At 45.8% G+C, this 144,179-nt stretch overlaps 3 protein-coding genes across 3 annotated transcripts; 2 read left to right on the top strand and 1 right to left on the bottom strand.

The window, feature by feature from the left end:
* The first annotated feature begins 31,725 nt into the window (after nt 1-31,725).
* LOC8042786 (mucin-5AC) lies at nt 31,726-91,816 on the top strand. The gene is made up of 7 exons (XM_042291776.1): nt 31,726-31,786; nt 42,070-43,928; nt 47,523-47,590; nt 66,669-66,823; nt 74,527-74,657; nt 83,608-83,793; nt 89,154-91,816. The coding sequence occupies exons 1-7, from the start codon at nt 31,726-31,728 to the stop codon at nt 89,367-89,369; spliced, it is 2,676 nt and encodes an 891-aa protein (XP_042147710.1). The 3' UTR covers nt 89,370-91,816.
* Nucleotides 91,817-96,787: 4,971 nt separating this feature from the next.
* LOC8042785 (26S proteasome complex subunit SEM1) lies at nt 96,788-97,476 on the bottom strand. Its single transcript, XM_002415779.4, has 3 exons — nt 97,362-97,476; nt 97,068-97,164; nt 96,788-96,925 (listed from the first exon to the last, which is right to left on the bottom strand). Exons 1-3 carry the CDS (start codon nt 97,441-97,443, stop codon nt 96,865-96,867), a joined length of 240 nt encoding a protein of 79 aa, XP_002415824.1. The 5' UTR covers nt 97,444-97,476; the 3' UTR covers nt 96,788-96,864.
* A 254-nt stretch (nt 97,477-97,730) lies between these two features.
* LOC8042784 (methionyl-tRNA formyltransferase, mitochondrial) lies at nt 97,731-128,361 on the top strand. Its single transcript, XM_029968432.3, has 9 exons — nt 97,731-98,028; nt 98,243-98,300; nt 98,416-98,564; nt 99,129-99,251; nt 103,530-103,632; nt 124,615-124,690; nt 127,452-127,543; nt 127,622-127,789; nt 128,071-128,361. Exons 1-9 carry the CDS (start codon nt 97,901-97,903, stop codon nt 128,203-128,205), a joined length of 1,032 nt encoding a protein of 343 aa, XP_029824292.2. The 5' UTR covers nt 97,731-97,900; the 3' UTR covers nt 128,206-128,361.
* The last annotated feature ends 15,818 nt before the right edge of the window (nt 128,362-144,179 follow it).

Genomic DNA, 144,179 nt, shown 5'->3' with positions numbered 1-144,179 from the left:
CGGGAGGTAGCTGCAGCGCCGCTTCTTGCCTTCGCCCCCTGTCAGCTCAAAGAGTGGAGTATTAAGGCTTTAAACACGCGCCAGATTGAGCCGCCATAGCCGACCTTCTCTTGTCTTACCGAGCTGCCGAGCCACTGAAGCGGGCGTTGACGAGTCTCCACAAGGGCCTATGCTAAGGAGAAGGACACAGTACCACATAAAGTGGCAATAACCTATGCTGCTGTGGCATTGATGAAGTGAAGAGAAACAGAATAAGAAGAAACTAAAAGTCCGAGGACACCTAAGCACTTCTTATGAGTTGTGAATGCGAAAGCATGCCGCCTACGGCGTATTACTTCCGCCTCGCGTTGTCGAAGGGCCTCATCCTCTTGCCGCCTGAGACACTTTGAATCACGATGCGCTTGCGCCTCACGCTTTCGAAAGGCTGTGTTCTGTCTCCTAGCGCGTTGCGCCGCTGCTCGTTCCGCCAGCCGTGCATTCGGAGACTTTTACAACGATGGTGGATATCGCTGCCTACCTCCTCGCTCGTTGTGTTGCGTTATTCCGCGCCCTTAGTTCGTCTGCGGTGTACTTGCGTGGACGGGCAGGTTTCGCTACTGTCGAGGTTGCGGCCGCCGACGATGAAGATGCTTGAGCCGCCGCCATGTTCGTCGGCGTCGAGAGGTGTAAAAACGGCCGAGCGCGCGCCACCGTGTTCCCTTTACCTACCCGCTGCCGGCGCGGGGCCCGCAGCGCCATGGGGTGGGGTTTCTTGGAACTATGACGTGCGGCAGCCAATGGGAGACTCGTTCCTTGAAACTATGACGCGCGCCAGCCAATGGGAGCCTACCCATCAAATCGCTGCTACAGACGACAGGCTTCACTTCATTGGGACAGGGGAATTTAAATGCCATTTGGCGCGCGGCTTCAAAAGCTGATAACACCGGTTCGCTCCATAAAACAATTAATAATTTCGCAAAAAAAAAGGCAAAAAAAAAAAAAGCTTAAGGCCGGTTTTTGCATCGCCCCTACACAGCTGCCTGAAAGCGCCTTTACGTCTACAATCACGTGTTCGAGTCCACTTAACAGCGTCACGCTGGGCTTGTGCTGATCTACATGGTTTGAACGTGACACCATCGCGCCGTAAGTAAGTTAGACATGGTTTCATTTATCTGAACAAAATAAAATAGAGATAAACAAGAGGGGGAGGGGGGGAGCTCCTTTGTCAGCGGTTTACTTGAAGGGTCGGGAAAGGGAGCTAAATGGCATTGAATAAGCCCAGCCGACTCGAGCTAGTCGACGAGCGAGTCTAAGATGGCCTTCATGGATTCAGGCAAACCCTCTGGTAGGATCCAGCGGGCCCTCAGATGGGTCGGTCTGGCTTGCTATGGAAGCGATTCCATAGCTGTCTTGCGTTCGCTTTGGCTCCCCGGGCACTCCCGAAAGACGTGTTTAATGTTCGCGAGGAAGTGGTAGTCCTCGCAGAGGCCCTCCTGTCCGATTCTTTCTGTTTAATTTTCCTTCTTGCTGAAGAGGCTCCTTCGGGCCGGTGTCATGACGGTGCCGGTTCTGAACTTTCTCAGACACGTACACCATCTCCCGTCTACTGTAATGATTTGACGGAAGCGGGTACACGTCTCGTTTTCGTAACTCAGCGAGACGTTGCGGGCTTTCGCTTCGGCAGGATCAAGTCCCTCGTGCCTTCCTCTAGCGACGACTGAGCGACTTGTGCCTGGGCCGGGTGGGAAGATATGTAGCTGCTCTCACGCGGCTGCTTTCGCCTCGTCGTTCCTGTGAATGCCTCGGTGTCCCGGGATCCACTTTATTTTAATACTGCGACCCTCGGCTCGTAGTTGTTTAGTCGTGTTCTTTATTCTTCTGACAGTGGGGGCTCGGCTATCACGTTTGCTGCATTCCCGAATTGCCTCTTTCGAGTCCGTGTAAACATACGGATTCCGCGTGGATTCTGCTGGGACCAAGTTCTTTACGGATTTTTCGATGGCCTCTTTCGATTCGACATCTTAGATGCCGGCGTCTTTACCGGCTCTATCCCACCGTGCTTGTAGCCATTCGTATTTCTTTTTGCTGAGAAAAACAAATTCAATGATACGAGTTGTACGCCGCACAGGACACACGCTCAGCAGCTGGCCACAACAATGGCCGCCAGTCTGAGCTGAACGTAAGCCTTGTATAGAAGCCGCACACGGTCGATCAGCTCCATCGTCTTGTTGCCGGCCCACACCAAACGGCTGGACGTCACGTCACCGGGAGCAGTCCGGAAGCTCTGGCAATTATGGCGAGTCACGCGACGAGAGAGGAAGTCGCGCGTAGTTGGGCTATGTTTCGCGTGACCAGTTTCGATATTATTCCAGTATTCCCGTCTACACAAAGAATAGAAGCTTCGAGGAGCGCGTTCGTTGCAATGTTTGACAGAATCGGTGACCGAATGTGTTAACTCAAAGAAGCTGCATAGTCGGCGCTGGCCGTTGCGCGCAACGTTATCAGGCCTGACACAGTTTTCACGGTTCTGTCGGAGCTACTTGCTTGTGCGCCAGCAAATAACACTCAAGAAGAAGCCAAGTGCTTGAGTAGCATCCGGTGCTCGACTGCAGCACCGAAGAAAGCAAGCTCCTCAACAAATGGCCGTATCGAAGCGGCCATGAAATATGGGCTGTGCGGCGGGTCGTCTAACCTAGGATTAACACGCATGACGTAGAAGTGACTACGCAAATGCACTTTAATAAATTGTCTCTGCTAATAAAAATAGGCAGTTGTTCAGACCTCAAAGTCTGAAGTGCAAGCGCACTGCTGAGTAGCTTGCTCTTCAGACTTGGAGGTCATTCGTTCAGATTCCCATCCTGCTGCCTGTTTTTATGTGGACAGACATTTTACTAAAGTGTATTCTCGTAATCACTACTGCGTCATGCTCGTTTATCCCGGATTTGAAGTGAGTACAACTACACAGTACAAATGACCGCTTCGAAGCGGACGCCATCGGACGCCGTTCTTAACCAACTAACGTCCCACTCTCTAGACGTCTACGTTCTTGTAATCTCTCTACTACATGGTGCGAGCTAAAACTCCAGATTAGCAGTCGTGTGGTCCTTGCCGACCCACTTGTCTAAAACGAAGACATTAGAATCAGACGTAATTTTCAAATGCTTCCGCTGTCAAATCTTTCATGCACTGGATAATGTACGAAGCAGCGTCTCTGATACAAATTAAAAACAAAATGTTTTTTTTTTTTTTATGTCCAACTTGAAACGTCGGTTTCCTGCCTCCATGATGCGTCGACTGATTGAGTAAGACTCAGCATCACACGATCCAAACGCAACGTCAAAGTTAGAATCAGAACGTCCGCAGTTGAGGCCGGCGTGAAAAGGCTCGGAGCCAACTCGAACGCGTACGCGCTCCTTCACAAAATTCTCACTCTCCCACTTGCGCGACGAACACTGAACGAAGTTTGCTCGCTGACGTGACAAAATCAGTGGGTCGGCGCAAGAAACTGTCTTCGGCACTGCCGTTTTTATACAAACGAGACTTTCTTCTGTTCAGCGGAACACGCACTGTCGTAACAACAGAGGTTGCTAGCGAAGCGTACCCGCGAACAGAAGTTGCGGTTTTTCTCGGCTTGTTATACGAACACATTTTTAACGCTCCATTCAGACCATCGTAAATGTATCCTTAGAAGAGGGACCTGTACGGGCGCCGGCGAATCACTCCGCGATTTTCCGCGCATAACATATGCGGACCCAAGAGCTGGAACTGATTGGAAAGTTCATGGTGGAAAGTTGACAACATGCGAGTGCTGGGCTGTGGATTCGTAAGCACTGTAAACGCCAGTCAACAGAATAGCGCACAAAGAGACAAGGACAGAGAAAAGGAACATGCATTGTTCTCTATGTCGTCATACCTACTCGCCCAGCTTACCACACTTCTGCTGTAAACGCCTTGTGTAGCAGCCGCACATGGTCGATCAATCTCCGTCGTCTGCTTATGCACCGACTATAAGCCTTAAACTTCAGACAGCCCACAAAGTTGCCGAACACTCGCTACAATTAATGACGCGATCAAAGCTCTCGACACTGTATGCTGAATAACGCGCGTTCGAAACTCGGGTATACCAACAGCGGCTGCTGGCATTTTGCGACGCGCTCACCCGGTTCCACCCAGCGCCCGGCATCCTCAAGGCACTTAGCATAATGCAAACTGCACGGTGATTATTCCCGCATCGCACCTATCAATTGTAACACTATTTCTTTTTTTTTTGTCCGAACTCAATTTTGTATGGTCGGGGCTCGTCATATCGACCCGAAACCCCCGGTCGGAATTGCAAATACGAATTTCGTGTATACGATTCACGTGCTTCCAAAATGTCAGAAGAGGGAATTAAAAAACCTTATATTATGTTTGACTCCTGTGACCGTCGCGATTGTTTGGGACCCGAGCCACAGTCGCGTGTGCCGCAGTTTGGAGGCGTTTTGTGCAGAGTGCATTGTGTTCGATATTCGACGCAGGGGACACGTGACCAAGTAAAGGCTGGCAGGCCAGACGCTAAAAGCACTCCCGAATGGAAGACTTGACCTTTTCACTTCGTATTGCTATTAACTTCAGAGAATATTTCTTTTTACTTTCTTTCAACGATGTGTATGTTCCTGTTCTGCCCCAGAGTTAATGTGAAGATTTTTTTTGTTTTGTTTTCTGCACTCACAACAGGCGCATTTCGACAGGCCATGCATCTCTGGAGTCACTCGTTAACCCCAGAAAATTGAAGAACGACAACGAAAGTCGGGTTCGGCTTTTGAGGGGATCGATCACTTGGTAACGCGCTCAAACGTTCGGAGCACTCAGATTCATCAAAATTGTTTATGACTTCTAACATGCGTCACGATGCCTGTCGAGATTTATTCAATCTTTTTTACTGCCACAGCCGAAGTCCGGAAGTTTGTGCAGGTTGCACGCTACCCGGCGAAGTCGAAACGGCAAAATATACAAGAATAGCTGATCGCTAACTGACACTTCCTTTCACCGAAGAAACCGAAACTGAAACTTGTTTTTTTCTTAGGGCACTGTCATGTTGAGGAAATAGTTGGACAACTTTGACCGTCAACAGAAGAGAAACATTTTTCTGGAGACAACATCAGCTGTTGGGAAACTTTTTTTTTTGTCGCTTGGCAAACATGTTGGCCGATTTATTCTCCAACAGTTGGCTATACTTTGTTTCATTTTAAGTCCTGACGCAGTCGACGCTACGAAGTGATAGGACCAATCAAGCTGCGTCAAAAGCGCGAGTCACTAGGCCTTTTCCGCCCATGATTGGGACCACGTACACAAACATGCCAAGCACCCTGATTGTGCGCCTTTGACGTTCTCTGATTCATCTCATCAACTCGTAGCGACGGCTGCGTCTGGACTTAAGGTGATACAAAGTATAGACCTTAGCGAGGAAGACGAGATAACAGCTAATTTCATGATTTACGCCAGCCTATGAGGCAGTTCTATATGCTTCATGAAATTCCCATTTCCCGTCCAAGAGACGCTTTGGTCAAATGTACCCCAAAGACGTTTTGTGTAGCCTGGCGCTCGACTGTAATAATTTCAAGAGTGCGACTGACGGTTCGGCCGTCACAACGATCCGTATTATAACTGTTTCGACGCTGTCTATTTGACTTTCCGGTCTGCTTTGGGATCGCTTCATTTGCCCAAACTCCCAGGGTTTAAAACAATTTTACTAGTCTTCAGCTTCCGTTTTCCAGCTCCAAACATCAAGGACCATTTTCGGTAGTGGTTGTTGTCAAGTTTTGATTTTTGTATCGCTCGCTTTCGTGGATGACTTTAACATTTTTTCAACGAAAGTAAAAGTGTAATTCTTATTATTCTAGCAATATGTGGCCTGACCATTGCCGGCAATTCAAACTTTAACTGAATGTTTGAATGTTTAAGACAGTGGCTGTTACATTTTAGACAATTGCTTTTGGTAATTATATTTTTAACATCACATCTGCATATCAGGCTTGAATATTATTATATCACATTTGCCGTGCCTTTATTTGGGCAAATTGTTTGACAGAAACATATGCTCGGAGCGTCTGCTTCACGCTTAAAGCAGTCTTTGTTGTCATGTTGTCGGTAAAAAATTCGCTCATCCACCGAACCGTGCAACACGTGTTGTCGAAGAGAAATTGCTGCTGTTTTTGTTGCCGAAAGCTGTCACACCTAGGTAGCGCTGCCGCTGTCGTCGATGTTGTGCGGATGTTTCCGAAATGAGACAGGATTGTTGGGCAACAGAACCAGCAAGCAACAGCTTGCCCGTTGAACAACATGCTGCGTTGATGTTGCCGAAGTGTTTCCCCGCGGTTTCGTCATCAAAATCAAAACAGAAAAACAATTTACAATTTATAAGTGAGAATGAAAAAACAAAACAAAAAAACATTGGTCTCTATACTTGTACCACCAGACGGTATAACAAGTTTAAAACAATTAAAAGAAATTAATAGGGCCGAAATACAGCCAAAAAGTAATAATTTTATCGAGAAACTATTTTGAAATTTGGTAATTTTATAAAGAAGGCAACAGAAAAACAAAACGAATTTCGGCCGGCGGTAGGTGCTCTGCGCCTGACGTCAGAACCGTCACTGTTGCGCAGCACGCGTAGCGAAGAACGTGCCGCCGGGCAAAGTTCGTGGATTTTTCGTGGGTTCGTGGCATATTCGTCCCCCCATGCAGTACAGCCTTTAATCATACTCGGTCCCAGCAGTTCCATGCAGCTTTGTAGAAGGAACAAACTCACGCATGGCTTTAGAACTCGTTTTTCAGGCGCACGTTTTCGTGTAAACGAACACATGTTTCAAAGCTGAGCTTAGTTCATTCAAGCCCGAATGAAGAAGCGATCTCAGCACCCCGAATGCTCTTAGGTCTAATGAGGTCAGAAGTTTACTGCCGTCATGATTAACGCGGCTGAAGTTTCGGAAAATCAGCGATTTAAAGTACGAATTATACGCAATCGCTTAGAACCGGCCAGATCTGTCGTTGGAAAGCACGGGGTTTCCAAAATCGATTGAAAAGTTCTCACTCACTATATATGTTGCCCCAGCTTCTTTATCGCTTTTTTCTTCGCTCGCCGTTCGTCCAGGCCTGGTGTAGCGAGCGGCTGGTCCGGCAGCTTAACGACGCCGGCTGCCTCATTAGCGCACATCGCGCAAGAAGGACCATCAACAACTGCACTAATGAAAGCGACTGAGTCATTAGCTGAGCGCCTTATTTGTTATACCAAAAAACGAAAGCGGCGCTGCTTCTGGGTAAAATTTCCAATCTGCAATTTGCCGCTTACTTTGAGTTAGCAGCGCTGCGTGGAACGCATTCGGCGGCTTCGGCGTGCAGAGCAAATTGCACTCCGCTCGTGCCGTTTTGTTTGTTTCTTTTTCTTCATTTTAATGTGGGCAGTTAGAACAACCGGCCCTAATTAATAGTCATTAGCTATATAACCCTGCTCTCAAGGCATGGAAGATGTTGCGCACGAACGAAGCGATCGTCCGCATCCACCGCTAATTCGGGAGGAGAAAACACATTGGGACTCACCGAGGCATTGCTGCTCTTATCTCCCAACGCTCATCCCGAAGTGTTTCCCTTTTCTGTTTAATGTTATAGCGGTTGTGTTCCGGGACATGTTTTGGGTTGATTGTGACATTCTAGGGTGCAGTGTTTCTAAACGACCTGCGCTCCTGCGTTTAAGAAAAGCGTTTTGTGTAAGGTAAGGCAATTTAAGAACGCGGATCTCAATGACCAAGGAAACGATATCCGTGTCGTTGCAAGTGGAAGAGTCACATTAAAGAGAAAACGAATAAAATGAACAGATTGCACGAAAACGTTATGCGACATTGTATTATTATAATTTTTAATATTTTATTTTTCTGGCTGTTTTACCCTCGGCATTATCACAAGTCACGAACGTTATATTCTACGTCGTCGTTGTTGTTGTTGTTTTCTAACTCGCGTTAATGCATGCGGATCATGCACTATAAAAACATTACTTCATTTATATATTTAGTTTATTTGAAATCTAGTTTTTTTTTTTTTTTTACTGAGCCTTTGCTTTGCAAGAAATGTCGTCGTTCTAAGTCAGATGTGAAGTACAATTTGTCTATAACCCATTTAATACAACTAAAAAGAAAAAGCATGTTTGATCTAAATTGCTTTTGTTTTGTTTTTGCTTCTGCGGCAGGGGCTCACGCGCAAATGGAAGTCCCAGTATTCCACCTGCTTGTTCCTATCGTCCGGTCGATTTCAGTGTCCCGCTTCTTGCATAAAATATTTTGAAGGATATGTTCACCTCGCAGCTACTGAAAATAATAACAAATATACCCGAGCCAAGTTTTGTAGCTGCGAGCTTTCGGATGACTCCAGCCTTCCAGTCCGAGCAGTCTTAAACCGCAGTCACATCACTAATGCATCACGCAAAAGATAGTCTGCAGTCATTGTCTAACGCGTGTTTTTCTTTTTTTTTTCTTGAAAAACGGTTTTGCCACGTTGGTCACACACACAAAAAAAAAGGACGTTTATAAACCTCTGTAATGCGAAACTAGAACGCAGCTCTTGAGGAGAAGGAAGGGTGGGTATGGAGGGGAGGGTATGCCCCTCCTCCTCCTCCGTACCCTCCTCTCCTCCTCCCCTCCTTCCCTTCTCATCCTCTCCCCTCTTCCTCATCTTCCCTCTTTTTCCTCTTCTCCTCCTCCTTTCCTGCTGCTCTCCTCCTCTCGTTAAATTTCCCCGTTAAATTTAGCGAAAATTTCCCTGCTAAATTGTTCGGCGAAGCTATGCCGCTAAATCTAGCGGAAAAGTTGAATTTGTTCATGGATAACGTGACACGAAGTCATGTGACGTCTTTTTCCCCTCTAGATTTCGGAGGAAAATCGACGTCCCGTCACCTCAACGCCAATTCAATTTTCCACTAAATTTAGCGGGGTGGTTATGCCGACGCCCACGGCGACGGCGCTCAACGCGGAAACGGGCGGCTAAGAGCTGCGCTCTAAAAGTGTCTGCAAATATGTTTTAAGTATACAAATGAATTAAGCAGATGTACTTTCACCATGCATGCGGCGAACGCCGCGTCCTCCCCTATGATATCTGCGTGCAGAGGGACTGTGGCTTTGAGCAAGTCTTGGAGCGAGTGAAGGGCGATTTTCTTCGTAGACCTACTATAGGACCAGAACGAATCACTGCTGGAAAGTCGGCACTCGTGACAGTTTTAGTAGATTGACGTATGTTTGCTTTGAGACTCGCCCTTAACGTCGCTGCCTCTGGTTCGGCCTTTACGCGTACACCTAAACCTCATAAAACCATTTTCGCAACGAGCTTCGTTCGTCGATCGCCCAATCTGTATATGCCCACTCGTATCCACGGGTGGGCATATACAGATTGCCCTAAAACCGGAGATCGCTGCTTCACGAGTAATTCGAAGGACTTAGGAACAAAGAAAGACCTTTAGACAATCGGCGATTCAGCTCGCGATTACGCATTTGCGCATTTCCCTCGACACGCGCTGGCTCGCCAATTCTGTCAAAGCCTTAATTACGAAAGCGTTTCAATCTCCCGTGAAAAGGCGTCTTATATTCGCTTCAGATTCCTCGATCATCAGTAGCCGAAATATTTTCGCGTTTCCGAGAGCGCGTCGTTTAGGCGTTTAAGGCTGGAAAAACACGTGCGAAAAATCGTCCGAAGATCGGACAAGTCGTAACTTGCGAAAATCATTTCAAGATATTTTCGAGAAGTTACCGTATTTATGGCGCACATAGCCTGCCAATATGATATCGTTTAAAACGTATTCGGCTTTTCCATACCACAGGATACCCTAGTTTGGTTCAGTTGTTGAAGAAGAAAAAAAAAAAAAAAAAGAGATAGGTGTGCAACTATTCGTCGAGTTCAGGTTTTCGTGTCATTTTCGGTTGACTTTTCCCACATCCGTTCTAGCCTTTAAAGGGGTGCTGAACCGAAATTTGGATTTCGCAAAATAAGGCCGTAGAAGCTTTGAACGGGAATCTAAGAACTCCAAAACATCACATGTACATCAATATCTCAAACGGATGACCGTATTTTTGGAAAAGAAGGGCGCGATCAAGCGAGGAATGTGGCGTAATTGTCCCGGGAGAATTTGAGAATGAGGGAAAGCGGCCTCGCTTCTCTCCTCCTGGCTTCGATTTATTCGCTCGAGGGGACAAAGTGAAGAGGAGGGGGATGAGAATCGTGACGTCGCATGTCTCGTTGGCCGTGTTGAACAGCACACTTCTTTTTAAAAAAATGCGGCCATCAGGGTATGAATAATGTTTGTTTGTTGTTTTTTTTGGGGGGGGAAGGGGGTTTGCACCGTCCCGCCTATCGCCCCAGCCTTGCTTTGCGAGATCCAAATTCCGGTTCAGTATCCCTTTAAGACGGAAACAAAAGAAAATACGCAGAAACCGCTCTAATTCTGGATAATGAAGAAATAATTCCGCACTGTTGTTGTTGTTGTTTTTACACAGTGTGTGTTTTATAAGGCGAATTTCATTAAATTGTGCAGCGTTCGATTGTTACTCATGGCTGTAACGAAAAACCGACCCCGCAAAGCGTTATACGTTTGCCGGCGGGGCGCACTACCGTCGGGTTGGGGCTCGTCGCAGGCGCGATCGCGCGCCTCGCGGCTTTGAAAATGTGTAGGCGAATAAAGACGCTTCCTCGAAACCAGGGCTGCCAACCCGAGGGAAATTTCCCAGATTAAGGTAATATTCAGGTCTATCTGGGAATAAGGGAAATCTTGCGAGTATGAGGGAAATTTGGAGATCCCTATATATCTGGAAATGTATATGTCAATTATGTTTTTTTCCCTTTTTTTTTTCTTTTTCGAGATAACATTGAATTTCAGTCGCTGCGGCTGCGTTATCCCCTTCATCACTTTGGCGGTATGTTGTGCGACTATCTGACAACACTGAGGAGCACTCGAACAACTTTTTTCAGCAAAATCACTTTCATCGCCGCCTTGAAAACTGTGGAGAAAGGGACCAGTCATCTCAGAGCCGCTGTGCCTTCTCGAAAAAGAGAAAAAAAAGAAGAAAAGGCTTGATTTTTTACAAGGAATATTGCGATGCCTGGAGGTACAGACACCATGTCCAAGACACAGACTTACAATGACTAACAATATTTCGCGAGGTGCCGTGCACGAATTGGTGCTTACTATTTGTCGTGTTCCATGTGTTCGAGTTTGAGAACTCTAGCTTATGTTACAGCTTTCGTTTGGATTGACTAATATAAAAAGCACTAAAGAAGTTATTAAGGCCGTACGATGTTCTGATGGCGTGCATAACATCCATGGCTAAGACAGGGTTTCGTTCGTCAGTTTGAATCTCTTTGTAACACTTCCCCTCTCCAGATTTACTTTGACCACTCTTTTGGCCCGATAAACTCATTTTCGCGAAACTTACGCGAGGCGTAACGGCTACATAATACATTTCTCATCGTAAGAATGGAAGTAAGGCAGACTACAACGAATATTTAGTATTGTACAATTATCTGGGCAAGCGCGGTAAATTTCGGCAGAAATAGGGAAATTTCAGGCGTCCGCAAGGGAAATTTTGACTGTCCGTGTTGGCAGACTTGATGGAGACCTTCAGAATCTTGTCCCTTCAGACTCCTCTCTCTTCTTCCACCGTGGCCATGGCTCTTACGAATCAGGCAGCCGCAGAAGGTATCCGAGCTTATGGCGAACGCAAGAAACAGCAGAAACAGCAGGAAGAGTCTTCAAAAGGGGTTCTCGCTGACGAACGCCGATAAGTGTAACACCTATCACGCATTCTGCAGTTAAACTTTGGCTGGGTCGAGTTGGTTCGTATCATTTAAAAGGTTAAAAGCGCGGACTCAAACACGCACGAAACAAGGAACACGCACGTGTTTACTTGTCGTACGGGTTTCTCGTTTCGTCCGTGTTTCAGCCGTTGAAGGCATGATTGTATCATTTGTTTTAACGAGCCACGTGCTGGAATTGATTCCACAGAAATCTTAAATATACTTTTAACGAAACCTTATCCAATTTACGCGCGAAAAATATTCTGGTTTCTCCAAGATAGCGTGAAACAATTTTCGCATGCCCTGAATTCTGCTCGAGTTTCGGCTAAAATTTCTCACGCACGTGTTCTCCAGCCTTCATTTCCGAACGCGCGTTCTCCCAACGCAAATAGCATTCCCGGATATAGAGCGAGCCGCGAGCCGACGAGACGAAACCGACCCAGTGAACTTCCCCGACGATGTCCCGCGTCAGCTCGAGCGTGGCGACGCGCCTTGGACGAACACGACAAACGCGCTCTCGAGAGTGCGGCCGCTGTCAACGTCGGTTACACCGCGAGCGCGGTCCCCCAAAGCCCGAGACGGCACCGTGTTTATGCACGCAGAGCCGATCCCGCGGTACAGTACCACGCGGAGCAAAAAGAGTGGGCTCAGGCGCGTCGCCCCCACTCCGCCCGTACATTGTCGGCAGCCGCAGCCGGTCCCCAGCGAACGGGGTCGTCACCGACAGCTGTCCAGCACCGGCGACCGTGAACTATAACCACTGACAGTGCTGTGGAAGCTACTTGCTCGCTGGACCAATCGTATGTCTATCTTTCACCGCTTGATCACGTTCCTCTTCATCCCACCGAGCAGAGACCGTCGTCAAGTCTTGAAAGGAAGGAGGTTGGTCCAGAACGCACGTAGCTCCCACAGCACTGCCAGCTTAGTAGTGAACGGACCTATGCTTTCCTTCGCCCCAAAGCTGACAGTGCGGTGCAAGCTACATACTCGCCGGACCAATCACCCGCCTCCCTCTCATCACCTAACCTCGCTCTCTGCGCGTGGGTAGGGGCGGGAGCGTGAGCAGGAGGCGAAAGAAAGACATGTGATTGGTCCGGCGAACACGCAGCTCCCACCGCACTGTCAGCTTATCGGTGAACGGCGGCTCCGTCGAAGCATCGATCGAGGATGACGGCACCCGAGTCTTTGTCGTCGGCGTCTCGCTTCCAGCAAAGAAACGCCTGTGCCGCCGAGTCCCCTGCCGAAGATGCGTCGCTGGACCTCACGTCTTTATTTACAGCGCTCGCTCCGCCGGGTTCGAGGCCGTTGTCCTAAAGTTCCCGCGGGAAGCGGTCCCTTTGCGAGCGGAAGGAGTTCTTAGGGAGTCCGCTCGGCCATTACCTCCTCGAAACGAGGCTGTGTTGTTCTCTCTCCTTGGTCGTTTTTATCGACTGGCAAGTGGCATTATCCACAGTGAGCGCCGTCTTATACCTAACGCACACTTTGGCATTCTCCGAGCACGTTGTCGTTCATCGAGTCACGAATGGTTCATGGTATACTGTACTTCGGAACTTTCCACTTCACACCGGGTTATTAACAAAATATCTATATTGGTCTGAAATTTTACTTAGTTTGGCCGTCGGCATATTGTATGTCTACTGCCGAGTGACACATCAAACACGCCTCATAAAAACATGGAATGCCCTTTTTTTAACTCAACTTGTATGTAATGTTGGCTTCGGGAGCCTGCAATGGCAATCCTAGTACTAGAGCTATTGTCGTCTACCGCTTATAATAAGTCAATTAATGTGATACTATACTGCTGTGCTCGCAAATACCATAAGACAGGATTGATGTCAAATTCTGTTACACTACGGGCGTATTGTTTTCGTGTTTAAAAATAAAACGGGGCGTGATGTATCCATTATGACTGCTCAGCAGAAATGTGATTATAGGAATCGTTTGTTTACTATGATCTGGTGTATCATTATCCTGTACATTAAAGAAACATTTAAATAACGACTGGATGAGCACACAAGGGCCCAAGATAAGACTGCATGTATGCATACAAATACGACACTGTAGTGTGCCGGTTGCCAACAACTTAATGACGCTGGCCCAAGCAAAATTTGTGTCACGCACCGACTTGCGTCCGATCGGGCGACGAATCCGTGCTTGCGCGGGTGTTTCGCATTTTAGTTAAATGCACAGCGCCCGCCAAGGCTCGAAACAGGAACCAGGAGACCTATTCGAGTTAATGGACTTTGAGCAAACCGTTACCGCGTACCGCACAACCTGAGCCTTTGAAGTATGCTTTTAAGCGCGCGCCGGAGTGATACCGTAACCGCGGAGCGCGCTTAAAAGCATGCTTCAAATGCTCCGGTAGTGCGGTAAGCGGTAACAGTTTGCTCAAAGCAGTGTTGGGAAGTACTTTTAGTTAATTGCTTAAAGTACCACTTCAAGTTGGCTTAGAAAACTTGTGCTTTACTTGAAGTACATTCTCTGAGCCCGTACAGCGTGTCCCGCCAACAAATTTAAAAAATTTAGTGTCTTTTTTTTTAACGCAAAAATGAAATATGCGTCACCGAACGCTCATTCTCCTCCCAAATGTAGCTTCTTGATTTCCAAGCCAAATGTCAAAGTTTCAAGACGAACCGATATGTTATTCAAAGGTTAAGAGTGATTTTCTGAAAATTTCAACGGGAAGGCCATTTTCGCCGGTCAGTTTCGGTTTCTGACGCCCTGTACGTTGTCTCATCTTACGATGGACTAAAGGCCAAAGCCACGGGCCGCCAGATCCAATCACGTTCCACGCTATATTATGACACATTGATTAGGGTGGACGAATAATGCTCGAATCCAAAAGCGCCGCATCATTTATATAGCTTCGACGCTGCAAAGAGCCTATATGGCGTGTCTTTCTTTTGCGCCCGGTATACTTACTACTTCGCTTGAAGTACATAACCTCTCATTTACTTTGAACTTTACTCCAAGTACTTGTTAGGTGTACCTTACCCAACACTGGCTGAAAGTCCCTATTGTTTGTGTTGAAAATTGTCCCCGGTCGTTATGGCGACGGGCTTATACCACCCATAAAGACTCCGCCATTTTTGTTGATGATTCACAGTAAAATAAAGTGCTGCTGATGGTTCTAGTAAACTTGCCGATATCTAAATAAGGACGACACAGAAGTAGAGACTCATAGTGAAAAGACTGACTGCCGAGGGAAAAAATGGTCAGCTGCACCCGTCGGGTTCTTTTTAATACAGCATGGTTTATGTAAGTGCTGTTGTTCGTTAAACCGTTTTGTTCTTGTCCGTGATTTTGCCCTGTTCTCTTTTTTACAGTAGAGCTGTTAAGGGCTAGTTTCCACATATTTGTGACCAGTACCAAACAAATGTCGACACAAAACTCTGGACAGCTACCGCCATCTATGAGCGACGGCGGAAACCAGACATCTGGTTGCCGTCGTCGCTTATAAATGGCGGCAACCTTTCCAGTTATCCAGCAGCTATCATAAAAGAATGGATAGTTGGGCGAGTTGATGGGAATTCATCGTAGGAAACAGCGCGCGAAACAGTCGAGGACTAAAAAGAAACACACGGGACGGGCGTACAGCTTCGCTGGTCTTCCTTCACCAAAATAGAAAGGCTAAAAGCTTTTTTTTTTACCATAAAATATTAACTAGTTTAAACGTCAACATTAGTCAGTTTATATCTATTTCTTCGGACACTTTTTTTTTTTTTGGTTTGCGTTTTTCATTTTATTTCATTTCATTTATTGTTCCCTTAAAGCGCCCGTAGGGCTTTACATAAGGAGGGGCTTTGACAACAAACAAAACAAAGAAAGGAAAAACACAGGGTTAAAGGTTGCTAAATATCGAGAAAAGTAGCAAGTGCAGCTCTGAATCCAGATGAGTGTTGAGTTGTAACAATATGTTCTGACAGAGAGTTCCATTCTGAAAGTGATAACTGCAGTGGAGAGAATTTGAAAAGGTTTTTTCTTGGTGTTACCAAATGAATTTTCTGAGAATGGTCTGTACGAGGAGAAATGTGATGAGCCGCGGGACAGTACAATTCTCTCTTTAAAGGGTCTTTATAATACAAATCGTGTAATGAAACTAGTCTGGTCAGTTTCCTTCTTCCCTCGAGCAGTGGAAGGCCGAGTTCTTTTTTTAGCTTAGTAATGCTAGTGTGTGTGTAGTTTTTAAGAATGAACCGGAGTTGCCCTTTTTTGGATCGACTTTAATTTCTGTATTAGGTAAGCCTGGTGGTGGTTCCATGTTGTAAATGCATACTCGAGCTGCAGGCGAATAAGGGCAGTGTAAGCTACGAGTTTTGTCTGCCTCTGTTTAATCACACCGATATCATTTTGTTTAATATTTAGTCTATATCAGGTTAGGTAACATAATTAAAAAAAATAGTGCAAGAGTAAGAATATATTACGGACGAAATTAAACACTGTCCCGAGAACTTCCCAACAACGCCGCTTTTCCCGTAAAATTTGCAGCCTTATAAGCTTCAGCGAGCCTCCATGCGCACCTTGCCTTTCACGGTTGAAATATGTTTTTTTAGATAAGTATGATGCAGGGGGCAGCATTTTACGGCGTTCCGTAAAAACGCTCCATTTGGAAACGTTTCTAGGTTTCGGTTTATTATCGGAGCGCATCTCTGCGTCCGCGGTCTTGCGCCCTAGTGGCCGGGATGCGCAACACACGTGCGCGATCATAACCTCGAACGCGCGCTTGGGGATCTCGGAGGCCATACGAAGGGGGCGAATCGGCGGCCTTGCGCCGCGACCACCAGGGAGAAGGACCGCGGCCGCAAAAATGCGCTCCGATAGAAAACTGAGACCTAAAAACGCGTCTAAATAGGGCTTTCTTTTTTTTAGGGTGCTGTAAAATGTTGCTTTTTCGTTATATTTTTCCAAAAACAGTTGATTTAGGGGTTTTCGATGACGCTCAGCAAGTTTCTAATTCGATCCATGTCTATTTTTACTAAATAAAAAGTTAATTGACAATTTTGCATAATTAGCCGACTGATCGTTACGATTAGCCCCCTGTATTATGTCATCCTGGGGCCCTAAACTCGTCAAACACAAAGTTGGAGCCGAAAGTTCGCAAAGCGCGCTGATTGGACGTTGGCGAAAAAAGCGCGAAGTCATCGTCGTGGTAGACCAATCGGTGCGCTCCATCAACTTCGGCCCCAACTTTGTGTTTGACGAGTTTAGGGGCCCTGGCCGTATAACTCACCTGCACAAACCACATAAATGTACTTTTAACGGCTCTTTAAAAAAAAAAAAAATTTAAGCTTCAAAAACAAAACAAAAAACACCAGATATATATATATATATATATATATACAACGGGCATGGTGGCGGGAGGCCGAAGGCGTGGGTATATAACTGAGAAGAAAAAACCCTTAGTGAAAACAGCAACAACGGACGATTTAATCTTCGATGTTTCGGCCGGAGTTCGGCCTTCATCAGTCCGGCCTTCTCAGTTATATATATATATATATCGGTAAGTTGGCGGCCGCATAATAACGGCAAAGACCAGTTTTCTCCTAGCAAAGTAGATTCTAAATTAAACAGAGCAGTCGAGAAATATCACGAAACTATTCGGGGTCATGTTCCTATTTCCGGCGAACCAATGCTTCTGCAGATTGTAAGAAGCTACCCAATCCTCCGTTTTGGTCAACGTCTTCTTTTCCTTATTCTAAAATCCGTCTTTGGCGCATCGATACGAAAGGGGGGACACGCCAAGGAACGGGCGACTTATGTGAGAGACCGCAGGCAATGCGGGATGGCGAGGCAGCCTTGAACGCGACGTCATTGGTTCAGGTCGGGAGCAAACAAAAGTGCGTGGGTACATCTGGAGGATAAACGAGCGCACGAGGTGTGCACGGAGCGGACAAACTCGCGCCTCGTATAAGGCGACGGTTCTGCCCGTTTGTAGATTATGTTAGGCTCTGTAGGCTTGAGTCGCAAAACCGCTCTCTCCCGCGCAATCATCACAACTAGGGATGTCGCGAACCACCCCAGGTTCGATTTCGAAAGGTTTCGATATTTGCGAAGCGAACTGAGGTTCGATTTCGAAAAATTTCGATATTTTCGTACCGACCGAGGTTCAATTTCGAAAAATTCGCAACTTTCAATCACAGTGGGGTTTCGAATTCGAAAAGTTCGAAGCTTTCGCGGTTTCTAAAATTTCGGATTCGAATATTTCGAATATTTTTTTACTTCAGGTTCGATAAATTCGAAAAATTCGAAATTCTTTGGAAATAAAATTCGAAAACTTCGAACGCTTCGAATTTTTATAGACATGAAGGTCGAACAATTCGAAGATTTCGAATTTCTTTCTGCATAAAGTTCGAAAATTTCGAAGGTTTCGATTCTCTTTTAACGCTAAAGTAAAAAAAAAAAAAAAAAACTTTGAAGATTTTGAATTTCTTTCTAGTCCAAGTTTTCAAAGTTCGAAGTCCTGTTTTCAAGTTCCTCCACAGTTTCAGTTTCAAATAACGTTTTCACGATTCACTGGTCTTCACAACATTAAGTTTAGAAAAGTTAGGGTGTGATGTCTAGACTCTGCGAAGTTGGTCAGGCAATTAAATGAGACGACGAGTGTCCCGGATGTGCTGGAATATTTGCCAGTGCAGAGTGACCTGTGACCATAGATCAGTAATTGTGACCGCCAGCCCGGGGGGGTCTTTAACCTGCATCAAGCAGTAGTGATCACACGAACACACTGTTTTACGAGACTCATCCAGTTCGAAACGGCCAGGGGCGAGCAGGAGGTTGAGGCTCAGAAAAACCTTGAAGCGACCTGGCAAACTACCTCGCCACCCCTTGAACGCTGGTAGTAGTCCGATCGAACGCCGCCCGAGTGACGCTGGCCTATAGTAAGTTACGTTTGTAATTGTCCTGGAGGTTTATTTTCTGGGACGGAGGAATCGCCTCGCAAAAAGCCGACACAACTCGAGGTCGAGGAGCGTTATACCATACAAGTGGCGTCGGAAGAGGAAAAACGGGGGAAAAGAGGGTAGTGGGGGGCTTCAGTTCCCTCCCCCCCCCCCCCCCCTTCCAGATATTTCAGACTGTTAAAGAAAACAATACGGGGAAAGAGGGCGTGGTCGAGCTTATTTTAATCTGAAATTATTTATTCATATGTATAGCTACTGTCGCTCTTCACTGCATAAAAGATTGCGTATACGGTCATTGTTAGAAACTCGTTGTCAGAAGGCACTACTCGTCACATGCTTAGTGTTTGAAAGTTCAAAGCTATGTCTTTTCGACCAAAATACCTGTGCCAATAGTAAAAAAAAAAAAAAAGAAAGAAAAAAATTGCGGGGATAAACTGAAGAAAAAAAAAACTATAAAGAATTCGGCGGAAGTGTTGTATTCTTGCATATTCAGAGGTTCGGAGCTTCGAAACAAGTTTCTTTTACCAAAATGCGTACAGGATAAAAGAAACACGTCCCAGGAACGTGAAGCGAAAAAAAAAAAAAGAAGTTTTCTTTTAATGACGTGCTGAACTTGAACAACTTGAACACTATTAGAAATCTTCTCCCATGAGTTAATTTATTCCTTAACGCGAAAAAACAATAAATACATTATTTTGTAATCTGCAGATGGCAATGATATGTACTGTCTGTGGTGTTAATTTAAATGCGATACCTCAAACAACTTAGACGAAAATAAATATCAAGTTTAGGGCATAATTGCATGAAGATACATGTTTGGACATTTCTTCGAAACTCACGTTGAATAACAATAATCACATCTTAAGACGGCACTCATTCTTAAAAAAGTATAACATCTCTACCATAAATAGCTTCGGCTACAGCGCGCTTCAAATCTGGCACAAACGATAATCGTTAAAAACCCGTCGTCCTTCCTCGCCCCTTCGGGATTTTATTTCTTTAAAACTAAGCATGCCAGAACATTGAAACAAACGGCATTGTCTTTCGTAAGGAACGCAGCACCGCGTGTAAAAGTTCGAGAAAAAAAATACGAATGTACCTCACTACTTGAATTGAAAAATGAAACCGTCCGCCGGTCTTTCGAAGTTCGACGAACGTCGAACTTTAACCCTAAAAGTTCGAAGTTCGTCGAACTTCTGACTTTTCAGGATTCGAAAGTTCGAAACTTTTCGAATTCTCTTGATAAATAAGTTCGAAAGTTCGAAATTTATCGAATTTTTTGGTCAGTCAAGGTCGGAAGTTCGACAAGCATCGAACTTTGCAGAGCAATAAGTTCGAAAGTTCGAAAAAAATCGAATTTTTTGGCGTAATAAGTTTGGCGGTTCGAAAAGCGTCGAACTTCTCAGCTGAACAAGTTCGAAAATTCGACTTCTGTCGAATTTCACGATATAAACAATTCGAAAAATCGAAATCTTTCGAACCTTTCGAACCGCTTGATTCGATCATCGAAACTTCGATTCGAAAAAAGTTCGCGGCATCCCTAATCACAACTACCCTTCAAACCCTTCCCCCCCCCCCCCCCCCCCCCCCCTCCCTCCTTATTCGAGATCCATGGCTTCTTGCAGCGTGAGCTTTCGCTCGCTTCACGCGATCCGTGCGGCTGCGTATGGGAACGTATACAGGGACTCAACAGAGCTTTGGCTGACTTGTCAACTGTGGTTTTTGCTAAGCTATACTAGTTGTACGTAGTCAATGTCGCGAGCATTGCGCTATTCCGACCTTCGGCCAGGAAAGACAGCGCCGACGCCTGGTACGGCCTCCGAGTCAGGAAGGCGCCACAATTGTTCTATCGAGTGCGGATTAGGAAAGTGATACTATTCCGTCTCGTTATACGCGCCTAACCAGACGGGCAAAGTGTAACTCTTTTCTCCGGTTAATTTATGCTGCGCACCGTTCACTCGCGTCCAATTAGAACAGACGTGCGTAAAACCACTTCGTTGTGCGTTCTGTTCTGTAACGAAAGTTGCTGCACAGGCAGCTGAACAGCGGAGCAGTTTATCGGCGCTGAGCATCTTCACTCCGCCCGGTTCCTTTGTCCATTGTTAGTATTGTCGGGACGCGCGTGCCTTATCTTCGTCGCCGGGGTTCTTTACGGCTCTAATCAGGCTCCGCTTCTGTGCGAACGGGCTCCACCCTCTGTGTTTTTATTTTCTTCTTTTTTTGCTACTAGTGTTTTCGCCTTGTGTCTTACAAAAGGCAGCGGTATTTTGAACCTCGAGCCCGGAACAATGGAAAAATGGTTGTAACGGAACCACGAAGAACAGGAATTTTATTTTGAAAAACAGCGCGAATACCACACGGAAAAGAAGGAGGAACACACAGGACGAGGCGCCATTCTAGTAAGGAATTTTATAGTTCGTATTTTGCTTTTTTAGCAATGTTCTTTCCTTATGAAAAAGCAACACCCAAGATTTAGAAAAAAAAAAAAGAAAACAAGCACTTTTTTTTTTTTGTTTTTTTTTTAGGAAAAGATCATATTAGTATTGAGAACTGGCAAATGAAATGATATTACGCACGCTCGGTCTGCTTTGCTCGTAGATTGCACCTATACCGCGCATGCCCGCCAAGCTTTAAATTTTAGCGCTTTTATCGAACTAAGTCTGCACTAGAATTTCTCGCAGATGTGGTCCAGCGTATTTTACGTAATTAGTGTGTTCGCAGGGTTCAGAAGATCGCTGACATTCTCTAATTCTGGGACGTTTATTGAGCCATTTCTTTTTAAACCTACAAATACTCCATTCATCGAATTAAATGTTACTGTGCGGGAAACGGCGAAAGCCTGTCTCTGACGAGAGTGGCACGACCTGCACAACACCACGGGTGTACACGGTAAAAGAGAAGAAGAAAATATTTAAACGTGTACTAACATGATTTAATTTTTTTAACGAATCTAGCGTAAGTTAGCGTCATAAAAATATAAAATGAGACAGCCTCTCTATGGTACGTTTTGCGGCTGTCTAACTATTCGGGCCACTTTTCAGCTTAGGCATAATTATTTTAAACTACCAGTAATATTACACGGGCGTTGGTGCACGCGTTGTCTATGCAATGTTCTAAGGACTATACTAATTTATGCATTTTCAGCTCGTAACCGCTGTGTGACGAAACACACGAAACATTTTATATACGAAGAAGTCGTTGTTTTTGTTGTGAAGCAGACTGGGGCCACGTTCCGTATTCAACAAGATCTACCTTATCAACGGCGCTCGTATTAAAAGCGGATCTAGAGGAATCATACAAATAACTAGTGAGATAGCCACGGCGCATTTTAGGCGTGCTGTACGAGAAGTGTATCGACGCTGAACTGGGGAAAAACAAATAGCGACGGACGAAGAGTGACACTTCTATGGGAGCTCGCTATATATGGACTAAAACGGAAACAAGCGGCCGCTAATTATTTAACGTTGTTAATTGCATTAGGGAACAGACTGGAAAACACGGTTCGGGAGCGAGGCGTGTTCGGTATCGCGCTGACCTAATCGAATTAGCGGAGAATATCCGAAGTTCTTGGGGCGCCCGCCACCGCGGTGCAGTGGCCTGCTCCATCGCTCGCGGGGTCATGTTGATACTGCCGTGTTTTTCTTTCACGTTTCAGTAACGCTTACCCTTCCTCCTTTTATTGATTTAGGGAGGTTTCCCGATACGACGCACTCTTTAAAGGGGAATAGGGCGATATATATTTTTTTTTTCCGACCCGGCTTAAAATGTGTTTCCTTTTCTTTTTTTATGAAACTTTTATTGTCAGCTTTTTCTCAAAATGACGCTTATTGAGGAGAAGCCGACGCGGCGGAGAACGGGAAAGAAAAAAAAAAAAAAAGAAGAAAAAAGGATGTTATTTTTCTACGCAGATCTGACAAATCAAGACTGGCAGGCGCGGCGAAAAAGCGGAAAAGGAATGTTTGAAGGAAAATCTCCCGAAAACTCCTTTGATGTTAAACAAAACGTCTTCTTCGATTATAAAAGCTTCGTCGAGTTCCTCCGCAAAAGCTTTTACTCTTTTTTGCTTAACTAAAAAGTGTGAAAGGATGTTTACTAGATGTCTGCCAACGCGTGACGAACGTTAAAAATATTGTCACAAAAGTTCAACGTCGGTAATGAAACTTTTTTTTTTTAATATTTGCATCGCTTTTGTAAAGTGAGAATCACAGAAAATGGGTAGCTTATTAACTAACCCCCGATATATGAAACAGCCTCGCATGGCAGTTTGCATGTCATTGCTTTTTTCACTTAAACATAAACCCACCCGTAAACTGTTTATTAACCCGTAATCAAAAGGATTATGAAATAAATTTTGGGCTGGGATAAATTAGGATTTTAATAATCGCATATTGTTTAGCGCGCCACAAGAAAACCAGTATACACGAGGTTAGAAAAGCTAAACGCCTGGTTTTACGTACGAAAATCTGAAAATAGAGTGGACCATTTCTTACCTCCTTTCTTTCGAACGCTTTCCGCCTTTTCACTGTGATCAATCCTCGTTGCCCGCACTCGTCAGCTGAACCCAACTCACGCATTGGACGCGAGCACTGCGTCACTCTGACGTATGAGCTCGTCAACAAGCAGTCCGTCGACGAATATTTGGATTCCCATTCCTGGCCAATAAGTGCCGCGACTGCACTTCCCGTCACTCGCGAATGACAAGCTATATTTTTTGCTTAAAAAGCACGGTTTAAGCTTGGAGTCATCGCATCCGGTGCCCTAGCGCCTCATGACGACGGGTTTCTCATTTCGTTTTTTGAGTTGAGGATTAAATCTAAGAATGGAAAAGTTAAAGAAAGTCATTTCGCGGTTTCTTTAAGAAAGGATATTATACAGCAAATCACTAGAGGTCCCATTGTTGGTTGTCATTCTCGGACGCTGTTCCAACCCGATTTCGATCATCGGAAGTTTTTGTGTACATACACGTCCATCGGAAAGTGCGCCGCGGTAAGCGAAGCTAATTAAGGGTGTGGAAATGGTGGTTTGAATCAAATAGCGCTGCGACATTTAGAACTTTGATAGTACAAGAAAAAGCCACGTCAGCAGGGTGCGCACAGGTCCTTCAAACCGTTGAAAACCCTTGAATTTGAAAATAACGGTTTTCAAGGCCCTTGAAAACCCTGGATTTTTTTCTAAACCCATGGATTTTCAAAATTTTGTTTGGAGAGCCCTTGAAAGCCCTGATAATATTTTATTTCTATTTTTTTTTTTATTTTTTTTTTTTTAGAACTTGAAAATTTGTGATTGGCTACAGCAAACGCGGGTATATTTTCTTACATTTTCGTTATGCTTCTCTACTTTCTTCATTTCGGTTTAAGTTATCTTAATTAGTATAAATGTAGCCGATGTTGGTTGGATGGTAGGCCACATTGAAGGGCAGATGCAATCCAGACTATGGCGCCTGGAAGCAACGTTATTAGATTAGCTCAGTTACGAATCTGCTGACGCTGCTTGCATCAGCAGTACCCCCCCCCCCCCCCCCCTCACTTACCACGACTCGCCTCCCGTCTTGCGATGCGCCGGACCGCTCTAGTGTATTCTATCATTTTTCTATGGAATACGTACGTTTCGAAGCATATAGCGTCTAAACAGGTTTTCCCGCTCATTTTAATCCAAACGACGACCAATTTAATCTAAGCGCCACATAATTTAATCCAAACACCACACAATTTAATCCTTGCGCTACCCAATTTAATCCCGGGGTCAGTCAATTTAATCCACAATATATAAATGCACTTATTGTCTCCAGTGGTCGGGTTTTGCTTACACATTTGGTAACTTAGAATAATTGTTTATACAATTAGATTTTTGGGGGGACAACTGATCACTTGATCACTATTGTGATTACTTGACGTCACTAGTCCCACTATTGACGAGGCTTAATTGATATGTTGATTACTTTTTTTCTAGTCTCGAGGTATTGTGGCGCGCTCGAATTTATTTTAGCTGAATGGACGTTTTGTTTAACCTTTCTTATTACTCGACTTAACATTGCTACAGTTCAGATGATATAAGTATAATTGCAGTTTATGATTTTCTTTTGATTACTTCGTGTTATTTTTTATCTATAATGAACTCAGTTGACATTACTATTCCTCGTTTGATTACTCCGAGTTAGTTTTGACCCATTGGCCATAAATTTGAACTAAATGTCATTGTGATGACTCTTCATTACCTCTAGCTAATCCTCAACGAATTGAATTTTTTTGATGATTATTGACATTGTGATTACTCTTTTTATTACATTGAGTTACTCTCAATTCAAGTGATTTTATTTCGGCCTGAGCGACATTTAGTGACTCCTGTTTACTTTGTGTAATTGTAGTGCCAATTTATCGGTTGTGAGCTTAATCATACATTACTATTAGTCTTAATTACTTCGGGTTACTTTCGATCCAAAGGACCTTATTTCGGCCGCATTCATATTGCGATGACTGTTTTGATTTTTTGGGCTAATATTTAACAAAATTATTTATTATTAGCTCAATCGACATCACAATTACTTGTTTGATTACTTTGAGTTACAATTGACCGAATTGGCTTTAATTCGCCCTAATTGACATTTTGGCTACTCTTTTTATTACTTCATGCTATTATAGCTCCAATTCATCTATAATGAACTCAGTTGACGTTATTATTACTCTTGATTACTTCGAGTTACTTTTAACCCAGTGGACTTGAATTCGACCGAAATGAAATTGGGATGACTCTTTTGATTACTTTGAGGTTATCTTTATACAAACTTATTTTTATGAGCCTAATGTATATTTTGATTACTCTTCTGATTACTTTGAGTTACCTTGACCCAATGGATTTGTCCTATTTAACAATTTGGTAACTCTTCTGATTACTTTGGGGTCACATTCAACCAATTGATCTTTTAAGAGCTCGATTCACATTTTTATTACTCTTTTGTGCCAATTAATCTTAATTCGCCGTTACGCGACATCAAGTCGCCGTTGTAGCGCGGTCGTGACGTCGGGCCGCGTCGAGGACGACGTTGAGGCCCCACACAACGTCAAACGTCGCTATGACATCACGTTAACGTCGTCAACGTCGAAGTAACGACGAAGCCTTGACGTCGTGCAACGTCGTCGCCTTCGCCAAAATCAACGTCGACGCACCGTCACGACGAAGTCTTGACGTCGTATAGCGTCGATAGTGTCGTTGTCGATGACGTCGACGTCGTGAAGTTGTCGGGACGTTTTCGTGCCATCGAGTTGCGTCATGTCGACAACGATTTCGACGACCTGACGCCAAGCGTTTTTATGATGTCGTGTTGACGACAGGGACGCCGTCGTCTTGACGTCGCGTCATGTCTCGTCATCGTCGTCAACGTCAGCGTTGACATCGACGTCGTTGTCAATGCAATATGATGTCACACCGGAGTCTCGATGTCGTGTACCGCGCGTTGTCAACGTCGACGACGACGTTGACGTCAAGGCGTCGTCGTGATGTCATATGGCGTTGTGACGACACGTCAGGTCCCGGTGATGTTATGTATTGACGTGACGCCTGATCTCTAGGTTAGATAAAAATACCGTCCGGGGCTCTGCTTCTATGAGCTTGACCTTTGTGCCGGTTGAGCGCAGCGTTGAAACGCAACGCTTTTATCATAAATAAAAAAAAAAAACGGCTCATACACTACGTTTTGTGTTAAAAATAGAGCGCTCGTTTACTCCTTGTTTATGCAGATCCAAGCCAGTTCGCTCGTAGCGCCCTCTAATGATTTTTTTCCCATACGGAGCTTCAGAAATAGCACTCCGGTGGCCGTACGCATCCTTTCTAGCTTACTCTACTTCTGCGCATTTTTTCCGCCATTGGCTTCGTGTTTTATCATCGATTGTTCTTGCGGCCAGCGTTGCGCTTTCTGTGCCTCAATGCGAGCGAATGTGCCTGTACCGATAAGAAAAATCAAGTTACAAGGTGCGTGGTTCTAGAACAATGAATATAAGGACTGGGTGACGCCGGATACGACGAACCGGCATCATGCAAAAAGACAAGCCTCGCGGTAAAACCTTCGATGTCGCCGCCATTGGCGAGTTGGTACTGAGGAACCATATAAAGAGCGCTAAACATGCCGACATCGTGCAGATAGAAGCGATATTTCGAGATACTTAATTTTTTGTTGTTGCTTAGTACAATAAAAATGATACCTGCTCTATTTTCTTACAATAATGTTTTATTTTAAAAAAATGTTAACGGAGCATTGAGCTATATAGGTCCTCGAATATACTCCCAGCAGGGCCATCATATACCTCGAATATCTTCGAATTTCATTCTGGTGTTCGTTCGTTTTGGGGGTTTGTTATCGTCAACTAAATCAATCACGCGCAAAAAGAGAAAAAGCGCAGGACGTAGCAGGACTGCGGCACATTTAGTGCGCGTGATTGATTCAGCCGATGAGAACAAACCCCCAAAACGAGCAAGCACCGTGACGACGCACTTTCGGCGCTGCTTGAGTAACACCATCGGATCGCATCGCCTGCCATCCGACTTCAAGGGAAACGGAGTACGGTCTCTTTAAGTTCCCTTTTTATTGCGTTGTACGCGATATAATCGGCACGACGTTGGAAAGCTGCTCCAACTAAAGAAAAAGAAGAGATCAATAATCCGAGGTGCCGATACGTGGCCGGCAGAAAATTTTTCAACAACGCGGAGAAGGAGGAAGAGTGGGAGAGAGAGTTTTCAATCCGTATTCGAAACCGGGGTTAAAATGGCAAATCGAAGCAAAAAAAAAAAAAAGGGAAAAAAAGATGGGCGACGGAAGTGAGAAGAGGAAGCGAAGTACGTTGAAAATAGAGCTTCCGGGTCGCCAGTTGCCCGAGGTCGATTCCCAGGAGATATTGACATAGCTTGGTGAAGCTTTCAAATCCTTCGCGTGGAGTTGATCCCTTATCGCAACTGCAGCCGGACGTCTATCCCCGTTGTCGTCGCCACCAAAAAAAAGCAAGTAAAAGCAACAGGAATCAAATTGGCAAGCGAGGGCTAGTCGCGCGCTAAACAAAATCTGTCAAGACAGAAAAGAAAGTTTATTCTAGAGTAAGCTCCGGTCTTATAAATTTACGCTTTATTTAAGGAAACTCAAGATGACAAGCTAAAGCAAATGAAAAAGAACGACCCCAAAACCTCACTCAACTTTTTTTTTATGTTTAAGAAAGTTTTGGGAAAGAGGCAATCTTCTTATGACGGGAAACGAACGGAAAGAAGTACAGTCCAGAAGTTCTAAGTATGTCCTCTCGCGTTTTACGAGGCGGCTTCTTCTCTTTCTCTATCTCCCACCCTCTCTTTCTTGGCCGACTAGGATGATTCATAGCGACAGCGGCGCTCAGTGTGCGGCTGGATGAATAACAAGGACCGTCATTAGGAAGCGCCGGGACACGAACAAGTGCGTATCCAGAATGCCTCGCCGTATTTCTAGGAAACTTTCCGCCGCTGGAGATTCGCCGCTGAAATAAAAACCAGCACCACTGTTGATGCCGTCTCTTCAACGCTCTATTCCTTCTCGCCAAGCGCCTGTAATGCGCCCCGAAGGCCGCGGCGATAAAACAGGCGAATAATTCGACTCCCGCGGGTCTATTTTCTAAAGTAGGGTGGTCATAATGCCGGGATTTTCTTTCTAGTTTTTTTCCCCCTTTTTTGCCCGGACGAGTGGTTATTTTTGAAAACCCGTTATGCGTTTTCGAAGGCCCCTCGAGCGCTCGATCGACATGCCCGAGCAAGAAGTTGCCAGGCGAAGAAGAAAGGCTCGCGGGAACATCCCGAAAAGGAGCGGCGAGCACGGGATCGGCCTCGGCGATATATGGGTACGGACCATAATATGGACCTGGGGGCGGTCTCATCTGCCGAGGAATTCAATCTCTATAAAATAGAATTGCCGCCCGTCTCTTTCACGGTGCCATGCACCGATCTCACAGTTCCAACCCGACGAATCGGCAGATAAAGTTCCGAACAACTATGCGGATCCAGCTTCTCGGCTGTTTGTTTCCGCGCTTTTCTCCTTTTTTTCCTTCCTGGTTTGCTGGTTGTATGTTGCTGTCTCGCTTTGCGCTTTCGCGACGTGCTACTCTCCGACGCCGGTTGCAGGCACTTTCTGCGAGACTCGAGCCACCCCCGGAGTCCCGCTGACTCGACTGCTTGTTCTTCTCCTGGTGCTTCTTTTGTCGCATTCCTCTGCCATGATGGCGGCCTTCTCGCTTTCTATTTCCGCGTTTCCGGAGTTAGCGGTGCGCTCAATTTCACGGTCACTGGAGGGACTGATTCGAGGAGTAAAGACTCTAAACTTGACACAGCCTCCCCCCCCCCCCCCCCCCTTTCTTTTCTCTTTTTTTCTTCTTCTTCTCTGTTTCTTTTGTTTTCTTCTGGACGAGCCCGTCTCCGTCGTTTGTTTCCCCTGATGGCTGTGGTTTCGTAATTGAGTTTGCTCCTACTCGGGGGCTTCTGGGTTTATTGCCCGCTGCTCCAGCCCCGGCATTGTTGTTGTTTTTTGCCGCCCGCGAACCGGCGTGTTTATCGTCGGCGTCAGCTGTCGGAAAAAGGCACCAACCGACGCGAGACGGCGGGGGAGCTTTCGCAATCAAATAACCCCCTGTAAGACATACCTACCAAAAGGCAACGATAATAAGCGAAGCTCTCTAGAATTATGCATCTTTTTTTCTCTTTTATTATTGGATTTTATGTTAATTTAGGAGAGTTCGTACATACCACATTATGCATACGCATCTAGACGATCCAAAGAGGCCGGCTCACACGGGAGTGAACACCTTACAGACCAAGGCGTTGAATACCTCCCCTGGACCTGCACGGCTTTTGCGCAGCAGAGGTCTCAAGCTCTGTTTGAACCTCAGCCCAACTCCGACGAGGCCGCGGCAATGGACACACCCCGCGGGCTCGGCGGAGGTCTGAAGGTTTTCGCCATGGTAACGCAGCTTGGGTTCATTCGAGCGGGGGGGAAAAGGCGGGAAGGGGGGGGGGGGGGGGTGATGTTTTAGACTTTTTGTCCGATCCTCCACAGCCCATCCTTGTGATATCCCACACCGCCTGGCGATAGTTATGAAATTCCAAAAGGGTAAGCAAATTGGCAGAGGAAAGCAATTCTACTTTTGGTTCTTAACATCTGGGCTAGGTGGCGCAAGCTACCGCCCGTTATAAAGGGCACAGCCGTTAGCATCCATCTATCCATCCAGCGGCAAGGCTATGAGTCCTGCTTCTAGTAACACTTGCGGCTTTCCCGCGACATAGATCAAACCAGGCAGAGAAAAAATGCAAATGAAGGTTTAATTCGTTCATTGATGTGTACGCTACTGTCGGGGCGTAGATTGGTGTCTTCCCACTTGTGGCTTCGTGATTGATTCTTCGGTGTCCTTATCGGAAAATAGCGCAATCTGATTGTTTGAGAAGCGATAATCAGGTGCTCGGGAAACCCCCCCCCCCCCCCCGTTTTTGAAGTCGTCCGCGACTGTAGCCGAACAACAAGTGGCTGGGACGCCGTGCCCCCTGCATACCTCGGCAAATTCATTCATGAACTCGCTCATTCACCTTCATTCACATTCACGGCGTGAATCTGAATGGCTCGGAATTAATTCTTAAAATTGAAAAAAATTATGATGTGATGGTGAATGACTTTGTGAATTTGAATGAATTCGTGATGTGATGGTGAATGAGTTCGTGAATTTGAATTACTTCGTGATGTGACAGTGAATGAAGTCGTGAAGTCGTGATGTGATGGTGAATGACTTTGTGATGGTGAATGAAGTCGTGATGTGATGGTGAATGACTTCGTGAATTTGAATGAACTCATGATGTGTTGTGATTGCGAATGACTTCGTGAAGTGAAGAATTCATTGTGATGTGAATGACTCAATGAATTCGTGACGTGATGGTGAATTGCTCGTGAACACGATGAATTTGTGGTGTAAGTGGCTCGTGAACTTAATAAGTTCGTGATGGGGAGTAATACCGTAAACTTCATTCTCGACGTGATAGGGAGTACGGTTATGAATTCAGAATAGGTGGAAAACATGTTACGCGGGTGCTTGCTTGCTTGCTGGTTGTTTTCTTCCTTTACCGGAAACGACAGGGACCTATTCGACTTCAGCGGTTTAGGCATCAGCCTCGCTGCGTAGCCGTGCGCGCCTCAGCGTGGTGGCCGAGTCAGGTCCTGGTTTCAAGTGGCGGACACAGAAAGGCGCCACAGTCCTATTCCGCAAGAACTGCGAACTCGTGAAGGGCTACCAGCCGTGAAGTCGAATTTATTCAGCATGAACCTGAATGGCTTCGTGAATTATCCGGATTTCATAATGTGAGGGTGAATTCCGGTGAATTCGTGTTGACCGTGACGGTGAATAACTTCGGGAAGTGATGGTGAATTCAGATGAATTCGTGAAGTGATGGTGAATTCGGATGAATTCATGATGTGATGGTGAATTCCGATTAATTCACGATAGTGAATTCCAATGAATTCGGGGTGATGGTGAATGACTCCGTGAACTTTGAGGCGCCGGTGAAGTGATGGGGATGAATTCTCGGCGCGGTTGAACAACGTGATGTAAAGGGGATGAATTCTCAGCGGAGTTTGAAAACCGTGATGTGAAGGGGATGTAGTTTTGGCGCGGTTGAACGCCGGGATGTGAAGGGCCGCGACTTTGGGAGGTCGGAGTACCTTGTGACGTGAATGCGAATGAATTTGAAGACGTCATTTTGTTCGTGATGTGATGGTGAATGAAGGGGCTCTAAAATGCCGACCTATGGCCCCATGTAACATTTCAGTTCCAGGAGGGCTGAAATGTTTGTAGTAAAAAACAACAACAGATGAATGAATTTTAAGTGATGCACGAGGAAACGTATGTCGTACGCACGTGGTGCGGGTAGCTAAACCTGTTTGCGCAAAGGATTTTTTCTTCTTTTTTTGTGGTGTGTGTGTGTGTGTGTGTGTGTTTTACTTGGGGTTATCGTGCTGTAAATGCGTAAAAAGAATATTTGCAAATAAATAAAGGACATGCTCGTACTGTACTCGACGTTGCATCAGTGGCTATACTGGAGCTTGCATTTGAATCCGGGTAAATTCAAAGCGACGGCGTATATAGAGGCAGGGTCGAGCTCGGCGGTCTGAATTATTTAATAACCGTTTTGCGCAATAAAGTAATGGATCTATACATCTTCTGTTTTTTAATTGGGCACGGTGAAACGTTACTTGTACCGCATTTGGGCAGTGGAGCGCTAACTGGAGTTTCCGGGCGATACGATTAAGAGAAGGAATAATTGGGGAACGCCCAACACTTAGCCATTACGTGCTGAAAAAAAGAAAGACAGATTTTAGGATTTTGTTGTTTATGATACTTTTTTTTAAATTCATTTGAGAATGAGACAAAAACGTACAAACATTCAAGCGTTGAGAAAACTTAAATTCATGCGGTGGATAGTAAAAAATGTATATTATATTCACAGTGTGGCAATGACTTACTTCAAGGTTAATCCTTACTGGATAAAATAGCGCAAGTCAATATCATTTGTTCTCCTTAAATTATATTCACGGTGCACATTAAATATTTGTATCAGTGTTGTGTTTCTTGCTTTTATTAATTTAGAAACAAAGCGATATAGAAGCTCTCAGGCAACTGAGCATGGGCGCCACCATAACCGACCTTCAGTTTTTGTTCCCTCTTATTCCGTTCGCCCCACTTCATCGTTCCCACAGCAGGACAGGTTATTGACACTTAAGGTACTGCTGTGTCCTTCTCCCCAGCATAGGCCCTTGTGCAGGCTCATCAACGCCTGATTTGGTGGCTCGGTTTTTCGGTAAGACAAGTGAAGTTCGGCAATGGCGGCTCAGTCTGGCTCGTGTTTAAAGCCGTCTAGATGTTACATTAGTTTCTACTTCAGTAAATTGTCGTTCCTTACATTTTTTTTTATTTCTTACTTTCTATTGGTTTTGAGATTCAGATTCAAATTTGGGGAAGCGTGCTTTCGTTTATTCATGGTTCTTTATGAAGGCGCGTGGTGATTCCGTCTGTCTACCATGCGAATGGAGACTAAGCATCCACACCGGAGCCGTGTATGGAGAGAGCTTGGTCAATGGGAGGTGCGGGCAGAGCCAGGGCGCACAGCAGACGCAGAAAGTGGGCTTCCATGCTCTTTTGGCCAACCAGAAGCCTAAAAGAATCATCTAGCGGTTGTAGCGAGAAACTGTTTTAATCATAGGTATATGTTGGTATGTGGTTTTAATAAGCGCGTTAGACTGAAGCGTAGTAACCCTTCATGGTTAAAAATAGGATGCACGTGATGTTTTGATCATATCATGCAGAAAGATGTAAGGAAAGAATATGCCGCTCAACTCTGTTTTGCTCGGACAGAGTGATTGCTCGGATGGCAGATTCTCGGCCCTCAGCGCCTGGCGTACGGATTATGTCGATCGTTCCGCTGGTCGCACTCTTCCACTATGATTTTGGATGACCGTGAATGAAACATCACGTGCACCGTATTTTCAATCACCGAGAGTTACTCCTATGCACTTATTAAGTTTGTTTCTCGCGACCACCGCCAGTGTGATATTTCCGGCTTCTGGTTGGCCATATTCGAATTTGTGAAGACGCCCAGGAACGCGCCCAGCCCGCTTTCGCCAATGGCGCCTCCACATTTGTCTCTTTTACTTCCCGATGAATGGCCATACTCTCTACATATACGCCTCTGATCCACACTAACGGCACAGAGCACGGGCAAAGGTACAGAGCACGAGCTCTTAGCAGTTGATTCCAGTGAGCGAGCGCTGCATCGGCGCCTCCCATCCCATGACTTCGGCCTCGCGTGTGTAGCGTTCTTCTTGTTCCAAATATGTGCAAAGCCAAGCGTAATTCTGCTTTTCACCGCATGAGCTGTGCCGATCGAAGCTCGAAGCGAACAGCCATCGTGCACAAAACAGCGCGCGAAGTCTTTCCGATTCCTTCTCTACCCGTTGCCCGTTCGGGTAGGACCCCGTGGATCGTATGGAGAGAATGCTTCGCCGTCGAAAGCTGTAAGGTTTTTCTCTCGCTGGCTTTTGTACACGAAACGACGGCAGTACTTCCCGAAGTTCGTTAGCGGGAGTGCCTCCTCCAGTGAACCTTTTCAGGTGGGCGGACCCCCCATAAAAACGCGACGAAGCGTACGCTTGAAACAACCAACTTACGCCGAGCTTCATGGGGTGCCAGGGGAATGCTTCGTTCCCTGATTGGCGTGAAACATCGAGCCTCCTGCTTAGTTGACTAGTCTAAACAGCCCCCCCTCCCCCCACACACACACACAGACTTTTCCGTGTAGATTGGGAATTATGTTCCCAGGCGGGGATAGTTTCCGATCGTCACTACATTTCCGAAGCTACTAAACACAACACTTAGGACGACGAAAAGAATCCCTGGAAAATCATTCCTGATGCCTAGCTCTACCAACTGAGCTAACCCCTGGTTAGCTCAGTTGGTAGAGCGCTCCACTGGAAATGAAGGTGTCTCAGGTTCGATACCCGGACCAGGCGGATTTTTTCGGTCGCGCGCCAGTCACCTAGCTGTGTTTGGAGATTTGTGTTTGTCCGTTGTTCCTCTTGTTCCCCTTGTCCAAGGATTATTTTCGTCATTCTTGTCCAGCTCGCTTGCACCTTTGCATTCTTGTGGAGCTCGCTTGCATTTAAACAATACTAAGGGATGTTTTTTTAAATGATGGAGTCATCGGAGCGCTTATTAATTTTCTCTGACATAGTGTTTGTCTTCGTTCGCATACGTTGAAAAAAAAAACAAAAAAAAACTTTAGTTTTGAGATAGCCAATGTGCACAGCGTTTTGTAGATATTAAACCGAAGTACGAGGGTCACGTGATATCGCTATATGCGTTCGCATTTTTGGTTGAATACCGGTAACAAAACTTCGAGCAACACTCGTCGGTAAACTTATTTAGCTTCAAAGAAACTCATTTCCGAACGTAGTCATTGCAAAATGGTCACCTTGTTTTGTTTTTTTTTCTTTCACTATTAAAAGTTTTGGTCAATTGTTCGGCCTCGTTTCTTCTACTCCTTAAGAATGATTAACAAGGTGTAATTGCATCATAACTATCATAATCATCATTATAATAAAGCTATTTTCGTCATCGCTACCTACTTCATCGTCGTTATCATAACTCTCTTTTGCTAACGCCAGGGATGATGATGTCCCTGGGGTGTCCCAAAGGGCTTTAGGCGTTGTTGCGGAACAACGTTTCTCGACAGTGATCCGGGACACAAGAGAAAGTTAAAAACCTGTCTTGGTGGTCAGCCGTCACCTTATTATAGGAGAAGCTTTTCTTATCATACCATGCTCTGTTCGTTGTTCTTAGGACAAGATCGCAATGTTTGCAAGAAGCAAAGTTTAACCTCCTTTGAGTTGTTTTGTTCTGGGAGAAAATGGAGGGTGGGGGAGGGGGGGGGGGGGGGGGGTTGCAGTTGAAATGTCACGTATTAGTGAAGGGTCGTTGAAAACCTTTTAAAATTAACATGGTCCATATCTACATCAGTGATCATGCGACAATGTTTGCGTCGCTTGTAAGGATTGCTGCCTGTATGACAATCACCGAAGCAGATGTTCGAAACTAATACTCGTACATATTTACAATTTCCAGTCAACGCTAGCTAAAAAAATAAAAAAAATAAAGAGAATTGAATATTTGTACCGTTAGATATTGACTCCTAATAACGGCCCTCTGAATTTGCACGTAGAATAATCTCCGAAAAGCTCTCAGTTCCACTTACAATGGCCTCGATGATCAGCGTATTACGATGGAGTGCTACTAGATATATTTAGTTCGCCTTGTTCGTAGAACCCCGTACTCGTAGGTGCTGCAATAAAAACTTAATTTTGGAGCGACTTTTTTTTTTTTCCTTTTTTAATGGCGGAACAAGACAATTATTAGTTCGTTACCAGAATTTAGCTATTTAAAAGTTAGCACACTCTTTTTCTTTCTTTAATTGGGCTAAGTGCGAGGCACTCTCTTTTTCCTTTTTAATGAAAGCCGCGTGCCGCTTTTAGAACGCTGCAAGCGTTTTCCTGTGTTTGTATTTGCTTAATCTTTAAGACCCGAGTTATCCCGCGTTCCGCCTTTAATAAAGACAAATTGGCCGCCAAGTCAGGCGCCGCATAATTCGCGCGTTTAAAATAATAACAACGATAACTTCCAAAGCTTAGCTCGGGCTACGGGATGCGCCTAATGGATACAAATGGGCCGGCTTCATTACTGACAAAAGCCAGAGACGCGGCTCGCGCTCGCCCTCCGTCTCCCTTTAATGGGAGCATTTTGTTTTAAATATCTTTCTCTCTTCCCTCGCATACCTTGTCTGCGCAACTACAAAAGTGTGCGCGCTTTTACAGTTCTATAGTACGCAAGCTTTTATGCAGTTCGGAAGCAATCTAAAACGTTTGGAAGTTTAGTTTGTTAATCTTTGAAACGGAAATGGATATTGATCTTTCATTCTTTATATAATCATAGCTCTATGCGGAGCGGAAGTTCGTCTGCTTCTTGCACAGGTGTTGCGATGATGTCAGAACGCTGAGCTCTTATTCACTGACTGAAAAAAAAAATAGTGGATAGACACCTGAAAGCATCTAGTTTTGAGGTCTACCCACTATCCTTTCAATCAAAGCCAATCAGAGCTCGGTGTTGTTCTGACGTCACCGTGACTCCTACAAAAAAAAAAAAATCAGTGGAAGTTGCGCTTTGTATAACGGGTATGCCGCAACGTAAGCGCGTTCTAAAGTTACGCAATCAAGCCCGCGTGCCTCCTCGTAAGACGACGCCGCAAACATCCGATGTGGAGTTGAGTTTCTCGGCTGGACAGGGAAAGTTTAGCAGGCGCAGTACGCTATACGCCCCGGGTTTTTTTGTGTCGCATCGGGTGGTTTTACGATCAAGCAGATGTTGGACTCTTAGAAGCGCAGGGCGTAAAGACTACCGAGCATCTTCTTATTGCCCCACAGCTCCATGAGATTGCGCCGCTATATAAGAACCCCTTGATCGAATCACGAAGCGAGAACACAATAATAAACCACACACTGTACATTTGTTTTTTTTTTTTTTTTTTTTTTTTAGTTAAAACTCACTGTGGCTGTGAGTCGACAAGAAAATGTGGGGCTTCGAAATATATATACAAAGGATGCACAAAACTGGGGAAGTCCGCAAGAATGCAGTATTTCGTACTAAAGGACCAACGGAGGGCCGGGAACGCGCGCCGCCCTCGTCAAAGCTTCTATCTCTCACAAAAAAAAAAAAAGGTTTTTAAGGGTGAGTTTTTACGTATAATAACTGCGGATGTTGTGTGCCAGCCAGCGAAAAGACGTCGATCTTTCTACACGAAAAAGCCATTGCTTTTTCATATATATGTAGACGCCAGGAGGTTTCGTGTGGCGTGTACAACTGGCACTGCGTTGTGTTCCGACGCGCATTGTTGGTTGGCAGTCCACTCCGCGTGGCCCCTTGCCGTCTACCGCCCGGGTCGACGTGCCGGCTGCGAGTGAGAAGCCCTTTGGCACGAAAGCTTTTCCTTGTATGCCGCGAACTCGAGGACCCCGGGAACAAAGCTCGGGAGATCGGGAACTTGCTGGTCCTCTTGCCGCGCACTGAATAAGCTGTGGGCTTCGGAGTAAACCCACTTCAGCTCCATCTCGAGTCAACCGAAATTGCACGAAGAGCTTTTCCGTTCCACAGAAACGTTAAACACAGTTCTCGGCAAAGCAAAATGATATTGCTTGAGCTTTATGACACCTTATCTAACCCCCAGACAGAAATTTGCCTTTTTCTAATCGTAACTATCGCCGATTGCACCCACTCTGCAGTAAGTACCAAAATGGCGGCTACCACGAGAAAATTGAGGAACGGAGTGCCGATACTTCTAAGCTTATCTTCTAAAGGAGGCATGACGTTTAGAGCGGAAGTAAAGGAGAGTGGAACCGGATAAATTTGAACATGTAATTAAAAACCGAGGCTGAATTAAAACAAAAAATATACCGACTAAAGCACGAGCGGTTTTCTAATGACTACGTCCCTATCTGTTCGCCTATTGTCGCTTAAATCCTAGATTTTATGAAGCATGGAGCAAATTTCAAAAAATGTCAAAGATCATTGAGTGGCTGGCCCCTTTAATAACAAAGGAATCGTTTACTTTTCTTTTTCTTTTTTCCTGCTTTCTTGTCACAGCGTAAAGTCTGCTATCAAAATTACTAAAAACGTGGAATGGACGTTAAACACTTAAATGGCGTGAGGTCGATTATAGTTTGTGGACAATGGTCCGCGTTGTAGATGAGACATTAACCGCCGAATTCAGAAACCTCACTCAAGCTACACTCAAACTGAAGGGCCTCTTCACTTCCTAGAGGAAGGCGCGAGGGCCGGCGCTGGCCAATCGCGACGGCGGATCCGTCCTCGCGATTGGCCAGCGCCGGCCCTCGCGCCTTCCTCGAGGAAGTGAAGGGGCCCTTCAGTTTGAGTGTAGCTTGAGTGAGGTTTCTGAATCCGGCGGTTAGCCTCTGCAGTACGAGTGCTATATAGATTTGGGCCTTTAACATGTATAACACGGTAGTGATGCACGGCGGCACGCCGGTACGATGCTCGTCCAGATCGAAACTGGCAGGGATGAAGAGAAAATTAAGAAATACTGACTTTTGTAGCACGGGCTTTCGTTCGCTCCAGTGCTCTGAGCTGCGGTATACGCTGACGGTTAGACGCAATGCGCTTACGCCGGGCACCAAATCAGGGGTCATTTTTGGCGTTCGTCGCTACTTTGTGTGAAAAAAAAAAATGCGAACAACGATTTTTAAATATATATAGTCTGTATAAATCAGTGGTTTTAGAACCAGCACCGGCTACTCCGTAAAGAGTTAGAGAAAAAAACAGGGGAGAGAGTCACAGAGAAAAATAGAGAAAGACGGAACGGTGCATCGATGTCGTATTCGCGATAACTTTGCCGCGCGGTGTACGCGTAGACCTTTAAATATAATGGATTTTTATTATCTGCCTTAACCGGCCCAGCGAGATGTGTGTGTGCGTGTGGGGGGGGGGGGGGGGGGGGGGGGATGGAGGGGACTTTAGTGGCGCTTTTTAGTGCACGTCCCGCCGTATATATCGCTTGACAAAGATGGAGGGATCTTTACTCGCGGTTACGACAAATACACCTAATTGACAACCATTGTGGATGGATGGATATATTTAAGGCTCTTTTTAATCGGGCGGCAGATTACGCCACTTAGCCAAAGCTTTTATTCCAACACTTACCGACTTTCCGACTTGAAAAAAAAAAAAATAGTAAGGTTAAGCCTCTTAATAGTTTACTTTTAAATGCGCGATAATTGGAGCGCAATAAATAATTGCATACTACTGCTTGGCACAAGCATTCATTTACAAGTCTCCACAATCGAGAGTTACAATCCGTGTGATTGTGGTGTCTCTTCGCAAGAAGGTGCGCACACTCTCGGCCCTTCGGATTGAGATAAAAAAGAAAAACAGCACTTTATTCTTCCCTCGACTTATGCGCCTCTAGCACGGTAATTTGCGCTTGGTGGTCTCCGTTTTTTTCGACGTCTATTTTTCCGTCGCTGCCTTTAAAACCTAAATGCTTTACTAAATCGGCATCGCTTTGAGGCGAGCGCCTAAGCGGTATGCGTCAGCTGTGGTAAAAACTAGGAAAAAAAATTACGTTAGTCCTTGACAAGAGAAATAAAATAAAAACTTTCAGGCCTTTCCACTTTGATGAAGAAAGAAGACCAGCGAAGCTGTAGTATGATGGGAATAAAGTAATGGCCGGCTGCAAGTCGACAAGCCAGAGTGGAAAGGCTGGAAAGGTTGCCGCCATCTATGAGCGACGGCGGCAACCAGACAACCGACAAGAGGGCTGTCTAGTTGCTGCCGTCGCTCATAGATGGCGGTAGCTGTCCAGAGTTTTGTGTCATCATTTGTTTGCTGGCGGACACGTACAAGGAATCTAGCCCTTAACAGCTCCGCTGTAAAATGACCATCTCAGTTCTATGATGTGTACGAACTTCAATACAAATGCGTTGTCTAAATGTTTAGACACCGAGATGGCTTTTTTTTTTTTTTTTCATAATTTGCGCTAACGGTCTCAGCAAGCGCAATCGAACGGCCACTAAAAAGGTCTAACTTTGCGCCTCTTAGACTGACGGGGAAATTGAATGGAAAACATACCCCCAAACTTGTGCTTCGCGTTATTCTTTTAAAATAGAGCGTGTAATATCGGCGACCCCGACAGTCACGTGCAATGAACTAGCTTTTTCGGTTGACCAAAACAGTTTACGAAACTTAGTAGGCAGATCGTAGGCACTGCCGTTCCGGTTCTTGAAGGGGAAAAACAGGTTCCACAGGGCGGTTTCCTCTCTCTTTAAACGGTGTGTATAAGCTATTAGCCAGAATGACCGTAATATGGGAGTCGTCATAGTGTGGGTTCTGTCTCCTAGAATAATTCTAGCTCTTACTATTCGTACATCTTCCGCAAGTCATGCCAGAAGTGCTGACCGCCTTGGTGACTCGCGCGGGTAACATAGAATAAAAACAGACGTGAAAAGTGGAAAGCGACCCTGAATGCGTGTGGGAGAGCCTTCATACTAAAACCAAGCCCTGAAATGTTCACATTTCATTTGTCGCCTTTTGGTACTGACGCGCATTCGAGATAGAAAAAGCTTCAAAGAAACTGCTTGGCAAGTGCGACCATCACCATAGCATCGAGTTGGAGCCATTTTATCTTTTCAATCGATGTTAGAATTCTGCACTTACACAAAAGAAAGTTGCGAAAATAACGCCCTTTCTAAAAAAAAATATTTTTTCTTTTTCCAGCCACGCATATTTTTTACGTGGCATCGCAAATTGCCGATATTTGTTCACGCCCCACGGTATGCTCTCATTCTTTGAGTTTTGCATCTTACTCGGTCGTAAATATGCAACAAAAAAAAAATATTGGTCGAATTCTTTTCTGTGTGAGCACAAAACTCGAAACTGCCGGAAAATTCTCGAAGGAAATAAACGACAAACGCAGAACCTCAGTGGCTTGTTCGATATATATATTTTTAATGTTTTTTTATGGTTAGCGAATTTGCGTTTTTCTACTTTCTCTGCGTATTGGTTCGCCTTCTGTTGAAATACCAAGACGCTCGCTCGGTCAAACTTATTCTAAACACATAACAAAAACGTTTAATGAAATAGCAAACATTCAGAAGTGTGCGAAGAGGGGCTGGAATCGAATGGCGCCGCGTCATTCATAGCCTTCATAGTGCGAGGGAAAGCCAGGAAATACCGGTTTTCTTTGCAGTGTTGAACTTAGGAATGACATTGCGCTGTTCAGTTCGAAGCACTCTTCGCACACCCCCACAAAAATGATCACATCCTTATTTGCGCTCTAATCTCCTAATCTAATCTCATCTAATCTTTGACAGCTTAAGGAACTCAGGTCGTGGTGACGCCGGAGGGCTCTTCTATAACACCGTAGCCAATGGTATTTTGTCAGCCGAGACGAAGGCTGAACAACAAATCGCAAAGCAAGCAACGTTAATATAATAAGCAACGCCTCACTTTTCTTAAGCTGTCCCGTACTCGATGAGAAATGACGACTGTGGTATAAACTGACAGAGCAGGGATATTTTTTTTCTTTTCAATAATGTAGTTTTAACATACATTAGAAGCAGTTTTTTTTCCGCTGAATCGTTTTACTACAAACATAAGACCGGGCACAAGTTGTTAAAATACGAGGGGGTCAGTACGCGAGTCACAAACGTCTATTAAAAAAAGAAAAGGCTGGTGACGCACTTTCTATTTCTACACATATCCTCCCCCAACATTGACAATTTGACACATGCATCTCATTTTTTTACCAGTGCCCCAACAGCTGTCGATTCGAATCGTTTTTCACCTGCCACACTGTTGCTCCTGTCGCAATCTCGACAGCACGACCAGTTCGATCGTCGTCAACAACATTTCAGCGCATTTGGGGCAATTTCTGAACCCAGTTGCGCACCGTTTTACGCGATAAGCACTTCTCACCGTAAGCAGGAATCATATTTTTGCGAATATCTTTTGCAGGATGCCCTTTTGCCCACAGAAATGCTAAACAGCACGCTGCTCTTCTAGCGTACACTCCTCGAGCAGTGTCGTCGCTTTTAAACTGAGCTGCTCATGCGTGTGACTGTTACCTAGTTAGTGCGCAGTGAATATCAAGCCGGATTATGTTGCCGCCTATTGGCATATTTGGAAATTGGTGACTACTTATATCAGATATAATGACTTTCCCTCGTAGCGTTGGAAGCTGTATTATTTCCGGAACACATATACTTACGTTTAGTATTTTTATGCAGGGACGTCGGCGGTCGAGTCGACAACGAGGCAACAAGACACCACGTGGCCGACGCCGTCCATAGCCTACAGCAGTAGTAGTGGCGACCCGAACAGCAGTAACGCCACCATCACCGATGAGGCGCCGACGGCGAAAACAAACGAGTCCGAGGCCTCCCCAGACTCCAGCGTTGAAACCGTAGCAACGTCCACTCAAGAGACGAAGACAACGCCCGCTTCAGCAACCGTCCAAATCCCATCCGGTAACAGTACAGTCGACGTCACCGACGCTAGTCCTCCGCAGGTGGTCGTTTCTAGTCAGAAAACGAGACAGGTCTCCACAAACAAGTCAGCGGAACCTCACCTCAGCACAGCGGCGCCGGTGTTCTCGAGTGTCGAGTACTCCAACCCGACTCCCGAAAAGCCGGAGCAAATGTCAGCCGAGGAAAATGCGACGACCAACTTCACGTTACGTCCGTTCTCGAGAAAGGCGGCTCTGATTCGGAGCTTTAAGAGAAAACCTACGAGGGCACCGGCGGTTAAGAAGTCTACCTACTCTCCGACCACCTTATTGAGCACGCCCTCAACTTCGAATATTGTGAACAGTTCGGAAGCCAGTCTCAATGCGACTACTTCTAGTGCTGCGATCCAAACGAACACCTCAACCCTTGAAGAAGTTGGCATTAATGTCATTCCGGTGCAGGAAGCTGACAACGCGAGAAACGAGACATCGCCGTCAAGCAATTCTACCGCTGCTCTGTCGGTGCAAGCTAGCTACCTCGACGCTGCCATTGCACAGGCCATTTCACCTAACCTTACCACACTGTCCCCGAACAAACCCTTCCAAGAGGAGACGCTTGCTGACTCCAGCGTTCAGTTTGAGAACGCTACATTCATGACCGAGTACAGCAGTAATAAGACCGGCTCAGAACCTGCTTCTGTAGTGCTCCGGCAGCGAGCATCGTCCACAGAACCCAGCGACGCAGGTCTTACGGCCACCACAGCTCCTCCCGCCGTCACCTCCGTCCCCGTCGTCAATGCGTCAAGTCCAGAGACTTCGAGCGGCAACAGCTCTGCTCCGAGGACGGCCACCTCCTTCATCGTGAGCGTCACGTACACCGACGAACAGAACGAGACCTTCGTGACTACCAAGGACAATGTGACTGTTCCCGTGACCCTGGTTAACCCCACGAGGCCCGTCACCCCGGGTCCCCCGAGCTCCAGCTCACCTTCGCGGCGCTACAGCCCGCCCACCCGACGCACCACTCCCAAGCCATCGACGCCGCCGGGGGGCCTCGTCGCGAGGCACAACTTGGCCCACGCCAAGCACGGGCTGAACCTCCCGACGCGACGGACGACTCCGGGACTTCCGGGGGCTCCAACGCGGAAACCCGCCGTCCACGTGGGCCGAGGCACCAGGGCTCCGTTCGGCATCATCGGCAGCACGCGTAGGACGACCCTGGGCACGAAGCCGACGATCCGCGCGCTCACCAAGATCTTCGACCGCGCCCGCACCCGACCGCACACGAAGGCGACGTCGCCGAGGCCTCTCCGGGGCCCCAGGATCAGGATCTCGACGGGCAAGCCCGTCCGCAAGGGATTCCCGATCGGCCCCAAGCCGTCACTGCACAACGGCACCAACTTCGACCTGGACGCGTACACCCGGCTGCTGAACGTAACCCGGAGGCCCCGCACCAAGCCGACCACCTGGAGGACGACCTTCTTCAACGTGACCGAGCCGACGGTCTCCAACGAGGTCGAGCAGCCCGTCGTCAAGGTGGCCGGCATCGTCAAGATCGTCGACGGCTGGGACTGGTCGCCGCTGCTCGGGGATCACAACACCCACGAGTACCGATACCTGGCCTACACAATGCGGAAATTGGTAAGAGATTTGTCCGCTCTCACTTATCTTTTCGACGTTACGTGGGCCTCATGTTTGTTTTGCAAGTATGATTGTTGACGCCCGTATCAAAGAGCACCGAGGCACGAGTAAGCGGGAAAAGCACCCGTCTATACTTATTTATATATATATATATATATATATATATATATATATATATATATATATATATATATATATATATATATATATATATATATATATATATATATATAGGATTAAGCGTGGCTTATCTAGGTCTGTTGAAGCAGGCATCCGTCGGCGCGCAGCTGGCTCCCGAGTGAAGATGCGTTGCTCTTTACGGCATTGCAGCTTTCACTTATTGATTATGTTTGTACCACCTGGGCATTCGTCGAGCTCTGTTCGAGGATTGCGGAGATTATTTCTCCCAGTGATCTGAGAAAAACCTGTATTGTTTAATGTCACTTGGAGCGTTTAGAAGCGCGGGACGAGGAAAGTCTCGAACGTCCCTGGCTAATAAGATTGCTGCAGAACGAATCACGAAAACTGTGAACATAAGAAGCTGCGCCCTGGTCTTCTTAAGCCGTCAGTGGCTATATAGAGAGTGTAGCATCCCGCAGAGAATTATTCCGGTCGTTTTCGGTGCGCACCAACGCGCCATTGCATCGGGATGTCCATAGGCTGCTCAGTTCTAATGATGACTTAGTGAGTAAGCTATGTTGACTTGGCGGGTGATTACCGGAGCAGTATGGTTGCTGGATTCGTTTCTGATATTCTGACTGCTACGAGGCGTAAAATGTGTCTTCCACATTTGTCCGAGGACAGCATGAATATAAGTCGTGATACCCGGGAAATGTTAGAGGTTAACGTAGCATAAAAAGACAGGTGCTTAATTCCATAAAAAAAAGTCCATAAAAAGCCACTTTATGTATCACTTTTATTTAGTAAGAGTTATAAAGTTTTTAGTTCAACGAAATAAACCGTTTCCATAGTTATGTTGGAAAACAATACGAGTTATTATAGGAGCACAAGATTCACTCTCACAGCGCTCAAAATTATTCTATTTTGTGCGAAGCGTTAGATTATGACGTGAAGAAACCACGCAGTTATTTTTTTTTTCTCGCCGCGGGGTCGCCTTTTTGCATAGAAAAAACGAACAGAGCGAAACTGAAGCAAGAGGATCAGTCGTATAAAAACACGGTGTCATAGACGACGGAAATTAAAGACGCCGGAACTCCCCGAGACTCTGCATTTCAACATTTTGTTTGAAATACGTGTTTTCAGTATATTTTCTTGAGTGTCTCTTAAATTTATGTTTTATTAATCTTACGGTTCTTAATAATGAAGATATCTTAATTATTAAGGAGAAGGCGGCTCAGTCGAATTATTAATTCTCAAATATTTTATTGTTTGTTGTCATCGCAAGTGGATGAAAGTCCATTCTCTCTTCTTGCGGGTAAAACAAAACTTTTTTAAGTCTTACAATCCTTTTTTTTTTTTTTTTTCTATGCTCTTATGGCTCGTATTACCATAGAAACCATAGATACCTAAGCACGCATGTCTGCCTCATCAAAGGCCCTTTGATGCGTGAAACGCGTCTGAGCGCATTTTTCGACGGAGCGTATCATCGCTCGACTCTCTAGGCTCTTAGCCGCTAGCTAAAAGTACATCGGATTCATCATAAAGCGAACTCATCGCAGATAGTTTTTGTTTTAAATATTTCCGCGCTCCGTGGTGGTATCTCGTTCGTTCCGCGCATGGTGGAGTCACGCTGCCTCGTGTCATCGTTGGGGCGAAATTTTGGGGGCAGCGTTTTTGACGTCGAGTCCTCGGGGCTAGGGTTGGATGGCGGCGGACCGTCTCGCCGCTGACACAGACCGGCTCTTCTTGCCGGAGTCGCCGTCGCTCTGCGTGTAAAGGTCACTTAATTTGTGCCCCCTCGCTTTAGCCGCCATGTGCGGGGCGATGCTTTTCATTTTCGCGATTGTTGTTGTTTTACCACGCACAATGTGTGTAGGGGTTAGATTTCAGGCGAAAAGCGTTACACCAAAGTGTGACGAAAAAGCGTTACATACGGGTCAGGGAGCAAAGCATACTCAGCCCATGGTAGGACACGTATTTTATAAGCAACCAAAGGGAGGTCACAGTCGGAGTCAATCACACGTAATCGTAATTCGGCCTATTTAATCGTAACAAGCGAGATTTGCCAAGCGGCTCAGTTAGGAGTCGAACATCGGACCGTGTGATCCAAGCCCGACCCCTTTGCAGCAGGACCAAGTATGGCTTATGAGGGTCTGCTGTAGCAGGAATCAGTCAGCGCGCAGCTGGTTCCCGAATGGAGATGCTTGGCCCTCCTCGTCATCCCACGACGCACGTGGCGGATCAGAAAGCACCAACGGATTGCGCAGCGGGCGTACGACGTCACGACTCCCATTGCATTTTTTTAAATGATGTATGGGCAGTGCAATTGCGCACAAAGCGTTCCTCGATATTATGCCGTCACCGCCCCAGGTCAGGTTTTTAATGGTTAACAGAATCTACTATAGTCGGTTGCAAGCTAAGAAAAAACCGGAAATGCCTCTCAGAGGAAAATGTAATCCTACGCCGAGAAACGCCAGCCAATCGTTTTCATGACGTCACGATTCCGTAAACCAATCGCGATCCTTTTGAAAAAAAAAAAAAAGAAAAGCCCAACATGGCTGCTGGCCTTAGCAACGCGACGCTAGTTTCTCGTGACAATTATTCTGCTTTTTTGCACCGTGTTTTACGTGCCCGAGGTTACACCACGAAATCTTAATGGTATCGGCTTGCGTTTGCAGCAGTTTTTGCGCGACAACGTGAGAATCCAGCGACGCTATCACCAACGAAAATTTCGAAGCGGGCGCGAGGCTTAGCACTGCTGAGAGCTGGAAGACGGTATGTTAGACAGAATCTTGGACAGAAAATGAATTGGGAAGACGGTACATTGGACATGACTTTCTTTCTTTACTAAACAGCTATTTCGTTGACAAAAACGTATTCTAACTTATTTAAATGTCCTGAATGAATTAAATAAATATTATAGTAGTTTAAGACACGTTTCCAGCTGGAGGAAGAAAAAGCAACGTTGCTAGCGAACTACTTTCTCGACGGCGGACGCACTTCAGATGGGCGCAATGCGCTTGTGGGTGGAGCTAAAAGATTGTTCTCAGGCTGCATCCGACTATTAGCGATGTGCGCGGCCAAAAGCGTCGCTGTGGTCAGCTTTCCACGATTGGCCAAACCATGGGCATATGAGCACTGTCAGATTGTCAACTTTGACGGTGTTAGTTTCGGATTGCGATGGCTCCTAGCTTCCACTGTGCTTTTTAAACACACCATCGAACTCGTCGTCGCACCCGATGGTAAGTAGCCAGAATAACAACCGGTGACGTCACGGCGAGGCAAATCCCAGTCGTGACGTCACGGAGGGAAACCATAAGAGGGCGCCACCGAAAGATCTCGGCGCTAATAGAGCTTGAGAACCCCTTTGAGGGACTGCGGTTATCCGCCTGTGTACACTCGGACAACTTCAGACACGATCGAGGCCCACGTGCTCCCACATGTCGCTTCTTACTACGAGCTCTTCCGTTTCAGTTGGAGTCGGTGTTCCGGGAGACGTCCCTCGGGAATTGGCTCTACAGAGTGGACATCGACGGCTTCAGGTGAGCGCTTAGAATGCCTACCATATAGTGGGCAGACCCGCGGGTGAACGACGCCGAGTTGTGGCCAACGTACAAATTGTGACGCGGTTCCGGAGAAGCCAATTTCATTGTGCCGACCTTCGCAAATAAAAAAAAAGGACTGAGCATTCTAGGGATCGGCTTCTGCGCGTCGCCATCTTTGGCTACTGCGCTGCGGGGCGCGTCCTGAGCGTGTGCAGTGGCTCTCTCTTTTGAGGAATATCAAGCGCCGCGCATGCTTCCACAGTCCAATGACTTGGCGATTTTTACCGGGATGATGAGCGCAACGCTGGAAAGGTTTCCTGCCGCACAAGCGACGCCGCCATTGCGGAAATTGCGAGTAAAATTGCACCGTGTCAATCGGCCCCTCTGTTAGAATAAAAAAGCGCGACGTTTCGCTCGCTGCTTGTAGTTTCTGCGTATGTCGGCCTGTTGTTTGCGCCCCTTCCGCCGAACCAGCAGTGACTGGCGTTCGACCAGAGTACAACCAGCTATCGCCGCTCGCTGAAACGAACTCGATAAAGGCGACGTATACACTAATACAATATAGCATCCCGAATGATTATAAGGCAATATCGACACGTGCGTTTTTGCTGAGTCGCATAGTCGTTTTACATTTTGCTTAGTCGTTTTACATTTTGCGTTCGAGAATTTTTTTTCGGTAAAATGTTTTCATATATTATATAAAAGAAATAAAAATATAAGCACTCGTATCGGTTACAAGGCCCATACGTCTGGTGAGCTGCTTAAGTTATTCGGGTGCTGTTATTATTTTATATGTATACTCTACCTCCTTTATAGCACAATAGAAGTATATACGGAGTATGCTTTTATTATTCTGTTTTTTGGTGAGGGAGAAATATCAGTTTTATTTCGCGCAATGTAGTAATACGACAGTTTTAACTTTTAATACGGGTTTGTTGCATTAAATTGACGATGTTTCGGCCAGTACGACCGGATGTGGTAGTTCTGATAAACGCTGGAGGATCTCCAAAGACGAAATGATCTGAATAAAAAAATATAGTCTTTTGCCAGACAGATTTATGTAACAGAAGTTGATGCGATTCAGTTCTTGATGCCGCTAGCATACGACCCTTGAAGGTATGTTTATGCGCCATGCCACATCTGTAAAACCGCTACTCTTGTCAACATTTTTTTTTTTTTTTTGCATACTTGTATTGTTGTTTTTACGTCCACTCAAGGCTGTAGACTCGACAGTTGATTCCGTCATTCAAACTTAAGCGCACCTTGAATCTATATATTTTTACCTTCTTCACTTTTATAGTGCAATTTTTGTCGTATTGTATTTGCATCCGTATATCGATAATATAATCTCGAATCCTATCGTCGGAATTCATAGTTTCAGATTGGTCATCTTATTTCCATGGATATTGCTGCAGCTCGTTTGCATCAAAAAAGAGAAAGGAAAAAAAATATTAACAAAAGCAAATGAAAAAATCCACAGAAGCTTTAAAAAGAACTGTCGTACCAATTTTAGTTGCATTTTGACAAGTGCAATTTTCTATAAATGTAAATCCCAGGTTTTTCGACGCCTCTGAAGCTTTCTGCTTGCGACAGCGCAGATCGAAGTCAGTTTTGTCCTTGGTTGTTTTGTTCTCTCTGTGCTCTGTCACTTCAAATAAACCGTTAGCAATAGTGTATTATTTGTTTGCAATAACGCCGTCTGTACCTGGTCCCCCTCGTGGTGCATTGAGACAAGTACTGCGAGCAATCTCTCTCTATAGGTATGTAAACTTGTGCGGCTAAAGTTTCGCCGTACATACGCAGCGCCGCCCCTCCCCCTGGCGATGGGAGCACATACTTGTTAGCAGTGCTAGGAGCAGACGACGCGGGAGGCTGGTGCGCTTGGCGTACTGGCCTCGCGCTTCGGGAAATAATCCACCCAATGCAAAAATACAGGACACCAAGTATTGCTGTGTACTCAAATGTCACAGCATCTTATTAAACAGAAAGGTAAATATGTGTCTCCCGAAAAGATTTATTCGGCTCCTGGGAGGTGAATCGAGAAAAATAGCCAGAAGCATGAATCGCCAGCAGTGCGGAGAGCGTGGTTAATTATTGCTTCTCTATCTTGTCGAATAATTCAGTAGTACAGCTACGCTTACTTGTCACGTTAATAGGGACTATTCGTAGATCACGCACGAAAGCATGCAAAAGTTTTGTCTCGCTTAGGTGGGGGAGCAGTCACTTTGAGGGCGGGCTGAGCTCGTACCCGCATTGCCCGCAATTCGCAGCTGACGTGGTACGATAAGTACCTAATGTAGTATAGGCACGATGGCTCCCCGTGTCGGTCGACAAAAGAAACCCTAATATACCTTTAACATTTTTTAAACAACTTTAAATTTGAGAATCAAGCTCACTTTGCTTGTCCGCCAATTTTGTCCCCCGATGCTTACAAGAGAGAGCGAGTAAGTGGCAGAACGACACGAGGTAAAATGAGGCAGATAATCGTAGCCTCTATTGCGTACTTACTTAAACCCACAATTGAAAATAAATTGAAGGCTGTACTCTAGTTCTCCTATGTATTATTAAAATGACGTTGTTAGCCCACAACCGGTTTAATTACTTTCCAGGGAACTCTAAAAATTAGACACTGCAGCATTTCTGGGTCGACGAATCAGAGCGCGTTGGCGATTTAGATGTGTAAAATAAAAGAAACATAAAGGAGACCAGGACAAGACACCTCATAAAGGTAAACAACGGAAAATGTATGTCTGAAATGCAAAATTAATTACATTTTTCGTAGCGAAAAGTAATATTCACGATACTTTTCTATGGTAAGGTGTTCTAGATATCAGGCACGTAGCCAAGATTTTGTTCCGGGGGAGGGGGGGGGGGGGGGGGGGGGGGGGGCGGGGCCGCCGCCCATGACAAAATGATGTATGAGGGGGAGAGGGGAGAAGAGGCCCCAGCAAAATGCAAAATAACAGATTTCGGGGGGGGGGGGGGGGGGGGGGGGGGGGGAGAGGGTCACGGCTACGTGCCTGCAAGTATAACTGCGCCTAAATAGCAAATAACACAAAAGAATCACGCCAAAGACTTATTTGTAGTCACTCACAACTGTGCTAAAAATTATAATTCTGTCGTCACATTAGAAAGGTGACAAAAGACAGTAACATGGATCACCAACTAGCCCAAGTGCATACGCTTCTACAATAGGCAGTGGCGGAAATGCGAGTCGATTGGAAATCACTCTTTTTACAATGTATTAGTAGGAGGGGGTTACTGACGCACGTGCGTGAATTACGATTTTGCCGCTCTGACGGTAGCGGTACATGTGCTCAAACACAAGGTGTCCGGCGTGTAGTAAAAGTTTATTTTAATTTTCTTCGACCCGGCTCAAAACGACTGGGAACAGATGAGCTGTGGCCGTATTCGCGTCCCGCTTCGGTATTTTTTTTTATACAGCTTGACCCAGTGTTGCGGTCTGGCAGTGCCTGCCTCGTCATTCACTTCATTATCACAAATTAAAACAGCCGCGGCATGCTTCCAGCAGTCGGTCACTCCCATTTTTTAAGAGCACTTTACCGAGTTTTGGCGACATCGCAGTCGTGCACGAGAAGGCAATTTGAACAATATAGCATCCTCATATTTGTACGAATAACTCTGACCCTCAAGAGGGAGCAAAACCATAAAAAAATAAAAACGTAATTGATTTTGAGGCGGTTGTCGTGGGCGCGGCTGTCTTGCACTTGCAAGAGGAACTTCGCTGTCAACAAATTTTTTATGCCAGAATTATGTCCTCCACCCCAGAGACCTGGCACTCATGCAACCTCCTTTGCAAAAATCCGCCTCCTAAAAAAAAAAATAATAAGTTTTAACAGACAAAAAGCCACAATGATGTGGCAACGCGGCCGCAGTAGAACTTTAACGCGTTCGTCGCCATTGCAACCGGACCCGTACTGCAATGGAGGGCAGTTTTGCACCAGAGCGCGGCGCCACTAGTATTGCTCCGGCGCGCCTTCTGGCCAGCCGTTCCGTGCTATATATATGTATATTCATGATTGCAGCATCCGGTTTCATTTGCCGCGCTCGTGACATTTATCGACGCATTTATTTACGCGGTCTATACTCTTTGGAGAGGCAGGGACGAGGCGTTGGTTGCCCCGCCTCCAGCGCGATCTTCCTACCTTCGACGACTCTTCGGTGTCTCTCGTGTGCACGTCGAGCGCGCGCGTGCAGCCAAAGCACGCCGAAAGGCATAACGCGCGTGCTGAAAGCCGGGCATTTGAATGACTCGCCCCGCCGTTCTAATTCTGTCAATGACTACGGTGTTCAAGCTTCGCGTATCGGGTGCGTAAGGTGAGGCGAAAAAAGAAAAATCAATTGAACATAACACGACAATAAGTGATTGGCAAAACGACTTCGAGAAACAAATTATCACTCGACTATACACCAACTCATGTTTACAAACAAACCGGAGCGCCCGGAACGCCTCTAGCGGACGCCACCGGCGCCGCGCATGCGCGATGGGGGTGTGGGCAAGACGCTCGCCGTCGCCCATAAACAAACCATTGAAATGCGATGTTATCGGCGTCTGTGTGAGTCCCCCTGCCCTTTTTTGCGTTCGAATTGTTGATTCTACGTCTTCCTGGCAATGTCTGACTACTTGAGCGGCCTCAGCGAAATTAACAAGGCTCGTTACACCGCAAAACTTCGCGTAAATAATGTGACATGCGGCGATTCATTCCGTGTGGACGCTGCAGAATGCACGCTAAAGCCTGATTCGCATGATGAGATTTCGCTCGCTATTTTCAGTCGCAACGTCGCTCGGGCTGCAAAAGCGTGAACCGAAGCTGAGATGGTCGACGTCGATACTGAAAATATAAAGCAGAATCGGACCATGCGAATTAGGCCTAACAAGTCGGTGATGGTCACTGGTAACAATGATCAACATCTCCTTGTATCTACTGTTTACATCGAGTCTGCTCACCAACCTTCAAATTTAGGTCTTTTGAAGCGTGCATTACTTCTTATCGCAAGTACCTGGCCAAGATTCTGTCTACAGGCCGGCGTCGTCTGAGAGAGCAGACGACAAGCAGACACGTCTGAAAGAGCAGACGACAGTTCGAACGATCAGGTGGCCGTTTGGACTTGAAGACGCACTGAACGTAGTCCGAAGGTGGTCCGCACAACTTGACGGTTTTTTGGAGTTCATGTTGGAACAAAACAAATAAATCTGATGATAACAGCTATCCGTGAATTCAACCCAAAGTGCTTCCCACCCAAGCAATCGTTGTCCGACGGCGTCTGCTTTTCCCTTTTCACGGCACATATCCATATTCTCGGACGAACCGAGCACGTGAAAACTGACCTTCAAACCTTCCTCGACACTTTTGGTACGGCCCCAGTCGCGGCGTTTTGACGAGAAGGCAGGTTTTTGTCTCGTTCCTTTCAAAACAACGCAGGAATACACGTCTGGCATGGGGACTTCTGCCCACAGCCCCAGACCGGAAATGCGACCGACGCGCCACCACCGCGCCGTGACGTAACAGAGATGAGTTCGTGTATAGTGTCGGGGACAGGTTAACAATGGAGTAGATTCTCCGCCTTTAGCGCGCGGTCTTTGCCTTCCACCAGGCTTTCGTGGCGCCTGCGGCGAAGCGTTGTCAAAGTCCGAACGCTCCCGCTCGAGGCGATTTCTTAACCTGATACCGACTATGAATGCCTCCATGATTAGTGAAAAGTGCACCAAATTTAACCATCATCGACAATCAAACGTGCACAGTTATCCGCCGGAAAAGAATTCGGCCAAGAAGGGCAGACAAAGATAGCGAGGGCTGCAGCCGAATGAAGTTCATTGAACGATTGACACATCGAGAGGCAAGCGTCGTAAAAGTGGATCTAGAAGGTTTGCTCGTTCTTTTTAACCCGCTAACGGTTTTCAGTTTTCGGAAATTTCTGACCCTCAACTGTTTAATTGTTGTCTTCAAGAATACATTTGTTGCCTTCAAAATCGAATTTCTAGCCACAAAAAACAATTCAACATTAAAAAAAAAATTAGTGCTGTTTTATGTTGGCGGAGCCTCAAACTAAGCCATGAGCGAGCCTGGTTCGTCCAAAACGGTTGAGTGCGTAAACCGGGGAAATCAGACGAGCTATACTCGTCCTGAACGCTTTGGGAACGCTAGAAGGCATTCTATTTCTGGGATAAGGTACGCACAGAGGATCACATGCTTCATGTGCACTCAAGCTTTTGACAGAATCAACGTAAGATTGCCAGCTAATTGTTTACAGCAGAACAAAAAAATGTTTTCGTACAAAAAAAAAAACAAAAAAAACGTGAGTTTTTTTAGAAGCAAATTGTCAACGAAGCCGATTCTTGATTATAAACGTAATATGCTTTTGCCGTCTGGATGTTTAACTTTATTGGCCAAGTTAAGCGCTTTTTGCTCCGTCATTGCTGTAGAATGGTATTTTCGTCATATGTCGTATATTTCCCGAGATAAATGGCACTGAAAAAGCGCGAATGCGAGAAGAACGTTAAATTTCAGTTGATGGATGACAGGTGACAGGAAAGAAGCCGACAATAAAAAGATTTGCTAATTTTTAAACGCACATTATTATTTTATTTTCGTAGAGATGCTTATGAGTTACGCGGTAAAACCTTTTAGAAAGATAAAATTATGATGTCGGCATGTGAGACGACGTCGACTGAAAAAAGGAGTTTTCTTATTTAGACCGCGGAAAGTAAGTGTTGTGAAGAAAAACAAATATCAGTACAAATGAAGAGGCCTCAGAACACTAGGGAGCCCGAATCACATCAGCAGCAATTAAAGGGAGGCTGAACCGAAATTTCGAGCTCACAAAACAAGGTTGGAGCGATAGGCGGGATGCTGCAAAACCCCTCAAAACATCACTCGTACCGCGATATCTCTAACGGTTGGCCGTATTTTTTGTAAAGAAGCGCTCGATTGAACACGGTGGACGAAGCCGACGAGACATGTCACGTGACGATTCTCATTCCTTCTCTTCTTCACTTCGTCCCCTGGAGCAATGCTCGGCTCAGTCGAGCAAGTGAACCGAAGCGAGGAGGAGAGAAGCAAAGGCCGCCTCCCCTCATTTTCAACTGTTCCAGGAGAATCGTGACGTCATAGACCTCGCTTGATCGCGCCCTTCTTTTCCAAGAATACGGCCACCCGTTTGACATTTCGGTGTATGAGTGATGTTTTAAAGTTCGCAACGTCCCGTTGAACGCTTCAGCGACCTTATCCTGAGAAAACCCAAATTTCGGTTGATCATCCCTTTAAATGCGAAAGATGTGTATAAGGATTCAAGCCATTTTTCCGCTTCGCCGAATTCACAAAAGGACGAAGGTTATTCAACCCTTCTTTTATCCTGCATCTATGACCGATTGTTCGCAAATAAAAGAAAATACGCCATGTAATATTTTATCTTAACGAAGGCTGAAACAAATAACATTTGTCAACTTTAAGTATCGAAATTATTAGTCTGGCAATAGCCCCTGCATCATTTCTTGGCAACAAATGCGTTTGCGTAAGTATTGTCATTAAATGGGGGAGGGGGGGGGAGGGGGGGCGAACACGGCTCAATGTACTATAAAACTATTCATTACACGTTTTCGCTATAGGGGCACTCAATAAGCTGTACGCTTAAATTATCGGCACTCCATTGATCTTTCTTTCTTGTTTATTTCTTTTTTTCAATTTTTTTATGAGAGCTAATATTTGGTGTTAGCGCAGGGTGAGTGCCTTTGGCAATTGTTACAATTAGGAAGTGGTACTTCTTCAGCTTGAGACTCGGACTGTGTCAAGATAACGTGTGCGAAATCATTGTGCTTCGTTGCGGACTGTTTTAACATTTCCGGAGGACTGAGATCCGGTTCCTGTAATGTCAGATAAAGCTTCGGCCAACTGGCAACAATGAGGCTAAGCACCAAGACGGCTGGAGTGTCGTTTCTCTGAAGCCTGGTTTATTTAGTGGCCATACTGTCGCCTTCCTCAGTCGTCTCAAAACGTTGCCATGGCTCTTTAAGTCTGGATACTAAACAAAACCCGCCTTCCGATTTGTTTTCTTTCTTTTTTTTACGTTTAAAGAAGGATTTTAAGTGGACTGTTCACCTCACATTTTTGTGTGGTGAAGAGCTGGGTAAAAAAGGATAAACAGTGCGTCTAACGTCACCTGGCGCTAGACTGCACAGTGCGAACAACGACGACGGCGAACTCAAACAGGAGTTCTCCGGTTGTCGTTCTTCCCGCGCGGTTCCGGGTTTCGGGTTCACTGGACTAACGCCCAAAGAAACTGAGTGAGACGAGCAGACGAGAGAGCGCGTGTTTCAACCTGGAATATGAGAGAGAAAATGTACGCGAGGTAAAACAAGAATCTGTGACAATCACGCATATTTCGTAAGCACCTTCCAGCTGCGTAGAGAGATCAAAGCGATGTTTTACTGCATACCGGAAGTGACGACATTCAAGATGGTTGCGCCCTTGTGGAAAAATGTGTATACCCCAACGCTGAGCGCGGCGAACGCAGCGTAGCGCAGAACGCGCGCCCTTCATTGACCGGCAAGCAGGAACTCGAAATCTGCGACCACTCAGCATCCGTGTGCGGTGCGCTACGCCGCGTTTGCTACGCTCGACCTCGGAGTATAACAGAGCCTCGGCAAAAGCATTCGAATGCGAGAACCAAAAGCCGGACGCCGGTGTTTCACCTTCTATTGCGTTCGACGAGTGCGTCGCCGCCGATTTGTCCCGACATCAAAATATCTCGCTAAGCGCCACACGATGAGACTGTTTAATCGACCTGCACTAAACTAGGCGATCCAACCCGTCAAGCATGCGCGCATCGCCGTTTCCCCGAACCACTTCGGTAAGCGCATGCACGTACGCTCCCGTCCGATCGGCCATCTTATTCTCCTAACGCGAACACTATATAAAGGGAGAATAAGGCGAGCGAGGGAATGGACAGGGATGACGGAGCGGGGATACACGGCGAGAGAGCCGAGTTCGCCCTCCATATGTGAGCGATTACTCGGTGCGCTTCGGTCGAGCGACTGCTTTCCCGCCGTCTCCCGTCTGGACGTCGACCTCTCGGGGAAGAGATTATCTCGTAATGACGGGAAATCTCTCTCCGAAAGGGGCCCAGACGGCTCACGATCCCGAACGGCTGGCTGGCTGGGAGCCACGCGGACGAGACTGGTTAGCTTTTCCTTGGTTCCTCTTTCGCTCCCATTTGTTTCCTCTTTTGTTTTTATGGCTTCTAAATTAGTACGCGACCGCCCTATCAGCGATACCTCCTCGTGCCTTCACTCGCCGCCCCTTATATGAACTCCCGTTCCATGCTTCTTGTGTCTGTCCGGAATTCCGTTCCTCCATCTAGCCGCAGAGAACGTCGCGGTCCGCGCGCCGAGGATCCCCAAAGAGGCGGCCGAGGTGAAGCCCAAATGGAAATCCTCTTCGCTTTCTCTCTCTTTCATTCTCCATCTCTCATCTCTCTGGGAGGCGAATAGTCGGTAGTTTTCGCGCCGCCTCGTCGTACTCCACCTCCTCCTTTTTTCCCCTTTCTTTCTTCCCTACTCCCACTTAATAAGAGAATGCACGCGGGACATGACTTCGCATTTACTTTATTTCCCTCGATTGTTTTTTTCTGCTCTATTTTTTTTTTATTATATGTTTTTTGCTGCGAGCAGCTTCGCTCCTCCGCGAACTTAATCCAATTTTATGAGGCGCGCAGGAGTGTGGGCATGCGGGGACAGAGGCTTTTATTGGAACCTCTGAGGAAAAGAGGGAAAGGGGGGCACCGGGATGGGGGCATAAAAAAAAAAAAGAAGGGGTGCGACGCGGACAAGGGAAACGAGGAAAAGAGGTCGTCGCATAAAACACTGCTCATCCATTTATCAGCTCACCTCCAGCGAGCGTGTTTCGCGGGGCTTATATGAGGCACTTCTTTTTTATTATGTTTTATTTTATTCTTACTTTATTCTTATTTGTGTGTGTTTGTGTGTGCGGAAAGAGAAAGAAGTTTTACCCGAATTACGGTGGACAGAAACGATTAGAAACGATAAGATTTCGACGGGTGTGGGCATCCGGGTGCAGTACGTAGGGCGCTTACGCTAGCGACACTGCGCGCATAGTGGTGGCTTTTGACCGGCGTTCTCTCGCAGGTCATCATCGCAAAGTCCCGCGGCTGTTTGAAGGCGATATCCCCAGGATGAACGGAACGTATAAGCGAAATTAATGTCGATGCGTCCGATGACGTGAAACGGCACTACCAAAATACAGCTTTTTTTTTTCTTTTTTAGAAATGCAGCATAAAATATACTATTGTGAAATTATTTTGAAACGTAATACCACTTTTTTTGTTTTTGCACGCGCTTGTGGATTGAATTATTGATTATTCATTACACGGCTCGATTGGCGAATGCGGCGGATAAAAGCAGTGATAAAAACGAAATGTCAATTAATAAAGCAAATCTAATAACGTAATAATAAAACCCTTTCTTTTTTGCGCAAACTCCTTGAATTGTGTTGCATATGTGTCACAGTTATAAGCATTGAAAAAATGGGATGATGATAATGATGACGATGTCATTGCGGCGTCGCATATGCATTCTCCAAAACAAAATGGGAAAATTTTGCAAATTTTGTTTGCGACAAAAGTTGGGCCGCGGCTGTAGTCACTACTACCTAAAAAGCGCACATAAGGCTTACGACGATTCTTCCAACGTTATTATTATTAATATTTATGTTGTTATTATTATTATTATTATGTCGTTTTATTTGAAATCAAACACAATGGTCAGGGTGGGTATTATGATTTTGTTCAATATATATGTTTTCGATAGTCACATCATACATGCTCGACGTCAGCGGAGCTACATGCAATACTTTCAGCATCATCATTCATTAAAACATTCGTTACACCATCAAACTGGGTTGTTCTAACGGACTCAAAATCATCCTTAGAGTTATTACAAGGCATGCACCTTCGTACTTCCCAGGCGACCATTCTATATCGGGTGCAACTCAGGTTAGCACAAGCTCGACTCCACGGACATAACGTCAGACTACAATGGATACCGAGCCACTGCCAAATCGCCGAAAATGAAGAGGCTGATCACCTCGCAGCTCAAGCTTACGATGGTGACCCAATAGAAGCGACATCCTTTACCTCTGGAGATGCAAAATTCATCCTTCGTCACTTACGCCATCTACGTTGTCGGCAGTGCTGGCTAAAGGACACTTCAAGAGAGACTCTCCTACCATATGCCGACCCTGATTTTGAGCTTCCGCCGCACACCGGGATGAAAAGGAAATACGACGCATTAATCCATCGACTCAGACTTGAAGTGGCCTTTACTAACAGCTTTTTATTTCGAATTAAACGCCGAGATTCGCCAAGATGTGATTGTAGAGAACCATAGCAGGATGTACTACATATCCTTCTTGACTGTGAACGCCTTCGACATGAAAGGCGCCGGATGGAAATTCGCCTTCAAATATTAGATGATAGACCCCTGTCTCTGACCAAGTTGTTGGGGCCCTGACCGACGTGTAAAAAACAAGACAGAGCAATGAATATCATTCATGACTTTCTAAAGGACACTAGAATCGTGTATTATTATTAAGTACGCACGTGCGTCAGTTTCAACGGGAATGGCTATGTATGTAATTTAGCAAATCAGTGCACGACTCCCAAACGGTCGTTTTATTCGCAACTGTAATTAGATTTGTTTGTAAGTTTTTCTCTCTTTTTTTTACGGTTATACTTTATGTATTTATCTTTATTATTTTCCTTTTATGTTCTTCCTTTCATTCACATATATTTTCTCTCTTTCTTGTTATGGAGTAGCCGGTGTCATTTAAAGAATACCAACATCTCCATAATAAAGAACTTATCTCTCTCTCTCTCTAAATATATATATATATATATATATATATATATATATATATATATATATATATATATATATATATATATATATATATATATATATATAATACCCCCATCCTTAAAAAACAATTAGAAAAATTTTCGCGATGAAATAATAGGTCGAGCAAGATGATAACGAAGTTTCGTCCATGATTTTTGTACAAAGTTATGTTACTTGTTATACATACTGAAAATGTTGAAATATTTATCCAATTTTTCGTGTAAATCTATCGTATTCCGAGTAATGTTTGTTACACATTTGGCCCAAATTTCATTACCGAGATAAAAACCAAATGCCTTTGATGTTCGGGTTACATATTTGGAGCCTTGTATTTCCATTGTATCTTTAATTATTCCTTACCAAAATATTGTCCCCCTGTAATCCTATCCGTGGCATATAAGCTGATAGTACTTTTGTTTGATTTATATTCACGAATTATTTTATATAAGTTTTTAAACTTAATAAAAAATATAAATTTGGTCATATTTTAAAGATGTTTTATATAAAACAAAAATTTTATTTCTAATTTTTTTAATAATTCCTAGTCATATTGCTTTTCTAGTAGCGTGATCCGAATTCCCCCTTTTCTATTGTATTTTCGCTAGAAGACGTCAAACACGCATCAACACGCCCGAATCGGCAAAACGGTAGTTTCCGCAAGTTGGTTTCGTTGCAAGGTTTATCCCTTATAGTTTTTAGCCTGAAGGACTGCAGGTTGTTGCCTTCTCAATTATACGAGTCGTTTTGGGGGAATATTATTATTGGGCTCTATAAAAGATATATATTTTTGTAATCAAACACATTTGAACTGGAAATGTGTTTTAAATTCGAGTACCAAAACGCGAAACCGAGGTTTCCAAGTATGATTCTGCGTTTTCGGGGTTTCTTTTCGAGCAAATTCGGAAGGTGTTCATAGGAGTTTATTTTCTAAAACAAATTCGAAGTTTTTTGGAGCTTTCTTTTATGGTACACGAGAATTCGGAGTATTCGGTTTTTATCTGGGGCGAATAAAAGTCAGAAAAGAACAGTTTACAAATTTTGTCCAGCAGTGTTTTCATACAGGAGACCATATTCGACTATTGCCGTAGAGATTCGATGTCGCATTTTGTTTACAGGGAGCCAAAATACTTTTTTGTTTTTGTGGAGCTTACGCACAAAAGTTAGAACAAAGAAGAAAAAAAGAAAACGCCAAAAATGTTTAAAAAATATGTAGTTTATAAAGTTGGCAGTTTAGAAATTCGCAGTTTTCCGGATAAATCCGAATTGCCAAAAGTTTTACCGGCGCGTGTGTTTCGGGGTTTATAGGATTTATCCGAAAACGCAGAAACCTACTTATAAAGAGAGGAAAAGAGAGTCGTCGCCAGCAAGCCCCTTTATGTTAGGGACTGCCAGTGCTCTGCCTTGTTCAGGAAAACAAAAATCCTGAAACGTTTAGGGGAACGACGAACTCGCGAGCTCTACGAGGCACAGGTTATTCTGTCCTGTGGGGATGCCTGCGTAAGCGCGCCGTCCGTGGCCTTGTCACCAAAATAACTGTACTTTCTAAGTCGCGATCTTTACGATCCTTAGCACCTGTGAATATTTTAGTCGTAAACTTCCTCTTTCTTTTTTTCTACCGGAGTTTCTATGCACGTCGTCTCAGGACTCAATCGTTTTCAACAAGTATTTTAAGCGAGCAGCCTAAAGCTTAGTATCCTTAGCAATTCATTTTCAGGCAGTGTATAGGAGTACTCTAACTATAGCATATGTTTTTGAGGGTTTTCATTATGCTTGTTTTAAAAGCAATCTTAGGTACTTTTTCCTCTTTCTCTTTTTCATTAAACGTCAGTTGTTAGTTCAGCGCTCTGTCCTGTCTCTCTTATCTATTTTTCCTTGTCGTATTTCCGCCGTTAATTCCACACTATAACGTAAAGTTAGGGGTGTTCGGGCATTCCTTGCAAGCGCATCCCAATCAAGCGCGTGTCGGATCCGAACAAAGGCACATAGACATCAGCTCCTGCTTTGTGATTGCTTCTTCGCGCAGATAGTTTAGGGCGGAAAAATAAAGTTCAAAATTCATGCAGCACACGCATGCGCATACTGTTTGTTTCGGATTCGCCCACTTCGGACGGAGCAAGTAAAATTTCGTTACCCCTGACTTAGTTTCTGGGTTGGCTTCCTTGCACATTAGATACGTCTCCCAAATAGACCTTGTCATGAATCTTCTGATTACTACTTATTTCTTGCCACCCTTAATCAGGTTTATAGCATCTTTCTTTTCGAACTTTGAATGGAACAATCAAGATCATCGGCCTACCCATGTCAATTATTATTACGAATTTCGCCTACTCAACTTAAACGCGAGGGGTATTGTGAATAAAACTGATAAACTCGACACTACTATTCTGAATACCGAACCTGATATTGTTGTAATCACCACGTGGCTGTCAAGCAGTATACAAGATAGCGAAATCACGCCTCCTAACTACGCAATCCTGCGCAAAGAGAGGGGATCACGTGGCGGCGGAGTCGTGATTCTTGCTCGAAACGGATTTGCGTGTGAATTGCTGCCCGATTCCCAGGGCATTGAATACTTATGGTGTAAAATCGGCTACGAGAACAGTTGCTGCTTCATTGATGTTGTGTACAGGCCCCCAAACACAGCCCCAGAGTTCTTTCTTAATATGTATGATTATACGCGTAAAAATCTTAATATGAGCAGCAAGATAATAATCGCACGCGACTTTAATTTACCTCCAGTTGATTGGTCCTTTTCTAAACCCCCAAAATTATTTCATGGTGTGGACACTCTTTCAGAACTATATTTTCATTATAACCTAACTCAAATTGTTACCGAAAACACTCGTATTCAAGGCTCGACACAAACAGTGCTTGATTTGGTTTTTGTTAGTGATCATTTTCTGAGCTACGAGTACAGTATCGACGTGTTATATGCTATATCTGACCACGAAATGGTTTTGTGCTCGTTTAAAACTAACTTTGTAATTTTGCTACGCCGCTGGTTGCTACAGTACTGGACTATAGCAAAGCAGACGACGTTGGCGTACTCGATTACTTTGATATGCATTTTGATAACTTCCGATCGCTCTTCTCAAACTTTCTTACCGCTACCGAAACCCTTTGGAACGAACTTAAAGTAGATGCTCAGTTCTGAATTTCAAATTTTATACCAATTAAGACGAAAAGTATTGTCAGGAAAAACCCTTAGATAACGCGAGAAGTTATTCACCTGAAACTTAAAATAAATAGGCTGCGCAAACGCGCAAAGAAAACTAAAATACCTCTTAATAAAAATAAATTGGCAGAGCTGAATACTGAACTTGGCCCAAAATTAGCTCAGCTAAGCATACATTTTTCAATGTAACACTTCAGTCGTTTATTAAATCGTAACCTTGCAAATTCTGGAGTCACGTTAACCCTAAAACTAAGTCACACCTCGACTCACTCTCAAATGATAAAACTAATCTAGCAAAGACGTTTAATGAGTATTTTATTTTTGCATTTACTACGGAGAATGGTAATATACCTTTATTTGTATTTTGTTCAGCTCTGGCCACATTGGGCGATGTAGTAGTTACCGAACAAGCTGTCTTGGAGCTCTTACTTAATCTCGATATTAAAAAGGGTGCTGGCCCTGACAATATACCCAATGAATTTTTGAAAATTTACGCGGAATGAATAGCAAAGTATCTTGTACTCATCGTTAGACACTCCCCCAACACAGGAGAAATTTCTAAAAATTGGGAATCGGCTAAAGTAATCCCGATATATAAATCTGAAACAAAAACTAGTGTACTGATTACAGGCCTAAATCTCTCACCTCAACTTGCTGCAAAGTACTCGAGCACCATTATCCTAAAACCCATTTCAACCTTCGTCGAGCACAATAATATAATAACCCCATTCCAGCGCGGCTTCAGGCGTCGGTTATCTCCTGTTACTCAGCTGACCGAAAGCATTCATGACTTTTCTACTGTAATTAACAACAGGGTTCAGGTTGACGTTATATTCATAGATCCATCGAAAGCTTTGGACAGAATATCCCACACAAAACTACTATTTAAGCTAGAAACTATTTTGAGAGCAGGTAAAATACTTAATTGGATAAGAAACTACCTTTCTGGTCACTATCAGTTTGAAACAATCGATGCTCATTCATCGTCAAAGGAAAAAGTTTCATCTGGTGTTCCACGGGGATCGGTATTGGCGCCTTTCCTGTTTCTGATTGACATAAATGACAGAGTTCAGAACGTTAATGTAAAAATCCGTCTTTTTCCTGACGATTATATACTCTACTCACAAATCAACAACGAACAGGATAAAATCAACCTTAACAATGCACTTTAACAGATTGTACAATAGTGTCACAAATGGCAAATGTTATTAAATTTAGGTAAAACTGTATTTATAACCATAACTAACAAAAAGCAACCTAAATCGTTTTCCTATTACATAAACAACAAACCCCTGGAAAAAGTCACAGAGTACAAGCACCTTGGCTTACACATAAGCCATGACCTTCGTTGTGACTTACACATTGACTCTGTAATTCAAAAAGCGCTAAACAAACTTAATTTTCTAAAAAGAAGCTTAAAAAGTGGATAAATTGAGACGAAATTATTAGCCTACAAAACACTAGTCCGCCCTATGCTATAGTACGTCAACGTCGTCTGGTTCCCATACACGACCTTTGGTGTTAGCAAGTTAGAAAGAATGCAAAGAATGACTGCAATGTTTATATGTGACAAATATAGTTTGCATGATTCCCCCTCAGAGCTATCTAAGCAATTAGAACTGGTGTCACTAGAAAAAAAGGGCGAAAATAGCAAGGTTCAAGTTTCTATATAAATTAGCTAACAAAAGCTTCAACATTTCCACAGAAAATTATCTAACCCCTACTAGTAAACGGCTAACAAGGTATAACCATGGTAAACGTTACGAAGAAAATGGTAAACGTTACGAAGAACTTCCAACCCACAATAATTGCTTTAAATATTCCTTTTTTCCCTATCTGTCAACGAATGGAATCACTTGCCGCAAAACATTGTACTCCACTATAGTGTATAACATTTTCTCATTAACTTGGAAGCGCATCTGTCGACATAGGCTTGCATACCATTATATTCAAGTGCGGATTAAGAAAACAAAAACAAAAAAGCTTTCGGTATGATGTATTACCTTACAACAATACCTAACGGGATTAGTAGTATTGGAAGTAAATAAATAAATAAATACAATTATCTTGTGGCCGCTGCGTGGATCTGACGATTCCCAAACACCACAGTCAGTGTGCGGTTGTCTCGGCTTGCGCAACAGATATTTCGATGCTCCTGGAATTAATTTCCTTGCTTCAGTAAAAGTAACTCTGACAGGAATAAGTGTCAAAAGCTGACACGCTAGTCGCCGCAAGTGAAGTAAGAACGATATGTTGGGAGACTCGGGCTGCTTGATTCTGTGCCATACCCATTAGCCAATTTTTAATGCGAAAGCATTAACTGTCCCATAGAGCGAGCTGACGTCATCATTTTGAAGCGCGCAAACGTCACCTAGTTTCCTCAATCTCAAAGGAGCGAAGTAAAGTTGATGGATTTCGCCTTCGGTTCCATTGGCCGCTGCGCTCGTCAGTTTCCACGACCGCTCACCCCATGGCGCTGCGTGTCCATTAGCGCGCCGTTAATACGGAGCGTCAAGCACGCGCACTGAGCAGCGACGAAAAGTACGCAGCAGACAAAAAAGGGAAAGGACGAGCGGTTTGCATGCTTTCGCACTCACAACTCATAAAACGTGCTTAAATGTACATCGAGCTTTTTTTTTTTTTTTTTTTTTTTTTTAGACATTTTTGCTGAAAGCCACTTCAATTTCGCTTTGCTTTCTTTTCACGTAGGATTTTCGGTATTTCGGATTGATTGCCGACGGCACTCTCAGTGAAGTTGTCTCTAGTGCGCCGCCAGAAATCTCTTCATTCATGTCTCTCAGTAACTCATGCTCGGAGACAGCACTTGGGCATGAACTTGAGCTTAATTCACAAGCACGGGACACAGAAGGTGTCTCACACAGACGTGCGACGCAATTATGGTACACCATGTCGGTATCCCTCACTGCTATAATGCATTGGAGGGAAGGGGCGGGGCTGAGCTCAGCAGATCCATGTTCAGGTCCTTCGCAGAGCGAAAACGTTCATTTCAATATATCTTCTTTTTATGGCGACCATCGTAGTCAGCGCAGGACACTGGACTAGAAATGGAAAAGTTGGCCGGTGATCAAACCGGACAGGGTCAACTGCGACTGTAAAAGGCTGGAGCAGGAAACGTCAATGCCAGCTGCGTTGCTGTGACAGCAGGACACCTCTGGTCCTTTTAAAGGACCTTGTTTGAGTGGTTTTTAACAGTGGTGACGATCGAGTTGGAAAATTCCTCCTTAGGATAAGAACACGACTATAACCTCAAGAACAAAAGTAAAAAAGAAGTCGTGCTCCACGTGGAGCATTACTAATTTCCCTCTTCATTTTAATTGTTAAGAGATATGTAGGTGAACTTTAGATAAGATATGTGTTATCTTATCAAGACGTACACGTTCTAAACACCAAAAGCGTCGCTTTCGGTGTTTGGACAGATATGCTGCAGCTATGGCTTTGTTGATCGCTTTAACCAATATTTGCCATCCTTCGTTTCTTTACGACTGCTGCTACAAACGCGTTCGCCACGTGTCAGTTAGTTTGCTGCAAACTTTCGAGACGAATGATTATTCCCTTCATTACACCTCCTGGACCCCAACCGTTAAACTCGAAATTTGTTTCACTTATACAACCAAGAAAAGAAACATTTTTAAGAAAAATAAGTTTTCCGTAATATTCCATTTTTATTTCTCAGACGACCTTCAGCACCCCCCCCCCCCCCCCCCCGCAAAAAAAAAAAAAAAAAAAAATAATAATAACAATAATTACAAAAATTATTCCCGATAGACTTTGGTAACCATGTCACGTGTTGGGACTTACGCGATCTATAAATTAGGCTATGAGAATGCTCAGAAGACCGGCTAGCAGGTGTGCCTTCTTTCCGTTCCCGATGCCTTCATGCTTGCTCGTAGCCCGCATGCTATTTAGGCGTCGCACTGACGCGTCGTGTGCCCCGTTTTGTGACGCAGCCCCGGGAGCATCATCGTGGACTACTTCGTGCTGTTCCACCAGAGGCGCGAGCCCGTAGTGCCCACGTCACTCATCGAGGCGTTCAACTCCCACCTCGGCGTCAACGGCTCGATCGGGGAATTCACGCTCGACCCGACCTACACGCAGTTCGAAGGTGAGCTGGTGTCCGTCCAGGTTGCACCATTTTATTATTACTAATAATAAAAATATAATAATAATACTTTTATTTTGAACTCAAAATACACGAGTGTTAGCGGGTCCGTCAAAGCCTGCAGTGCCTTGTGGGCGGGAATTCGGGAAGTCGCCGAAGCGAGGAAGCAAAGTAGGAACTTCGAGAAGCCAACCCCCCCCCCCCCCCCAACACACACACACGCACACACAACATACATTCAATACTGCATTTAATAATAATAATGATGATAATCCGCGGTCGGATCACTGACAGGACAAAAAACATGTTCGTGATATAGATGGAATTATTTAATGACGGCAGGGCCAGGCGAGCGGTGGTCGCACCCAATACATGCCTTGACGTGCTCCGTACCTATTTGGCAATAAGAGTATTACACGATAATATCCAGGAAGAAATATGAATGTATTTGGAGAAACTAGGGATCTTAAAAGCGACACAGGCTACTTCCTAACTATACTCTGTTGCAGGTTAAGAAGAGCAGGACAAGCCCCTCCCACAAAGCCCTCCACTCTTTCCACTTTAGCCGAGGGAACGCTGGAGAGCAGGAAAACACCAATCATGGCATGCGAGAGCTTTGGGAGGGGGGCTTGCCCTGCTTTTCTTAACATGCAACAGACTATAGGGCAGAAAAGAGAGAGCGTGATAAGGAGAAATGGAAAAGAAAAGAAATTTAAACTACGGGTATTACCTTGCAAGATTCTTAGTCATTGTTATTTTATCGTTCTCTGTGTGATTGCCCTGGCAGTCGCTGGAAAGATACGAACGTTAAGGCTATCAGAATCGCCCCTTTTTTTTTTAGCGTGGTACCGCCGCGGTGAGTTCCTCACCGAAACCCAAACATTCTGAGTCGAATACAGCGCTCCATCCTTGACGTCTGTGGTCTTAACGGCAAATAAACCACACCGCATCCAACGGGAGAGCCGCCCGAAAAAAAGCTAAGTGAGCCGGCCGGCCGACATCCTTTCGAGGATGTCGGCCGGCTCGTAAAATCACATTGGCGTAATACCATAAAGAAAGAAGGCCGCTCCGGCAAACAATATTACGGCTTTTCTTTATGTCCCAGAACGCCGCGTCAACGAGGCTCCTCGTTGGGCCACGACGCTGGGTGTTTCGAAAGCTTCTTTCCTTTTCTCGATAAGCGCGATGTCCTCACCGAAGCCTTCGTGGAGTGCTAAGTCCGAGAAAGTGCGACTCATGCGTTGCCGCATTTTTATACGCTGCCAACGAGGGACCTCGCTGCTTTCGAAAGCGGTAACTGACGGCGTGACGGGAGCATGGTTGCTGCAACGGTCTGCGAACAAACTTATTGCTCACGCCTCTTTCCCTCCCGCACTGCGACTCATGAAACCGAATCAGGCGTGCCTTTTATGCCTCCACAGTAACGTCTTCGACGATTCGTCTGCGCCGTATCTGTTGGCCAGCCTCGGTCTTCTTCGCTCTGACTGGTCCACGTTTTATTGCCTCCTTTCACTTCTTCGGCCATCTTCTTCGGAGGCATCATATCTCTTGCGCTTGAGTCGTCTCTGTCTCAATGCGATTTATTCCGGCGGTAACCGGAGTGCGTTCGTGGTGTTTGGAACCCAACGCTGACAGACTCTGGTGTGCCGATCTACGGGCGGAGCAACGGCTCGTTTCTGTGGAGAGCGATGAGAAACGCACGAGGCTATACTATCCGAGCACATATTAGGTTATAGAAAGACAAGATAGATCGACCATGGCCGGTGAAAGCGTCGTCGGGTACCCATAGTGATCGAAGGCTGCAGGAAGCAACTAAAGGGGAAGCCGGCATGCGCTCAACAAAACACAGTACCCTTGTGGCGACAGTTTTCTATGCGAAATACGTTCATATTATAACGCTTCTCTGTATATAGTTTAATCTAATATATCAGAAGCGTGTGCCGTCAGTTCGCCATTTTGTTGTGACTTATTATTTCCCGAGAACGCGGAGGAAAATGCTGATCAAAGGCAGTGCTTAGCAGACGAGCTTGCATTCGTAAACATTATGCCGGCCAAATTAACATGACACTCCTTCTCTTTTGCTCTATTATCTCTATCATTATATTAATTATTTTTAATACAACTTAAGTTTTCTAGTTTTTTACTTTTTTTGAAAGGACATTAACGGAACGTATATCACTATATCAATACCAATAGCTAAAATTAGCAGTTGTTTTTAAAGACGATGTTCTGTCATGGAAGGACAATTATGACATCAATGAAGCACCGTAATTGGACTGTTGACACCGGCAATATTCTTATATATTTCAAAATTCTTCATTTAGAGCAAGTTAACAATGAACGAAACAAGACTGCTTCGAGAATTCCTGTCATTATCTCGCTCGCCGGTGGAAGAATTACGACAAAAGTTGCTTTATTTTGAGAGAGGAAGCGAGAGAGGAAGTATTTTACGTGTGATGAAACAACCACACCTGAAAGCTCAATTGTTCGAGCAACGAGAAACGAAACATTGTTTAATCGTCAGCTCAAGGATCCTCTTACGTGATATAAGCATCTCCCACCGTTAGCGAGCATCTTCACCAGAACAATGTATTCTGTAATCCCTGGCTCCGCCGTAGCCACAAAGATGGCGGCCAGGCTGTCTTGAAAAGGCACGCGGGACAACAGAAACAAGACGCACGCGCTCTCTTCCAAAGGAGTCCATTACCGCTGACATCCGAGCAGGGCATCTAGCGCAGCATCCGTCCTTCACCTAAGAGCTCGATCGATGGCGAGCCCTCTCCAAGGCAGACGCCTTAAGACAACGCAAGGGGAAGCACAAACACACACGGGGCAAGTTCACTTGGACCCGACCCACATCTTTCCCTCGACGAAGGCAACACCCGCAGGGGCACCGGGTATCCAGGGGGGCTCCGACGCTAAGGCAGTCGCCGTGCGCAGAGCTTCGTCGGCTTCCGGAGCGGGCAAGCCGAGTGCCGGCGGGGCGATCCCTCTGGGAGATGCTCGGGAAGTCCGATAGAGCGGGCCGTTTTGGGCAACGCGTTGCCTTCCCCCCTCTTCCCGCCATCGGCCTCATTATCGCCGACCACGGATGCTGGCCACGTACAAAGTCCCCAGTCCGTAAGCAGCCGCTCGCAGAGTCCGTGCCTCTGAAGAGACGGCGGACCGGCGCAAGGGCTAATGCGATTCCGTGCCCGCGCGTTTATTACCGGCACAGAAAACGCGGACACACAGAGATCTCCCTCCGCTCCCTCTCGAGCTCACGAGGGTGCACCTCGATAGAGTTGCGCCGGCATCGTGTCCGCTCAGGAGGCTTCGTTTTGGGGGAACAAAAGGGGTTATTTGGCTCACGTAATTCGGTTCAGTTAACTTTTCTTGTGAGATACTGTCTGCGGGCATGATTGCCGGCTTTTGGACTGGTTGATTGAAGAAAGTTATTCGTTCTCTGCAAACAGAGACAAGGCGACGTATCGTGGGTGCGCTCTGTATGAAGTATCCCCCCAATACTCACTGATACTTTTCTTGTTTTCTCAGCTGGAAGTGAGCACCCCGCCGGGTAAGAACACCAATCGAGTTTTTGCTGTATTCACTTCATGGCATCAAACTCATCGTTAAAAGAAAAACTGCGTTTGGTTGGTTTCTTCAAAATGAGAATGTTCCTTTTATGAAGACGCTTTAAAGTAGGCCAACTTTTCAACAACCTTGCGGCAACAGCCAGCTTTTTACATGTACACTAACAGCTCCATGTTATTACCGTATGTGTAAAGGGTAGCACAGACACTTCACTGGTACAGTGTGACCCAAACTTAAGGCCACCAAGGTAATTACTCAACATCACAGAGGAGTCGCCGGCAACGTCGACAATCGGTCAGTTGCCAAACCGCCTGGACTAACCTCCTATGCTCGGGCACATTGACTCGGCAGTTGGAAAGTGACCGGATACTTGGGGCGGTACTCAGGATCCCGGCTTGACTCATTCACTCCAATTGGAAACGATCTGTACGCATTCACTGTCGAGAGAGGCACGCTTATATATGACGGCCCAGAGCTGCCATTTCCAAGCCTCGGTCTTGAATGGCCGGCGCCTGAATGTCGTTGGCATCCACATCAACGCGAAGGCAGCCTTCAGCCATCCTTGGCCGACGCGTTTTATGGGAGGGATTCTGCTCCGCCTTTCATCGCGCCTCAATGTCGGGAATGTCTTTCCCTTTATTAATCCCCGTGCTCGAGACAGCTCGCGTGGACGTCCGAGGGGCGCCTGACAGCGGGACGCGCCATTGTCTCCGTGAGGGCCGTCCTTTGTGTTATACAGGATTCCTGCGGCGAGAAGTTGCTGCAGCAGATTTAGTTATTGTCGTAACAGCGCCAGTGAAGCTTTCTTCTTTTCTGTCTCGTCGTTCCCGCCGGTTCGCTCGTGGATGGCGGCGACTGGCTGTCCGGATGACTGATACCGAATTCGTCTACAAAAAGAGCGCGAAAACAAAAGAAGATGCATAATTTTCTAACAAAACATGCCAGTCAGCAATAAATGTCTCCATAAAAATGACAGCTCAGGCGGCATTCACATCGGGGAGAAATCCCGGAGATATCTCCGCGGAGCGCGCACCACGTGACGAAAACGTCACGCTTTGGCGACGCGGCGCGGTGACGGAGGGAATGCTCGGACGGCCGCCAAACAGGGACATACAGTCCCTGTTTGGCTGCGAATGAGATTGCTTTTAAGGATAATGTGTCGTTAAAAGCTTTATTGCTAAATGCTCTGCTCCGGTGCAAGAGCAGAAACTACTAAAATCGGCTGTTCACGTTAACATCCCTCCCGCCGTCACCTTGTCCGTGCGAACGACGAAGATGAGGAAAGGCTCGCGCTCGCAATAACGTCACGCACATTCCTATGCGGATTTCTCCCCCGCGTGAATATCGCTTGAAGAGTCGAAGAAAACGCGATAAAAACACAAACAATTAAAAATACGCAAGAAAAAAACATTACTTCCGGAGAAAGGGTGCAGAGCGAGGTGTTAATTCAATGTATCATCATAATGCGTGAAATATAGCGAGAGCTTGTACCAGCAGAAGTATGGTAGGGTGCCGCGAGAAAGCAGTATAGCGTACGAAGCAGTGAAAAAACAAAAGCAGTTTCGTAATAGAGTTACCGAAGGGGGTTGCTTGATTGCGAGCGATCGAAAACAGAGCCCCACAAGCGACCCCTTGACGAGGAGCTCACCACGTTTTCTGCGGCCGTCCTGCACATATATACTACTCTCCTCGCTGTTATTAGTTTACGTGGGGCTCGCAGCATTCCAGCGGAGAGAGAGCACCAAACTTGTTCTTTTCTTTTAATACATCGCCACATCTTTCACTCCTTCCTTCCTGCGGCAGGAGTGATTGATAATCAGTGCTTCATCTTCCTGCCAGGTGTCGAAGTATCGATCTTCTTGGTTGGAAGCGACTAGGAAGCGATCTCTACGCCATTCTTTTTTGTGTCGAACTCTTTTTATTTTCATTTAAGCGCCGCCAAACTTACTAAAACGGGCCTGGTGGTTCGTCTCTTTGACGTATACCGCAAACTAATTTTCTCGCTGAAACTATTTCTATATCTATAGGATCGAAAAATTTGATTTTAATATCCCCTTATCTCCGTGTGCTTTGCGACGGTTCTTGCGGAGTATTACGTAAGAGCGAACACAATAAGGCGCACTCATGTGTGATGACAAACTGCGTTTGGATAAGAATGACAACAAAATGTCAGTCTCATTTTGCCTCCAATCTCTAGAAACGAGGGCAAACTGGGAGCCAATCGTTTATACCACATCGTTCAGTGTTGCGGAGGGTGCAATTTTTGGAGTTCATTGGTTTATAGTTGAAACAGCGAAAGTACGCTGATCCTCAATATAAAACGATAATAAGGCTACACAACAAGCCTCGTATACTCGTAAACTTAGAGGAACCGAGAAACAATTTCCCTTCGTAGTTTCTAGCGAATAATTAGTGCCCATAATTTTTTTCTTCGCGCTAGCTGCTAGGCTGTAGGATAGAAGAGTACTAGTCGCTACACCGCAGGCTGTGTGCGCTTCACGCTTTAACGTCCTTACGATGAACCACAGCGAACGTCACAAACCATCGTAGCCAATCCAGCGTGGTTAATGTATCACGCGCGGCTCACCTGTCGCTACACATTTGTCGAAGGTCCACTGACAGGCACGCAGCATTTCAGTGGCTCGTGGCTTCCTATATGGTTCATCCTAAATTAAGATGAAACAGAGTACAACAGTCGCATTTCACTGGCTAAATTTCTCATATACAGCGGGAACCAATGGCGCCATGCTATGGTAGACCTGACCTCACAATGTTTAAATACCTAACCTCCATTTTTTTTATTTTTTTTTTTTACCTTTTTGAATAAAATATTGCATTTCTGTGGGGGTTTGTTTTGTTTTTAGTCGTGAAAATTGCTGCACTATAGTAGTGAATGTGGCGTTGTGTTCTGCGGTGACACTGCTAAGTTGCTGCTGAAAGCGGTTCCGCTCCTCACATATTTATGTATAGGGACATACGAATCTACCATTACACGATATCGGGTTTCTCGGGAAACACCCAAAGCGTACAAACTCTACACTACTTTGGATTAAGAAAAGCTGAACGAGACTTTTGTCAGATTGCGGGAAGACCTCTGAACTCATGGCAAGAACAAGAGGTCACGTGTTCTGGAGACTATTTGGGCTGCCGATGTTCATCCCAATCATCGCGTAGATTAGCGGTGCTCATAGTGTGTGCTCAGCACCGGGCAATGCTAAAAGTTTAATGAATTCCGCAGCCACAGTGATTGGTCGCAATCCCAAATACTCGTCGACGCACTGATTGTGCCGAAGCGCAAAACCAAACGATGAAGAAATGTTCGTGTCCAGTTAGTGAACTGGATTTGTTCGGCGTGAGTGCGACGTCAAATTGAACACGTGGGTTAACAGCCGTGCAGAACTTGCGAAATGTTCACAAGTGTTGCACGGCGAAAATAACGTTTCCTGCAGCCGACTCCAGCCGTTACCTGGTTGAGTAGAGGATTCCAAACGTACATCCGAGACATAATCCGTCTTACACACTCGGCAAAAAAAAACAACAAAAAAAAACGGTTATGTTATTTGATTTTTTTAGCAGATATCGCCTCCGTATTAAACTGTTTCCAGGAACGAACGCGACCTCTTCGAAATCCTGAACGCTAAAAAGCTTTTAAAACCGACCAAATGTCACTGAAAACGAAATGTCCAAAAATCTTCTTACGTTCTCGCGTTGGTTCGGACAGCGCTTAAGCCGGCCGAGAAAATCCGGCCACCGAAATCAGAGTTACCATCCGGTAGGAACCTGGAAAGAAAACTTCGCGTGAAGCTTATTCGAAGATGTATTCGAAGAATTTATTCGTGGAATCTATTGGAAAAACTTGTTCAAAGAACTGAATCGCTGTAGCAATACATAAGGTCATTGATTTCTACCCCCCACCCTCCCCCCCCCCCCCCCCCCCACACACACACACACTCCTAGGCTGAGTCCCTCTTAATGAAGTACAGAAACCTGCCCCGAAATTTATAATAAGCCCCCTCTCCCCCAGATTGACAGTCCTGGATAAACCCCTGCGCGACGCTACTGCTTCTCTAGGGGGGCAGCGTCCAGCAAGCGAGTCATCCCGTCGTAATTTCGCGACTTGACGTCTCTTCCAGTTGTTGGCGTGGTGAGGCCCAAGCCGCTGGCTTCCTCGTCCGCAGAGCCCCCGATTCCCCAGTGGGCCATTGCCGTGATCGTCATCGCTACAGCGTCGCTCATCTTCATCGTGCTCTTCGGGGCCGTTACGGTAAGTGCGGGGGGCTCCCACGCGGACCTGGCATCACCCCAGGGGAATGTCCGTCGACCCTTAGGTCGGCTCTTTGACCGGGGCTGTAAGACAAACAAGGCGCTTGCCGACACGAGGACAACAAAAGATGAAGAAAGCCTCTGGGGAGAGATTACCTGAAGCTTGGTTTGTCCTTACCCTGAAAGGGTTGGTGTAAGTTAGAGACACCGTGGCGCCAATTTTGGAGAGGCCAGCAGTGTAAACTATGTTCCACTGTAGCGCGAACTCCTCAGAATGCGAAGAGCAGCTCCGAAAGCGCGAGGTCACGGCGTTCGTACTTCGTAGCCTTTCCGTTCACGTCTTATTGTCAGCTTACCGTGATCTTGTACTCTTAGTCTGCATGTATGCGATTCTGTACCTTCGTCCAGCCTTTGGTCGGGTTTTGACTTATAATGACACAAGGTGTAATGCACCTTAGAGTAACATTAGACGTACAGTCAAGCTGGCGAGATATATAAGTAAGCGATGACGTTGTCTTGGGGAAATGGTTCGACCTATTAAAGAAGCACTAAAGTGGAGTTTGAGATCGTCTTTTTCTGGCGCAAGTTCAACCTAAGCTTCCCAAAACACCAAAATATTATTGCGAAATGCCCCTTTTCTTGAGATAGATCTCAGAAAAAGGGAGGCATGTTGAAACGCTAAGCAACATTTTAACAGAAAAAGAAGGCCACTCATGGAAGTGTTTTTGTTTTTGTTTTCAGAGTACTTAGGGCGTATAGTTTGCGTCGTAAGATATATATATATATATATATATATATATATATATAATAAAATTCATTTTAGCGTCCTTTGAACGTGTATATATATATATATATATATATATAATAAAATTCATTTTAGCGTCCTTTGAACGGTACGGACAACTCGAAGCATTAACCATTCTGCGAAAAAAAGAGCGAAGAATGTCAATGCTAAACCGGCAATAGCTTGAGGCGACAGCCAATCTGTCGCAAAAGAAGAGCGAAGGATGCCGTCGTAATGGTCGCATTCTGTACGCGTGTTCCAGCATTTTTTCGTAACATTAAGTGGGGAATAATCAGGAAGAGAGGAGGACCGAGTCGTCAGCCACGCGTTATTGCCCTCGTCCTCTAGTTCTTAAAACGTCGCTTGCACCACGCCCTACAGGCGTGGCTTAGTGCACTCACACTTCTTGCTTTCTAATCGCTTATTCGGCCTTGAAAAATGGTCGGAAGCAGTTTTCTCTTTTATGTCATTGTTTTGGAAACGGTTTCCTAATAAAATAGATTGCAGCACAGCCTGAAGGTAAAACTAGGAACTGTCGAACTTAACGAACGTCGTTTGCGTTTCGCATCCTTTGGACGCCCTTGGCTTCCGCGAGACGATGGAAATGACGGGACACAACAGCCGCACTCCGTCGTCAGTGGGACTCTTGAGGACTCTCCTCCAGAACAGACGCCTTCGGGCGAGTCCCAAGAAACAATGAAAGACTCGGCGTGCAATCTCCTCTCTCGAGTCCCACGGGCGTCTCAAGGACCAGAAAAGGAAGGCAATCTAAACGCTCGTCTTCCGTTTCCGCTAACTTCCGGGAGGAACTCGTCAAGTCCGCTCCGATGCTCCGGCTCCTTTAAGACTCGCTTCCGGACTTGGCCAGCGGATCCCGCGACGAGGACGAGAACCGCCTCGAGTGTTTGCGCTGCCGCTGTCGGACTTCGAAAGGAACGCCATTTTCGTGGGTGGGTTGGGGACGCGAAACCCGAACCCCACTTACGTGGCCCCTGGCGCTAGTCGTCGTTGGTACTCCCTGTGCGTGCGATTCGGGCACACCAAGGAAATTTGCTGAGCGGCTTGAACCGCGGAGGTGTTAAGAGGTTAAAGGATCCATGAAACGATGTTTCTACTTGCGCTAAATAGGACTTAGAATCATCCCCTAACGTTAATAACTGAATAAACTTGCGTTCGTATTTCCTTCTAAACAATAGCAGTCGCAAAAAAAAAATTACACCATCTTCCCGAGGGGAACCATGGGGTGATGCGGAGCATCGTTCCATCACACTTCATCGGAAGAACGGAGTGAAGTGGAGTCAACAGCGGTGAACTGAACGCGCGCAGAAATTGGTTTGCTCTTTATGTTTATACAGCCTTGATGGAGATGCGCCTCAACGGGTAATCGGTCTCTTAGCTGTAGATGAGAAATTTAGCCAGTGCAGTACAACCGCTAACCTGGGATTCTCAACGTGCATCACGCAGTAGTCATCACACGAACGTGTGCCGGTACGAAACTCATCCAGATCGAAACGGGCGGGGGTAGCGGGGACTCGAACCCGGGAGGTTCCCAGCGCAAGCTTTCGCTCCACGCTCCGAGCTGAGACGCGTTAGCCCACTCGGCCACTTCCTCCCCTTGAACGCGCGCAGCGCGCTACCGCTGCTTATATTCAAACTTGAAGGAGAGGAAACTAGAGGAGGAGAGTTGCGCCTGCGCGCGCGGTGTGAGTAGAAGCGAACGCAGCTGTTGAAGAGAGAGAGAACGCACGCGCAGCTGTTGGAGAGAGGGACGCAGCTGGTAGCTGCGTGCACTTCGCGCAGCTGTTGGAGAGAGAGAGAACGCACGCGCAGCGAGGAGAGTTGCGCATGCGTAGTGTGAGTGCGGACTACGACGCCGCGGGACATAGCCCAAGCAAGAGATGCTCCGCATCTAAAAAAATTCTAGAAATATAGGCATCGTTTATTCCCTCAACTCGAAGCCAGAACAAGCGGCCACGTGGCCTGATGCCTACCCTATGCCGCTAACGTTAATCATAGCCACGCCGCTTGGGTTGGGAAAAATGAAAACGCGTGCTGAGCGGAGTGCTCACGCAGTTCTCGTGTCCAATTCATAGCCTCAGCTTGACTGTCGTCAGGCGGGTGATCTCGAGCCCACAATTACGTCATCAGGGTTTCCGAAGGCAAGACTGAAAGAAATAGTTCCCTTTTATTCTCGCACTTTCACCGCGCCAAAGAAGCTTCTGAATCAGTGGCGGTCTGTGCGAGTATACGTGGGTCAAACTAGGACCAGTACGCCTCTGCAAAGTCATGACATTTCAACCCGATATCGTTTAAGGGCCCCTTTAAATTGTTCGAACTGTAACACGTCGTAAAAACAAAACAAAACAAAAACATTCATATATCAAACAACTAAAAAAATCGATAGCTAAGATTTGTGAGGCTGTCGTCGCCCTAATCGGGTGAGTATGTAGTATGTATCTAGTAGCTCAGCGTAGTTATTTGTCGTCTCTTAGGTTAGCCTAACACACTTGTTGCTATGGCTATGTTCCAAATCTTACCCGAGTAACCTGTCTCCTACGTCAGCGGGTAATACCACGTGACATCGCGAGTAAACGATCCGCGACTTGATTTTGGAAATGCCGGGATAATCACCTGGATACTACGCGGATTGGCTTCGTCTTGGGCTGCGGCAAAATGAAAACACAGATGCGATGGCAGAAAATACCAGAAGAACCTTTTGATTATGGAGAAAGCGTTCGAAGAGACGACAATATTAATGACTGCGCGGTGTTTTCTGAAGTGACTCCACGAGCTCCTTTGGCTCACTTTCCTTTTGGACTGTATATTGAGATCAAAATTATTTACTCCTTTCAGTTAAACATCAAACATTTGTTTTATTAATCAGCGCGATCGCTGCAACTCTAGTCCAAGTGCCCTAAACGCTTATGTTCCAAGCATCGTAATTTTCACCGATTACGTTTTGCAGAAATTGCTTCCACACGGTGTAGCGCTACAGCGCAGGGGGCTTTTCCAACAGCTATATATAACTTACGTTCGCTTTGACGCGAATATGATTACAAAATCACAAAGAAAACTTCCAAGGCGCTATAGGCAATTTCTTGGGGAGGGAGATGGGGAGGGGTTGTTGATTCATCATATACATGAAATATTCGAAGCCTTCACTGCTTTACAAGCGTTATTCTCTCATTACACACACACTGATAATGTGGAACGACTTCCACATTATCTACTGTGTTCGAGCATTTTCAGCCTTGAACGTGAGATTACGGAATTCCCTCTAACGCCGAAGACGAAGATGCGGAGAAGCTCCTGTTTACGCTCGCACTTTGATAATAACGTCAGGTATACTTTCCCGGGGAAGGTGCACGGCCTGTATCTGGTGCTGTCAATTTCTGCGTTGAAAACAGCCAATCACAATACCCACACATAAGTGGCTGCACCTCACTCTTTGTTATTTCGAACGTCCGCCACCAAAGCCAACGGAGCAAGCGAGCTTTAACGGCCGGCGCAGAAAGCAGACGACGAACAGATCACGTGACGTATTTACTCGACTTGATCCGATGTTACCCCCCGATCGAGGAGGGTAGCGTGAGTAATTACTCCGGACTAAACAACCGGCTTCTGGAACGCGAGTTCTAACGTAAGCAAGTAAGCACGAGTAAGTTTTGAAACGCCAGATTACGAAACCTTTACTCCGGAATCGGATCGAGTAAGTTTTCGAACACAGCCTACGACAATTGCTGGATCGCGCTTCACCACTCCGCGAGTGCGGCCACCGGATGGCCATTTTGCATGTAGCTAAAGCGACTTCTTGAAGCGTTGCAGAGGCTGGGCGGAAGCGTGCTGAAGACATGTTTTCTACTCGTTCGTCGTCATTCACCGCAGAAGTTTTTTTTAAAACCTTGAGCACGGTGATCATTTCTTTTGAGAACACGCAGAAAGTTCAACGAAAAAGCAGTACCGCAGGAAAAGAGGTACAAATCGTTGAACGCAAGTCTTGCCAGTTTAGCGGCGTGATCAAAGCTTCCTTGGCACGCCGAAATGCTGCGTCTCTGTGCCTTCGCACGCTTGAATACCGATTAAGAATCGACGCCGGGGCAAGGTTTTCAAGGTCTGTCGCGCGTAGATGTCTGCATAATTTATCAGCCACGGAGTTCTGGATCGTCCAGCTGTTCCGGCGAGTTGCTAACAATAAAGTTCCCCGTGGAAATCGCGAAGACGACTTTAAGGGACCAGATCACATCGCCACTTATTTGAACATTTGAACCAGGGGCGTTGGAAGTGTTTTGAAGTTGGGGAAAAGAGATGAGGGGGGAGGGGTGTATAGATATAAAGATTTTCGTTGTATTGAATTGATTGTCATACGCGTCTCGTAAACAAAACAATCCCCCCTCTCTCTTCCGTCGCCACTGGATAATGTACCGCTTCTGTACCGCAAGTGCCGCAAGTTACAAATACATCGATCAGACTAATGTAAAACGCTGCACCAGAGGCACATGCGTCTTTACGCAGATTGCAGTCGCAAAACACATCCACACGGCGTCGATTCTTGATCGGTATCCAAGCATGTAAAAGCACAGAAACGCAACACTTCGGCATGCCAAGGAAGCTTTGATCACGCCGCTAGACCGGCGAGACTTGCATTCTACGAGTTGTGCCCTTTTCCTGCGCGGTGCTGCGCATTCGTAAAACTTCCGACGTGTTCTCAAAGGCAGATATGACCGTTTAGGGTTTAAAAAAACAAAACTCTTCGGCGAATGGCGACGAACGAGTAGAAAACGTGTCTTCAGCATGCTGCCGCCCCGCTTCTGCAACGATCCAAAAGTCCGAATTCGCTGCATGCAAGATGGCCGTCTGGTGGTCGCACTGGCGCTGCAGCGACCAAGTAGGGATGCGCGATCCTGCAAATTTCATAAAGATCAATGGCCTAGCAGTAGAGTCGCTATTTAGAAGGGTTTTTGTTAGGCGAGTCGCGATGCGTCGATGATGGTTGCAGGTGGTCCCTGAGACCGTCTCTAATATATATATATATATATATATATATATATATATTTATATATATATATATATATATATATATATATATATATATATATATATATATATATATATATATATATATATATATATATATATATATATATATATATATCTCACTGGAACTTTCATCATCATACGTAATCTCCAAAAAAAAAATACCGGCTCCGCCAAATATTTTTTCTCTCGGTGGTTTCATAAACTTTGATTTATTCGATCAAGTACGGTTCGTTCAACTGCATACTTTCCTACATATACTATATTTCTACAAAAGCTTTCAAAAATTCCTAAAAATATGTTGTTTCAGATAATAAAGAAACTCTTTGCGGGAACAAACTACCAGTTTTCGCGGACACCAGTTATTGCAAAAACCCTACTAACAAAATAATTAACTAAAATTGACTGATTAGTTCTTAATTAGTGAAAATAAACATATGATTCCACTGAGAAACTTGCTAAGCGTCACTGAAAACCAATAGATCAACTGTTCTTAAAAAGATATAAAGCAGGGGCAGAATTTTAGACGTTCCGAAAAAAACTCTCTGGTTTCGGTTTCTTATCGGAGTGTTTCTCTGCGCCCACGGTACTGCTCCCCGTTGGCCGAGACGCGCAACACACGTGCACCATAATTCCCTCCATCCTACGAGGGAGGCGAGGCGGTTGCTTCGCGTTTTACTCTATTTTATGTTCTTTTTTCTCTACTTTTCTACTTTCGTGTCGCTTTTCAACGCTTCGTTTTGTGCTCCGGTACATTTCTCAGCATGGCTGTCACTTCCCATCCGCAAAACTCGGCAGCAAGCTACTTAGGACCGTTTTTGTTCTTCAGAAGCAAACCGCTCTACCTGCCAATTTTTTGTGTGTGTTTTTGTTTTGTTTTTTTCTTTTCCCCGTAGCGCTGAACGTACCCCGTTTTACTACAAGCTGTTCGCAACTTCGCTCCTCTTCGTGTCGGCAGGCTTTCCCTCACTAACATTGTATCGGAGGAAAAGACCGCTTGACAGGCGTTGCTCTTTATTAGGGACTTAGATTGTCAATATTGTAACTGAAACTCTGTCAAACTGTAAACGTCGTATAGGATCGTATCTCGGAACGGCGCACTCATTTTACATCCCGTCCCGTAATCCTTAAGGTTCCAACCGTTACGCAACAGCAACCAAATTTATACGCCTAGGTAAGGTTGTCGGCCGCGGCAAACGTCAGACACCAAGGCGTGAGGGTACGTGAAAAGTAGCGGACTAACATAGAACTAAAAGTCGCTGAATAACTTTTAAAAAAACCGTCCTTTGGTTACTCCGTAATCAGAGTAACGAGTTACTCTTTGTTGCGAGCACGTGACCCACACACGCTGCGGCAACTTACCTCTTCGGGTGCGGAGTTTTCATCGCTCCTGTTCGTCTTATGCCTCTGTCACGCGGAAAAGCTGATGTCAGTTTCATCGAACGACATTTGTGTGATCGACGAATCGGCTCGCGATCTGTCGCGCGAGGAATGCGCCGCACCCGGAGTGCCACGCGCTGATTGGCCGATCGCTTGAAACGTCATTAGATTGTAACTGACATTAAATTGCCAGTATGACAGGGGTCAGGCACGTAGCCAGGGGGGAGGCCCATGGGCCCCCCTCCCCCCCCCCCCCCCCTTCCCCCCCGAAATCTTCCATTTTGCTGGAACCTCCCTCCTTTCTCCCTTCCCCTCATAAAGCATTTTGTCATGGCGCGCGCCCCCCCCCCCCCCCCCCCCCCCCCCCCGCCGAAACAAAATCCTGGCTACATGCCTGACAGGGATATAACACTCCCATTTTTAATCTCATTTTCATATAATGACGTTTGAAGAATATCAGCGCGCGCTACTTGTGGCGGAGCACGTTCCACGCGGGTCGTTCGTCGTCCCAATGACGATCTGATTCGTCCATCATACAGATGTGTCATTTGGCGTGAATGACATTAAATTACCCGTCCGACAGAGGTATTAAACTACACTTTGTTTTTAATTGTAATTTAACCGAAAGACAGTTTAATAGCGGCCGTGTTTGAGTAATCAGGAGATGTGCTTGTGATCCTGGCTCTGAGCGTCCTTTGCAGATTCTGAGATGTCATTTGACTACATGTCCTCTGGCATTCTAATACGGCTGCGGGTGGTATAGAGTTTGGGTATATCGGGCACCTGACGGCTTGAATTGGTCGAAGTAAACCATGGAAGATTTCAGTTTTCCCATGTCTAACAACTACTCTGGCCTATTTTGACGTATTAGGTGGGAACGCAGCCTACGCTATGACCCGATAGAGACAATCGGACATCGCCAAAAATGCGTCGACCGTCACGGTGCTCCTTTTCTTTGTGAGTTTTCAATCACTGTCTAAACCAATCAGGCAGAGGAAAAAAAACAGAATCACGCCACATTTACTGTGCGTAATTGGTTGACCCGGTGATTGAAACCCACAAAGACGACGAGCGCCCTAACCAGGCACTTTTGACGCTACTCGATTAGCTCCATCGGATATCAGCGCCAGCTGCGGTAAATGGAGCACTACAATCTGTCTTGTATAACTTGTTTGCTAACTGCCGCCTCACATCTGTGCCCTAACGTCCTTCGCTGGTAATCCCGAAAGATTAGCTTAATTATTTCGAGCGCGTTAAGTTTTATTATTGTTTTCAGTCTCATAAGCTACGACTCTGTGTGTTACCAAAACATGCGTTTTTTTTTTTCGTTTTTTATCATTATTATTTTAGTCACACTATTGTGGAAAAGTTCGCGATACATTCGGTTAGCCGAGAACTAAAATAGAAAGGATTTTGTAATTCTTGTTTCAGAAATTTTCGTCCTTCGAATTCGCAATAAAAATACATTATTATTTATGAAAATACAAATGAAATAACGGAAATAGGACAATGGCAAGCAAATAAGACAGAACTAGGCGCTATTCCTACATACTACTTCAGAAGATTCACCATTTACCTACAACTCTGTAGTAAACTACAATGCCTTATAGACCGAGATCTTATCACTTATTCGATGTTCGCTCAAAGGTGTGCAAGTCTTCAAATAGCGATTTAAATCCTGACAGCGGCTCTTGGTTTCCGTTACAAGCCTGTACACTCAATGGACCCTGACCGTGCACTGTGCTTCGTGCAGATCTACGGGCGCAGTGCGCAGCGTCGCAAGTACAACAACCGACTCCAGGAGGACGACCTGGAGAAGACGGGTACACCCACCAAGGACTGGGAGAGCAAGCTGGCCGCATCGTACGAGAACTTCGCCGCCGACTCCGTCTACGACACCGACGACGCCCACCAGGAGATCGTTGACGACCGCTACAAGGTATCCGCAAGTTTCAAAGCCTAAAGGGGTCGTCCCGGCGCCTATCAAAATGGCTGTCATGTGGGTGATCACCCTGGAACAGCAGAACGCGATCAGCGGCCAGTTTTGGAATGCTCAAGTGATCCAAATTTTGTCAGATATGAGCATCATTAAACCTTAGCAATATTGTTTCATCTAAGAGAAACGTTTACAACAATCTTTATGCTGAAGTCTATCACCCAAGAACTATAGGAACCCGACAACATGCAGCAATGTCCATGGACGGCCGTAGGACATGTTTTGGCTGATATTTGTACAGTTTTGTGATTCGTTAATGATATCAGGAGGATCGACCGGCAGGCCAGTCAGCGCCATAGCCAGCCGGCAACAGCCTGACGGCGCCAGCACAGTGGGAGCCCACGGTTACCCTGTCCCGTTGTAACTTGGCAAAGGGTGAACGATTAGCCCCACATTGCGTGCCGACGGCTTCGCATGGCAATGCACACATATTGAAGCATGACGCAGCGAAAAGCCTGATACTTCTTCGCAGTAAAAACGCACTCCGCTGATACGTAGTTACGTTCCGATTGGCCCGCCAGGGCCGTAGCTTCCGCCGTACTGGCATGTTATGCGATCACAACTTGCTGGTCTACCCAGTATTTCTTGCTTCAGACACTAGGCTAAGCGGCGCCACCGTAGTAATAGCTCACGTTCGAAAAATGCAGCCGCCACTCCCAGGCATGCCCAATGTTTCTTGCTTCAGTCGCTAGACGGCGCCAAACCAAACAGCATCGCCGTGGCGTTATCAGCGAGTGATCGCATGCAGCTTTGTGCGCACACACTAACTCTCGCTGATGACGCCGCATTTCTCCGTGATACTGCTCTGACTGTCCCGCCAGTCGACGCTCCCGTGGAATCATTTAAAAATTGCGGATAAGCCCCCGGTATCCGAGAAACGTGTTAAGGTAGAGATCTGGCCATCTTATCGAGATTATATGGTTCTTCGGTTCTCATGCAGTTTTAGTAAGCCTTGTCAACCATCCGTACAAAAAAAGCAGTAAATTGGATGAATGCACATTTCAGGGACAGAAATATGATATACTACAGCCTTGCAAGCGTGACGGAAAGATAGTTTACAAGCGTTAATACCTCCATATACCATTTCATGTAAATATGTCTTCAGTCAAAATTAGGTTGTTACACTGTCTGGCTGACGGCCCTCTCTGAAACTCTGTGCTCGTACTTAAACGCCATGGTTCGAACTCTGCCACCTGATCGCATGATCTAGGTAAAGTCCATTTTTGTGGTGACCACTTGAAGCTATCACGCGCCGCTGAACCTAATGTATTAAGGTGCCCAGGAAATGAACAGGTGCAAGCATTTGATGTGTCCATTCCCAACAGGACCAGCCCGTGCGATAGATAATGAATGTCAGTCAGAATTATATAGCAATTTGGATACACACTATTGTATGATAAAGACGGTTATTTCACGTGGGGTCGGTTACGAGCATAAAAAAGATAAGCAGATAATTATTGGAAATAAACAGTAGACGATATGTTTGTAGAAGGAAAATACTGATATGCAAGATTAAGTCTCCAATGCCAACTCAGTTAAAATCTAGTTCAAGTACATTGCAAGCTGAGAAAAGAAAATAGTGTGCATAGTTTTATGTACTTACGTATTAGGAAGTATCAGTGGCGTCAATAGGGTCAGCGGCGCCCAAGCCAGTGGCCCGCCGCGACCCCCCCCCCCCCCCCCTTTCCAGTGACGCCACTGGGGTGTATTGCAATTTTTTTTATAAAGAATGTGAGTGGTTTTGTTTTTAAAATGGTGACAGGCATTGGATGGCTATAAATGCAGTAATATTCATACATTTTAGAACAAATGTCACAGTAAGTGTCATACTCAGAGGTTGGGCTCATGCTTCGTCCGCTCTTGAAAGCGAGTGCCATTGGTGCCACAGGGTGGCACGAACGAAAGTGGTGGGTGTAAAACGAACCGGAAAAAGTGATGCCTGCACGTAGAGGGCTCAAAGTTTCATCAAATGTGTATTTTAGTAGTGCATTTTACCTTGTGAAAATTAAAGTCATAGCTTTAAACTTCGCTATTTTTTGCCGCCCGTGAAAAATGACTTCACTGTCATTTCCAGTGGCGGGCTCGGGTACGGCAGAGTTGCCCGAGAGCCTAAGAGCCTAAGGCCCCTGCCGGGCTTGTGGCGCCATCTTCCGACAGGCGCAACAAGCAAACAGCAATCTGCTTTCGACCCACAGCTTGTGTTTATCGGAAAAGGGTGCATTCAAACTTCGGTCCTCTGTGTTGTCTGCATTAGAGCCGCCGTCGAAACTGTCAAAGAGGTTATAATTTATCATAAAAACTAAACTATGTTTGGAAATTTCACCAGCAAAAGACGGCTCCTAAAATAATTTTCGATAATTCAGAGTTCAGTTTATTATACCTCAAAGGCATTTCAGATGAAATGCATTACGTAAGGGCAGATCAAATGACATATACAGATAGCAGAAGAGTGACGACAAGGTAAATAATAGGAAAACGCAAAACGGAAAAGCTTGCTCTCCATTTAGTTTAATCCAATCAAAACCTTAAAAAATATATATAGCATTAGGGTTTGTTCAGTTTTGGAGTCAAGTTGGCGGCCACTAGAAAAGCGACGAAATGTGATATAGTTAATTAACTATTAAGTTCCTTTATTTTCATTTATAAGGGCATAAAGTTTTTGGGTAACTGACACTCGGCCTCAATATAATCTAACCGTTTCGTAAAATGTTCACTAAAAAAAAAGAAAAGCGCAGTGGGCGTTATGGGGTGAGAAATGTTACCGCTGTACACGGCTACAAACCATAAGTATGCCCGCAAAGAACGCCAATGATGTGGATTTCTCCGCCCTTCGTCGGCTCCGTAAGCGAAGCTGGCGGCCATAGCGCCGCTCCTTGCTCGCATAGTTTCGGTTGGAAGCCGCGTGAAGGGGTGACACTTCTCGCCGCCTAGCGCCCACTACGAAATGTTCAATAGAACATTTCAGCACAGCTTGACTATATTGAAGTCAAGTGTCAGTTCTTCGAATATGTTACGCCCCACACATAAGAATTTAGAAAATTAATCGAGACATTTCAGTTAATCTGCTAACCAATGAACCTTTCTCGACTCTTCTAGTGGCCCCCATGGCCGCCAGCTTAACCCCAGGACTAAAAAAAAAAAAAATTTTTTTAGTTTATTCGGACAGGCTAGTAAAAAAAAGTGCCCTGTATACATTAAACATTCAACAGTTTGGATGATCATCATGATTACCGAGGACAAGGGATGATGATGCCACTGTGGCGTCGCACGCATTGTTTCACACCACGTGAAAAAGCCTTCACGCATCTCGCGCATGAGCCTAAAACGGAAAGTAACCACTGCCTACGTGCCACCTTAGTAGCTCTATCAGGGCTTAAAGTCTGAGGTGGTCTTCGGTAGGGGTGTCGCGAATTTTTGTCGAACCGGATTTTTAGGTCGAACTTTCGGGGTTTGACTGGGTCGAACCGGTTCGACGAACCTTCGAAACGTTTCACCAGATTCGACCGGTTCGACTTTGCGGACAGTGTGGCCAGACCTTGATGCACGTATGTCTAGGTTTGGAGAATTTATTTTTGTGCAAAGAGTTATTTTATTTTATGAACAGTTGCAATTAAAAGAAACCAATTTTAGTCACTGAAGACGTTAATAACTTAATTGTTTTGTACTGTATTAACTGAAATAACCAATCAGCGGTGCCCTTAATTCATCCCTTAGCCATTACCGTCCAATCCGAAGCCAACTGTCCAGCCTGTCGCGCATGCGCACACGAGTCGAACCTCAATACAAGGTTCGTCGAAATTCCGCAAAAGGTTAGAAAAAGTCGAACCTGGTCGAACTCGAACCTCGGCCGGTTCGCGACACCCCTAGTCTCGGGGGTCTCAGACCCCCACTGATTTTAACGGATGGTTTGAGACCCTCCTTCACAGCCCCAGCATTAGTGTAATCAACATCATATCTTGCAATAAAATAGCTTGTTTTCAGGGATGTGACATTTGGGGATTGGTAATTTGAGGGTTGCAGGTAAGCGTGGGGAGACTTTAAGCACTCTCCAAGGTTAAGTATATACCAGTTTACTGATTCCTAGTTGGTGGGTTCGAACTACACGTGAGCACAAACGGATCATCACGAGTTTGAAATTTGGCAGTAGGAATGTCAGTGGGCAACAAAGAATGAGACGGCATGAAACGATGTAAGAGGATTACTGTGTTTTGTTTTTATTTTTGTTATAATGGAAATTGAGTGGGCATAATCTTCTCTGGGAGCACTTCTCTCTATGCACGGTGGTGTGCGGCAAAGAAGCAACAACACAGGAGTTCCTTCATGCTCCCATTTGATTGATTGATTGTGCTGGGGTTGAAATCTGCTGTTGTGGCTAAAGCTTCTTTTTCTTTATTTTTTTTCTGAAAAAAGTCATTGCGCGAGCATATTGATAGTTTAGCAGTGGTGTACAATGGCTTGGATCGATGAATGCTTGTCAATTTGTTTATTACATATGCTGTATCATGCATTATATATCCTTAAAATAGTGGATTTTAAGGATAGTGTCCCATCTTTTTTGTGCTACTCTTTTACCATGTCTTTATCCTTGAATGTTGATGTTTGACTAATAAATCCTGTTCATTCATTTTGCCTTTCACGCAGGCTTGGTAGGATATAAGGTAACATGTTTTCTGCCCATATATGTGCATGCTTGCATCTAGTGGTAGCATATCTATTCAAGTAAGCCAAAATGTACCTAGTCTGAAAGGAGACAATTCAGCATAAAATCCAGAGAGCCATCAACTTAGATTCTAACTTAAGTGCAAGCAAGTGCAAGCTCTGCTCACTGCCAAATCTGTGATCATGAAGGAAGCACATGTGACTGTGAGCTAGCCCTTTGCATGCGCTGTACAGGATTGTTCATATGGGGTAATCAGGTTCCTAAAACAAATCAGCCATCTCTCTGGGAAAATTTGTTCTTGAAACTAGATACTACTAGTATATGAAAGGAGGGGGCCACAACAGGAGAATAGCCAAGAAAGATTGAGCCTCCCCCTCCCTCTCCGAAAAATTCCTGGCTTTGCCACTGGGCCTTCCATACTGTTTGACATATGTCTTACACAGTCCTGAACTAAAAATGTTGACAAGAAAACTATTTAGAGCCCTAAAAGAAGTCTATCTAATATGGTTGTCCCCGATATTGTAGGCTAGAGAAAATAAAAAATCCTTGTCTGTTCCAAAAAAATCGCGAAATTTGGAAAAGTAAATTTATACATATTTATGCTGTGTATTCATACTTGTTTCTCTTACACGTCTCAATGCAGCGTGCAGCAGCCTTTGAAGAAAGCCTCCAAATTCAGCGAGCAGCTGTCATTGAGAAGCAGCTTGAAATTCAGCGTGCAGCAGCCATTGAGGAGCAGCTTGAAATTCAGCGTGCAGCAGCCATTGAAGAGAGGCTCAGGGCACAGGACACGTGGAGAGCCAAGTGGGGTGTCCTGACGAACAAGAAACCACTCCACGCACGAGACACCATGTTCTGAGTAGACAGGGACATCACTTACACCGAGCTGTGGCACCACCCACTTACTCTGCCTTAATACTCGACCCCAGGGACCCACTCAGTCGGCTCACTCAAGCACTCCTGTTTTGGGATTTGAGGCCCCTGCACCACAACTTTGGCCCGAGTCTTTTAAAACCGCAGTCTATGGCTCCAACTACCGCCACCAGGATTTGTTGGATCAAAGTGTAGGTTCGTCAGAAGCCCACCAGCAGGAGCAATGTCCAGGAGCCCCTCCCTCTGGGGGCCCTCGAACACGAAGTGGCACCCTCGGCAAAGGAGACACTTGTCACAGCTTTGCCATGTACATTTTTTGAACGGGCATGATGTGAGTTACAATCAGGGGCATGTTGACCAACCTTACCTCCCCTCCCCCCCCCCCCCCACGCTTGTTGACTCAGCTGGAGGAACGATCATGTATTTAATTTTTCACCTGTTGGATAGAATGCTTGAATCACTTGTGGTTTGTCCATCCAGTTACACACAACTGTCATGAAGTTTTTGTACAGACATAACTGTAGACTGGAAATATGTTGCTGAGATCTCAAGGCAGGAAGGTGCTACTACCGCCATCAACAAAGGCGTTGGATGTGGTTCCACCACGCTGAGACTTGCACCTGGAGGACTGTTTCCTGTTAGTTCATTGTTCACAAATGTAGTTACTTAAAACTAAAATATTAAATGTAAAATCTTTTTCTTTTTTTTTTTAATTAGAGAGCTTGGCAGTTTACTGAAACTAGGATTTTCATCCTCTCGATACATCCGACATGTATAGAAAATGTCCTATTTTCTTATTAACCAAAATACAGCCCATAAAGCCTTCTCTGGAAAGATATTTTTGACAATATACAAATATGTTGAACCTGTTCATTCTGCTAGAGACGTAAGATGAGCATAATAGTTTTCTGCCTGGGAGTGCACAGTAATGCTCTCACTAGGTAGACATTCAGTACCTACATCAAACTCCATTACTAAACCAGTTAGCACTCTCTGCACCACACTAAAAACCGTGAATGAATAATTGGCCTTCATGATATCTGATTATCGATCAAGTATCAAAATTCAGCAGAAATAAATCTTCAGTTGAATAACAAAAGTATGTTGACTTAGCATCTTTTTAAGAAAGGTGAGATTACTAAACAAGAAACAAACAAAAAAGTTGAATGTGAACATGTTGGTTTTCAGTAACTTGTCACAGAAAGTATAAAGAAAAAGGACAGACCAGGACGGACATCTGACTGTCAACATATATTAGATGTCCTTGTCCGTCCTTTTTGTTTATACTTTCTGCAACAAGTTAGACAAAAAAGTTGCACTAATCCTGAATATTTCATTAAACTTGCTTTATCAGTGCAGACTTATGTTAAACAATTATGAAGTATGGCAGTGACTTATTGGTGCCAGATGATAGAACCATTAGAATTACATATACAAATTTAGCTTCCCTGACCACCTAACAGAAAAGGGATAGTATTTGTATCACATAACAAAATGTCTTGGGAGGTGCAACTACCTAGATCTTTTTGCTATGGAGAAAACAATTGTATTTGACAGCATGAGCTGAAATGTACTTATGTTTAAATTAGTAAGTTTTAGTTTGGTTGTTTAAAAACAATTGTGTGAGAAACAGCAGAATTTTTTTCTTCATTGTCAGATCTAGGCTGAAACAGATTAAATATATGTGATAACTCAAACTATTTCTTGACATAATATGCAAAATCAATGTATCTCAATGGTACAATCTCTTTAAACTTTTCTGTAAGTAATCCTTGATTTTTGCTAGTCAAGACTTGTCATGTATGTATACTTGGTTTTGTTTGAAATATTACAGGAATGTATCAGTGAGACATAACTGCCATAAAAATATTTTGGTTGTTTGTGGTTACTTGATGTAGCGCATATACAACATTCATTCCTTTGCAACTTAATCTGTTGTAGCATGCACTGCTGCAGTTAGCACTTTGGTGGTCGTCATTTCTGAGGTTGGTGCTACAAATGGAAATTCATAATGCACCAAGAATAAATTACAATGAAATGTGATTGTCAGTAATGATGTGAACTTCAGGTTACATTAATACTCAGTCGGATTACTGAGAAATAATAACACTATATGCATTACAAAACATTGAGGATCATTTCGAGACTCCTTTGGACTAAATATTGGGTGCAAGATTGAATCATACAATTTCTAGTTGCCACCTCTGGTGATTCAAATTCTGATGCTGCATTAACTACTGCCGCACGGTGCACGACATAGTACCTAAACATCACATCGGCTCTGTTACACAATGTACTCGGACAAATATATTGTGAACCTCAACCCTTATAATTAATAGTGGTGCTGTGTATGAGCGAATTCCGCTACACTAGTAGTCTTGATGCAGCCTTTCAAATTTTACAGAAAATAAATTTATGATTTTATATCTTGGCTACCTATGTCACACACTGCACTTCGTCGAATTGCAATGTTACGGCCCCACAAAACTACACGTTTTGTACTATGTCTGTTGATACTAGTATGCAGAGGCTCAGCAGCCTCTTACTTTGATCATAAATTAACCGACCAACATACTAACTGACCAGAGAGAGCTTACCCTAGACTTTGCATGCTGAAAGAGACTACCATACAATACCGAGCAAGTGCCCACCCAAAAGAAAAAAGCTACTTAAAAAAAAAAAAAAAAACTGGGGGATGGGTGTTTTTTAGGTTTAAGTGTAAAAATGCAGAAGGCACACTTAATAAGGTTTGGCTTCACTTCTCTCTACTGGCGTGCTCGTAGAAGTGGCAAACACGAAGGAGCAATCTGATGCTGGTTCGATTTACCTGCACCGGTGCAGAAAAGTGCAGGACAGTGTACTTCCGGTGGTATGTCAGTACACATACCGAAACTACATGGCCGTAAACTTTTCTGCTCCGGTGCCAGGGGTGCAGGTAAACAAACAAGCCTATGGTTAGCTAGGTGGGCTCAAAAGTGGGGGGTGGGTGCATGATACCCTGCTTATTCTTCAAATGCTTCATACGTAGCGGGAGGGCGCTTATTATGACGTGGACGCATGCTTGGTATTTAGCGGTATATCTTAAAGTGAAAAGTAAATAGCAAGTGCAATACAGTTGTCTTTTTTTTTTTTACTGCACACCCACGTAAATTGGGAAATTTCCGCAAGTATTTTGATGTAACAGACTCTGCTTTCGAAACAGAAAATACTGCAACTATTTCATGTACATCATAGACTAGTTCAACTGTAAAAATCTGGTTTATGGGCGTGTTGCCTCAATAAATCAACATTGATATACTGAATGAATGCGAACAGCATACAAGAGGCTTCATATCGCAGCTAAATATATACACATAATGAATATAACATTCATGCCTAACTGCATGCATTAGGAAGTCCACGCATCATATATCACTTGGATGTTTTGTGTGTCGTAGTTGTTTATCTGCAATCTAACTTTACAGCTGCTGTTTTATTGTCTTGGAAGTCAAATGCATCCTTAGCTGATCAAATTTGTGGGCAAGGAGAATGTGGTCGCCATATGGGTGACCAATGGTAAGTCTTGCAGGTGCTGCTTTGTAGAACACATATTTCACCTCCAATACTATTTTTATAAACATTGTTCTGAAATTTTCTTGATTGTAGCTGTTCGCTGGATGTCCCACACAATTGCAGAAAAACCAGCTTAGTTAACTTTCTGCAAAGTGTAAGGAATTACCTACATAAAAATGTAATGGGCTTTGTGTGTCCATGGTGTTTGCACTAGTGCACCATTAGCACCTTTGGTATGACCTTTGGTATGTGTATGACTGTTGCTCAAACTAAAAGGATGATATATTCTGAAACAACAAAAACTGTGACTGTTACTTGGCAAGATAGTGCAGATTGGGTATGTGACCATATCACAAATATTCCTGAGTGTGAAGTTGTGTGCTTGATGCAAAGCCACTGAGAAAAAATTGGCCAGGTTTGTCTTTGTATTTCACATGCCTAACACTGAAAGCAAATGCATACTACTTACATAGCTGCTTCTCTGTCACAAGAGCCCAAGAAACTAGATCTAACCATGGCACCCAACTTTGCTAGCACCTTGCTGCTTTGAACTCTGCTCCTCACAACTTTGCAGGCAACTTTCGTGTTTTCTGCTTGTAATATGCTCTAGTCTTGGAAAACTTTGGCCCTCTTAAAGAGCTGAGGAAGTGCTGCTCTGCCTGTGTTTTGTACCACATGCTAACATTTTCTCAAATATAACACACTTCTAACAACTGTGTGTGTATGGGGATCCTTTCTTTCTTCTCAATATTCTAATAAACACTTCATTTTCACGGAAATTTCATTGCTTCAGTCTTCAACACAATATTGCAGAGGAAAGCCACAAAAGGTATGATCACTCGCTCTTTGTGCAACTCAAGATTGTTTCACCTAATGTGCATGCACCTTGGTTAGGTTAATGATTCAGTTTCTTGAACCTCTGCACTTATCTGCACAATCAATATGTGGCTCACCTTTCCGGAGCACCAGGACAAAACAGGATGTAAGAGCAGTGCCAAAATACCAGACAGGGTAGTATGAATCTATATTTGGTGGTAGAATGTGCCTAAAAGCTTATTTGCCAATAATTATATAGTATGCTGATGTTAACTAGCCTTCTAGCTTAGGGCACTTTTATCAGCAATGGTCATACAAGTGCCCAGCACTGTATGTCCATTACCGATTTTAACGGTCTGCCTGAATGCATTTCATGAAGGCTCAATTAAATGACGTACTGTCAGCACAATTCTTTTTCCTTCCTTTTTTTTTTATATGTTTACTTCAATTTCTACCCCTGCTAGTTTCAAGATGAACGAGTGTCGTACCGGTGTTCAATCAAGTATCACTTCTGTGTGACACAAGTTAGAGAACCCAAACTAGAGGTCGGCACGGGCACAGGCCAGCTCGAAGGCTGGGTTCAAACTGGGCACGGGCCTTGCCTTCAAGTATACAAAACAAGCCAAGCCAGCCACTTTTTTTTTTTTTTTTTTTTTTTGCAGCATAGTTTTTGGAAGTTTGTTTGAGGCATTGGTAGGGCACAATGGAGAAGACCCAAATGCTGAAAGCATGTGTGTTTGCTTATGTTTGTATGGTTCGGTGCGATTGCATCAAATGCTATTCCAGAGCACCAGCAGTGCGGCATTCACTTTTGTCGCTGACACCGCTGCCGTCCTAGTCGCTTGTTCCCATCAACACGCATATATACATACATACATAGAGTACACCCTCGCAGGAGTAAACCATCTGTATGTATGAGAGTGTGCACCCACAATATGGGTGAAGAGGTTCTCATTGACTACCGCAAGAGACAGAAATATTTTTTTTTTGGTAATACAGTGTTAGCGGGCAATTTAGAACTTTGTCTGTCTTTGGTTTGAACTTGTCGCGACACTTCTTTTCCTTTTCCAGTTTAGCACCTGGTTTTGTTCACTGATGCTTGCCATTTTTATTTTTCCATCCTTTTCTATATGTGGATTTAATTGCAAAAAAAATCGGGGAGATTTTTTTTTAACAATCTATTTAGGCTTGCAAATCCAATAATCCAATAAGAATTACAAAAAGAAGAAAGGGATACTTACAGCATTGACTTTTGGGTATCGTAGTCACCATATGAAGCAGTGGCAAGCGAGCTGCCATGCCACGCAATTTCTGAGCTATTCATACTGTGCAAAAATAGAGTGGGCCTCGGCGGGCCTGCGCAAGTTTAGTGTTGGGCCGGGCCGGCTCTCGGAAATTAATAGCAGGCCCGGGCCTAAGGGACAGCAGGTCAGGCTGGGCCAGGTTTCAAAATATCAGCCCGTGCAGACCTCTACCCCAGGCTGGCAGTTATAGCGAATCAGCTCAATCTCTCACCTACAGAGTGTAACAATGTCGCCACACGCCAAAGGCAGACTAAACTCAAGCTACATCTAAAGGGGTGTCCTAACAGGATACTTCAGAACGCACGAAGTGACACTTCTCCGCCATATAAAGTCTGGCAGTCTTCTGTTTAGACATTCACCACGCAAGTATCACGGCTTTTTTTCTTACCTCCTCTGCTTTTCTGTGACCTCGGTGCTTGTCAGACTTGACATCACACACCACCAGCCAATGGTTTGCCTGTCCATCTGTTCTGCCGCACCCTTGTATCCTTCCCTTTCCCGTTTTTGGGACTTCAACAGCAGCAGAAGCCTTGAGCGATTGACAGACAGCCAACAGGGCGTGCGAGTGGCCGTCCGGACCCACGGGATGAGCATGCTTGAAGCCTCCGTGAAGGACACCCTCCCCCACATCCACCAAGTAAAGAAATGTAGAATAAAAGGCAGCTTGCATTTTGGCAACCTTGTGCCACCATACATCTGATCAACCGGATAAAGGGCATCAGGGTCAGTGACAAAATGAGCGATCGTTTTAAAAGTTGAATTTGTTTTGGCAAAAAACTGCAATGACAGAAATTTAATAAAATCTGCCATGCCTTTTTCTTTAGGGCCCTTTACTTGAAATGGTTATTTTCTATGGCTCTTTTAAAATGTCCATTTACCTGGCCAAGCTTAATTTCATATCTAGTTTGACTAATTTTCATATGTCCATAGATATGGATGCCAGATAAGGCCCAAGCTATAGCCCGACATAGTTGCAATGCAAAATATTGCAAGAATTTATGCTGCTGAACCACCATGTGATCCTTCCTGTTTATGAAGGCGATATTTCCTTGCTCAATTGAAATTAATGCACCAACGAGAACATCTAATTATTCATAGAAAAGGGCAGCAGCTGGTAGAGTCGGCGGCAATGTGGCGGACGCACTCTAGTGCTAAACCCCGCATCAACTTGCGACGAACCACAGGGGTCGGGGTCACAAGTTGAAATGCCAATCCAAGGCCGTGCGAGTGTTACGTGACCATGGAGAGGGGGTGCAGTGATGTGCAGGAGAGCGCATCGCATGCTACATTCACAAAGCTGGATTGGCCGAGATAGCTCGTAGCATTCGCCGCAGTCGGATGTAAGGTGAAACAGAGTATAGCCGAAAGGGGTAAATCTGCATCGGGTACTCCAGCATGCTACGCTATGAAAACAACTGCCACATTGCTACAAGAGGAAATGTGGCAGTCCATTCCAACCCTTTTTCAACAGTTGGCAGGCCCAAGAATCTTTTCCAAGGCACCCAAATGGCAACAGACAAAGAAAGGGTAACCACACTGAACGGAATTGAACGGTTGCAACTCAACAAAACATTATTTTTTCCCTTTTTTTTTTTTTTCGTCGCCGCGCATTTGCTAGGTCTACCAGCACGCCCCTAGTGCACAAAACACATCAGCGGTTTTTAGTTCTAGCAATTGTCGACGTCCTTGTGATGCTTAGCACACAACCGAATATCAGCTCATGCAGAGGAGATTCAGGAATAATAACATAGCGGCGCTTTATTCAAGTAGTTCTCGGTGATATTGGCAAGATTTTGGAAGGATGTGGTTTCAGGACTTGATTGGTTCTCCTGTGCCATCAATCTTGTAACCTTGTTTTTCCAGTTCTGCTCTGAAGATAGCAAAAAAAGAAAAGAAAACGTTTTTGATATGCACGTAGTTTAGTAGCTCAATTGCACAGATGGAAGCAAAAAGCAACAACAAAGATATAGGCAAAGGGGGCAGTAAAGGTACGGAAATGGGTACGCGCTCACCTGAGTTGTTGGCTGAAGTCATCTTCGATGTTATCGTCGTCCCAGTTGTCTTCCCAGACATTTATATCCTGGGCGTCTTCTCCCTTCGCCGTCCATTCTGAAAAGGTTTACCGACGCTCAGTGCGACCAAGGAATCGCACCGAAAAGTCCATATAACTTCAAAGACCGGTGATGACAAAGCGTGACTGTGCAACAATCGTTCATTCAGGGGTCGCCAATACGCGAAAAAAAATCCGGAAAACCGAGGCCAGCGAGGTATACAATTGTACAATATAAAGGCTTCTTAAACTTTACCTTCGGCAGGAAACTCCTCAAATTCGTCATCTTCTTCCAAAAGCCCCAAATCTACTTTGCCTTTCGCGTTCGGGTCCGCCATTTTGAAAGCTTGAGTTAAAAATGTAAAGCATCATGGGAAGGCATATAACGCTGATGATGGTAATGGAAGACGAAAACGTTCACTGTACTATTTGTACAAACTATTTTTTCTGTGAAATATAATATAACTAAACTTGTTTTAGTACGTGATAATTAAATTTCAGTAATGTGTATGGTAAAACGACATGTATGTTCAAAACACCTGTTATCGTTTTGTAGCGCCAGTGCGAAATCGAAACTAAACTTTTGACATTTGTTTGTGTGCTTGTGTTGGCTCGTGTGCTCTGCGTGGATATCGGTTTTCGCCGTTTTCGTAGTTTTCGCCGGTGTTGTTGAAAGCGCATGGCATGAAATTCACGCAACCGTTTGCAAGTCGTCGCAGTCCCCGTTTCACGCTTTTGAATTGTAATGTTGCTACTGAAGACACCTAGATAGCAGTAAAGGTGTCAGTTTTATTTATGACACTCGCTCGACGGTTTCCGAAAGTATATTTTAGTCGTAGTTCAATTCGTCCACTATGGAAAGTCCTGTTTTATGGGTCGGATAACTTTTCCCTGAAAACTTTGACTTTGCTGAACGAAAACAGGTCTGTATAATCCCTGACATGTGTTCTTTACATTAAGGCGCTCTACTGAACGAGTTTACGTGTTTTGTCATCTAAACGCATAGTCTCGAACACGGACACCACCTTCGGTGTGAGGAAATTATATTTGAACTATTTGCATGACCTCTCACATTTTCGTAACGTAACTTCAGATATCTTATGAGCATGTTTTTTCTTATGAATCATTCCACTTCAGGCAGAAGAGAACATCCCATCCTCAAGTTGTAGGCAGCTTGGCTGTAGTGTGTCCAAAGGTATGCAAACGTTTTATGCGAGCGCCATTATTTTATTTGAGATACAGTGCGCGCGATTGAGTCCTCTCCCCTGGCCAAAGTGTAAGGTGATGTTCCCATGCATGCTGGCTTCCAGTTCAAGAGCCCCGTCCGCGACTATGCTGCCCAAGAAAGCCTCCCATTCAACGAGTGGCCCTGCAGTATCCCTCCTGACACATTCGACCTTGGTGTCGTGGTGTCCTTTGGGCACATGATTCCTGCTGCTGACATCGAAGCATGCAAATAGTATGTGATGAGGGGTACTTTCTGGTCACTTAGCAATACAGGTTCAGTTTAGACCTGTTAAAGAAATCTGCAGTCTTGCAGAAAAGAAAGCATTAGTGGAAAACTTTTAACTTTCCGCTTACATCACAGCACATTCCAACTTCAACTGAAATCATATCACAAATACAAAACTTGTACCTGATTTTCTGCCTTTAGCAAAACGGCCATACAGCCCCCTGGCCGACTATGGTTGTGCACGATACTCCCTTTCACAACTTGTGAGCCGCAGCCGACGCCAGGGACCATCCCAGCCATTCCAGCATTTTAAACGTGTTGTGTGACTGCATGCCCGGAGCCTCACTGTCCAGGTCACATGACACTCGTGCAGATCGGATTGGCTTCGATGTTTTGCATCGTCCAACGCTTTTCATCATAGGGTGACACTGAGTATAATGTACACTGCACTTGTAGCTGGCATTGCTCCATTTAAATTTGGGAAATGTTATAGGCTGCTCAAGTGTGGCCACCAGAGAAAAATTTTGAAAGGTCCCTGCGGGGGAGTTCGACGTTGGATTATCCTTTCAGCGGGATGATCAATGTCCACCCAAGCCTCCTGCCGCGTTGGAGGGGTGCGGCGCCCCTCGTTCACACGCTGCTGGCCGGGGACACCACATCTGGAGTCTCGGTGATAACGGTCGCACCCAAGCGGTGAGGAGCAGTCTTGATTTTTACATTGGAGAGTTTCAGTAGATCTTTCCAGTGGCTCCGACAACGGCAGTTGGTGCTCCGCCTACACCTTCGTGCGTGTATCGAATCCTTGTCGTTACCGGAGCTATCGGAAAAATCTACTAAAACCCTCTATGGCTGGTGGATCTGCAATGTGTTGCCAACACTGGTTTGCAACTTGAACCACATGCCTTGTTATCCCAGTTTTTCAGTTATGCGTGCCGGCCGCCTGACTGCACTTGCTTTTTTGCTGCATGTTGCACAAGACGTGCACTTCATCTATTTCGCTCTATGTGGGTTTACAACGTTGTAGCATTGCTGTAAAGGTGTTTTTCCAACTCTTTTGCTGTGGAGCTTCAAAAGGGAGTAAAATGGGTAAATTAGTAGTGGCTGTGTGGAGGTGAGCAGTATAAACGAAGCCGTCGCTTGATGGAGCTGCCAAGCAGTTCGATCACTGAGCCTCGTGCTCTAAAAACTCTGTGCTTTCGTTCGCCTTAATTAACTGGTTTTGTCATTTTTGGTGCTGTATTAAGGCCCGTTCACACTCTTGCGACCGACTTCGACCGAGAGAGACCAGACCGGTTTTTAAGCCTTTTGCGACTTCTTAGGACTGGATGCGGTGCAGCGGAGCTGGTCTTAAGAGATTGCAAGAGGCTTAAAAACCGGTCTGGTCTCTCTCGGTCGAAGTCGGTTGCAAGAGTGTGAACGGGCCTTTAGGACTGCTACAGCTGCGCGTAACCTGATGGATTCTCAACATAGCGGGAAGATTTAGTCGTCAGATAATACCTTACGTTGACTGTATCTCCGAAGGTGTCGTAAGATAAATTCGCATCTCCAGCTCGTTGCTCGCCCTCCCGCAGCAGAAACGGGAAACGCTCTAGTGAGGATCCTGGTCAGCAGGTACGGCGGAACTGCACGCGATCATGGCTCGCGAAATGTCATTTCTGAACTCAAACAACACTCTTCACTGTCCCAGCATAGTGCTGCAGCCGGCATGGGATTTTACCTTACTATAGTCGGATGCAACTTGAGAACAATCTTTTAGCTCCACCCACAAGCGCATTGCTCCCATCTAAAGTGCCTCCGCCGTCGAGAAAGTAGTTCGTTAGCAAAGTTGCTTTTTCTTCCTTCAGGAAACGTGTCTTAAACTACTACAATATTTATTTAATTCATTCAGGACATTTAAATAAGTTAGAATATGTTTTTGTCAACGAAATAGCTGTTTAGTAAAGAAAGAAAATTGTGTCCAATGTACCGTCTTCCCTATTCATTTTCTGTCCAATATACTGTCTAACATACCGTCTTCCAGCGACTGATAAGCACGGCAATCTCAGCTCACCCCGCGGAAACCAGAGCGAATTGAAGCAGCGGTGCCGGTACTATGTTGAGTAGCAACGTGGGGCAGAGGCTACAGAAATCCTTTGAAGCAGACGACGTCCGGCGTAGCTTCTCACCTCTCAGCAGTGCTAAGCCTCGCGCCCACTTCGAAATTTTCGTTGGCGATAGCGTCGCTGGATTCTCACGTTGTCGCGCAAAAACTGCTCCAAACACAAGCTGATACCATTAAGATTTCGTGGCGTAACCTCTGGCACGTAAAACACGGTGCAAAAAAGCAGAATAATTGTCACGAGAAACTAGCGTCGCGTTGCTAAAACCAGCAGCCATGTTGAGCTTTTTTTTTTTTTTCTAAAGGATCGTGATTGGTCCACGGAATCATGACGTCATGAAAACGATTGGCTGGCGTTTCTCGGCGTAGGATTACATTTCCCTCTGAGAGGCATTTCCGGTTTTTTCTTAGCTTGCAACCGACTATAGAGAGTTATAGCATTGCGTATAGAAGCAAATGCAAGCGCAGTGCGTTTGCGTTGCCTGCCTCACGTTGTGCGTGCGCCTCATTCCTTTGAGCCAATCCAAGACCGCAGTATTGGGCTCTGCACACGCACTAACGAAAACACACAGCGCTTGCGTTCGCTTGTATACGCAATACTAAAACTTTATTTAACTTTTTTTATTTTGGGGATTTTGGCAGCGACTTTGTAACTCTTGCAAATTGTCAAAAGTCGCGACTTTGATAGCAAAATATGCTTTACCCACAATTAATGTAATTTTACATGAATTTCTCATATTAGCGAGAATGTTTTGATTGATTTTAGACTTTTTATGTTATAACTTGGCAATTAAAAATGCTGCATTTGGCACGAGTGATGATAATTAGCACACTTATGATTGTCATACTTGTTTGCGCGCATTTGAAATTAGATCATAAGCAACAAATTATGTTAGAGCTTGAAAAACTCTATTAAAATATTTTAATTTTAATAATAAATATAAATATTAATACAAATCACGGCAATGTATGCCCCCAGTTAACGCCACAATCACAAAATATGCCATTAACCATGATAGTATTTCCAGAAAGATATCATTTTTTGTTTTTCTTTTTAGCATATAAAAAACTGACATCGTTATCAAGATAGAGAAGCAGTCAAACACTGGACCTATGTGTCACGCGTTGCTATTCGCAACTCCAGCGCGCCGCTTGCCCTCCCGCGGACGAGCGGAGAACTAGAAGAACGGGGATGGCAGCGGCGGTGGCGGCGCGGAAAAGGTGGCAGGGGCTGTCGGCCTTGATGCGTGAAGCCGTTGTAACGAAAAAAGTGAGCGCGTTAAAATAGAAATTCTTGTATTCCACCTCGCAACAGCGTTGCACAAAGGACCGGGTTGTCTAATTTCATTAGGGACTTCTCGTATATCGCATACGCTGCGAATTGCTGGTCTTATGCAAGGTCGCCAACTCTATCTATGCTCAACGTGATGGCAAACGCTCCCGCTAATAATGTAGAGCTCTAGCGTTCGGTCTATGAAAAGTATTCTTTGCCCTAAGTAGGAGAAAATTGGTCGCGCAACGATATGTCGAGCAATACACGTCTGGAATGGGTTTGCGTTTTAAGGTCTTAGGGACATGTCCATTTATTCCAAGCACTTTTAAAAGATAGAATATGCGTAATTGCTTTCTGGTAATTACAAAATAAATAAAGAAATGTTCGAAGCATTTTAAGTGCCTCTGTGTTAGCAAGCCGTTCGTGACGAGAGCTTAGAACGGGCAGTTTTGGCGAGAGGGTCAACAACGTTGCAAATAACACAATACAAAAAGAAGAAAAAAGTATGGTATATGCTCTTCCAAAAATATGCATTTTGGTAGAGCAATGAATTAAACACCTAAACACGCCGATTAGTGTAATAGGCAGTTTTAGTATAGCGTTACCGCTGGCTACCGTTGGCTTCCATGAGCAAGGCAACGCTCCTGGCACGCAATGAAAATTGTGCTTCAAAGGCGCAGCGCGAGCCTCCGGTTGTAATGCTACACCGCACGGTAGCCTGCAGGAACAAACTTCCTATCAATAACCATAAAGCAGTTTGATCACATGTTGCAATACACTAAAACCAAGACAGTCAGCAGCGAGCTGCGAGCCTGTGACACGAAGGCATCAATATACTGTGAACGCTGCTCTTCCGAAGCTTGACGGTCACCTTGCGCGACTCACTTTTTAGAGCACTAATGGCCAGGCAAGGCGCAAATACGACATCTTCATCACCCTCAAAAATATTCTGCCACAAACAGTGACATGGCCAGTACGTAAAACGCGCACGCCCATTTAAAAGCTTCTCAAGTCGAGGTTTCTGCGACTTTTAAATATCAGCATGCTCATTTTGCTAACACGCATCAACATCTCCGTCACCTGTAATATGATCCTGCCCTAACCACTTTGCGTTTGCAGATAAATAAATAATTTTTAGCGCGCTAAACAGCGTCAGCAAGCAGGCGCACGGGAAACCCTGAAGAATCTATCCCCGTCTCTTTCGCCATCTTGGAACTACCGCCCCGCCACCCATAGGGCGTTGGAGTTGCGAATAAAAAAACACACACATTTCAGCTGTCTGACTCAGATTCCGTCTTTGGGTTACCGTGTTTATTTTCAGGATAAAAAGGTGACCTGCGCTCATAAAATCCTAGCTTCCTGATATTACCAGAAATCATTTGTGTCGCTCAGTGAAGCCAGCACACTAGACAGGCTCAGCAGCGGCGGCACATATCTCCGAACCTCACTGTAACCGCCATTTTGGAAAACAAGTGGCACCACCTATAGTTAGTTGGAGTCGCAAATACCGCAATCTCACCCTTGTTTTATTGACACCTTAGAAATGCGGCAGTCTAATAAAACCGATTTTCACTCTTAAGTTTTTGCATTCTATTTACAGTTTCGACACGGGAAAGATTGTTGCGCAGCAAGAAGTTTCTGTTCCACCTCGAGTTCACCTGGCTGCCTTCACTGACATAATGGCTGACATTGGTGCTAGCATGGTATGTACTTGAGTAATTAATCCTGGAATTATGTGTGAGGGCCAGTTCCTGCTAACTGCAATGTCTTCCTTCTTTATTTGTTTTGGTTTCAAACCTCCGACTGAGGCTTCCTGAGTACCGGATCTGCTCACAAAAGCATTCAGAAGTTTCTTGCAGAGCATAAATCAACCATGGATCACAGAACATTGAAACCTGACAGGAAGGCAGCCTCAGTGGTGCAGGTGGAATGCCAAAATTTCAGGTCATGACGGTGCCTGAACTGGAAGATAGAAGGCCTTTCCTGCAGGTTTTAGTCACAAAGAAGTGTCCTTCGTCAGTAGCTGACGTAGGCCGGCTATCTGATGTCGCAGCTCATAGGTAACACCAACTTTGAGTTCTTCGACACCTTCACGTTGCTGTGCAGGTGAAAAACTGCTAGTGTCATCTCGAATCACAGTGTGAATTAGTCGGCTTATGTCTGCTACTGGAGGGCGATGGCCCTTCATCGATATCTTGTAGGAATTGCTTTTAACTTTGAATTCAGGTAACAGACTCTGCTAAAACTTTGCACCCTGCCCTCACCACTAGGTCTACCTTTGCTGCAATGCATGGTTCATTATTCCGGTACAAAAAAAAAGACAATGTTTTTTTTTTTTTTCAGATTTTGTATATTTGTTTTACCAACAATTTTATATTTTATTCCCGAATCTTAAAGTGTCGCGCATAAAATCTTTCAATTCCCAAGTTGCTTCCGGGAAATGTTAAATGTGGATTGGTAAAAAATTAGCATGCTTTTTCCAAATTCGGGCATACTATCCTTCGTTTCACCTTAACCCCTTGCCTTCTAATAACGAGTGTCACTCGTGCCGCCATTTACGGACCATAAAACCCGACCACGAGTGTGACTCGTGTTTCGGTTTCAGAGCTTGTTTTGTGAGCTCTGCGGCAGATGGCAGCACTACCCCTGTTGCTCCTGTTTACCTTGGGTTCTTTTCTTGTTTGCTTTGCCTTTTGACAGAGAGAGGGCGCTCCATTGACAAAAAATAAGCGCGCTATTGTAAGCAAGCGCGCCAAAAACATGTCTTCGGCGCGGAGGTCTGCTTTGGCGGACGAAGGTATACAAAGACTTCTTTTTGAAAGTGATGAATGCGCCAGTATTTCTGACGACGAATCCTGCTGCCTTTCCGATTACTCGGAATCCGATGAGAGTTCAAAGGACAGTGAGAAAAGTGTTGAAAATGATGCGAATCCTGGAAGCATTTCATCGACTTCGGCGTCTGCACGTCAGTGGAACTGGGAGAAGAGGGACAACCAGCCTTCTCAGTTCACCTTTGTAGAAACCCCAGGTGTGTCAGCAAGGGTTCAACGCAGTCTTGGTGAGAAGACAAGCGCCTTGTCGACCTTTTCCGTGTTTGCAAGTCATGATTTTTGGGCGTCTGTCTCTGCTGAGACAAATCGCTACGCCGAACAAGAGATGGGCGACGAGGATCGTCCCAAGAAATGCTATGAGGAGCAATGATTTGACACCACTCCGGATGAGATAAAGGCATACTTTGCCTTGTGCATCATTATGACGCAAGTGAAAAAACACAGTCAAAATGAACTGGTCCAAGAGGTCCATAGTGGAGACCCCAATTTTCAGCAAAACGATGTCCTATGTGAGGTTTCTGCTAATCTCTCGATTTCTATCAGTCTGTGAAGAACTACTGAAGAAGAGGAGACGACCAGAAGTCCTGGTATAGAGCACGAGACTACGCCTGAAAGCCAAGGAAGCGTTTTTCTTTATTTTGACGCAAATTGCTTGATTTAAATAAAGCTTTCTGTACGATCTTTAAAGAAAAAAAATGAGTAGGCAAGGGGTTAAGATAATGCTGTAGCAAAGATTATAAAAGTGAACTTCTTATTCAGGGATGCACTTGGCTGTACAAGCTCATACACAGCAGAGGCAGCTGTTAAAGAGGCACTGCAATGAAAAGAAACATTCTTTTAAGAGCATAGATGGGACAATATATTTATTATCATAATTTTTCTACGAGAAGAAAAAAATTTCGTCTAACTCCGTTAGATGAAATTTAGGTGGAGGTCACGGCCCACTCTAAGCCCCACCCACAAATTAGAGGCCAGATTCACGAAGAGGCACTTAGGTTACGACAACTTAGCTAAGAAGTTTGTAAGTTAAGAACATCGTAAGAAGAGGAGAAATCGTTATTCACAAACGCGTTGTTAAGTGAGAGGAGGAAAGCGACGTTCTTGCACGTAAAAACTAGAACTTCAGTGTCGTGCAAGCTTCTGCTCCCCGCGAGGGCGGACAGTTTTTATGGCGACGGCATCTTTGGCAACACGAACAGCCAATCGGAGAGCTCGGCATGGTTCTGAGCAGTTCGGAGCACATGGATTTTTTATCACAAACACAGACGGCCTTCTCGCCACTGCTTGTCTCGGCTTCATGTCCGTGCAGTGATATGTCAACACTTACACGATTTAAGCGCTCCCGAATGCTGAGGCCAGGATAACCGTCTTCATTGACTGCGTCAAACTTGATCGCTTTGAGGCGAACACAGCTGTCATCGTTGCTAAAAGAAGACGGTTTGTGCCAGTCGTTTGCAAAGCTGCATAGCTAGAAACAAATCGTTGTGGCATTTTTCGCGGCCTCGGACATGCAGGAGGGGGCTGACAGTAAAGACGATATGTTTGAACTACGAGAGTGTCAGCAAGAGCCACGTAAATACCTTTTCACGTTCAGAGTGGACATGCGTGTTTGATCAAAGTGCTGATTCGCTCTGTTGGAGCGCGCCTTGGTAAGCACTTCGGGACCAATCTTTTACAATTGCAACTCGATACTGACGCAAGCTTGGCAAAGAAAGGTTGGATTGACATCGCGTAACTTCCACGAACTGTAGCTAGACAGTGACGCACCGTCGTTTCAGGATAAGAATGGCATACTAATAACAAAATGTACATACCGTGTTGCGAAGGTAATCCATACGGCGTTTATTTGAGCTCTATATCGCAATAAACAAGGAGATAGAATCAATGCGAGTCTCTTTTCGACGGCAGCGTTGGTCATTGCTGCCTCGGAAAACAAGGAGATCAAAAGGGGAAAAGATTGACCTCTTAATCTAAAACTGAGTTCTGCGAACAAACTGTAATACAAGAATACGGCCATGGCCATAGACCATCGGAGCAACGCTGCATCGGGGCAGCGGTGTGCCTGCTAGGCCTATATTCTGCCGAGCCCGCTTGGTCGGTGGGATCGTTGCCGTTCTAGCTTTTCTCAATTGTTTGTGGATCCAGCGTTCATGTTCGTCGTGGTCAGTTTCGAGTATTTTTTTCTTGCTGCTTGAAGTCGGTATGCGCAAGAAGAACACGTGAAAAATAAATGTCTGTTGGTCGTTGCGACCAAGTAACTGAGCGACGCTGTCGGCCATGTTGATTTAATCGTAGAAAGTGTGTAAGACAGCTCCGGAGCTGTCGTAGGATTCCATCGTAACCTGTGCAAAAGTTATAATAATTTAGTTTCGTGAATTTGAATTTTTTCTTGCGTGTTGTCGTACACACAGTTTTGGCACATGACCTCACAGTTACGCCTACGGCGACACTGCTCGGAGGGAGGAGTAGCAGGCAGGATGAGGAAGTGAGGAGGAGGGGGGAAGGATATACCTTCCCCTCAGTACCCTTCCCCTCCTCCTCCCCAAGAGCTGCGCTTCAATTCGGTGTTGCAGGGAGTAGTAAGCGGCTTCCATTTTTTCTTTCGACTTCCGTATGGAGCTTCTCCCGCACACAACCCCTTGAGATAACCTGTGGGCCAACAGATCCCTGATCTGCAGGCTTAAAATTCAACTGACGCACTTCGCTGGGAGTGTCCTTCATAGCATAAGTTGTTTTTGAACGCAAGTCCCCCGATTTCCTCGAGTGAAGGAAAGGAGCGCGACGGGTCGATGCGCTACAGCGAACGCTGAATCGGCGCTTACTTCATTATTATTAGTAACTGGCTGCATTTTAGAGCAGCTAATAATTTCCTTTATCAAAAAAGTTCCAGGCAGCGGCAACATGGTTAGCCCGATAACAACCGGTTGTGATCTGATCAGCTGTATTTTAGGGGACAGGGTGGTCTCCGAATTTAGTCAGGTTGCATTCTCCTCAACCCTGACTTGTCGGGTGCTGTGCCTGTGTTCAGTGTTTCCTCCATCCCGCTAGTCATCCCGCTGAAAATAAAAGCCCAAAGAAACTAAGAATTTTCGTAAAGCCTGGATGCCTTTATGTGCATGCATCGTCCTGTATATTTAGTTCTCTCATGCCAGCAATGCATTTAGACGACGTTTGATCGGATTGATACTAGTTCGCAATAAGTAGGGAGTATGTTCACTTGAGTGCCTAAAGGCTTTTCGATGAACCGTTCAACCTGTTCAATGCTTGTTTCACAAGTTACGACACATAACCAGTAATACAGGTACTATACCGTCAACCCCCGGAATTTTCAAGCGACTTCCAGTCAGCTATTTGAGCGCCATCTCTTATTAGTTAGTGTTTGCTTAAAAACTTCTGATCTTTGCCGAACACTTCCTTTAATGGGAGGAGACAGATATTATTGGTGCTGTTTACAGATTTACAACATTGTTCTGCTAAGCTGAAACAAGAATTTTTGTCAGTAAAAGTTTGTTTCCTCATTGGTGATTTCTACAGCAGAGCTGTTAAGGGCTAGATTTTTCAGGATTGTGTCCCCCGCAAAGAAATGTTGACACAAAACTCTGGACAGCTACCGCCATCTATGAGCGACGACAGCAACCAGACAGCCGGTTTACCGGCCTGGCTCATAGATGGCGGCAACCTTTCCAGTCTTTCCACTCTGGTTTTCACCAGAGTGGAAAGGCTGAATTTCTCTAGGCATCGTCCTAGATGTCGTCCTTGAAGTCGTCCTAAACGTTGTCCTTAAGGTCGTCCTTGAGGTTGTCATCGAGGTCGTCCTTGAGGTCGTCCTAAACGCCGTCCCTGAGGTCGTCCTGGAAGTCGTCCTTGAGGTCATCCCACCACAGTACAGCTTTGCTGGTCTTCCTTCTTCACCAGAGTGGAAAGGCTAAAAAGTTTTTTTTCTCTATTTTGACTTTGGGGGAGAGTTATTGCGTGGTTGCACAATGTGCATGTCGGGGTGTCGGCTGCTCAAGCGGGAGCGTCGGTTCACGGCGCATGTGCTAGCGGTACTTTCTGTTTGCGGCAGCGGGCGCATTGGTGTTTGCCTGTTGTTCATTCATCTATTTCGTCTGCCAGTATGCCGAAAACACGTAACCATGCCTATTGCTCGGCACGGTGGTGCTGTCATTCCGGCGCCAAGAGCTCTGTCAAGTTCTTTCAGTTCCCTAAGGATAAAAGGTAAGGAATGGGGCTGCTTCCTTCTTTTGTACCTTATGCAGTTTCGGATGCCCTGGGGATCAGTGACCGAGTGTGTTAGCACACCGCAGTTTGAAGCACGTGGAACGGAAGCTTGCACTGCAGAACCCAGGGGTCCTGGGTTCCATCCCCACTTCTGCCCTTGTCGATCTGGATGAGCAAAGTACCAGCGTGCTATCCTGTATCACAACTGCATGGTACTGCACTGATTTCTCATGTACAGACTGTTGCTGTTTTGGTTTTGATGAGTGGTGTGAGAGAATGAACAGCTTCCTAATTTTTTACATCACAGTATCCCCTGTCTATGCATATATCGGTTTTCACTTTGCAATTTTACTTGTGCACGCATTAGTTTTTTTTTTTTTTTTTTTTTTTTCAGTGCTTTGGCTTTGCGTGATTTGTTTTAGAGACAGCTAGGCATTTTCATCTGCCAACTTATTAGCTTGTCTTTAATGCCATACCTTCACACTTTTCCAGATGCGACAAATGGCTGGCCTACGCAAACTGGGAGGACTTGGCAGGGCTGTCACGGGAGCAGATAAACAAAAGCCACCGGCTCTACTCGGAGCACTTCACCGACAAAGGCTGTGCTGACGCCCAAAAAACAAAGCTCTTGCGCGAGAAGTGCTCCTGTCCGTAAAGGGGACCAACGAAAGGTTCCGTTTCTAGGCGAGTGAAGGTAATTCTAACTTACTTGTCTTGGTACTCTCGTTAATTCAGAGTAGCGTTCTGTTCTACAGTAATTGTTTATTTACACCCCTTTTAGAGGCTGTAATTTTTGTAACAATCATGATATGCTCTTTCTTAAATGGGCCGTGCAACAATATAGGGTAGGTTCCTTATTTTACAAAAGAATAGCCTTAATGTGTGGAACTTAATTGTTAACCTTAATATTTGGAACTCTATGCGTGTCTTGGGTTTTGCCAACCCCAGCGCATGGCTCTGATAAAGATTTGCGGCAAATAATCGGCTATATATTATGTGGCTACTGGTCTGACTTCGAGTAAGTGGCGTATCAAGGGACGAGGCTTATGAAATTTGCCTCCTCTCCTTTCCCCCATTTCCCCCCCCCCCCCTCCCCCCACAAATCCAGCCTACCCTATAATATTGCCACGCGCTTAAAGGGGCACTGACACCCCAAAGGTCGTATTTATTTTTATTGTCTAAAACGATGCAAGTTGCAGTCATAGACACGCAAAAAAAACCGCATTGCAAAAAAAAATTTTCCCGCGCGCGCGCGCGCCTTTTTATTTTTGGCGTTTGATTTTCCCGCCTCTCGCCTCCTCGCTTCTTTTGATCGGTGACGTCAAAAATCAGGAAATTTAGAAGCTTTGTAGGCGACATCTCTATAACATTTAATTACGACAATCGTAAAACATGTTTTTTAACGCAATTGCGAACGCACTACGGCCCTTCTTTTCGAAATACCGAAAATCGGGAGTTCGTTGTGGTGCCGTCTCCTGGATTTGTATCCTCCAACTGAAAACAGGCGACACCGCTCAAAACCGGTCCGCCGTAACGCCGCCGCTCACTCCTTTCCTCCTCGCTTTGGGTCGCCATGGCAACAGCAGGGAGTGGTGAAAGAAGGTCGACTCTCAGGTCTCCGCGATTTTTGACGTCAAGGCACCGGCGCCGATCGCGCGGGAACTTCGAATTCGGCATTTGGAAATTGTTTTTTTACTTCACAAATACTGAACTCCCAAATTTCAAATTTTGAGGGTAATGTCCCGGCATCGTTTTCAATCGTTTCGGATAATAAAAAAAAAAAATGATTTTGATGTGTCAGTGCCCCTTTAAGCAAGCAAGCGCGCGCGTGGCCCAGTGGCTACCGCACTTGACTTTCACGTTCGATTCCAGTCAGCGGACTGTCCTTTTATTTATTCTTTCAACTTGGGCTTCTCGTAAGTTCGAGAACATTCTCGCCTGATTGTGTTCCGATTGCTATACGCACCGAAAGTTCTACGCCGAATAATCCAGAAACCAACGAGGGTACATAAGGGGCTCCACAAGGAGAGCGGAGTCAGTTTCGCCCCAGCGTTCGGCTGTGCTCTTTCGCCTACTTTGATGCCCGCGACGCTCTGCTGTTATCTTTTGTTTCCTTTTTATTTTTGGGCACAAGTTCGCCCCCATTAAACGCTTAGTTTCTTCAGTTATTATCGCCTCATCACTTGTCATTCGTGACATTTTGGTGGAGGTGCGGGGTACCGCATGCCCGTGCAGCGTTCCCCTCCAAGAGCCCGCAGTGCAAGTCCGGTTCCAAGCCCAGTGAGGAGACCACTCCCCGCGGAACCCGAAACTCGGACCAGCCGGCGCATCAAGGGAGAGGATCCTGAATACGGTTCGCTACTGGACAAGCCCAAGCCGAAGAAGACGACGATGGCCAACCAGTCGCAGACCCCGGCCGCTTCTGACTTCATATACCTGCCCGTCGCACCCCGGACTCCGACGCCATTACACAGGGACGCCCACGAAGACGTCGAGGACTGGCTTCAACAGTACGAGCGGGTGGCCCAGCACAACCGATGGACGGACGACCGGCGCCTGCAGAACCTTTACTTCGCACTCGAAGGAACGGCCAGGCACTGGTTCGAGAATCGGGAGACTTCGTTGATCTCGTGGACCGCCCGCAAGAATGAGCTGAGGCGAACTTTCACTAACCAGTATCGACGGGAGAGGGCCGAGGACCTTCTTCGAATGAGGATCCAGGGCGCAAACGAGACCATCACCAGTTTCGTTGAGGATGTCCTGCGCCTGGTCACTCGCGCCGACCTTCAAGCCACCGACGAAAAGAAGTTGCAGATCCTGATGTGAGGCGTACGAGATGACATCTTCGGAGGCCTCGTCCGCAACCCGCCGACCACTGTCCAAACATTTGTAACAGAGGCGACCAACATTGAACGGGCCCTGCAAGCACGCGCCGCTCACTTCCATCGAGCTCCTGCCGTCGCTGCACCCACGCCGTCAAGCTGCGCCCTGTGGGAGCCGAGGGTGAACGACGAGGCAGAGGGCACGTGACAGGCGGCCGACGGAGACGACACGAGCTGGCGCGAGACATTGCGTGCTGAGCGAGGCTGGAGCTAAGCTGGACAAGAACGACGGAGCCGGGGCTGCCTGGCCTGGCCCATCGAACCCTGGAGCGGTCCACCAGCGAGGTCTGGAGCAAGACCGGTGGAAACGGCGAGCCCGGGCCATATGACCTGGGCTATGACGATCCCGGGGTGGTTCAGCAGCGAGGCTCGGGCATTGATAGCCCGGGACAGCCAGCCTACGCAGCGCTGGCGTGGGAAAGGCGATCCGCAGGTCTGGACACGGACTGCGACTGTGAGCTCTGATCGACGGGCAACAACAAAGGTCGGCGGGCCCGGACCACCGGCTCTCGACGACGGGCAACCGGGAGGTACAGTTAACCCATTCGCTGTCTTCTCGTTGCTGTGTGTAACTCCTTGGGTGACGGGCGGAAGGCATACCGATCGGGCGGGATTATTAGTGGAGGGATCTCCGTAAAAGAAACCCACACTAAAATGGCGCCCAACGTGGAGCCGAGGGTGAACGACGAGGCAGAGGGCACGTGACAGGCGGCCGACGGAGAAGACACGAGCTGGCGCGAGACAGGCGGTAGACGGAAAAGTGTGGGAGCCGGGGGTGAAAGACTAGGCAGAAAGCACGAGACAGGCGGTAGACGGAGAAGACACGAGCTGGCGCGAGACATTGCGTGCTGAGCGAGGCTGGAGCTAAGCTGGACAAGAACGACGGAGCCGGGGCTGCCTGGCCTGGCCCATCGAACCCTGGAGCGGTCCACCAGCGAGGTCTGGAGCAAGACCGGTGGAAACGGCGAGCCCGGGCCATATGACCTGGGCTATGACGATCCCGGGGTGGTTCCGCAGCGAGACCCGGGCATTGATAGCCCGGGACAGCCAGCCTACGCAGCGCTGGCGTGGGAAAGGCGATCCGCAGGCCTGGACACGGACCCCGACTGTGAGCTCTGATCGACGGGCGACAACAAAGGTCGGCGGGCCTGGACTACCGGCTCTCGACGGCGGGCAACCGGGAGGTACAGTTAACCCATTCGCTGTCTTCTTGTTGCTGTGTGTAACTCCTTGGGTGACGGGCGGAAGGCATACCGATCGGGCGGGATTATTAGTGGAGGGATCTCCGTAAAAGAAACCCACAGCCCTCAGCCCCAATATTCCGGGGATCCGAGAAATAGTCCGGGACATCGTCCGTGAAGAACTGAAGAAGCTGATAACTGCCGCCGAACGTCCAGCTTCACTCTCGATCGCCGAGATTGTTCGAGAAGAGGTCCAGCAAGCTCTCCAGCCAGACGTTCTCGCCGATGCCGCACCGCAACCACCAGCTGTGAGCTATGCCGCCATTGTTCGTCGTCCGCAGCCTCCTATTGCTCGGCAGTACCCAGGTGCACCCCGACAAGAAGTCTCTTCGCCGCAGTACACGCCACGCCAAGAGCAGCGTGGACTTCGAAAGACCGACGTGTGGCGCACGGATGACGGACGACCGGTGTGCTTCCACTGCGGGGAGGCTGACCACGTTTACCGAAGGTGCCCCTACCGCCAGCTCGGCCTGCGAGGATTCGCTCCAAACGACCGTTGACCTCGTGTTTGAGAACGACCAAGGGACATCGAGGAATACCTACGTCGCCCTCCGTCACTAGCGCCCACAGCACCACGAGGTTCCTGTTCTCCATCCTTCCGACGTTCCGCGTCGCCATTCCGTCGGTCGCGCCGTGACAGCCTGTCTCCCCTATCTCGTCGGGAAAACTAAGTGCGGCAACGCCTGGAGGTGCCGTTGCCGAAGACGACCCGAGTAAAGAGCCTCCAAGAACGCCGGGGTGCTCCCACTCTCCCGACGCCACGCATCGCGACAATGCCTCTGTAACGGTGGCCAACAACCTAAACGTCGTCATCGACGACCACGACGCATCGGCACTCGTGGACACCGGAGCAGACTACTCAGTCTTGAGTGGGAGGCTCTCCCGCCGCCTTCGAAAAGTCATGACGCCGTGGGATGGACCCCAAATACGAACCGCCGGAGGACATCTCATCACGCCAGTCGGGAGATGCACTGCTCGCGTCGAGATCCACGGTGAAACGTGCCCTGTCAAGTTCGTCGTTCTGCAAGACTGTTCATGGGACGTTATCCTCGGAATGGACTTTCTCTGCGAGTATGGCGCCGTCATCGACCTCAGAACAAACCGGCTGACGCTAAGAAAACCTGTTCCACCAGCGGAGGAGCCCCAAGCGTCGTCACCCACGGTCCGAGTCCTCGCAAACCACGTAAACCTACCACCGCGGTCGAGCGTTTTGTACACTTCGGGATCGATGAAGCTTCTTGTGGCGAAGTTCTTCTCGAGGGAAGCCTCCAATAGCTCCTGGGAAGAGGAATAGGCGTCGCAAGGGGAGTAGCTGAACTTCAGAGTGGGCGGACTGTGGCCCTCGTGACGAACTTCCGAAACGCAACGCAACACCTCACAAAAGGTGCAGCCATGGACCACGTCGAGGAACTCCGAAACCCCGCTGAAATCACTGCGATTACTGACGAATCCTTGCCGCCCCAGCAAGACAGTACGTCGCCAGCGCAGCTCGACATTGACCCTAAGCTTCCGGACCCTAAACGACGTCTGCTGCTCAACCTCCTCACCGAATACCGTGACTGCTTTGTGACGTCGTTGAAAGTACGTCAAACCGCCGTTGCGAAGCACCGCATCGTTACCGAGGACAACGCGCGCCCTGTGCATCGATCGCCGTACAGAGTCTTCGCTAAGGAAAGGGAGGTGATCCACCAGCAAGTTCAAGAGATGCTGAATGACGACATAATCCAACTTTCAAGCAGTCCATGGGCCTCTCCAGTCGTGCTGGTTAAGAAGAAGGACGGAACTCTTCGGTTTTGCATGGACTACCGGCAGCTCAATGCGGTTACGAAGAAAGACGTCTACCCACTCCCCTGCATCGACGACACTCTAGACCGGCTGCGCCTCTCGATACTTTTCATCAATGGACCTGAAGAGCGGCTACTGGCAAATTGAGGTCGACGAACGGGACCGAGAGAAGACAGCCTTCGTCACGCTGGATGGACTGTACGAGTTCAAGGTGAGGCCCTTCGGACTATGCACGGTGCCAGCAACTTTCCAGCGTGTCATGGACACCGTGCTGGCAGGGCTGAAGTGGCAGAGTTGTCTCGTCTACCTTGACGACGTCGTAGTATTTTCAGCTGACTTCGACGTGCACTTGCGACGACTCCGCGCGGTTCTCCATGCCATACAGACCGCTGGGCTCACTCAAGCCGTCAAAGTGCCGGTTCGCCTATGACGAACTGAAGTTCCTAGGCCACGTGGTTAGTAACGAAGGCGTCCGCCCAGACCCCGAGAAGACTCGCGCGATTGCGGCATTTCGAGCGCCGAGAGACAAGAAGGCCGTGCGAAGATTCCTCGAACTTTGTGCCTAATATTGACGCTTCGTTCGGGATTTCACAAAGATTTCCGCATCGCTCACAAACCTCACGAAGGACGCCGAGAAGTTAATGGGCCGAGGAACAGCAGCAGGCATTCGACGAGCTGAAGCGAAGACTCCAGACTCCTCCTGTTTTAGGACACTTTGATCAGGATGCGGAAACCGAGATTCACATGGACGCTAGTAATGCAGGACTTGGAGCGGTACGGGTTCAAGTGCAAGAAGGCACCGAGCGAGTCATCGCCTACGCAAGCCGGACGCTGTCCAAATCGGAGAGAAATTACTCCACGACTGAAAAGGAGTGTTTTGCGGTCGTCTGGGCAATCACGAAGTTCCGCCCGTACTTGTACGGGAGCCCGTTCCGTGTAGTCACGGACCACCACTCGCTTTGCTGGCTTGCTAACCTGAAGGACCCATCAGGACGCCGCGCTCGATGGAGCCTCCGACTACAAGAGTTCAACATGACAGTGGTCTACAAGTCCGGCCGCAAGTACAGCGACGCCGACTGCCTGTCCAGAGCCCCCGTCGAAACCCCTTCTGGCTGCAGCGACGACAATGACGACGAGAGCTTCCTAGGAGCAGTGAACGCCGACGACATGGCACGACGTCAACGGGACGATCCTGAGCTGCGCGCATTAATCGAGCACCTGGAAGGGGGCGGGGGTACCGTGCCACGTGTCTTCTCACGAGTACTGCCGACCTTCGCCATTCGATAAGGTGTACTCTACAAAGAGAACTTCGGCAACAACTGCACACCGTGGTTGCTGGTAATCCCGACCGACCTTCGGGAGGAGATCTTTCAAGCATGTCATGACGACCCGACGTCGGGACACCTCGGTTACAGCCGAACACTGGCCCGTATTCGTGAAAAGTATTACTGGCCAAAGCTCCCCAAAGCCGTTCACCTCTACACCCGATCGTGCCACGAGTGCCAGCGACGTAAGAAACCGCCAACGAAGCCGGCAGGCCTCCTGCAGCCGATTGCTCCCCCGACCGCACTGTCCAGCAGATCGGAATGGACCTACTTGGCCCCTTTCCGCCGTCAACGTCTGGAAACCGCTGGATAATCGTCGCCACAGATTATCTCACGCGGTACGCCGAAACGAAAGCCCTCCCTTAAAGGACTGCTGTGGAAGTCGCCAAGTTTTCCATCGAGTCCATCGTCCTCCGGCACGGCGCTCCCGAAGTTCTGATTACAGATCGCGGATCATCGTTCATGGCACAGCTGACCCAAGAAATCCTTCGTCTCAGCCACACCAGCCATCGTCGCACCACGGCGTACCACCCGCAGACCAACGGGCTGACGGAAAGACTCAACAAGACCATCGCCGACATGATTTCCATGTGCGTCGACGTGGAGCACAAGACATGGGACGAGGTGCTGCCGTACGTCACCTTTGCCTACAACACGGCCGTGAAAGAGACCACCGGGGTTACACCCTTTCAATTGGTTCATGGCCGCAAAGTGACGACAATGCTGGACGCCATGCTGCCCTATGAGCCATCTGACAATGAGAGCGACGACGTCCAGGCGGTTGCTCAACGGGCCGAAGAGGTCCGCCAGTTCGCACGGCTCATGATTCAGGACCAGCAACGCGTCGACGCGGGCCGCTACAACCTTCGTCGCAGAGACGTCCACTTCCAGCCCGGAGGCAGGGTGTGGGTGTGGACGCCCATCCGTCGCCGCGGCCTCAGTTGCTGAAACGGTACTTTGGACCATACAAGGTACTTCGTCACCTCGGCGAGCTGAACTATGAGGTGATGCCCGACGGACCACGGACTTCACGCCGCCCTCCACGACCGGAAATCGTCCACGTTGTGCGCCTTAAGCCTTACTACGAGCGATGGGACTGTGAATTGTGTTTTGTAATACGCGCGATAGGATTGTGTTGCACAAGTCCACGTAGTTTGACGTTAGTTTTGTTTGTTTTGCTGTTTCTGTTTCCCGGCACGTCGCATCGAGACAATGCGCTTTTAAAAGGGGGGAGTAATGCCACGCGCGTGGGCAAGCAGGCGCGCGCGTGGCCCAGTGGTTACCGCACTTGACTTTCATGCAGAAGGTATAGGTTCGATTCCAGTCAGCGGACTGTCCTTTTATTTATTCTTTCAACTTGGGCTTCTCGTAAGTTCGAGAACATTCTCGCCTGATCGTGTTCCGATTGCTATACGCACCGAAAGTTCTACGCCGAATAATCCAGAAAATAACGAGGGTACATAAGGGAGAGCGGAGTCAGTTTCGCCCCAGCGTTTGACTGTGCTCTTTCGCCGACTTCGACGCCCGCGACGCTCTGCTGTTATCTTCTGTTTCCTTTTTATTTTTAAGCACAAGCTCGCCCCCATTAAACGCTTAGTTTCTTCAGTTATTATCGCCTCATCACTTGTCATTCGTGACAATATACACATCCACTTTGACCCCCTTTCCCATCTTCTGCACCTCAATTCGTAGACATCCCAGCCCTCTCGGAACATTCCTGGCTATGTTTTTGGGGGGAACTTGCAATTGTCATAGCGCATAAAAAAAAAAAAAGATTAGTGCATGTTTTATATTGGGGAGGAGGACAGACCGGTGATGCCCCAATCAGTTAACTTCAGAACTACACAGAGGGGGACAACAAATACAATGACTCAGCGCTCTGCCAACATAACCGAATGTGGCGTCAGCAATGGGCTGGAGTTTGTGTTCTCCGATGAGGGGGTGGAGGGGCTTCTTTGTTACCACTCCGGCCTGCATGAACAATGCAGCATGCACGGTGCCCAGCTCACCACAAAAGCCAAAGTGGGTCAAGCTCGCATTCTCTGACGACTGCTTTCGGGATAGATCCGGCACTTCACGTCACTTCGTCGATTGCTAGTATTTTTTTTACTGTGCCCCGCGCTGTATTGTAGAAGATGACATGGACATGTCCATAAGGTCTGTGGGCATGTGCACAGGCCTTGCGTTGAGTAAACACGGAGGTGTCGGGAAATGAACGGGTCAGAGCGCCCCTTATAGTTTGATCTCCTGCCCAATAGGTCACGAATGTCAAGGAATAATTCTAGGCAGCATTTGCTGAGAGTGCAAAAATTGTTACATCGCCCAGGCTCTTTAATGATCAAAGATTTCTTTTTCTCATCAGCTGCATAAAATTTGAGCGTTGCTTTTGTTTCTTTTATCTACCCATTGCTAATATCACACTGCTGTTTGCCTACTTCAGAGGACTTGTGAGCAGACGACACTGATTCTGGGGATCTCTCAGGATGTGCTCAAGACCGAGAGGAAGGATATGCTGGCCCCACCGACCTTGGCACTGATACCCCCTTAAAGGCAATGAGAGGTGCAGAAGATCAAAGCCATCCTCAAGGTATCCGTATAGTGCATTGCATTAATTATCAGTGTCATGAAACTTTTTAAAGCCTTCCATTTTTGAACTGGCACCGGTGACATCCCTGCCCTTCCCAGTATGCCTACAACCAGCGTCCCACAAGGAGGGGGGGGCAAACCACTGACTCTCCTTCAACGCCTCAGCCTGGACCTTCCGCTATGTCGTGTTTTTGTTTATATAGTAATATTTGCCCAGCAAAGGTGGTAATCCCTGAAGAAATAAAAGCACCGCGCCATTGACGTGCACAAAGTGCTTGGACCATGTGTCAGTTCCTTTTTTTTTCTTCTTAGTTTTGTTTGAATTAATGGTATGCATGCTATAGTGACAGACATCAATCAGACTTCCTTCTTTTTTTTTTTTTTCGTTTACATTTTTGAGACCTGCAGGGGCTCTAAACTCTTTTTTTTAAATTCAGGTACACACAAGTCCGCTGGGACCTGAATCTAAGTTGAAATTAACTGGAAGTTCGAATTAAGAAATTTGCATTCGGATTGCACTGTATGTAATTGATTTCTAGTATATATTCTCATCTACTTGCCCTTGCTGTCATTATTCGCAGGAAGGTGTAGCCCTAGTATTTATTGCCGCATGTACGGTCACGGTGTAAACGTATGGTTTGCGTTAATCTATGCAGGTTCTTGCCCTGTCCGTCGCAGAAAGAAGAGGAAGCTGTTCTCACCGCAGACAGCAAAAATTGTCTCAAATGAACGGGCGACGCCCAAATATACCGAAAAGTTTTGTCAAGGACGCGAGAGCAAGAGAGATCCTGAAAGCCTGCCAAGAAGACTGCACTGCAGACGTTGAGGTCAATTGTGAGCCCAAAGTTTTACACGCTTTGGGAGGGTCGGGGGCTGCTCCAGGGTCGCAAGAAGAAGGGAAGGAGGTGGCCACAGGAACTGAAAGAATTTGAGTTGATGTCATTGCTGCGCCAATTGCACCAAACTGCGCCAAGGGGCTAACCCTGCTACATTCTGGTACATTCTGCCAAAATGTGGGTAATCTGCGCCAAGCCTGCTCCAGAAAGCCAATTTCGGTCGCTTTTCAAAATTGAAACTAAACTGAGTACCGTAAGTATCGATGCGCTCAGGTTATTTTTTGTTGTGTGTGTTTAGCTTCTACCTTGTTTGCCGGCCTGGCAAGTGCGTGCCATTGAACTGGTTTTTGTCGTATGCTCAACAGTTACATTTTGCATACAGTTTTGGGAATCGTTTGGCGATGGAGCGGAGTGCAATGGTTTCGGTTTCGATCGAACAGCCATTTTCTTTGCTTACCCTACGAAGCACGCGCAACTGCAAGCCTGCCAAAGTGGCCTTCATGTGCATGCAAACATGATTGTACGACATAGGCACCAGCTGAGACGCTTGCAATCCCTTGTTTTACATTCGCTTACTTTTGACGGAAATCTGGCACATCGGGAACCAATAAAACCGTTGCAAGCGGTTCTTCGGAATCGCTCGGCAATGTCTACAGCACTGTACGCTTGGGAGATGTCTCAGCAGTAAAAACACAAGCAGCAAGTTCCATCACAACACATCACATCAGAACACAACATAACGCAAAGTGTCCTTCGTTTGTACAACACTTAGAATAAATATTTATATTTTTCTGAGAATATCTGCTCCAAAAGCCACTTTTGATGCTTTAAAACACTGTTCTGGTTGCTCCAAAGTCCACATTTGCTGCTCCAAAACACTGTTTTGGCTGCTCCGAAAGGTGCTCCGAAATGGCTTAGGCCAATCACATCACTGAATTTGCCTTGAGCATGTATTTTCATGGTCCCAAGGCATACCGGCTCCTGTGCGAGGTCCTTTCGAACGTGGTTTTCTGAGGTGCCAGGGTGGCAAACACAGCCTTAGTTGCCCTCCTTTCTGGAATCGTGCAGCCCCAGGCATTCGCAGGGGCAAAAACGACACTGTATGCCGTAAAAAGATGAGAGAACTGCTGCAGGCCTTAATAAGACAGTTGAACGAGGTTCAGCTGTTTGTGAAAGCAGTAGTGTGTGATCAGTGTTTAAGTAATGTCAAATTATCCGAGCAACTGGAAGTGGCACAAGAAAATCCATCTTTTAAAGTAAATGGGCACAAGGTTTATTTCTTCTTCGACACTCTGCACCTAATAAATTGCACAAGAAATAACCTGCGTGTCCCTCACAAGCTTTTCATTGACAAAGAAGCACATTCTGAAATTGTAGATTGGCAACACATTCGTGATTTATATGAATCTTCTAATCCCCTCAGACAGAGGTTGGCAAGGAAACTGACAGATCACTACATTTATATCAGGCCGTTCAACTTCATGAGGGTAAGGTTTGCCACACAGGTCTTGAGCGACACTGTCCCTGACAATGCTGTTCACAATTTCGATTGGGGCACTGCCTGGGACTGCCAAATCTACAGCAGATTTCATGGAAAGAATGGATAAACTGTTTGACTGCTTCAACAGCAATAGCTCCACTGCCATCAATGGCAAAATGAAGTATGCTATAGGTGCCACTTCGAGCACTTGGAATTTTTGCAAGAGAAAGTCACATGAATTGCAAACTGGAGATTTGACAGTCTCAGACAGCCGCGCACAATTCGTGGATGGCTTGTCACCATCAGGGCTGTCCTCGTGCTGTGGGAGGACCTCTCCCAAAATTTTAAATTTACTTGCCTCCTGACATGCCACCTGCAGCAAGACCCTCTGGAAAATCTTTTTGCCTCCTTGAGAATCAAGCATTGATCCAAATGTGCTGCACTGATGCACATTTCTGTTGGGAAACTGTTGACTCGGACGTTTCAAGGGAACTCTGAAGTGCACGACTCCTATATGCTAGCACACGTGTCGCAAGGTGACCCTGCACAGGCACTAGACATTCACGAAGTACAAGTTCCAGCTGGTAAGACATCGAATGAAGACCTCCCGGACATCACGGAGGAGAATGTGCTGTACTGCTTTGCAGGAAACCTCATGCAGCAATTCCTCAAGAGCCGCTGTACAGACTGTGTCTGCGGGTGACTTTTGAAAGAACGGAGTGGTGCATTCACGGGGTCCTGTCATACCAGCCATGCTTTAAGCTCATGGAAATCCTGGGGGCTCCTTGGCGACTTGACCCCATCTTCTGCAGGTTCCTTTGAGGCTATGAAGAACATGGAAAAATGTTTTGTAGAACATGTCGGCATTATTACACATTTGCGGAGTGTAGGCAGTGTACTTCAAGAAAAACTGGATTGCAGCCTACCTCCGAACCTATTTTGCACAGAAGGCTGCCACAGAGAAGTGTTGATTCAGTTCTGCCGAACCCGTCTAATCTGGCACATTAGGGATGTGAATAAAGTACTCAGAAAACCATGTGACAGAAATTATAGCATGAGGAGAAAGCTGGGAAAGCTCTAAAATTAAGATCCGCAGCAACTCTCTGCATGCCAGCGGCCGCAGATTGAATGTGAGGTTTTAAATCGCCCGCTGGGCTAGTACACAGGCTGTAATGGTAATGGAAAGGAGTTGGACAGCCTAGTTTTTCAGAATGTGCGTCCAAATATTAGTTTTTGAATTCCGCCTTTATATGGCCACCGTGGCCAAGAATTGAACCCGCAAATCTGTGCTCAGCAGCTGGCAAAATATGCTAGACCGTGCTGGTCGAATCACTTTCGTGTAGATTTCGTTTCTTTAATTGTTGTCCCATGAAGTGACTTTTTTTCTGTATAAAGAGTGCCTAATAAAAAGAGTTTGGACTTGTGCTCAGGCAAAAGTCGTCCAGCTTAAGCCTCGAAGCACCGGCGGTTGGGCGCACTTTGCATTCACTGACTTGCGATTTAATGAGAAGTTCAAGTGACTATCATCGCACATGCACTGTTACCAAGCCGATCTCAATTGAGTGACGCAAAGTCAAGTGCAAGCATTCCATAAGCGTCGGAGATTAGCAGAAAAAGGTAAACGCACCAGGAAAAAGGAAGTAAACAGGGAAGCTGGTTGATGTTGCTCATTTAAAAAAAATGGACACGGGCGAAGAAGGGGACAAACACAAAACATCTCAATCTTTAAACGTTGTGTGTTCGTCCCTTCCTTTATCCTTCGTCTCCGGATTTAAAAAAAATGTAAACTCGCTTTTTCATTTTGTTACCACCGAGGGTAAAAGGGAGGAGGAGGGAGAAGAGAGAAAAGTGACGCCCCTCACATCTTCTTCCATGGGTTAACAATTGCCATGACGGCGGCACCCATATTTTTGTTCGATTTTTATTGTTTTTGAACAAACTCGGCGTCCGTAAGGGGAGATTTGATGCTGCAGTTTGCAATTGGAGTCCCAGTGGCAGGTATAGGAAGATTTCGGATGTTGCTACTGTCGGAAAGAAGGAGTATATTCACGGCATAAGAGAAATGGACAACGTTTTCAATATAATTTGAGGCTCATTTAGCAATTTTTTTAGATTAATTCATGAGAACTTTGCTTGAAACTGTTGAATTTGATCCCTGTCCATGAAATTCAAAGACTTCGAACTTAAAATCGAAACTTCCAAAGTTTTCAAACTTGTACTTCAAACAATTTTGAAATCTTCGAATTTTTCGTAGTTGAATCTTAGGTAAAGTGAATCCTAGGGGGGGGCTTTCCCAGAACTTTGCAAACTTTTGCTACTTCACGCTTGGTCAGTACAAATGAGAAGGTCAAAAATATCAGGAAAGGACAATTAATCATAATGTAACAACTGGAAATGATGTAAAAAAAAGTAAGGAACTTCCGAGTAGAAGAAAAAGACAACAGAGGAGAATGTCCCAAGGTTGGAGTAATACTCTTCTCTCGTCTTTTCCTTCGACTTGAAAGTTTCTCTATTCTCCAGTGCTACAAGCCAGTACAAGCGTTCAAAATTCAGAAGCCGGACTTATGAATTTGGCACAATTTCTGAAAATAACTTTCTCTGGACACTTGACTTTATCCAATATTCACCGCCATTTCCACAAATAAGTGATGCACCCCCAATTACCCCTGGGGCAATGCATACCAGTTTAAAAAAAATCACCATGTAGGGGAATAAAAGGGCATCATGAAAGACTGTTAAAATGTACTTGTACTTCCTTTGAAAGTACATTCTATTTATAGTACTTAAAGTACATTGCACCCAGTGTACTTGTTACTTTACTTGAAGTGGATCACCTCTCGTTTACTTTATACTTCAAGTACTTTTTAGATGTACTTTACCCAACACTGCCCTTCCCCCTGTAAAAATGTTTTGCAGACGGCCATGACTAGAGTCGAGAATAAAAACCAAGACGATCATATCATGGTCTAAATTATGACAAACTGTGATTTTTATTGGTCCGGTTTTACTATGATTTTAAATCAAGCCTTTCCCACAACTATTTTTTATTTGCAGTTTGTCTATCATTTTATGCTTTTGGTGTGAAATTGTTTTAAATTTGAATGAAAGAATTGTCAAGCAAGAAAAATAGGGCTGAACACGATAATAAAGCTGTGGTCTTCTGAAAAAATGAAAACTTGTGCTTTCTTTCTACCTTCCACTTTATTCATCAGTTACATAACATCCTATTGCAAGCAAATAATTATGGGAAAGAAACAAACAAAAATTGGAGAAGTAGCGTCCCATTGCTAATAAATCAGAATGTGAAAGAAAAAGAAAATTAAGCTTTTTCACCGAAAACAGCAAGCTGCTGTTTTTGTTTCACACGTGGGGTTTACACATTAACAAAGTCATCAATATATATATATTTTTTTTTTTAATGACACGGTGACATTTTAAAGTATATCTGTGATATTGTGGCAACTTTGTAAGAAATGCCTCTTGTTGTTTCTTTTTCAGCTGTTGTCGTGCTTACAGGATCTTCCCCTTTTGCTTTCTCAAGCTCGTGAACAACCATCTGAAGGAATGACAAAAGGTGTGTTGACGGTTCTGTTTTAAAAGTGCCTGAGGCAGAACTCCAAGTAGTATTTTGGTGAAAGCATAGATGTTCTATGCTTCATCATAATTATGGTTTAGTGTTGTGGATTTACAAGAAAAATTAAGAAATATAAAGAATTTTGTTTCTGTTCGAGTGTGCAAACTTCCAAAATGTCATATGCAGCTAAAAACTTGTGTAACAATCAACTTCTCGGCATTCAAATAACTGAAGCTGTTGTCCAAACAAAACATGAAACAGATCTGTTATAAGGTTCAACCAAGTAGTGCAAGCAACTTGGTAATTAGCAAGCTCTATATACTTCACAAATTTAGCCCACACTATCATTTTCTAATATTTGACGCTGCTAAGTTTTGTGATACAAAAGATATGGGACAGCCTTGTGTGCCCCACTCACTTGTTGCACTTTTAAGTTCTGTGTTTTCTGGAAGGATAGAAGGCACATTGCTGTACTTACCGTAAAATACTGGGCGAGCGCCCACTCAAACTTTGAAGACAATCACAAAAAAATGGGGGATGGGCGCTTGTCCGGTCATCAATTTTACATAGAAATGTACTGTGCGTATTTTCTCAGATCTTACAAATTTGGGAATGGGCGCTTAATGTGGACTGGGTGGATGTGTGGTACTCTGCGGTACTTCTTTTTGTCATTGTTGCTTCTCTCGCATCCCCCCTCTTCTGGTTTGCTTTCTAAGTGCATTACTTTCTTAAAATAAGCACAATTTTGATTAATTTCTTCATGTGTTCTAGTAATTCTAATTAACTCTTTCTGAAGCAAGGTAGTTGTAATTCGGATGCAAAAGACTGGGACCCATACATCATTAGCTTTTGGACCCGATGTACTTGCCCAGAATCTCAACATGCAAAGTATTTATTAATCCTAACATCCTGGAGGCTTGCCCATTTGCTGCATTTCTTCTTTAAATATTAATGCTTGGCTTCCTTATGGTCCAGTAGATGGACAACCTCTGTTCATATATATATACCTCACATATACGAGGTGTGGTCAGAAAGTTCCGGGACTGATTTTGTAGCGTAAAAAGAGGGCAGCACAGTGATACGCACTCAGCAGTCGAAGGAAAGGACCTTCGTGTCTCCTTTTACCTAGAGCACTATATAGCTCTTACGGAGCAGAGTAGCGCAATCCTTTGATCCGCGTATTTCGCCCACAACATGGCCGACAGAGCAGCTCGGCGCTAGTCACGTGGTACTCAGGGTTCTAGGAGGCGGCCCGCCCTATGGGAGAACAGATGGAGATCGACTCAACACGTCTGATCAAAAAATAAACGCCGAGTTCACACTTTTCTGAACTAGTCTGTCATGAAGTTCGTAAAGCACTAAACACCTTATCAAAGTTTTAATAATATCGGATGGGTGTGAAAATTTTGAGAAGGCAATTTCCAAGGCAATGGCGTTTGAAACAAACGATTGTTTTGCGCAGCGGAGATGGACTTTATGGATTGGCCGGAGCGGGTCACGTGAACGGTGTGACGTCGCCGCGTCGTCTGCTGCATGATGCCGCTCAGGCATTTTTTAAAACAAATTACGTTATTACATGGCACACAACTTAGCACAAATTATTGTAAACTGTTCCTTTATTATGTCAAAAACTATTGTCGTTCCGTACATCCCCAAAATATTTAAAAAAACGGCGATTTTCTCACGTTCCCCATGCATTTGTGACCGGAGTTGGAACCCTCAGGCATTCACCGCTAGTCGCTGAGAGATGGCATTCTCGATTGCGCTACTCTGCTCCGAAGGAGCTTATAGTGCTCTAGTTTTACCAAAGGGCGCCGCTCTGTGAACATTTGGAGCTGCGTTTCACGAGTTTTCGTGACCATGTGCATGGACATAATGGCGATTTTACTATAGACTACAAACCAGAATGAGAGCAAACATCAATTTTGCATCAAACTTTAATATAAAACAGAAACCTTCGATATGATTTAGCAGGCTTGTGTAAAAAAGCAGTGAATTTCGTGAAGTTTTTTAAGTGGCACTCGCACTTCAGGAACGGCAGAACATCGCTGGAAGACGAAGAGCGGTAGGGGGACTTTATCCGACCGCTCCTTGACTTCGGTGACGTTCTGCCATTCTTGAGGTTTCTTTTTACATAAGCCTTCTAAATCATTTTAGAGGTCTCTGTTTTATGTTTGCTCAGTTTGACTTAAAATTGATGTTCGTTCTTGCCTTGGTTCGCAGTGTATGGCAAGATCGCCATCATGCTTTGCATGTGGTCAAACGAACTAGTGTAGCGCAGCTCCAAATGTTTACAGAGCGACACCTTTTGGTATAATGAGACACAAAAGTTCTTTACTTTGATTGCTGCGCGCACACCACTGTACTGCCCTCACTTTCTACGCTACAAAATCAGTCCCAGAACTTTTCGATCACTCCTCGTATGTATAAAATATGTAGTATGCATAAAGTGCCCATATACTGAACTCTAAAATCTATAGTCATAATTACACGTAGATGATGGCACCTGTTGAAGAGGGTAAGGTTTGGGAGCTATTTGCTTTCAATCAGTGACTGTCAGTAGTAAGAAGTTGTAAGTGTCACAGTAAAGTCATAGCACTGTATCCCAGAGAGTGTTTGGAACATAAAGCATGGACATGTGTATATAGTTATTCCTTTTATCTCCTCTGTAGAAGTAGCAGCATTGAATTAAACGATAGAAACTTGGTCAATTCAGATAACAAGGACATCTATTGAGACAGCCATCTATTTATGTTACCAGCTGCTAAAGTCACCCAGTCCATGGGGGTCATCTGCTGGGACTCCCATACCAGCGAGCACATTGACAGATTGTACAGAGCACTCGGCAACTTTGTAGGTACATTCCATTGCTAAGGTGGGCCTCTCCAGGCTAGATCCAGGAGAACACTGATGAGGACCTGTTTTCTTCAGGCTACTTTGACTACATTCTGGAAAGGAGCAAAGATCAAGCTTTTTGACATGGTTGACCCAGAAGAGGTTGCAAGTGCCAAGCTAGATCAACTGGTGAAGGGTCGTGCCATAAGACCCGGCTACTGTTACTATCATGCAAGGCGAAGAATCCTGTGTTTCAAGTGCAAGGTAATTAGTGTGCAGACTAACTATATAATGCCAATAGTACAAAGGCTTAGTTTTTTTTTCTATTCCTGTTAATGCTTAATCATTATAATTCATCTAATTTGTCTCGTAAACGTCTTTGTAACCGATCACCGATCAGTAACATTCTCTGACGTAAAGAAATGAAGCTGGTGCAGCAAAATTGTGCAACACCCTTTTCCCACTAGACAAGTACAAACTCGTCTGATTCCTCTTCCTTACCTATGGTTGAAATCTGTTCCTTTTTCCTTTTCTTTTTTGTTAAGGACGGCTGGATCGCATTCCGGAAGGTGTCTTTGAAAGGGCACAAGAAAATGACAGCAACTGAGTTTGATTGTGGATTCTTAAACAAGGTGCCTCCTCAAGAACACATCTTTGCAAAAGAAGATTCACCTGAGTAGGCTACATGTCCCAATAAGGAGGCACTTCACAGGTTACTATTTCATGAAATGTGTTGTACATAGACGGTTGTCCTTTACTGAATTTTCACTCAACAAAACACTCTACAGCAACTACCGGAAAACTGTTGTGAGAATAAACATCTACTGAATTATGTATTTATGCCTTTAGAAATAGCCATTTAATTTCTCAAATCGTAATTTCTATGACAAAGGCATCTTTTCTCCTTTTATTCAAGGGATACTACAGGTTACATTGGTTTGTTATAGAAGGGGTTGCGACAGTGATTTGCACGACATACCAGGTCAGAGGCATACCGCTTTTGAAGGGGAGGGCAAGGCATGTCCCCACCCCACCCCCCTGAAATAACTGGCCGCCATTTAACCCTACTGGGGACACCGACTGCATTTACTTATTGCTTGCACACGTCCACGATTTTGAGTGTGTTGAAATCAACACTCGAGAATGTACACGGTCATGCACCAAAACCGCCAATGTGACACACACATAACTGGCAGCAACTCTTTTGCACATCAGTATGAGCTACAAGCGCCTGCTGCATAGCTCTGAAAGGCTCTTTTGTTCAGCGAGTACTTGTGAGTTTGAGGCCCTGTTCAGATCCGCATCAGTTCATGTTTAGCTCTTGCACTGATGCCCAAAATGGTTATTGCCATGTGTATATAATAGGCCATTCTCGAAATTTCTGAACACCAAAGAGTACCCTAGGTGGGTTGTTACATGTTCTGGCATGCTGACGTTTGCAGTAGTAAACATTAGAAGCAAAAAGCTAGAACAACTTTTTTCACATGCATTATTTGTCATTTACTTCAAATATTTTCTGCAGACAAAGCAAATGTGTGCACCCATGCATCCCCGGTACGGTTTTTGGTGCTTGGATGATTTTGCAAATTATCTATTGTTAATTTTTCAAACAATATGACAAAAAAATGAGCATTGAGGACAAGGAAACGCCCTAGCAGACTGGAGGCAATAGACAACACAACAACCTCGAGCAGAAACTTTGACAAGGGTAATATGCAGTTGTTGACCAGCTCATCAATGAAGTGTAATGGATGGTTTTGACACTTTTCTCGCAAGAAGAAATCCTTGTCAGCCCAGCGAAAGGAAGTGCATCCTCGGAGAGGTTGACAGAGCGGCTGGGGATTCATGCTTCAGATTTTATCCTAGACGTGGTGTTTGCACGGCTCCTCATACAGTAGAACTAAAAATATAGCCATGTGGGAGTTCAGGGATTGTGTTGTCCGGCTGATCGCCCTGATCCTGACAGCATAAATGTCTGCGGCCAGTGCGAGAAGATCTTTCGGCGGTCGTGGGTCTTTTAAGACATATCTCCGATCAACAATGTCCCAGTCTAGACTTTCCTTTTTCTTCCTCCTCGATGTTCGCCAGGAAAAAACTGCTGCACTTGATTTAGTGCAGGACACAAAAGAGCCTCTGAAGTGTACAAAATCCTGCAATCTCTAACAACACAACAGACCCTTTCAGAAATTCAGTGCCATCTAGTGGTATAAATATCAATCTACCGTAATATCCCGAGTCATCGCCCATCCCCGAGCCATCGCCCACCCTATTTTTTGGGCCAATATCGATTTCCGAAAAAACACCGAGTCATCGCCCACCCCTTCAAATACCCTAGCGCGGACTCTGCGATCCGCGAACACTCATCCTACCCGAATGACGCGGCCGCGGACCTTACAGTTCGAGGACGTCCGTGACAAAGTAAAACGAAGGAGGGAAAGACACTTCTTTTTGTTTACGCATTTCCTCCGTGAGCGACCCCAAAGTGGTCGTGTATCCGTGCGAAAAGAAAACAATATACATAACAAAATAAGAGTTTGTTAATGTAACCGCGGAGTGTTAGGTCAAAGTCTGTCTCCGCCGAAGGCCACCGCGAACCCGCTCCTTCTTCCCGCCCTTCGAGACCGCGGTTGTGCAATATTTTAGGCAAAGCCAAAGCGTAAATAAAGCATTGCTGGAACGTCCTACACAGACGTTTGCAGAGCGTCCCAACCGTGCATTGATAGCCCGCCGTGCACGGACGCACGTATGTACGCACCAAACAAGAAAGTTGCGCAAGAGCTTGCAATTGACAAGGCGCCCGACTTGGCCCGACGCCAAAGTATTTGCCAACGCGACCGCCGGCTTTCCCGCTTTCCCAGCATTGCTCTTGGTCGCTTCTTTGGTCTGCTCGCTCGCTCGCTCGCTCGTTGCGCCTGGTCGGTATTTCTATTTTCTTGTAGACTTTTCTTTCTTTTTTTTTTTACTAACTAGGAGAACATAGTGGTGACATTCTTTCACGGAACAAACGTTCGCGCTATATGCAGATCGGCGGTGTTTCTAGCGCGTATGCAAGCAACGGACTTCGCTATAGTAAAATATTCTTTCGTGAGCATTTTTTTCTATAAAATAATGAAACTAAATCGAGTTTTGAGTTTGATGTATCTCTTGTACATCAGCGCTAGATACGCAGAAAAAATAGGCGGTTTTTTCCGCTTTTTTTTCAAGTGTTTGTGCTCACCCACCGAGACATGGCCCACCCCACTTTTTTAACGAATTTCAAGCGGTAGGGGGGTGGGCGATGACTCGGGATATTACGGTAAATGTTTTTAATGCTAATGGCAGTTAAAGCCTAGTATCTATTCATCAACGACAGACATACAAATGTTACGGTGTTCTTCACTGTACTGTTATTTCTCTGTTGGTTTCAGTTTGAATGGTGTCCAGATACTTCCACTTTGAGTAATGTCTGGGGCGTGCCAAAGCCGAGTATTCCAAGGTTTTATATGATACTCTCAAATGTGCATCGCATAAATGCTTGTCAATCTCGTCATGGTGACGTCGAACACCAATACAGCAAATTAACGTCTGGAATGTTCAGGCACTGCATCGGCGTCTGCCTTCAGTTTCTTCCTTTGCCAGCCATCAAAAGGTCGCCATTAGCATGTACAGATAATATACACTTGTATGCACATAAGTGATAATATTTATCAAAGTGGCCAGACTGAATCCTAAAAAGGGTCTATTATATCTAGCATGTTAATTTTGTTTTCTAAACTGATGTTTTATTAAAATTATCAAGAAAGGCAGTCAGTTTGTCTTCTCCATTCAAAGAATCACCTCGTCTTTATTCACGAAATACATTATTCCAGTCTTTGAAGCGTGGGAGCACTGGCTTCTTTATTGTCTTGACCGAGTGTGCAACATGCGACAAATGCACACATGAAAAACGGCGTGCATGCAACAACAAGAACATTGTGATGTTCCTAAGCTGTCTCTAATAATCCGGAAATCAGGATTAGTGCTTGAGGTAAAAATGGACTTCCAAACACTCATCCTGTTCACTCTAAATCATAAAAAAAAAAAAAAAAAGAATGAGAAACTGAGGTGGTGAGAATGAGAATGGAGAGTTTCAGTCGTTCCGCCTACAGCGCAAGCTTCTTGCCTTTGTCAGCGCTTTGGTGTCGTGAGCCCGCACGCACATGCACCCGAACATGGTTCGTACAGATTTTGAAGACAAAATTGCAAAGGTTTAGAGGACTTTTAGGGCCCTCTAAATATATCTTCAAGGAAGCCATAGTGTTGTATCTGGCAGTTTTTATAGTACCACGACTTCTTTAACAAACTGATATGTCTTATTATACCCACTCGTGCGTCATTCATTGTTCTGGTCTGACGACTGCTGGTACAGCGTCAACAAATCACTCATTTACGGATGGCATCTAGCCACTGGTGGAGCTATCCACTGCAATCTGTTCCCACCATGGATGTAGGAAGCTTTTGGAGGCGACATGACGCCACCGGAGGTGAAACCAGTGGAGATTTCCGGTTTGGAAGGAAAAACACCCCCGACGATGACCAAAACCAAAAGATGCTATTGGACAAACTTGGACACTATTGGATGGGTATGGGTACCCTTGAGGGCACTCCCGCCGCCCGCGACAGAGGATTTTCTTGTTTGGCTGTTTCGGGCCAGTATGTCGCCTCTTATATCTAGCTCCCTGGTTCCCACCGTATTTCACACTCCTGATATGACTTTTTAACGCCAACTCTTCCATAGACGAGGTGGTTAACGTATTTCAGCAAGACTTGCATTTTTGCCCGATATGAATTCATTGGATCTGGCACCTGTGTTTATCATTCTTAAGAGACAGCTATTGGAAGTAATTGTTATTCTTGTCCAGCTTGCTGCACCTCTGCATTAATTGAAATAACATCATAACCTTAAAATGCTAGCCGTTCATCGTTGTTGTTGTTAGACTGATGGCAGCTGTTAAAGCTTGTTTGCTCTACTGACGTCTAACTCCTAGTTCACGCAGTTGGTAGAGCGCTCCATTGGAAATGGAGAGGTCCCTATTTCGATACCAGGGCCAGGCGGATTTTTTCAGTCGCACTCCAGTCATGTAGCTGTCTTTGTTAGTTTTGTGTTTGTCCTTTGACCCTCTTGTTCCCTTTTTCCAGGAATTATCATTATTGGAAGTTGCACTTCGTGGGCATGACACACAACCTCAAGCTTGTCCACGCGCACCATCTGCCGCTTGAAGCATATTCAGACTGAGCCAACCAAGCGCAAACAGGCGGCACATAGAAGCGCAAATAGCTCAAATTGCGGAGAAAGCAAAGCAAAATCACAAGATGGGGCGATGTGGACAAATCCGAAACTACTTTGAACGTTGCCAGGTGCTTAACAAACATCCATTAAATGTCTTAAATTTGATAACGTAAAGTAAATCTTGCTTGTCGGAAACTTAAAATTTTAATGTTTTAGTATAAATTAGGTATGTGTGAATAGCGGATTTTGAGTTCAAAGTGAATTCGAAGCAAATAGTGGTTTTGGCCGAATATTTTCTAATTGAACATTGAATTGTTTTTTCAAGCTTTTCACTACTTTCCACTTCACCACTTTCAGCAAAAATGAACTCGTAAAGGTTGTTCCCTAGTCACTTGTCCATTTGTATGCTGAGGTAATTTTAATTTTATATTTATATTGTTAACATAAAATTAGCTTACAAATGGAAAAGTGACTTGGGAACAACCTTTACGAGTCCAGCTGTGTTTTTGTTTAAGCATGGTGCAGTAGTGAAAGGCTTGGAAAAGCTTTGATATTTATATACGCCAGTTCATATATGGGCTGGGGGCTTGGAAAATCCAATGCCCATATTGGGATGGAAAGTAACTGATGCATTTGACATGAAATACACCTGTAGAGATGCCCAGCTATGAGGAAGATTTATAAATCTTGCTATATATCAGGGGTGGCTAAGCTGCGCCACATGCGGCTCCTCGCGGCTTTCTCCTTACACCCCCCCCCCCCCCCCCCCCCCGCGCCTTTTACCGTTGTCCCGCAAGCACTTCCCCAAAAAGAGAAATGGAACGCGTTTTAAATCGAAAGGCAGGTGTTTTTGCGGTTAGGTAGTCGTGTGCTACTGCTACCTTACGTATAGTTGGACTCAGGGCCGTAACCAGGGGGGGGGGGGGTTCTGACCCCCCCCCCCCCCCCCCCCGAAATTTTTTTCTGTGTACGGCCCTGGTCGGTGCACTTGCAGCCAGCCGATTTTAATCTCCACCTCTGCGCTCGCGCAGTGGCGCCGGTCGGCTACCGGGTACCAAACCGGGACGGGTTCTCCGGTTTGCTGTAACTCTCCATTATATGCCACCGATGCACATGATTCATGGGCGAAAATAAGACAATAGACATTTTCAAAATGGCCGCCGTTGTCCCCGAAACCCCGCCCCCCCCCCCCCGACATTTTTTTCTGGGTACGGCCCTGGTTGGACTGCTTTTGACTCGAATAGATTGAAAGTAGTTCGAGTTTCGTTTATTGCTCTAAACCAAAGCTGCCCCCCCCCCCCCCCCCCCCTTCCACAGCTCTTGGAAGTTTCCTGGTTCTGTTTGCGGCTCTTAGGCTGGGTCATCTTGGCCACCCCTGCTACATATGAACACTTTTTTATCTCAAATTTGAAAAAAAAAAAAAAAGTCTTAAATGAATAACGCATATTTTTTAGCTTCTCTGCCTAACATACACTCTTGCATAATAGCCACAGTTTAATTTTGAGAATATTACTGAACTCATATATATCACAAAGTTTCTGTCCTCTTCTAAATACACCGCGCTCATGCATGCAACTGTGATATTTGTACCTTTCTAAGACCGCGGCAAGTTACCCCCGTTGAGCTCTAGCTCTTAATTATTGGGCACCGATGCACTGCGGAGAGGCGACACCCGTGGAAACAAGCTCTGCGGGCTTTGCTTCTTTGCAGTGTGCTGGTGTTCGGCAAGAAGCGCGATTCAACGGAGCTAACCCGCCGCCATCAACACTTAAAAAAGTTGAATCCGTATTTTTTTTTAAGTTATTATTCGAAAATTTAAATATTCACATAATCCCAATATAAATGTAAGAACACATATTGTAATTTTGGTTTATTACTGTAAGAAGACAATGCTTGTGATAAGGTTCTGCTCAAAACGTTGAAAATAAAGCCTCTGCTGCTGCTCACAATTTTTTCTACGTCTATTTCTCTTGGTGAAGATTTGCTTATTAACACTTCGGATCTCCGGGGCTAACTTGCCGCGGTCTTAGGAAGGTACAAATATCACAGTTGCACGCTTAGAAGAAAATCACTTTCAAAGCGGGTGGCCTTTTGGTAACTTTTAATGTGCATATAATGAAAAAAAAAAAAAAGAATACAGATTGATTGATTGAACAAACGGTTGACACTCGGCAACACCGGAAGCCCCTGACAAAAGAATCTGGGTGCACTTAAGTTGTCACGTAACGGCGACAGGCACTGATCTCTATGTGGCGACAGGTCACAGCAGTCGCATTCTTGGGATCTGTCGTTTACCCAATTTGCGGTACGCGCCCACGTTTTATTGAGTGCACTCGTGACATCATGAGTATGACGCTCTCTAGCACCTCAATACGCAATCTACAGGGTGTCTCAAATAGCGGCCAGGCTTTTTAAATCAACCGCAAAAATGAATTTCTTAACCTATCGCTGGATGGATGGATGCAAGCTACCGCCCCTTTGTAACGGGCGGTAGCTTGCGCCTCCTAGCCTAGTCTGAAAAGATAAACATGCTTCCTCCCGCCCTTCTAAGACCAACTTTCCCCCCGTAACTATCACCAGGCAGTGTGGGATATCAACAGGATGTCCTTCGGGTGATCGGGCAAGAAAACTAAAGACATCACTCCGCCTCTTCCCCCTGGCGACAAAGTTGCCCATTTTCCTCTGGTCAAGCCTTGTCGGCGTTTCTCTCGGCGTTACCCCAGCACCGGACTCACTGGGGAACAGGGTTTAGACGGTTTAGACTTTGGGCTGGAGCCACGCGGGGGGGAGTCCCCATTTTCCTCTGTCCCGCCTGTCCCCAGCTGTGCTAGTTGTGCATCATTTAATTTTCCTTAGATAATTTCCACCAATCTTCTAACCTTCCCTTTGTGACTGTAATCCTTTTCTCCTCCGTCCTTCCATCGTCGCCCGCGAAACCCAGGGCCCCGGCCAAATCAGTTTCCCCTTCAGGGAGGGCAGGGCGAAGTCCCATGCACCTCAAAACCAAGTGCTCTAGTGCCTCGCTCTCAATATGGCAGGTGGCACACAATGTATCTGTCTCCCGAAATTTAGCCTTATACGTCCTCGTCCTCAAAAGTCCCGTTCTCGCCTCAAGCAGTAAATAACTTCCCAGTGAATTGTCAAACACATTTTCCTTTCTTGTGTCCCGTTTTTGCGACCTGTACATTGCTAGAGCTGATTTTTCCTGCATTCTTCTCCTCACATTTTCAATTCTGCCTCTTTCACTCCCTTTCCACTGAAGTAGTCTGCTCAGCCCCATCAGGTAGGTATTTAAATGTTAGTTTTCGGGTTCGGTTTGTCCATTTTGTGCTTAAACTTTTCATGTATAAATACTTGTACACCTTCCATGCCCTGGGGGATCGGTGGCCGAGTGGGCTGAAGCGCACACCCAGCTCGACGCGCGTGGAGCGAAAGCTCGCGCTGCAGAACCCAGGGATCCTGGGTATCTAGTACACCATATCCTGGGTTCGAGCCCCACCCCTGCCCGTTTCGATCTGGATGAGCATCGTACCGGCGTGCGGTCGTGTATCACTACTGCGTAGTGCACGTTAAAGACCCCAGGGTACTGCACTGGCTAAATTGCTCATCTACAGTGTAAACCAGTGGCGCCCCTACTGGCAGACCAACCTTACGCTGTATAAATCACTCAAATGTCCAATTTTTTTTTTTTTTTTTTGACCTTCCATGCTCACCGCGTATCATCCATTTCGGTCAACCTTTGTTCAAATTTCAACTTACTAATTGCCTCCCTGCTGTCAAAAGACGACCAGCGATGTACTCCCTCATTTGGTGTCTTTCCGTGTGCTCCCAGTGCCGATCTGCTTATGCTTCTTTGATTTCTAATACTGATTGAATCTCTGATTTCATGCAGAGTACCCCTTTGCCAAAAGACAGTCCAGGTACCATCACTCCTTTCCATATAGCTGAATTTATTTTCCCTTTTCTAGTTAAATTCTCCTCGTGTTCCTCTAGATATCTCTTTCCCTCATTGAGCCAGACTCCCACATATTTGCATTTTCCTACATGGTCTATTACAATGTCCTGTATCCTTAGGAGTTTCCTCTTTTCGTCGTTAAACACCGGCCATTACTCCAGACTTGTCGCTACTAAAGCTCGTGCCCAAGGTGTCCCCTTCCTCTCCACATTTACCAGCTCGTTCCTGTAACATATCCTGGTTATCTGCCTTAAGTATATGTCATTCGCATACATCAGCCCTGTACCTGTATTACATTTCTCCTTCATTCCATATACCTAACTCGCATCATAACCTAAGTTGCTCTGCTCGAATTTCTTTTCCATTTCACTAAGATATATCATGAATGGCAGAGGTGACAGTGGAGAGCCCTGCCTGATCCCTCTTTTTACTTCTGCAGGTTGTGCAATTTCTGCTGTGTACACTTGCTGAAGAAACCTAACAAAATTTGCATCTAAATTATACTCCCTCAGCTGACCCGGAAGTTTTTCCTGGCTCACATTATTGTATGCTCCCTTGATGTCCAAATAAATAGCTAACCATAAAGGAGTTTGGTTCTTTGTTGCTATTTCTATACACTGAGTGGTCATGAATAATTTATCTTCCAGTCTTCTATCTCTTCGGAATCCTTTTTGGAGCTCACCTAGTATTTGCGTATTTTCGGCCCATTCCTTCATTCTCCGCTATCTGCATAGCCAATCTGTATAGAACTGAGGTTGCCATTATCGGGCGATATGACTTAATGATGTCTTTATTTCCTCTGCCCTTATATATTAGTTTTATTTTACTTAGTTTCCAATCATTAGGTGCTTCTCCCATGATTACTTGATTAATCACATGCCGTAACTTCAATTTGCTTTCCATGGGTGTGTCGTCTGGGCCTGTCGCTGTACCTGCTGGAACCTTACTTTCTGCCTTGTCCCATTCTTTTGTGGTCGTCTCCATTGTCATACAATTCTGCCCCTCCTCTATACTGCTGCTGCGTGTCTGTGCTATCCATCGTCCCCCTCTGCTCAAGCTGGGAGAAAGCCTCTTCAATTGTCTGCCTAATATATTCCCGTGCCTCATATAAATATATATATATATATTGGCATTTTTGGCACCCCTCAACTCACTCCCAGTCTTCAGAGAGGGTAAAAGAGAAACAGAGATAGCAGAGAGGGTAAAAGAGAAACAAAATGCACTCCCCCTCTCACCCCGAACGTCGTCTGCTCCGCCGAGTCGGCTGTAGCTAGCGTCCGGCTGGCGTGCAAACTTTGTTTAAAATCGCGTCATTTTGGAACTTTCAAGCGCAGACGCGCAGATTTTGGTATGCCAGTTGTCGTGTAATACTATGCTAGATAAAAAGACTCACAGGGTCCAATTGCGCTGTTACCTGCGTGCAAATAAAAAGACGAATAGGGAAAACTGTGTCAGATTGGCCGGTCTCTTTGGCGAAAAGTAAATCCGGTTCCTATACCTTTTTTACTGTACTATCGGGGAAAAATGAAATGCGAACAGAGGAGCGCGTGGCTCGCGGTACATGCTGCGCCGCCTGGAAGTGAGCTTAGGAGCGAGGGTGCGTGGCCTACTCCGACGTGTTCACGCCCCTCCCTCTGTGCTCCCCAAGCTTCAGCAGTGCGCCTCTTAGTGCGCTGAAAGCTATCACCGCTATCTTTGCTGGCTCAGCCCGTGCGGTGCAAAGACGCTCGCCGCACTCGCCGAGAAGGCAAAGATAGCGGTGACAGCTTTCAGCGCACTGAGAGGCGCACTGCCGAAGCTGGGGGAACGCCAATCGAGCGGCGTGAACACATCGAAGTAGGCCACGCACCCTCGCCCCTAGGTTCACTTCCAGGCGGCGCGGCCTGTACTGCGAGCCACGCACTCCTCTGTTCGCATTTCATTTTTCCCCGATAGTACAAAGTTCGTACTGGTGTAGGCCTTTAGCGACCATGAGTGGAAGTCTGAAATAATAAATAAAAGTGCTCTCCTGCCGCAATACACGCAGTAGTTGAGGGTAGTACTGCCGGCTGACTCAACTGCTATTTAAGTAATGGAAAAAAAATATGCTAGTTGATCATTTAGCAAAATAGAACAACAGAGAGCTATAGGCTAATTTTGGAGTAGCCACAACTATTCTAAGAACGCGAATAACTTCACAACGGCAGCCACAAGCGAGAGTTCGATGTTCCGTACTGCCCGCCGATGCAGCCCAAAGATGGAGAACGGCAACCTCCCGGTTTGTGTCTGCTAGCGGAGTCGGGCGCGTGCCCTCTCTCTCGTTTTACCCCGCCGAACCCGCTGAACTTCCCGGATGTGTGGAGAGGGCGCTGCGGTCGAACAAAATGGTGCTGCCCAGAGAGCACTAAATGGAATGGTCTATAGTTGGTGATAAGTCATGAAGCAAGTGGAAGCTCCTCCCACCTCTTTCCACTTTAGCAGAGCGAACGGAGGAGAGGAGGCGGCCTCCTCTCCAGCGTTCACTCTGCTATAGTGGAAAGAGGCGGGAGGGCTTCTACTTCCTTCTTGACCTGTAGGGTGCCGCGTAGGTCAGAGTGTACTCTCTCGGAGGACACTTCCTCTCCCTGTCTCTGCTGACATTAGCGGGCGTTATGCTGCGGCTTAGAGCCGAGCGAGGTCACGTAAGCCTCTCGCCGTAGTTCCTTCCACTGCCACTCGCGGCTGCAGGTGGGGGAAAGAGCTAAACTTTTGCTTGGCGATTATACAGCGGAATCGTAACATTTTTTAATGAGGGAGGTGTTTTCTCTATCCTCGGGGACACGATAAACAACGTAAAAATGACGAGATGTGAATTCTTTCCATCTTAAAATCGTTGCACCCCCCCCCCCCCCCCATAATGTGCTCCCAAAACCTTTTTGCTGCATTCCTATCTTTATATATATATATATATATATATATTTATTTATTTATTTATTTATATCATTTACTGCACTCCCGAGGGAGCGCTCCTCGATTTTCATCTCCGATAGGAACTTTTCAAGATTCCAGATGGCGCGCGCGTCGAAGGCGTGAAAAGGCGCTCTCCCTCCGAGGCGAATGAGTGCGTAACGTATCTGGGTCTAGCAGCGAAATGAGAGCTCGTGTCCCTTAAAACTCCTCGGGAAAGAACGTAAACCACATTTTGGTTCGTTACAGTTGCATTTCCTTCAGTGTAGTCGAAACGCAACCAAAACGCCGCTAGTGACAGCCTTCACAGTGCTTCCGTGCCCCGAGGAATTCGCGGACGGCGCTTCACGTCTCCTTCGGTAGGGTGACGTAAACGACACGTGATGACGTCGCATTCGATGCTCGCAGCGGATTGGCGGGTTTGTGAGGCTCGTGCCGAGTCGCTCACGGCGGCGGCGGCGGGCGGGCCGCGGTCGGCAGTCGCCCTGAGGGGCTAGAGGGGTGAGGAGTGCGGTCGGTGAATGTTCGCGGGGAGTGACTTCTCCGGAGGGTTCGCAGAACTCTGAACGCCGATATGTTGTCCGTCCGGCGGTGACGGCTGTTCGCGCACGACCGCTTTGTTTTGGTCGTTATTGGTTGAGAAGGCCTAGACTTTTCAGTCGCGATATGTCAGTCGGCTAGCCTTCCCGAAGAGAAGCAAAATCAAGAGGTAAGAACTTTTTTTTATGACGTCTCCACTCAGTTATGATTTCTGTCGCAAGTGATGTACATTTTCACTTGATCAAAATCGTGCGATTGCCACGATCAACTCAGAGTCACTTTGTGTACTTCAGGTTGGTGCGAACCACACACTGAATAAACGTATAACATCTATTGTAAACAGATTGCTTCCAGATTCGGATGTGTTCGAGGGACGAAGTACGTCGCTATCATTAGCTAGTTTGAAATTTTCATGAAAGCTCGCAACTGTTACTTGGTGTCCTGCATTGAACATAATTATTGACTCTGCTTTTAACCAATCTGCTATTTATACATTCTAGCGCAAGACTTGGTCGGCTCGGCAAACAGTCTTATCGACTCCAGTTTGTGACCGCCTCCAGTGCTTCAACTTGGGCGGTTTCGTGCCTGAAGACTGCGCTAATCTGCAATCAAGGGACATGATGTTATCATTCTATGCACAGGCATTTCAAACATCAACTCGTTATCGTCTTCACTGTGTTGGTGTTTTGGAGGAAGGACGAAGTCCCGCTACAGTATTCTGAGTGAGGACAGGAAGAACATGCGTTCTTTCAATCGAGGACGTTTTCCACTTGCGTCTATTTTCCAAATTTAGATGAATTTCATAATTGCAATATTAAAATGCGACCGCGCAATGTGAATAAAGTCTCCTGGGTGCTTGTTTTGCACTTGACTGACCACCAGTTTTCGTTTCTACATTTCTTGTCGTGTCTCTATAGTCGTTCCTAAGTTTGATTACTTCTCCTCGACTACTAAGATCCCTCTTTTGTACTCGAAAAAGTAAAGCTACTAAAATATGTTACGTGAAGGGTCCGATTTTCCTCTACCCACTAAAAGAACGCAATAAAATGTGATGGTGCATGCGTATTCTACATAAATAAAACGTACAGACGCCACCTAGCTTACTGATATTTGTTTGTCAAATATACACGCAGTTGTGTTATGTTATGCCGCGGCAGTTTTCTCTAAGACGACTCCGTCTTCAGATAAGAACGGCCGACCGTGTCCGGTGACAGTTTTTAATTTTGACCAGAAAAATGCATCTTGCTGCCTCAATGCCCAGAAAAACGGAACCGGTCTTTGTTTTAGGAAAAAGCAAACTTGCCTTCAAGAAATAAAGTCAGAAACACCTGCTCAATCTGAAGCGTTGTTTGTGGATTTCGCAAAATTGGCATTTCAGGCAGCTCTCCCCCAAAATGTGCTGTTGCTACTGGCCCCTATGGGGATGGTTGACCTAAATTATTTATCACGACGTATTGACGTCGTTATTTTGAAATAGAAAATCGCACAGACGACGGCACATTGAGCCATACTGCCTAAGTTTTAACTTTTTTTTTTTCTCCGCATTTATTCAAGCCCGGATTTTCACACTTTGCTAGCGTGTTGTCCTCTATCTGACTATAAATATTGTTGTCCTGATTAGCAAGAAAAGTTTACGAGAAACGCTTAAATGGAGGCATTTTACTAAATATGCATACTTTTGCAAATCAATTTTAAAAAAAAATTGCTATCTTAGATGTTTTTAACTCTTCCAAATTAACGCCATGATATCTATGAACATGATGAGCAAAAATATCATTGCATTGTTTGCGTGTATTATACATACCCGTAGTTGACAAGTTCATAATTTTTACAGCCCGTAAAAGTGCTCCGGGTTGGTCAGATGGACAGCGCTCGGGTGGGCGATAGTTTCTAAGTGATAATTTTGAGCAAGTCATGTTTTTTTTGTACAAGATTTAAAAAAAAAAAAATCAGCATGACCCGGAGCAATCCAGAGACGCTAGCCTGTCGCACGCTTCGCAGGTAACGTTTCCAGTAGTCGGCGTGTACGCCAAGCAAAGGAATCAACCGAAGTGGCTCCGATAGCAGATGTTTATCTCAGCGTGTAAGAGAATGGGGCTGCCGAGAACAATGAGCTTGGGCACGTAATCACAAAAGATATATTGTGCAACAATAAACAGGACGTGGACGGGAAGGAATACACGAAGTTTCGGGTGGACGCCCATCTTCTTGTAAGAAACAAAAAATCGGTGAGTAAGAAGCATAGCCCCCTTTTCTTGTGACGCATACAACCCTTTCCTTGTTCCTCACCGTGTTTCGTAACTATCACTTGAAGGACGTTCCCCCGAAACGTCGTATTTTCCTTCCAGTCCACGTTTTAGGCAGTTTAGCTGCATCCTTCGCGTTCTTGATTAATTAGTCACCCAGAGGATCACGTCACAAGAAAGGGTGCGTTGATTGAAGGAAAAGGAGGGGAGGCGAAACCATTAGAGGGCAGAACCTCTTCGGTTGCCATATATTATTAGAGAAGATATTCACATGCGACGTCATGCATAGTGACAACCAAAAAAAGGGCTTGTAGCTGCGCTCCGATCAGTGATGATACCAGCCACGATTCCTCCCGCACATGCTACGGCCTTGGGAAAATTCACGAGTGGCTGAGGACGTTGCTCCTTTCTACGCACATTTTATCTAGGTCAGTGACGGCGGAGCAAGCTACTTCAAGAATAGGTACGAACTTCATGAGCTCGCTAAGACCGAGTACCTGTCGGCCAAGTAACAAGTTTCCGCTACTGGGAGGTAAGAACGCCTGCGATGGGATTGGAGGCCTCGTCAAGCACCATGATGCAACTGTTTACAACCTTCGAGGGCCGGCTACATCAGATATCAAATGTGCGTCAGATATGGAGGACGTCCTCAGCACCAAATTACCCAATGTGGCATTGGTTCGCAAGGGCTGACTTTCAGGAGTTCAGTTGAAATGAAAACCACAGCCTGGGATTCCCACCATCCCGTGCCTGGAATTCAATTCTGGCACTGCTGACAGTGTATACATGCATCAACCCACTGCGACACGAATTGCTGGGAGCAAGAACGATAGCGTCTGCAAACAAGCCACTCGGACAATAAAGGCACGATTCCACCCAGGCCTGCTGGCAGTCTAGTGCGAAGCGGCTACAGTGAGTCTAAGACAAAAATGTGATGAAAAGGGAGCATAAAAAGTCTCAAGCAAACGAAAGTCTTTCTTTTCTTTTCTTTTTATTCTCTTCACGGTGTGTGGTGTGCGGCCCACCACGAGGCCCTATTGCCGCGCGAAGGTGCCCCCGTTGTACGGCGCCCTGTCCTCAATATCGTGTTAGAGCCCTATATCGTGTTACCCAAACGCCTGTCATCGGAGCCGCACCGATCGTTTCCCCTACGTGGCGCGCGCACAGAGGCTACACGCCCGCTGTAGAAAACGGGCACTGCGAAACGTGCGACAGGCTAGCGTCTCGCGATTGCTCCAGCTTCTGCGCATTTTTGTGACTCTTGTACTAATAATAAGGACAAAAAACAACCGCATCTCCACGTGGTAAATGATGTTGATTGAGGCGAAGATCTGGTGGTGCTTGTCTGCGTAGACGCTGAGCCGCAGCATGCCCAGCCTTTCGTTCGTTTTCATCCATGTCACGCTGCGATCAAATGCTCAAAGGCGTATATAACCACGTTCGATACCACGCATTCTCTTTCTGACATGGATGAAAACGAACGAAAGGCTCGGCATGCTGCGGCTCATTGTCTACGCCAGGTGGCGTAAAGGTGGGTGAGGAGGAGTGGCAAATCCCGCGCGCCTACATCAAGGGCCTACATCCTGGGTCCCGAGTGAAAGATCGCGAAAGAGAGCGACAGAACATGAGAGAAAGAAACCAATGTTGCCAGCTAAAGGACGGCAGTCGCAGTGGTAATCGCGAAGACTGAAAACTCTCAGCAATATAAACAGTGATAATTTAACGTTGTAAACTAAATTC

The sequence above is a fragment of the Ixodes scapularis genome, unplaced genomic scaffold (genome assembly GCF_016920785.2).
Source record: "Ixodes scapularis isolate PalLabHiFi unplaced genomic scaffold, ASM1692078v2 PGA_scaffold0__279_contigs__length_252992795, whole genome shotgun sequence".
Lineage (NCBI taxonomy): Eukaryota > Metazoa > Arthropoda > Arachnida > Ixodida > Ixodidae > Ixodes > Ixodes scapularis.
Note: the sequence above shows the minus strand (reverse complement) of the source record. Positions and strands in the feature narration are given on the sequence as shown.

What these genes read in the sequence shown, in the direction of transcription:
- LOC8042785 (XM_002415779.4), bottom strand. Translation starts at nt 97,443, where the DNA reads ATGGCGGACCCGAACGCGAAAGGCAAAGTAGATTTGGGGCTTTTGGAA. An exon ending in TGAGGAGTTTCCTGCCGAAG is followed by an intron (nt 97,165 to 97,361) that starts GTAAAGTTTAAG and finishes AAACCTTTTCAG; the next exon opens with AATGGACGGCGAAGGGAGAA. An exon ending in GACTTCAGCCAACAACTCAG is followed by an intron (nt 96,926 to 97,067) that starts GTGAGCGCGTAC and finishes TGCTATCTTCAG; the next exon opens with AGCAGAACTGGAAAAACAAG.
- LOC8042786 (XM_042291776.1), top strand. Translation starts at nt 31,726, where the DNA reads ATGCTCGTACTGTACTCGACGTTGCATCAGTGGCTATACTGGAGCTTG. An exon ending in GAGCTTGCATTTGAATCCGG is followed by an intron (nt 31,787 to 42,069) that starts GTAAATTCAAAG and finishes ATTTTTATGCAG; the next exon opens with GGACGTCGGCGGTCGAGTCG. An exon ending in TGCTCTTCGGGGCCGTTACG is followed by an intron (nt 74,658 to 83,607) that starts GTAAGTGCGGGG and finishes TGCTTCGTGCAG; the next exon opens with ATCTACGGGCGCAGTGCGCA.
- LOC8042784 (XM_029968432.3), top strand. Translation starts at nt 97,901, where the DNA reads ATGACACTCGCTCGACGGTTTCCGAAAGTATATTTTAGTCGTAGTTCA. An exon ending in ACTTTGCTGAACGAAAACAG is followed by an intron (nt 98,029 to 98,242) that starts GTCTGTATAATC and finishes ATTCCACTTCAG; the next exon opens with GCAGAAGAGAACATCCCATC. An exon ending in TCCTGTGTTTCAAGTGCAAG is followed by an intron (nt 127,790 to 128,070) that starts GTAATTAGTGTG and finishes TTTTTTGTTAAG; the next exon opens with GACGGCTGGATCGCATTCCG.